The following is a 144179-nucleotide window of genomic DNA, read 5'->3' on the forward strand; positions in this document are numbered from 1 at the left end:
TGGGTAATCATGTTTGGAAACATGGTTATACATATACATATATACATATATACATATATATACATACATATATGTAATATATGTATGTATATATATGTATATATGTATATATATCAGCAAATCATCTCAAGGAGATTGAGTTCACACAACATAGAGCTGTGCACAATGTCAGGCCTGTAAACATGGTGAATGTCTGTGTACACAAAGCCTACAGAGAACAGCAGTGTGGAGGACATTAGCATATCATTAACATATGGTATGTAAAGAAACCTGGTTTGGAATGCTGTACATTAAGGCCTCAGAGAACTCCTACTGTGTTCCTACTGGCATGATCTTCCTTTCAAATGCCAGTCTAGAGTTTGATTGCCAAATTCGCTTTGACTTGGAGCCATGTTAGTCTATAAAAAAAAAATGAAGGTTATCTTCCCATTGCAGTACTGCATAAAGGAAGTGCAAGAGCAAGGCTGAGATCATAAAGGGAAGGAATGCCAGCATCTCAGGACTGCAGAGACTTAAAGGTACAAAGTTAATCAGAGAAGTATTTCATCCTACCACCCAAGGCTGAAGCAAGAGACAAGGGAAGCAATGCCCTTCATTTCCCCCATTGCTTGCCCTTTATGAGAGCTATAGGCAGAGTTCTTCAAATGCCAGTGACAGAAGGTTATGGAGGCCTCTAGTTAAAATGCAAACCAGCTTTTACCCTGGAGGTGTTCTGTAGTGAAATGATTGAAATCAAGGCAAGAAGAGCTTAATCTTTAAAAAAAATCTCTTCAGAAAAAAGGCAAGAAGGAACCGTTGATTTTTTTTCCTTTCAGCTTTCAATGGAGAGAAATTCCATTACAGGATTCTAAATTGCACTGCTCACTTTCAGGAGTTAAGTCCTGATCATTGAGAAATCTATAGTGTGAGGTGGAGACTGATAATTTCGCACGCCCTCTCAGGGAGAGGATGGCTAGAACAGTGATAAAACCATACGGCCTAGTGTTCAACACATGGTCTTAATTTAGTACGTTAACACTGCAGATTTTGTTAATTGAGTCACCTAACACTAAGGCACGTGAACAATCTGGTAGGAAACATGAACATAGATTTTTAATGATGGGCTTTGTAACTGTATGACAGCAATAAAATCTTCTATTTGTGTGTCACTTGTATAGGGTTCTCTTTCTTAAAGTCCCTTTATACACTCTTCAAACTGTCCTTTGAAGTCAGTCACATGAAAAAGAAATTAGGTAAATGGCCCAAAGTCATGCAAATGGTGGGATAAAAAATGAATTCAAGCAGGTGACTCTAGATCTGACCTCCCTAACAGCATCCTGAGGCACCTTTTATAACAAATACAACATTTGTAAAATTGTGAAAAATCTCTCTCCTAGAGCAGAGTCTCAAAGTGTGTTCACTTTATTTCATCTCTGAAGATCTCAAAGCCAGTCTGCCTAGTTCATCTAATGGGCATGTAACCACCTCAGTATATTTTACTGCCAATAAAGAAGTGAAAAGTTATTATTTATGTTTAAGTGTACATATAATTATTTATTTTTGCTGGATTATATTTTTCCCTTTATAAATACAAAAATTGGTACTTTAGTGTAACACAGGTTAATCATTTTTCTTGAATGGTTGGATCTTGCTAAAGCCAAGGGATTATTATATGGCCCATTACACAGATACAGACAGTTTTCTTAGCTAGCTATTCATATACTACCCATGCTTCAAATGAGAGAGTTACTAGTTATCACAGCGTGCCAACATACCATTTCTGATTTCCTGTCATCTACCCTTTAATCTTGGGTGACAGCAGGGCAAAGTGTTTATTTTAACAAATTCATTTTCTATACAAATATGTCTCATCACATCTATGCATTGCAAATAAAATCTATGTTATCAAATACACATATTTAAGAACAATAATGTGTGAGAACAATAATCCATAGAAAAACAAATAGCATTTTCAAACCCAGACTCAAGTCCTCTAAAATTCACTTCAGGACTTTCTCCTTTGAGATGTAATCACCAAGGGTTTGAGTCTGCTGGAACCTTTGGTGTAGATGAGCTCTCACTAGAACATGTCACTCACTGGGACTTGCCCATGTTTACATATGCAGGTCTTGGAGGAGCTGCAGCCATGAAAGTGAAGAGAAACAAATGTGGGGAAGTGTTATGAAAACTGTGAATCACAGGGGAACAAGAATGTTATCATTAAGGCTGTTAACGCTACAGTAAATGACTTAGTAGAAGTTGGGCACCTCACCGCATATGATACATCTGAAATTTTTATTTCCTCTTTTCATGGCTGACTTCAAGTATCAATTTTTGAGACATAAAATGAGAAAAGTATTCTTCATGACAACAGAGAGATAAAGTATCTCAGAGAGCACTTTTGTTGTGAGCAAAGGTTTCAACCACATGTCACATCTAACTGCTGTTTAACTCACAATACTCTGCCCTTCCCTCTCTTCAGCTTCCTAAACTGCTCTCTGTTCAGTCTGTCTACTTGGTGGAGCTGAGGCTGGAAGACCTGAGCTTAAGAAAAGTATATCCTTCAATATGTCTCAGCTTGAACAGAAGCCTGAGAAGACACGGAATCTGTACAGGGTGCCAAGTCTGGATGACTAAAAAGGTGTTAGGCAACCTGAGCACAGATTATAACTCCTTTCAGCTGATGCTGAGATTCCTGTGTGGACTAATCTGTTCTTTCTGAACACAGACGCTCTCTCTCTCTTTTATTTTTTTAATGTACAAGTCCCTTATATTCCTCCTTTTGGTTTTTGTTTCCTGCTCTCAACTATAGTAGTTACAAATTGAAATATTTATATGTATAATCTTACCTAATTGAATAGTAAGAAATCTGTGCACAGATGGAGAACTGGTATGAAAATTCCCTCAGGTACATTGAGTATTTGAAGGAGCCTGGGACATTGCTCTCTCTGTGGTCATTTGTTTTGCCCTGTGGCATCAATTTATCATTTTAATAAAGAGGTACAAACTGTTTCATCTCTATAATCTTAGGAAACCCTATATAATGGCTTGATGAGAATTGTGTGGTTGAGAGCAGTGTAAGTTTATAGGTGTGGGCACATGTCAGTTTACTTAGAATCTCTATGCCTAAATATGAGAATCATCTAACATAAAAAGAAAGGCTTATTTTCTTACTGACTCAGGAATTCACAGTCCACAATCAGACAGGCATGTTTGTTTTACCTCTGGTAAATATGGCAGATGAAATTCACAGTATAGGCATGTGTAGCAACACAAAGTTATACCCCCAAGGGAGTAGAAAAGGAGATAGGCAGACCCAAGTTTTCCCCAAAAGAATTGTCTCTTGCAGGAGAAAAAGCAAGGGTTTGAATGTAGATTACTATAAGTATCCAGTAACTGAAGTTAGAGTAAGCATTTAAGAGTCCCCTTGCATCTTTACTGTTTACCTTGAATTTCACCCACTTCAATGAGAATTTGCTCTAGGTAGCTCACTGGAATATGGGAAACAATGGAGAGGAAAGCCAGGTCTGTCAACATCCAGCTAGCTCTCATGTGTACAAGGGTGTCCCTAGCTGAGCAACTTGATCTGTTTGTTCACAGATGGTGTGCTATATATGAACTGTAACCATTTATTATCTAAGCTAGTCATGTTTTACGTTATTATTAGCTCTGTAATAGGTAAGTGACTCAGCATGAGATTGATAGGGATTTTAATGAGGGCTCATGGGATGAGGAAGAGGGATAATTAATTGGATCACTCATCTGGCATTTGTGTACATACTTAGCTAGCTTAATACCATTGCTAAAAGCAGATTACATCCACATTTGATTTAGTCTTCCTGGAGGTTCCAATCCTAACACTTTTCTTGCAAGAGATTACTTATCATCAGTTAATTATATCTGTTGGGATTTATTGCTTGCCTGGATTCTCTCTTTAGTATCAACAAAACATTGTTTTCAGGACATTTTTATCCAATTTCTTAATTGTTTAGGAAGAACCTCTAGCTGTACATTTTTTCACTTTCCTTAAAATTTACTGACTCTACTTCCCTCCCCCATCTTGGCTATTTCAGTGAGAGTGCCAGAAGAAAGGAGTTCAAAATAATATGTTTTAAAGATTTAAGTGAACTCTCCACATAGACTCAGGTGAGGTAAATCACAAACACTACATAGGACCTAACATAAAATACCAGGATAGATGCTGCTTAAGACTCACAGTTCCTCTTGTACCCTGAAGGGTATTAGTTGTTTACACTAAGTCTTGCAGGAAGGGAACTGTAGGAATAAATATTCAAGCTCACTCTTCTTCATCCAGACTCCTTTACTAAGTCTCCATTAACAAAAGCCAATACATGGGCGAAAACATCCACTGATGCTGTTCATACAAAGAACCTTCTGAAAACAAGGTGTAGGAGGCAAATATTTCAGATGGTACTTAAGGGCATCCTGACTTCATTGTTACTGTGATGAGATTCATGGAGGTGTCAGGGCTGATGGGAGGCCTCTTCGCTACCACCCAGTGCTGCCATAGTGGTGCAGTGGTGTTCAAATCATAATAGCCACAGGACAGGGATGAAGGCTGAAAAGAGCATTAAAGAATGTGATGGTATTCTCATGTGCTGAACACAAATGGTTTGATTCATGGAAATGGAAAATAATTTAATGAGATGTTTATATTCATAAACAATGAACTTACTTTTCTAACCAGCTTAAATTCAATGATGACTACAAAGCTAGAAGTTATTTTTATTATAATCATTTCATTAGTCTATATTGATTTATAAAATGTTTTGTACAATGCTTCTATATTTGCATATGATTACATTAATCATACTCAAATTTTAAATTCTCATTCTGTCTTTTCTCATTCATATTTGGTCCCTTTTATATTCATCTAGCTTTGTCCTTCTTGGTTCAGCATGTGTGATGAAGCTTGCACTTTTTGCTTTTAGGGGAAAGGCCTATCTCTGCTCACACAATGATTTCCAGTTTCATACATTGTCTGGTAAACTCATGACTTTGTTTTAAATAACAGAACAGAACTCAGTTTTATAACTATATAAAATTTGTTTTATTTGATCAAAGCTGGGCATTTATGGCACACACCTTTAATCCCAGCACTCAGGAGATCTCTGAGTTTGAGGCCAGCCTGATCCACAGAGCTAGTTACAGGACAGGCTTCAAAGCAATACAGAGAAACCCAGTCTTGAAAATCAAAATAAATAAATAAATAATAAATATTTTTTTATCAAATGATACTTTGAATTCTTGATATACTTTTTGAATTTAACTCATCTTGAAGAATTCAACCATATCTAAAGACTTCATGGTGGTATTTCCCTGACATAGTTTTCAAAACAGAAGAGATAATGTATTGTTTTTTATTATACACACTACAGGATGACTTAACATTCTCTCATTTCTATTTATTTTGTACCCTCTACACGCAAACATTGTCAAAGAATCTTGAAATAAAAATTGAAATGACCATGATTCTGCTTTTGCTATCAAAATTGAAATTTTAGTAGAAAAGGTACAAATTAAGAAAAATAAAACATGTTTTAAAATATTAAATGGTGACAAATATCAAAGAAAAAAGTATGAAGCAGAAGAGTGCATGCTTAACGATTAGTGAAATGGACATGATAAATAAGGAATGACTACATGTGCCAATCCAAATAAAGGTCATCATAGCTCAGGGGCCACAGGCAGACCAGATTAGCCATAAATGTCTACACAAAAATCACAAGCTTAACTCATATCATTGTGGGACTTTTTAAAAAAATTCTTTAACTCAGTTGTGTGATATACAAATGTGAACTTTGTAGACAGTAACACCATAATGAAATATCAAAGACTGGAGAAGTTAAATGCTGAGCGCAAAGTTTCTGATGCGTGTGTATGCTTGGCATATTTTGGAGTAGCAGGTAACTCTGTGAGATTCTGATGATCACAATTATGGACATTTAGCAATTATCCCTAAAGATATGGCCTTCTAGTTTCTGAAACTCCTTAATATATAATTTGTCTGACTACATAATACTTAGTAGAGAACAGTAGAAAGCTATTTTGAAATGGAGAGATTACTCTGGACTATTCTTTGTGGATATACTATCTGTATACTCAAAGTGTCTTTATAGAGAAACTCCAAGGAAACTCAGGAAGAAATAGATGTGAAAGTGAAATAGACTGAAGTGATCACTTCAACATTGTGAGGATGGAGGAAGAGCTGAAAAAAAAAAAAAAGAAACACTATAAAACTGAAAAGACAAAGGAATAGATTCTCCACGATACTAGTCAAGTGAACCTGATTTCAGGTTTCTCACTTCCAGATCTGTAATACAATAAAATAGTTTTGCTTTAAGCAAGCACATTTACGCTGATTTGTTCCAATGGTGGAATGACAATAACAGACAGTGCAGAACAAGTATCCAGTGTGAAACATTGAAGAACACAAGGCATTGTATAGAGCATTATAAAATTAAGACATTTTGCTTTCTGAGAAATAATGTAATTTCTGGCATGATTGTGAGGAAAAATGGGATTGCATTTGCCTTGTGCTTTTGAAGTATGGTACTATTATCTTTTAGGAAAAGAGAATAGAGTAGTAGTAGAGTATATAGAAATATAGTATATATGCTGTTAAAATAATTTACATCTTAATATGCTTATTTTTTATTTAATTTATTATTTTACATGTCAACCCAGTTCTCCCTCCCTCGCTCCTTCCCTCCCTCCCTCACTCACTCACTTTTACACTCTCTGCCCTCTCACATGCACCCTAACCACCTTCCCCTTCCATCCCCCCACCCCAATTCCATATGTAGGGAATTGCCATCCAGTTGGGGTCATGTAGATCTGACAGGTCATTTGAAGTAGGGGCTAGGGCTTCTCTCCTGTCTCTAGGTTAACACAGTTATCCCTCCATGGGGGTTGTGTGTCGCAAGGTCCATTGTACACCAGGGATACATCCTGGCTCCACTGTCTGAGGACCCTTAGACTGCTCAGTCATTCTGGTTGAGACCCATATTCGGGGGGGGGGGGCTGAGTCAGTCCCATGCTGGCTTCCCAGCTATCAGTCTGGGAGCCAGTTAGCTCCTCCTTCTTCATGTCAGCTATCTCTATGTGTTTCTGCAGCCTGGTCTTGTCCTCTCCATCTGCATCTGAGTTCTCTAGTTCAACTCAGTGTTCATGTATGGGTGTTTGCTCCTGTTTCCAACAGGTACTAGATGAGGGCTCCATGGATAAGTTAGTTGTTGATCTCACTTATCTGGGAAGAGCATTTATGGTAGCCTTTCTACGGAAGCTCAAATTGTTAGTGGGCAGCAGTCTTGTAGTTCTCTAGACATTTCTTTGGTTTCAATTATCTCTTCAAACCAATATTGGTTCCCTCTTTTATGTTCCCTCTCTGTGTCTCTCTATCTCTGTCTGTCTCTCTTTCTCTCTCCTGTCTTCTATTCCTACCCGGACTCAATCTTCCTAGTCGCATGTGTTTTCCTCTCCTCCCCCCTCTTTCTCCTACTTCTCTCTGCATTCACTGCCCCCCATTTCCCCTGTGCTCTGGGGGACTTGTCCCTTTCTGGTTCTGTGAGGGACTTTATATGACTATCTTAGAATACACCTTGTATCCTAGTTCCTCTGGTGGCATGAATTATAGGATGGTGATCTTTTGCTCTAGGTCTAAAATCCATATATGAGTGAGTAAATACTATGTTCCACTTTTTGTGACCGTGTTACCTCATTCAGGATGGTTTCTTCAAGTGCCATCCACTTGCATGCGAATTTCATTATTTTTTTCTGCAGAGTAGTATTCCATTGTGTAGATGTACCACATCTTCATTAACCATTCTTCAATTGAGGGGCATCTAGGTTGCTTCCAGGTTCTTGCTATTACAAATAGTGCTGCTATGAACATAGTTGAACAGATGTCTTTGTTGCATGGAGGTGGATCATTTGGGTATATGCCTAAGAGGGGGATTGCTGGGTACTGTGGTAAACTAATTCCCATTTTCCTGAGGAACCACCATACTGATCTCCAAAATGGCTGTACAAGTTTGCACTCCCACCAACAGTGGAGGAGTGTTCCCTTTCTCCACATCCTCTCCAGCATGAGTTGTCATTGGTGTTTCTAATTTTAGCCATTCTGGCAGGAGTAAGATGGTGTCTCAAAGTTGTTTTGATTTGCATTTCCCTGATAGCTAAGGATATTGAGCATTTTCTTAAGTGTCTTTCAGCCTTTTTGAGTTCCTCTATTGAGAATTCTTTCTTCAGTTCTGTACCCCATATTTAATAGGGTTATTTGGTGTTTGGTTGACTAGTTTCTTGAATTCTTTGTATATTTTGGAGATCAGCCCTTTGTCGGATATAGGATTGGTGAAAATCTTTTGCCAGTCTGTGGGCTGCCATTTGGTCTTGTCCACTGTGTTCTTTGCCTTACAGAAGCTTCTAAGTTTGAAGAGGTCCAATTTATTAATTGTTACTCTCAGAGTCTGTGCCCCTGGAGTCATGTTCAGGAAGCAGTCTCCTATACCAATTTGTTCAAGAGTACCTCCTTCTTTCTCCTCTAAGAGGTTCAATGTGACTGGATTTATGTTGAAGTCTTTAATCCATTTGGACTTGAGTTTTGTGCATGGTGACAGACATGGGTCTATCTGTAATCTTCTACACACCCTCATCCAATTGTGCCAGCACCATTTATTGAAGATGCTCTCCTCACCCCATTGTACAATTTTAGCTGTTTTGTTGAAAATCAGGTGTTCATAAGTGTGTGGGTTAATATCAGGATTTTCAATTTGATTCCATTGGTCTACCTGTCTATTTTTATGCCAATACCAGACTGCTTTCAGAACTATAGCTCTGTACTGGAGCTTAAAGTCAGGGATGGTGATGCCTCCTGAAGTTCTTTTATTGTGTAGGGTTGTTTTGGCTATCCTGGGTCTTTTGTTTTTCCATATAAAGTTGATTATTATCCTTTCAAGGTCGGTGAATTGTAGTGGGATTTTAATGGGGATTGCATTGAAACTGTAGATTGCTTTTGGCAAGAATGCCATTTTTAGTATGTTTATCCTACCTATCTAAGAGCATGGGAGATCTTTCCATTTTCTGGTGACTTTTTAATTTCTTTCTTTAGAGCCACAAAGTTCTTATTATATAGGTGTTTTACTTGTATGGTAAGCATTATACCAAGAAACTTTATGTTGCTTGTGGTTATTGCAAAAGGTGATGTTTCTCTGATTTCTTTCTGTCTTTTTGTCGTCTGAAAAAAGTAGGGCTACTGATTTTTTTTGAGTTTATCTTGTATCCTGCTAGTTTGCTGAAGGTGTTTATCAGCTGTAGGAGTCCCCTGGTAGAGTTTATTGGGTCACTTATGTAAACTATTATATCATCTACAAATAGAGACAGTTTTGGCACAAGCCAGTAGGATATGTTTATTGCTGTATTCAATATCTATCTTTGTATCTTATTATGTATCTATGTGTCTAAGTATCTGTAATATATCATTTATCTATGGATGAATGCATGTATCTGTCATCTAAGTATGATAAATGTATCTCTCTATCTACATACCTAACAATTATCTATCTGTCTTTTTGTTTAATCATCTATCCAGAGCAGTGGTTCAGGTTTGAATATTATATCTTAGACTGGATTGACAGATAACATAAAAGGTGAATATTAGTTGACTGTAGCCAGTTTTTAAAGGTTGAGTGTATATGAGTTGCTGACATAAATGATGGGGTATGAAAGGTAGAAAATTTCAACAGTAGCCCATATTTGGTTCTCAACAATTGAAGAGTGGAATTGCAGAGATCAGAGGCTCAAATTGCTAAGCTTGAAATGTTTGTCTAAAATTTCCATGGAAATACATTAATTTATCCATTGGATATAGTTATATATAAATATCACTGAGCTAGGATATGCATCTGTGAGTCAAAATGATCCATTTTACAAGAAAGGTAAGATCCATTGTAAAGTCATGGATAGAGGCAAAGTAAATAATGCATACATAATGCAGTGTGACCATAGTGTATGTAAATCTGGGGATTAATGTAAGTGTTTGAGGTTATTGTTTTTTATCATCTCTTATTCTCCAGTTCTGAGAATCACTGTGAAGTGGTAGCAAGCTAGACTGTTTTATTGCTCAAAGGAGTCAAACAGCAACCCATTTATATTTTTTTGTTTGTCATTCTGTATCAATGGTGTGAGACAATCTTGCCATCTGTGTCAACAATGTGAAACAAGAAAGGATGTAGTTTGCCTTGTTGCAGCAGTGGGTCTACTGTGGCTCTAGGATCCTGAAAACATACATGTAAGTATCAATATCCTGCACACCCTTGTGTGTGTGTGTGTATGTGTGTGTGTGTGTGTAATAACAATTAAATTGAATTAAAGTGAAAGCAGTTGTGGATTTTACTGAAAGTAAAGGGTAGTACATAAGAAATGTTAGGAAGAAGAGAAGAAGAAATGGAAGGGGAAATGAAGCAATTAAAAAGTTAAAATTACAAAAGAAATAGACTAACGAGTGTGCTTTTACCTGGAAAAAAACATTCTGTGTTTTTTATTTTCCAACTGTTTTCAAAAACCTGTTCAGTCTGTAGAATATTATATGTATGTATATTTTCAGGCCTGACTTTTTAAATTACAGACAAGTTACTGAATATCAGCATGGTATTTTCAAACAACATGTGTTTTGGTAGATTCCTATCCCCACTTACCTCTTATCCTGTCTCCACACCCTTCTCATCTCTGTAACTTCCCTGTGTCTCTTGCCTACTTTCATGTACCATGTCTGTTTCCTGGATGCATATGCAGTTTGAGTAAAGTGCTTCTTATCAAACACTATAATCACAGAGCTGAGAACATCTTGAATGTGTAGGCAGAGCCAGCTTGCTTCCTTTCCAACTCTGGTGAATTTCTGCTTCTCCAAGAACTTAGATAGAAACCATTCCTGGGCTTCCTAGAGAAGAGTGTCACTGCCTGTCACCTCTTAGGTATACAAAAGCCTGGGAAAAGCTAAAATGAGGAAAAAGTTGTGGATATTTATATTATTTCAATAAATGTTTAACTTTTGTTGTTTGTAGACTCAGGACATTCAAGTGACAGTTTACTGTCATTTTAGGTCTATTTGTTTGTAGGCATTGAAGGGTGAGAGTAAATAGAAAGTGCAATATAGATGTGTGAAACTGCCAAAGACAAACAATAAAAAAAAAGAAAAGAAAAGAAACTGCAAAATGCAGTTTAGCTCAAACCAAACTAAGATGGAATGAATAACCTAGGGTAGTTTTTCTGCCAAGAATCTAAAAGATTTGGGAAAACAAATTATAAAATGTTTACTCCATTCTAAATGCATGAGGGCATGTTATATTTTCAGTAACAACAGAAAATTTACTAAAGGAATTGAATTCATTACTCTTAATTACTAAATTGACTTCACAATTTTGGAAAGTAAGAGATATTTCTAATTATCATTTCAGTTTTGGTTCTCTGGGAAGGCTTACATGTTGGGAACGTGTGGAATAAATATTTTTTATATTATTCAAACAACAAATCACCAGCAACATAAATGTCCAGATTTAATGAGACATATGAAACCTTTGCAGTTCATTCCCAGTCTCATCTGCTCTCCGTACTGTGCTCATGACAATTCTTTCCAGCTTGCTGTTCATATCTCTGATTGTTTACATATCAAGATGTGAAGGCAAATGGCAAGATCCGTGAAATACACAAGATTACAGCATGAGCCATGGAAGTCTGGAAATACAAGCTAGTCACAGTGTGCTCTAGTGTGAGCACCCAAAGCTTGACTAAAGGCAGGTGGCCTTCAATGCTCTGGATTTGAACACAGTTTGTCCCACTGATATGCAACAGCTGACCTGTAATGGTATCTCTTTATCCCCTTGTTCTTGTGGTTCTCTGTGTTATCTGACTTCCATTTCCAAGCAATCGTTCATTTGCTCTAAAGACTCAGAAGCTGTAAAAAACTACAATTTCCCTGCATATAAGGATGTGTGAATCTTTGGAACTGAATGATTCACAGGTGTTCTTTGGCAACTAATCCAGCTCTCACTCTGGCTCACTCTTCCAATTTCCTACAGTGATCAAGCTTAAGCTGCCCCATCTGGTTAGACCTGTGAGGGCCTTGTGCATGCTGCCAGTTTCTGATGTGTACAAATCTTGCTATGTTTGGAAAGCAATATTTCTTAGGTGTTCTACATCCCCTTTGGCTCTTATATTCTTTCTGTATTGAACTGGGGTATCTCACAGTTCAGAGGTTTAGTCCATTATCAACATGGCAGCATGCAGGATGACATGGTACTGGAGAAGTAGCTAAGAGTTTTACATCCTGATTGACAGGCAAAAGGAAGTGAACTGTCTCACTGAGTGTAGCTTGAGAATAGGAGATGTCAAAGGCCACCCCTATACTTCCTTCAACAAATAATACATTCCTTTAACACACCTACTCCAACAAAGCCACCCCTCTTAATAGTGTCCAGGTATCGAGATGCCTCTGTCAGTTCTAGAGTTTATATACTATCCTTCTGTGGCCTTTGATGGAGTTGAAGACAGATAGTTATAGTTTTCCTTAGTTAGGATAAAAGATAAGTTACATATAAGAATTTAGACTCACAAGGATAGGATAGATGATAGAATATTTTCTTTATTAAACACTGAGCCAAACTGGAATCTAGATGCAGAGAGGGAGGACGAGACCAGACTATAGAAACCCACAGAGACAGTTGACCTGAACAAGGCGGAGCCAGTGGGCCCCCAGACTGATAGCTGGGAAACCAGCATGGGACCAACTCAGACCCCTTGAACATGGGTCTCAGTTAGAAGGCCTGGGCAGTCTAAGGGACTTCTAACAGTGGAACCAGGATGTATCCCTGGTACACAAAAGGACTTTGGGAACACACTCCCCATGGAGGAATCCTCCCTTAACCTAGAGGCAGGAGGGAGGGCCTAGTCCCTACTCCAAATGACTTGACAGATTTTGTTGACCCCTCCTGGAAGGTATCACCCTTCCTGTGCAGTGTGTGTGGGGGTGGGGGGTGGGAGAGTGGTCGGAGGCATAGGAGGGAGAGAGTTAGAGAGGGAGGGAGGGAGAGGAAACTGGGATGGATCAGTAAAATAAGAAAAAAAAAAGAACATTTTCTTTAAATCTCGCCAAATGTTAATGAACTAAATATTGTAACTATAGTTCTTACTTGGTAACTATTTTGCTATATATAATTTTACTATGTTAAAGTTAAAAGCTTTCTTTTTATTTAGACAGAAAAGAGCTGATGATGGGAAATGTCATGCTGTAAATATGATTCTCTTATTGGTTAATGAATAAAGCACTGTTCAGCCAATAAGGCAGAATGATAGGTGAAAGTAGGAGACGAGGATTCTGGGAAGTATAGGTAGAGTAGCAGTCGCCATCTGATCCTGGGATGAGAGGACATGAGTGAGGCCTTCTCTGGTAAGAGAATACCATGTAGGATTACTTAGATTAATAGAAATGGGTTAATAATTAGGATAAGCTAGCCAATAAGAAGCCCTAGTCATCGGCCAACAGTATTATAATTAGTATAAGTCTCTGAGTGTTCATTTGGGGCTGATGTGGTTGTAGAACCAGGCTGGTGGGAAAAATCATTGTAACATAAGAGTAAGTGTCACTTCCCATGAGCTTATGAGGGTCAATTACATAAAAATTACAATAGTGCTATACCCTGTTTTCAACTGGGTTATTTTTTTTGTTTTTTTTAATGTTCGATGTTTCAGTCCTTTATATTTTAGGTGTTAGACTTCTATCTGATGTAGATCTGGTAAATTTATTTTCCCATTCTGTAGCATTAATTAATTAACTAATTAATTAACCTATCTATCTATCTATCTATCTATCTATCTATCTATCTATTTATTTGAGACAGGGTTTCTCTGCATTGCTTTAGAGCCTGTCCTAGAATTTACTCTGTAGACCAGGCTGGCCTGGAACTCATAGAGAACTACCCACCTCTGCCTGGGATTAAAGTTGTGCACCACCAATGTCCAGCCTGTAGCTTTCTGTTTCAATATGAAAGGTTGTATCTTTTTTCAGTTTCTTAAGTTCTCATTTATTAACTTGTTTTTAGTGCCTTTAGTGTTCCTGCTCAGTCTTTGCCTGTGCCAGTGATTTCAAAGCTATTCCCACTTTCTTCTATCAGCTTCATTGTGTCTGGTTTTATGTTGAGTTCTTTGATACATTTGGAGTTTTGTGAAAATGATAGTAAGGATCTATTTGGATTCTTCTACATGCAGCCATCCAGTTTGTCCAATAGTATTTGTTGAAGTTGCTTCTTGTGTTCCAGTGCATGTTTTGTGTGTGTATGTGTGTTTTTATTGAAAACTACTTAGCGTAGGTGTGTGGATTTATGCCCATGTTTTCAATTAAGTTCCATTGATCAAAGTGTTTAATATTGTGCCAGAACTATGCTGTTTTTAGTGCTATAGCTCTGTAGTGAATAGTGAAACCAGTGACAGTTCTTTCATTATTCAATATTGTTTCAGCAATCATGGGTTTTACTGTGCTTTCTTGTGAACTTGAAATTTGTCCTTTCAAAATTCTTGAAGAATTCTGTTGGAATTTTGATGGTCATTGAATAGAAGCTGAAGATTGCTTTTGTTAAGGATATTTTTACTATATTAATCTCACCAATCCATGAGCATGAGAGATCTTCCCATCTTCTAATATCCTCATCAATTTTTATCTTTTTTGATAATTATTAGCATAAATATTTCCCACTTGGTTGGTTAGAGTTATCATAAGATATTTTATATATTTGATATTATTGTGAAAGGCGATGTTAGCTCAGTTGCACTTACAGACAATTCCTTTCCTTAATTAGAAATGAAACATAATTTGAAAAGAAACTTAACCTTCCTTCCCCAAGACCAATTCTGCTACAGTGAAAATTTATGGACTTTTCTCATAATGGAGGCAAAGCATCAGGAGTATAACCAGGAACAGATTTTCTTCCTTGTTCTATCATGAATTGGTACCATATCTTACTTGTAAGAAGAGGTTCATAGCCATTCCTTACCACCAAACATGCACACCTATTTATTGTCTGATATATCAACTTTGCTATAAATACCTTTGTCTACATGCAAAGTTGATAAAATAGAATGGAAATATCATTTAAGCAGAGACAGAGAAGTTATAAAATTGCAATATTTATGTTTGATAGAAGCCTTTGTGCAATGATATTCATAAGGATGATGATATATCAGTATTAATGATTGAAAACATTGACTGGAAAAGTGAGAATCCTAACCCTAGTTTCTTCATTGCATTTGTTATTTGTACAATAGAAGATTGTTTTGTGTGTTAATTTTGTGTCCTTTAACTTTAATGAAAATTATTATCAGCTGTTGAAGTTTCCTAGTGGAGTTTTGAGAGTTATTTATATGTACAGTAACATCATCTGCAAATAAAGATACATTGCAAGCCTTGATAGCCTTCGATTGCTTTATTGCTCTTACTGTGACTTCAAGTTCTAAATGGAATAGGTTTGGAGAGGATGGACATTGTTTTCTTGTTCCTGATTTTAATGTAAATGCTTTGATTTTCCTCTCCATCTATGTTGATGTTGACTGTGACTTGCTATAAATCAGCTTTATTATGTATGTTGAGAGATGTATGGCCCTTGTACCCTAAGTCTCTTTAGGACTTTTATTATGAAGTGGTTTTGGATTTTGTCAAAGGACTTTTCTGCATCTATTGGAATGATCATAATTTTTTTTTATTTTTCAGTTTGTTTATATGGTGGATTACAGTTATAGATTCTCATATGTTAAACTATTGCATCTCAGGGATGAAACATACTTGGTTGTTGAGGATGATCTTTTTGATGTGCTCTTGGATTTGGTTTGCATGTATTTTTTTTTTTGAGTATTCTTGAATTAATCAGGGAAATTGGTATGTAATTATTTTTCTTTGTTAAGTCTTTTTATGGTTTTGGTATCAAGGTAACTTAGAACTTATAAAACAAATTGGGCCATTTTCCTCCCGTTTTTACTTTGTATAATAATTTGAGGAGATTGGCATTAATTCTTTGAAATGCTGGTAGAATCCTGCACTAAAACCATATAGCCTTGGGTCTTTTTTTGTCAGTAGATTTTTAATTGCTGTTCCTATTTCACTTGGTCTGTTGAATTATGTACCTGATCATATTTAACTTTGGTAGGATATTTTTCCATCTCAGGCTTTTTAATTCAGTCTAGTATAGGTTTTTAAAGAATGTCCTCATAATTATCTGGATTTCTTTGATGTCTGCTGTTATGTCCCTATTTTAAACTCCAATTTTATTAATTTAGATAATCTGTCTATGAAGTTTAGTTAATTTGAGTAACAGAGTAACAGTATATCAATCTTTTTGGAATTTTTTTTATTTTGAAGTTCTTCTTTTATTTGTTTATTATTTTCTTATTTTACATAGCGATCCCAGTTGACACTCCCTCCTTCCTTCTTTCCCTCTCTCCCTCCCTCCCATGGCCCCTGACCACCCTCCCATCCCAAGGAGCTATTGGGCCCTCAGAATATCAATCTTAAAAAGATGTTATTCTCCTCTCTGAATCCTGTTCATGCAGCCAGCAAGAATCCAATGAGTATGCTGGTCTCCTGCCTCTCCTCTCTGATACTTCAGCTGAGGATACTTGTTTATGAAGTTATCAGGCATCTTGATACTTAGTTACTTAATGTCCTTTTCTTGTTTGCCACTCTTAAGACATGACAGCAAACTCTTCCATATCAGAGTTGAAGAAAGTTCTTAGTTTCCTATTTTTTCACTGATATGATGGTACTATAAGTTATGTATAATAGGTTGAATATCTTTAAGTAGAGGATGAAGAAGAAGGAGAAGAACAAATCAAGAACGAGGACACAACTGCAATCACAGTGTTCAGTAATCAGATTCAGGAAAGACACAAGCTAAATGGCAAAGTCCTGCACTACACAGTACATTTGGGGTCTCCATGGAAGTATCACCCTTAAAAAATGACAAGTCTCACTGAAGGCTAACTGAGGTCTTTAAGTAATCTAGTCAGTAAAAGTCACAAAACAAGTACAGACAAAACTGTGGATAGTAGCATACTTTCAGTGGGTTGATGATGGAATGTAATGAGAATAAAGATATCTAGGTATAAGCCAAAGCATGGTAGATCCTGCACCACAGTGTAGTAATTCCCACTCAGCTTTGGAAGTTTGATTCTGCTGTTCAAGTTGGTTGAGAAAACATCCAATCAACTCTCTTGCTTCACTAATACAAGTCAAACTTTTTTCTGTTCTGTTTTCCAGTCAACATTTTCAATCCTTAATACTGATATAAAAATCACAATTATGAATGTCATGCCACAAAGATTTCCATAAAACATAAGACATTGCAATTTTGTAATTTTTGTGTCTTTGCTAAAGTGAGATTTCCACCCTATTTTAGGAATACGTCCTTTCCACCATTTTATTAACCTTGCATATAGATAAAGAGTAACAATTGATAGTAAAATTTATACATCAGACAATAAAGAAGTATGCATGTTTGGTGGTAAGGAATGGCCATGACTTCTTACAAGTAAGGGATGGTGCCCATTCATGGTAGAACAGGGAAGAAAGTCCATTCCTAATAAAAAGCATCAATGGCTTTTATCATGGAACTCTCTGTCCAATATGTTCCTGGTTATACTGCTGATGCTATGCCTCTGTTCCAAGAAAAGCCCATTATATTATTTTTTTTTAACTGTAGCAGAATTAGCCTTGGGGAAAGAAGGGTCAGTTACTTTTCAAATTATATGTTTCAGGGCTAATTATGGAAAGTAATTGCTGTCTGGAAGTGCAGCTGAGCTAATTCAGCTTTCTTAATATGGCTGTCTGATCTCAGATTGTGTGCAACTATTTGGAATGCTTTTGTTTTTAATTACAAAGAGTAAAACTAAGTGTCAGGTGTTACTGTGATTTGCCAGCAACTCAGGTAGAAGACAGGTTCCAGATCTGTGGCTTCAGTGCAAAACAGGTAGAGGCTTTGTTTGCATTGCAAGTAAGCATTGTCTATAAAGCTGTGATCCGGAGTTATTTTATTCCCCTAACATAATCTGCATTTTAGACTCCCACTAGAACGGTCAAGTAGGAGGATTCATGACAACTTTTATATGGTTTGCTTTAAAGTGAGGGAATTATAAAAGCAAATACAATAGTTGCAGGTATATTTTCCTTCCTGATCTTCTAGCTCCCTAAATTTCACAGGAGATTATTACCATGACTTAAAGTCTAAGAATCTCTGCTGTACTCTATCTGGAATTTTGTTTGTTTGGTTTGGTTTGGTATTTTTGAGACAATAACTTGCTATGTAGGTGGCTGTCTTGGAATTCAACACAGAGACAAAGCCAACCTCAAGTAGTCAGTGATTCACATGCATCTGTTCGCTATGTGCCATGACTGAACATGCGCACCAACACACCAAGTCTTATTCCTGTGTTTTAAAATGGATGTCTACTGTCAGCTTTCAAATATTTCCTATATATTTGTTTCCATTTATTATCTTTCTATCACATAGCTGCCTTGCATCAATATTGTGCGAAAGAAAACAGTAGCCATTATCCTGGATTTTCAGTGAAAAGAAGAGATGGCAGTGACTTAGTTAACAGTCTCCCATTGCATGTTCCAGAGTCTCTGGAGAGATGGTGTGTTAAAATGGCTCCATTCCTTACTTGGTGACAAATTCAGAATGCTCCCAAAGCAAACTTCATAAATATCCCAAAGGATTGTAAAAGATGGAAAGCAGTTCATTCATAGTCAGTGATTAATACAAAAATGTGATAAATACACAATAAAGAAAATGCGTGTTTGATAACATTTTAATAAAATAGCCCCAGAATGGTGTTAGTTTCTTGTAGGTAACTTTTTCCATTCATGCACTGAAATTACCAGCCTTCATTTTAAGTCTTTTTTTCTTCATAATATATTTGGGTTGAGCTAGGGACAGAATTCTCTGTGGGTTAGGTGTTAAAAAAAATATAACAGTGCCACAAATATATTAATAATGTGTCATGCTCTCTGCAGGGTGTTTCATTGTGAGGACTACACACTCATGTACTTTCCTGAGGTTCTTTTGTTTGGTTTTTAGTCCTTTATGACCAGAAAATACAAACTATAAAATTTACAATTATATATATATGATGGAGATAAATAATTATTAATATGACAAGGTAGACATTTTCACAAAGTAACATTAATTACATGAAGTAAAATCGATTATCCTATATTAATTATCATTTGAAGAGTTAAGGTATGGGCCACACAGGACAACTTTCTGTAAAAGAAACAGAGAATTTGTGTCACCTTCATTTACTTTAAGAAAAACATTGCTTTTGACCTAGTTATTTAAATGTTCCAGCAAAAATGTATTTAAACTAAAGGAATGCTTCGCTTGATCTGAAGAAGGAATTGGCCAGCTTTCATTGGCCGTATTCTTGCATGATTTGCCTTGACTGGTTGATAGAAAGTCACAGTAGTAGACTTTATTATGTAAACCAAACATCATAAGTTGCCCATGGCTGAGTTTGTTTGTGGTTTAGAAATGGGGCATTTTTGAGTAATGAGAAAGGAAGAGAGAAATAAAGAAACAAAGTGCAGTTTTCTTCATGTCTAGTTCTCACAGACTCAAAATACTTAGCCCGTTCAATTCAAAGATGAGAAATTTAAAGAATAGCACTTTGTGTTCTTCATCATTTCCAAACTGAGATAATTTGAATAATAATAATAACATTATCATAAGTGTGTTTGGCTGGAGAGATGGTTCATTGGTTAAGACACTGGCTGCCCTTGCAGATGACCTCTGGTCAGTTCCCAGCACTCTCATGGTGGCTCACAGTTACTCCAGTTCCTGGAAACTCTCTGATCTCTGCAGACACCAGGTATGCATGTGGAGAAATACTTTCAAAGAAACCCAAAATAATGAAGTTATTTTACATTTTCATTTCTAGAAACAGCATTTGCAAACTGTGTCTCACCATGAGAACACACCTTTTTGGGGGGGAAGGGAGGTCAGTAAATAGTCCTATCATAGTGCAAAGCTCAGCAGAGTGTCTCTGAGGAAGCTCCTTCCTTCAAAACAGCAACCCAAACTAGTTTTCATTTCATTTTACCATTTATCATTCCAGTTCAGTTGTCCGCATTCTTTATTTCTCCATGATTGATTAAACAAACCATCAGAAATAAATTTAGACTCAGAACATTTCTTTTCACCATAATACATAATCAAGACATACTGAAATTTCTATTTATAGCTTTCAATTTACTCTTTGAAGTTTTATTTTTCCATGAACATCTAAGAGAGTCAGACTATCAGCTCCTTTAAACACACCACCCAAATATTCCTTTTACTTACACAATGCCATGCATAATTCTTGATAACTTAGGTGGAATTCATGCTCTTCACAGTTTTCACTGTATTGTACATTTCTTTCCCCTCAGCTGTAAGTAATAACTTTTAACATTCTTTCTTCTCAGCCAAGGTTCTATATCTTTTCCATTGTATCTCATTCCTCCTGGTCACTATGCTTGTTTTGGCATTCCTGACAACACAGAAACTCAGAATAATAACTATTATACAGTGAATTCGAGTTTCAAGATTGAGTTTCTAGGACCAATATGTATGTATACCGTCTCTAAGGCTTACATAGTGAAACTGCCACAGCATCACACACATTTGTTTTACTAAACCATCCTTGAGCTCACCTCAGCTCATCTGGGAGGGTGTAGACAAATGCCTCCATGGCAGGAGGCCCACAAAATTGATGTCCATTATTACCTCTCATGCTCTCTCACAGTTCATCTTAGAATGTATTTTGGGCTTATAAGTGGAGTTCTTCATTGGACTACATAGGAAAAGCCTAGAGTCATATATAGAGAGAAATGCCATTATCACACCTTACCTCTTTCACATCTCAGCAGACAAGAGGGCAAGATTCTGTTTCTCCCTGCTTATATTGTTTCCACCCAGCTAGCTCACTTCCTGTCTGTCTGTACAGACCTCCAGACCTCTATGGTTAGCTAGTGGCAAGCTCCGTTCTTTGACTTTCAGACAGGCTTTATTTGTACAAGCAAGATATCATCACAGGCCTGGCTTATAAAATACACATAATCTACCTCTGACTACCACCCACTACTAATGACCTGCTAAAGCAGTATTAGCAAGTTTGACAACTAATGACTTCTCACATACTTTACCATCCATTTAATTTATTTATTTAAAAGAGGTAATGACAAAGATAATGGTCCATTCCTGTAACTGCACACTGAGGAGACTGAGGCAGTACAATCCTTCTCCAAGTGCCTGTGGTGGGTGGTGATTTGTGGCAACACTGTTAATTGCTAATCACTGCAAACCACCAAAAGAGATGGTTGTGCAAATAAGCAATCCTTTACAACATCTTAGCCATCCTTACCCCAGCACATCCCATAGCAGGGTAGACTGTATTTTATAGGTCAGGCCTTTGATGATATCTTGCTTGTACAAGTAAAGCCTGTCTGAAGGTCAAAGGCTATATGGCTGGTTGGTTTCCTACTCCCTTTATTTAGAGAATTACCTGGTCACAGAAGACAGCCAGTTTGGGCTACTTATCCAATATTGCTAGGAATCTTAGCCGAGGTCATCCTCGTAGATTCCTGGGGGATTCCCTTGTACTAGGCTTTTGACCTTTCCTGAAATGACCCCCTTTCAATAGTCTTTTTTTTTTTAAACTGACTTCTCTGCCACTCCACCCAAACCTGATCATTCATATTCCCATTTCCTTACCTTTCAGTCCACTCACAAAAATCTCTTTCTTCTTCTTTTTTGAAATTTAAATTTGAAACAAGCTTGTTTTACATGTCAATCCCAGTTCCCTCTGCTTTCTCTCCTCTCCTGCCTCTCCAAACCCCATCCGATCCCCTTTCCGGTCCCCAGGAAGGGTGAGGCCTTCCGTGGGGATCTTCAAAATCTGTTCTACCATTTGGAACAGGGTCTAGACCCTCCCCCATGTGCCTAAGCTGAGAGAGTACTCCTCTTTGTGGAATGGGCCCCCAACACCCATTCCTATACTAGGGATAAATACTGATCCACTACTAGAGGCCCCATAGACTGTCCAGTCCTCTTAACTAACACCCACTTTCAGAGGGTCTATCCTGGTGTTTAGCTGTGGGTGTCTGCTTCTGTTTCCATAAACTAATATATGAAGGCTCTAGGATAGGTTATAAGGTAGTCATTAATCTCTTTATTAGGGAAGGGCATTTAAGGTAGCCTCTCCACTATTATTTAAATTGTTAGTTGGTGTCATCCTTGTAGATCTCTGGACATTTCCCTAGTGCCAGATTTTTCTTTAAACCTATAATTGCCCTCTCTAATATGGTATCTCTTTTCTTGCTCTCCTCTATTCTTCCCCTGACTCAGTCTTCTTCTATTTCCCCTTACCTGGAAGATTCCAACATCCACTCTTTAGCCCTTCATATTAGCATAATTATCCTTTATTTTAAAACTAATATGAGTGAGTACATATAATATTTGCCTTTGTGGGTCTAATTAGAGATTGAGGAAGTGGCAAAATAGTGGCACGTCCAGTCTAAAACCCATACCAGGCGTGTAAACCCATATTACCTAAAGTATAAGGACCCACAGGCTTGATAGAACCAAACATGACTGGAGGGGTAAAATAGACAATCTAATGATGCCTAACAATATTCTGCTACATTTATAGATTGGTGCCTAGCCCAGTTGTCATCAGAGAGGCTTCACCCAGAAACTTACGGAAACAGACACAGATCCACCCGCAGCCAAACATTAGATGGAGCTCTGGGAATTCTGCAAATTGGGGAAGAAAGGATTGTAGGATCCAGAGGTGTCAAGGATACAAGAAAACCCATAGAAGCAACCAACCTGAGCTCCAATTTGCTCACAGAGACAGAAGTGATAACCAGGGAGCCTGCATGAAACTGACCTAGGATCGTTGCATATGTGTTACAGTTGTGTAGCTTGGTCCTCGTGTAGGACCTCTATTAGTGGGAGCAGGGGCTGTCTCTGATCTTTTTACTGGCTTTTGGGACCTTACTAATATTGGGTCACATTGCCCAGCATTAATACATGGGGAAATACTTAATATTTCTGGAACTTGATATTGATAGGTCATGTTTTGTTGATACTCATAAGAGACTTCCCTTTTTCTAAACAGAAATGGAGGAGGAGTGGATTGGAGGTGTGCACAGAGGGGGTTGGAGAGAGGGATCAGGAGAGAAATGAGAGGAACCTCTTAGGATGTAAAATCAAGTAATTAAAAGAGCATCATAACATGTTCATTATTATTTTTAACCATTAAAATATCAAAAAAATTTAAATGATATGTTAGCATGTCTGTTTATCCTCCATTATATACTCTATTCCTAAGTAACTCATAGTGTATTATTTAGACTATTTATTTAAAACCCATGTTGGAATATGCACATCATCACTTAACATGACTACATTTTATAAACATATTTAGGGAGGCTTTCATGTAGGGCAGTTGCATTTTCCAGTGCCCTCAGTGTTTGGAATTCTGAAAGTCCTGTGTGTGCACAGGAGGGGGCCAGGGGCAAGATGGTGACTTATTTGTCAGTCTCCCTATTGCCTTGCAACAGAGTCTCTCATTGAACTGGAAGCTTGTTGATTTGGCTGGTCTGGATGTCAAAAGAGCTCTTGCAGATTGTTTTTTGAATAGAACTTAGTGTGAAGTACAGGTCTAATGTATTCAGTTCTGTTATGCCTCAAATTATAGTTGTTAAATGCACTAGAAAACACACCTAGAAAATGACAATAATATCGCCGTTAAATAAGGATCAGGATAAACAAATAGGCCGAATAGATGTTTATTCAGGGAGAAACAACTTACAACCTAGACAGATGAACACCAGGAAATTCTGCCCGATCCTCTCCTGTCCAAGTCACTCCAGCAAGAGAGCTTTTTCCGGCTCTCCCTCCGACTTCCTTCCACAGGTCACTTCCACCCATGGCTCCACCCCACAATGGGCGTGGTCAGTGCCACAGAAGGACTATCTCACTACACAATAACTCTCTATAAAATTTAACTTTTGACTTTGTACTTATGCGTGTGTTGCTTCAGATGAGAGTAATATATTAATCATAACAATGAAGCCCAAGGTCTCAGAATTCATAGTGATCATATGTTTTCTTTAACCCTCTTTATTTCCCTAGAAATGGAACACGTCTTTGAACATGAAGCTACATTACAAAATAGCTTTAAAATAACACATTTTGCCTATTCTGTGGAAGGAATTCTTACTTAATGTGAATTGTATAGACAAAAAAAAAAAAAAATCTCCACTATTTTGTTTGGTCTTCAGAGGTTTAATAACTAGGAAGATGTAACTGTGTTCAGATGTTTGAAGGAGACAGGTGTGTCATTCTTTGACACGACTACACAGGTGGGCTGCTTCTACAATAATTATCGTTGCACCATTGTTTCATTTTCATGTCTTAAACACACAGCTGAACTGATGGCAAGGGTAAATTATCTTTAGTATTATTCCTACATTACAGAAACTGCCAGATGATGCTATCCCACTTTATAGTAATTCTTAAAACATAATTTTATATGTTTTAATACATATTTTGAGCAGACATAATAATCCAGCAACTTGTTAATGAACAACACATAGATAGTAGAAGGCAGCAGCAAATCAAAATGTCAGAGAAATGCAGTGTGATGGAGAGGTCTTGTTTCTTATCTGTCATTCCTTGGGGATACACAATTCAAGACACTTTTGGATTTGTATTGAAAATAATGTTTTTAATTTTTTGGTCATTTCTCAGATTATTTTTTCAGAGTAATTTGATATTTCATTAGATTATGAATATAGACAAAAATCCACACTAACATTGAACACTTATTTCTGATGTATTACCATCAACATAAATCATGGTGATAGTCTTAAGTGTAAAACATAATGTTATCTTATAAGATTATTTGTATTAGCAATTAATATGAAATCACAGTTATTTTGTATGCTTTCAATTTTAGAATTAATGACTTGTCAACTTCAGATAGTTTTACTCTTACTTTCTATGTAAAATTTAACTCACAGGTCATAATAGACTATGTTCTAAAAAAGAAGTCCCCATTATCTTTTAAAAAAGCCATGTATGCTTTAATTACAATGTCAGCAATATGTCCATGGGCACAGGTAATTGTAAGCCTACTAATATACAAATCACAACTGCCTAGCATGTTACTAATATAATCCTGTCTAAATTCATCCCAGAGTTAATGTAATTTAGTATAAACAGCTGCAATTTCCTAATGATCTTTTATGTAAAAAGATAAAAGTTATTTTTTCTCTGTGTAATGTTTCTTTTCTTATTATGTAGTATGAGAACATACACACCATTGCTTTATCATATATATAATATGTACTATATATTATATATAGTATAGTATTATACTTTTAAATATATATTGCATAGTATTATAATTGTCTCTAAATTTTGTGAGTCGTTTCAATTAACTTATTTTCTGTGAGGAAGAAGAAGATGATAGACAGCAGGAGGTGGCATCTCTGGGGGTAATTTGGAGAGAACTGCAGAGTAGCTATCCTATGACATGGTGTCAGGGATCAAACACTGGACTCAATTAGCTATAAAAGGAAGAAAAGAAAAGTAAAGGTGGAGAAGACTGGATCTCTACTTGTTCGAAAGGGCTGGGGCTCGAAAGGATCAGTGATCCATTCCGAGTGAGCATATCTATAGATATTGGAACTGCATTTTGAGACAAAGGCAGATCCCTGCAAACTTGTGGTTATTCTCCGTACAAGAAAATGTACAATGCACACAGTGAGAACAATGGAAGAGTGAGGGAGGAAAGGGTAAAGTTATTGAGAGAGGTATGGAGAGAGAGATATGAGGGGAAATGACAGGGTAAAGATCTCATAGCAACTGCATGTGGAAGGGATCGAAAGGTGCCAAAGGAAAAGAAAAAAAAAAACTTATATAAGTACTATACATGTGTATATACATGTTCATATATATAGATATATAGATATCCACATAAAATACTTACATAATTATATATGTATCATTGATAATATATGTTTGTATGTGGCATGAAAGGATGAGGAAGAAAGGAAACGTTGGGAGGATGATGGTATTAGAGTACAAGTTATACTTGAGTGGAAATGACTTCCTGAAGCCCATCACAATGCACAATATTTATATATCAAAAGAATAGAATACCAAAAAAAAAAATCTTAGCAAAACACATTTCCTTTAAAAAGTGGTCCCAGAAGTTTCACTCAGCATCAAAAAACGGTGAGATTCCCCGATACAGGGAAATGAATTTATTTAAAATTCCCAGAAATCAGTGAGATAGTTTTTAAATTCAATTGCATTGAATACTTTTTTTGGGTTTTAAATGCCAGTGAAGATTCAAACATTGTAGTTATTTTGCTTTTTTATTTGCATTACACTATTTAGCTTAAGTAAGAAGCCTGTTGTATTTGTCCATGTAAAATCAAAATTAGCTTCATTCAGTAAGTGGGTTTTCAGTATTTCTTGACTCACCCTTTATTCACTAACTTACAGTGAGTGACTTTTATGAATGAACATCTAAATACTTGGAAATCTCACATGTGAGAAACCCCTGATGGGAGATGTCATTCTGTATATGTTTCTCATACTGGTTAATGAATAAAGCACCATTGGCCAATAGGGAAGTAAGATAGGCAGGTCTAGGAGACAAAGAGGAAATAGGAAGTAGGAAGGGGGGTCAAGATGGAGAGCCTGGAGAGAATAGAAATGCCATTCCTCCGCTCTCGGTAAGACCATGTGGAAAAACATAGAAATGGGTTAATACTTAAGACAGAGCTAGCCTATAAGAAATAAATAATGGGCCAACAGCATTATATCAAATACAGAGTCTCTGTACGTTATTTGGGGCTGGCGCGGCGACCAGACCGGGCGGCGGGTGGAAAAACCGTACTCATTACAAACCCCTGATTCTTTGATGAAACTAGCTTGTTTCTATCACTATCATTTTCATTTCCTCATGTTGTATTTATTATTTTCTAGACTCTGAGCTGTTTAAATGGTGAAAACTTCAGTATTGGTACAAATGCATAAGATAGTATTAATTAGTTCATCCAAGGTATTTGAAATGTTAGTTTATTCTGAGAGCAGCACCTGAACATAGTTGTAACTGATGGCTTTACCAGCCTCCAACATTACTAAGCAGGAGAGCATTTCCAACAGATGAGTCTTTTGTGTTCATACGCAAATCATTTTAGCAATTAACATAACTTGGTTTGTAAATTAATGTTTGGATGTAAATTTTGAAATATGCTGGCTAGTATGTTTTATAAAATAATCTGCAAAAGGTTAATGTGCTTTTAAAATTCCGGGTAAAATTTCTGTAAAATATTTGGAGTTTGAAATCTCTCAGTTTTTTTTTTTTTTTGTTTGTTTGTTTTTTGTTTTGTTTATTTTGTTTTTATTTTTTTTTTTTTTTTTTTTGGTTTTTCACATTTAAAATTCACTGCCACTTTCGGCAATGGAGTTGAGAGCCTGCTCAGTTTATATGACATACTGAAATTATACTTTAATTCTGAAGGCATATCTAAAAAATTCTTATAGGCATAAGTAAGAAAGGTCTATTCATTTCTTATTCATAGTGTTCAAGATCTCCTTAGCAACAGAACTATGCAAACTGAAGTAAATGTAAATAGTGTTGCTATAAAGTCTTGCATTTCCCAGGGGAATTTCAACTTGTTAAAACAAAAACAACAACAACAAAAAAGCTTTATTCTTTTCCATATTAAGGTTGTTCTTTTTATAATTTATTGCAATAAGGTGTGCTACTTAGGTTAATGACATTCACAGATATATTTCAAGACATTCCTACAAACCAAGCCCCCTTTACCAGTGTACCTCCCAAACCTCTGGCAATGCTTATTATAGTTTCGGGTTGATTTCTTTTTTAATTTCCAGAGGTGAGGAAGATCCAGCAGTACTTGCTTTTCTTTGTTTGGCTTGTTTCACTGCCATGTGGATCAGATTTGTGATGAATGAAAGAACAGAGTTATTCCTTGTGGCAGAATGTTTTCCCATTGTGTGTATATAAATTTACTTTATCCATTCATTCACTGAAGAGCATCTAGCATCATTCTATATCTTAGCTAATGGTGTCACAACAAACACAGATTTGGGACATATATCTCTGAGGCACAATGATTAATCATCATATAGAAAGCTAGAAATGGGGTAGCTAAGTCATGTGGAATATAATATACCACATGATTTTAGTATACTGAGGATAATGCTTTTCATACTGATTTCACTAATGTACATACATTACATCTACCAGAATGCAAGTGTTCCTTTTTCCTCCATATCATCAATTTTGCTAAATTCATCCATATCCTCAATTATATTAAGAAGAAATATAAAATAATTGCTTTCCCTAATTTTTTTTATATATTTGTGTGTGTTTTGTATTTCTTCGTTTAAGGATAATCATTCAAATAATTTGCCTACTATTAAATTACAGAGTTTCTTTTTATGTTGAACGTTTTAAAAAACACTAAATCCACAGAGTCAATACAAAAGATTTTTAAAAATTTAAATTCCTTATATATCATGGATATTTTATCTTATCAGCTGAGCAGTCAGCGATTACCTTCTCACATGTAGTTTGTGTCTTCTATTTGATGAATCCTTTGTTGTAAGAAGATGTTAGTTCGATATCTTTAATGTAAATTTGCTTTTGGTGGGCCAACTTCTCAGACAGAATGTTTACTTTCCTGTCTTCAATTGTGAGATGAACTCTTTAATATCTTGAGACAGGGACTTTCTGTGTTGGCCAGGCAGGACTCAACATTAAAATTCTTCTTTCTGGGATGTACCTGGCTTTGACTTAATTTTTTGTTGAGTGCAAGACAAGTCAGTTTTGGCTTTCTTTCAATGAATGTACACTATCCCAAACACTAGGAAAAAAATGGAAAGGGGAACTGAGCACACAGTCCTATACTTTGTGTTTACTATTTTTTTTTTCACAGTCAGAGAACTAGAGCCAGAAACCATTACATTTAATAAGCAAATACTTATGCTTCAATACAAACACTACTATCACAGAAGGAAGTTTTTATAACATAATTCATCAGCCTTCAAGCTCTTTCTGGTTAGGAATTAGTTATAGCAAAGGATATGACTGTACTATCATGCCATCAGCCAAAGATTAAATTCCCACATCACATCAATGTCTACATACACTGACATGTACACTGGTGAGCCTAATGTCACCACAACACAATCTTGCAATCTGCAGATTAATGCATTCATGGACAAAGTATGAGAGCCTTGGGAAATTCTTATATCCCTAAAGAACTATTAGAGATTTCTTACATTCTCCTCATTCCTCCAGAGACATGCCCTGCAGATCCCAATATTTCAACCAGAGACATTTTTATCAGAAAAAGACTCACTCAGATATCATCACTGCTGTTCCCTGGGAGAAAACCCTGGGTAAGACTTTCCAAATAATGAGCCCCCTCTTCCCTTGAGCAAGTAGCAGTACACTTTTCCTTTCAGCCCCATTGTGCAGCAGAACAGAACATCTGATACAAAGTTTCTTCATCTGTGCACATTCCCATTCAAGCCCCAGGCCATAGCATCCAGCTGCTTGTCAGTTTGAGCTCACTAATAACTCTATTACAATATTTATAATCCCATCTATTAGACTGTGAGTTCAGCTTTCCCCACTGACACTAAGAAATTATGCTCCATCCCTAGTTCATGTTTATGCCTTCATTCTATTCTAAGACAGGGCAGACCTGTTGGCAGAGAGAAACATTACTGAGATTCTATGCCAACATTGTGCCCACTGTAGCTAAAAATGTGCCCCCATCTGGCTTGTCTTGGAATAAAGCCACAATTGCTATTGATTTCAAGGACTGTCATATGAGCAACAGAGTCTTACTTATTGCATACTTAAAATGTAATTTATTTATTATTTTAAACTGTTTATACTGAATTTATTCTTGTTAATGATGTAGGGGAATTTGTGCTGCAATATTTACCATATGTTATATTCTGACTCTCTTTCCTGTTAAGCCAACAACTCAGGGACAACTCCAAGACATGTCCCAGAAGAACCCCCAGCTGTCCTAGAGGGTCCAATCAGGTCTCCCCTCCAATCCCCATATGCCCCAGTTCCCGTTCTGACCTTAGCAGACTGATGACAAGGGCAGACTGTACTTAAGGAATCTTGAAATAAGAAGTGAGCCCTTGAGATTTTTTTTCTTGCTAAGATAATTGCTGTAAGAATCCTTATAATCAAAATACACCTGTCTTGTGGCAGAAAGGAAGACTATTGTGGAGAGGCTATCTAAGGTCATAAAACATCAAAGATAGATGCCCACAGGCATAAATTCCTAAGAACCCCAAGAGCTGATGACCAGTTTACCATCATCATGCAGAATGTTTTCCAGGGCAGTGTGGCAAGTTGTGTATCTGGAAAAGATATTACAAAAGTTTTTCTTATGACAGCAAAACAGCAATTCAGAGCATGATGGATTTTATGGATTACACAAGTCTAGACATATGAGTATGCATTAAGCATTCATAATAAAACATAATAAAACAAAAACAATAGTTTATAATGTAAGTCAATATTGCATGAATATAACATTTTCTTATTTTAAAACTATCTTTTCTCATTTTACATATCAATCACAGTTTCCACTCCTTCCCCTTCTCCGGCTCCCCCCACCCTACTCCTCATCCATTCCTCAGAGAGGGTAAGGCTTCCCATGTGGAATCATCAAAGTCTGGCACATCTCTTTGAGGCAGAACTAATACTCTCCTCCTTATATCTAGGCTAACCAAGGTATCCCTCCAAAGACAATGGGCTCCAAAAAAAAGGAGGTTTGTCCATTAAGGATAAATTCTGGTCCTACTGCCAGTGGCCCCACAGAATGTCCAAGCCACACAATTATCACCCACATTCAGAGGGCCTAATTTGGTCCTATGCAAGCTCCCCCAATGTCAGTCTAGAGACAGTGAGCTCTCACTAGCTCAGGTCAGCTGTTTCTGTGGGTATCCCCAAAATGGCCTTGATCTCTTTGCTCATATTATCACTCCTCCCTCTCTTCAACTGGACTCTGGGGGCTCAGCCTAACACTTAGCTGTGGATCTCTGCATCTGCTTCTCTCAGGTGCTAAATGAAGGTTTATGATGATAATTAAGGCAGTCATCAACCTGATTATAGGAGATAGCCATTTCAGGTACTCTCTCCACTAATGATTAGGGTCTTAGCTGGGGTCTGGATATAACAATTACTTCAGGTGCCTTGGCAACAACTTTGATGTTTGTGTGTGCCTATGAAGAAAACCATATTTATGTATCATAAAGTTTCAAAGTTGCACAGCAAAACTACACTTCACATTTTGTCTCACAGAGTTGTTGTTCCCTTGTAATTAATTCAGAAAGGTAAGCTTGGACACTGTGTTATATTTGGGGGGTATTATAGTTGGGCTGCAATAGTTACTGGGAGAAAACTGACAAAAATATGAGAGTTATTAGAGGGATAACTATTGAAACAATATCATTGTGAAAAGTAAAAATGATGAGTGGTTGAATCACACAGTGAAGCTGCTTAAGAAATATATAGGTATATCAATCAAGTTATTACATTTATATGCCTTTGTTCTTTTGTCTGTGCAAGCTTGCCAGTAGAAATAAGACTGTAAGGGGTCATTGATTGAATATGTAATGAAATATTCTTACTGATAAGAAAAGCTTAATTAGAAGTATTTTTCTCTTTCATAACATGATAAAATAATGATAAATTTATAATACATGGTGTCCCACATTTTCCGTATATTATTTTTAGATTACCTATGCACATCTTTAGCAAGCATAACTATGAAAAAGACAAATAACTGGGCAAAAATTAGAGAAACTGATAAAGTAGAAAGCAATCAGAAACAATATGATTAGAATTGAATTTCGCTTTGTAAAAATGGTTTTACTCTTAGCATGTTTATTCAATGTGAACATACAATTTATCATCAAAACTTTATATGTTACAGTTACTGTTGATGAGTAGTAAAATAAAAGTATGTGTTGGATGGATCCAGTGGATGGGCCTATTCCCATACACACACTGAAAGCATTAATTGACCTCAGAGGTGTAGTGAGATATTCACCCTGCCCCCACCTGTTGCATTGACCACACCCATTGGGGTGTGGGGACAGGTGCAGGTGTGACTGACTGGTGGGGACTAGGTCTGGGATCCCAGATCCCAGCTTGCTCTCTTTCTTACTCCCTAGTCTTAGACAGAGAGCATCTGGAGGCATCCTTGGAATGGAATCTGCAGTGAACATCTGTTTTTGTTGTAAGTGATTTCTCCCCAAATAAACATCCATCAGTCAGTTATGAGCTTCAGAATCTTATTTCCCACACATTAAGAGGATTTTAAAAACTCCTTTGTCATTTATACATCAGATGGAGAGTTAGTACATTATTGCATAAGATACATAAAGTTGTTGTTGTTGTTGTTTTTTAATCCTGAAAATCAAGAAAAATGTAGGAGCTGGAAAGATGGCTCTATGGTTAAAAACAAATTTTATTCCTGAAGAGGACCCATGTTTAGTTCCCAGCAATCACCTGATAGTTTACAACCAGTTATAGGCACAATAAGGTACATATACAAACATGCAGGCAAAAATCTATACACATAAAATTAAATTAGCAAATCTAAAAAGGCACAAAGACATTGAAAAAGAAACCCAAAATACCCAATGAAAAGTGTGGTATAAAATTAAACAGTGTTCTTCAATGATGAAACAAAAATACCTAAGAAGCACTTAGATATTTTTAACATATTTAACCTTCACGGTGCTTTGGTGTTACATGTTCTCCCTTTCAAAATGCCCCAGATCGACAAAGTGAATGACAGTGCATGCAAGTGAGAGTAAGAGGAAAGGGGAGCATTTATTCATTACTAGTGGGAGTGTGAACTGATATAGTCACTATAGAAACAATGTGGGTATTCCTTATAAAAGCTGAAAATCAATCACATGATTTTGCTATAGATACTTGCTCAACCACATCAATAGCTGTGCCATTCACAAAATCCAGAAATTGTGAAACAGGTTAGATGTCCAACAACTGATGAATGGATAATAAAAGTGTTGCATGTTTACACAAAATAATATTATTCGGCTAATAAGAATTTTATACCATGAATTTGCAGGTAAATTGATGGGACTAGAAACAATTACCCTGAATAAGGTAACCAAGAAGCAAAAGGACAAATATTTCATGCTTTCTTATATGTATGGGTATTAGTTTTAAAGCTTTAGATATGTATGTTTCAATCTGTATAACCATAAAGGTTATATAGTTATTAAGGGACCAAGAGTGAGAAGGAGAGTATAGTGTTATAAAGAGAGATAGTGGAAACTAGAGGAGGATTAAATAGGGAAGGTAATAAAGGAAGAGGATACAAATGGAACAAATGTAGAGAGAGATAACAAACACTAAAGCAGCTTTTGAAAAGCAATATGGAAACCTACTTTTGTCTAAGTTTCTCAAAATAGATAATCATATGAAAAGAGTATAAACAGAGTCACCAAATAATAGGCGAGACAATGCCCAAATTGTCCATGTTATGTTACTACATAAAATCCTCAGAAATAGGACTGGCTTACATCCTGTTGAATCACTGGGCAAAGGAATCCATAGACCCATGAAAACATCACAGGTTATTTGCCAACCTATTGGTTCCTCTCCATAATATGATGATAAAGCCCTACTTCTGAAGATACCAACTTATTTATGCCATTGGCCATGCAGAAATAAAGCTGGTGTCCAACTAATGCCTTCACTGCTACTGACTAGTGTTCATGATGTTGGAAGGAACTTCACATACTTGCTGTGGAGAAAATTAATTGTTACAAGTAAGGTTTCTCCCCACTGCCAGTCCCACAGCCGCGACATCCCAAATAACATGCACAAACTCTGTATTTAATACAACACTGTTGGTCAGTTACTTGTTTCTTGTCAGCTAGCTCTGTCTTAAATATTAACCAATTTCTATTAATCTAAGTATTTCAACATGGTCTCATTTTACTGGAGAGTGGGGCCAGTGGTTCTGCTCTCTCCAGTCTCTCCATCTTGATTCCTCCCTACTCCTTCCTCTTTCCTCCTTGTTTCCTAGCCCCACCTATCTTGCTTTCCTATTGGCCAGCAGTGCTTTATTCATTAACCACTATGTGAAACATATTTACAGAATTAATTTACAGAATTAATCTCCCATCGATTAATCATCACTATCTCCCAGATACAAATGCTGTGACCTATAATAGCATACCACCTGCTAGATACACTGGAACAATAGTGGCACGAATGTAATAGGAGTAACCAGTTACTTTTTGATTGGATTTAAGAGTCACTCCATAAATGGTACCCATGCCTGACACTGCTACAGTGGTCAAGGAACTGAGACTTGGTAGGCTTTAGGCTTACAAGAAAAACTTACTATTATTATTCTATTAGAGAAACATAGTAAGCAATATAGTTACTCCTAATAATATATTGACAAAGTCATGTATCAGTGCATCACCCAACCCTCATCAGAGACCTATCTTTTTGGAGTATATTATAATTAACACAGAAATCTACAATAACAAAATGTTCAAAGTGTAGGAGACTTTTGAGAACTTAGCCATAAATGGGATGTCTTTATCAAACCTTTCTTCTTAAGGTTCAGGGATGTATGTGGAAGAGGAGGAGGCCAGAAGATAGCAAGAGGCAGAGGTTGTGGATAATGCCAAGGAAACTACATCCTCTATGTACAATAGTACTCATACATATACAAATGCACAGAGAGCCATGGGAACATGCATAAGACCTGCACAGGTTCAAGCCAAGTAAAACACCAGTACTGAGAAAGGGAAGAAAACACAAGATAGGATTTTCTATTGATATCTGTTAGTAAAAGGAAAACCAGTATTCTTCACTGATGTGTCACTGGGTGTATCAACCACATTCTAGGTCAGGACAATGACCAGAAATATTTGGCCAACACAAATCAGACACCATGATTTTTGTGTTTGAGTTTGTTACACTGTTTGTGTCTCATTGATTTTATTTTATTTTTGGTTCTTCTGTTTTGATTTTGAGGGTTTGTGTGTGTGTGTGTGTGTGTGTGTGTGTGTGTGTGTGTGTGTGTGTGTGTGTGTGTGTTTTGGATTGTCTTTCTTTTTTTGAAAAGGAGAGAAAAAAAGAGAACATGAAATTGGTAGGTAGGAAGATGAGAAGATCTGTTGGGACTTGGAGGGGGGAAAATATAACCAAAGGAAATTGCATGAAAATCTTCAAGTAAAAATCATTGCCCATGGAAGAGTACTCCCTTAACCTAGGGGCAGGAGTGAGAGCCTAGTCCCTACTCCAAATGAGTTGACAGAATTTGTTGACCCCTCCTGGAAGGCACCACCCCCCTCTGGAGTGGGGAGCGGGATGGGCTGGGAGGGTGTTCAGGGGAGTATGGGAGGGTAGGAGAGAAGGAAGGAGGGAAGGAGGGAGAAGGAACTAGGATTGACATGTAAAATAAGAAAAATAAATAAATCGTTCAAAAAGAACACATTAAATTTGGAGAAGAAGTTGGTGTTTATGGTTCTGTAAAGACTTTTGTGGGAGGGTATTGTATAAGGATTTATGGACTTGTTCACATGTATAACATTCTCAACTAATAAACAATAAAATACATTAAAATCATGTAAATTCATATTTAGCACTATATATTGTCAAATAGCCTATAACTTAATAAATACGTTTCTAATATATAATTATATTTTACTACATACATATAGGTGCCAGTATGGGTATGTGAGAGACAGCATTATTGTAACAAAGATGGAACGTTACCAGGATAAAAGCTCCTGATTGTACCTGGGAATTACTTCTTCCAAAAGTTACTTTTTATGATTCTGAAAGTAGGTATACCTATAATATGCCCAAACCGTCAGAAGCTCACTTCCCAAATGTGACAAATAAATTAGAAATTTTCATTTCCTCTCTTTTCTCACCAGGTACTTAATTTAGCATCTAGAAAAAAAAAAATCACATTTGAAACTGAACACCAGCGTGGGAAAACTTATTAGAGTTGCAGTGGGAGACTTAGTGAGACATTTTTTTTTTCTGACAGTCTGATGGGAAATAAATGGCATTGCAAGCCAAGGATGGGATTAATGGCATTCAGGCACACTCAGAACTGAGTGCCAACATCCATGCCAATTATACCACTGTCATCACTTTTAAGACAACCAAATGTCTACATGAGTAAGCAGATGATGGCACAGCCCAGATTTCACACTCAGAATTAATCTTCACAGCTCAAATACACTTACATTAGAATTACTTTTTCCTAATTTCTTAATAACTTAACTATTTTAAAGTTCTTTTCCCACTCAAATACAACAACATAATTTCTCAAGAAAATCCCACGAAGAGAGTATATTTAGACTTGTACCAGAGGGAGAGATGAATGTGTATTGTTTTGTCTTGTGGATTTGTAAATACAACACAGAAGTGTACTATGTCTATATAGCTTTTGTACATATGCATTTACTTTTCCTGGAGTTTCAAACTATACAGATCAATTTAAACTATGTCAAATAAAAGAGATATATTTCCAGAATTTTCCCAGAGATAGAGTTGATAAAACAAAAGTTAGCATATTTTTGAAAATGCCTTATAGAACAGCTGCAAAGGGTGAGGTTAAAGCAGAGTCAAAGAGGACTGGAACAAAGTTGCAGCTATAGATGAGGATAGAATTTCATGGAGACATCAACAGTTTCTTACTCTCTACATTTACATATTACTCCATTACCTAGGTGAAATCTTCTGAGCATATATACTCATGATATTAAGCTCTTGACAAAACAGTGAGGAACTGGATGACAGAAATTTAATAAAACATGTAGCCTCAAGAAATTATGGGTTATGTTCCAGGACTGTACAACATCCAGAAGTTAATTGCAACACAACACTGATGAGTTGCATTCATTTATCCCTTCATTTATTCATCCACTCAGCTATACAATAATTTATTTGGTTACTAATTATGGGTGTTATTGTGTTTCAGAAGTTGCAATAGGTTGGGGAGATACAAAGCTAAATAAGTCACATCTCCTTAATCAAAAAAGAATTTAATTAAGAAGGTGAATGGAGGTGATTTGAGTTATTATTTACAAATATTCACTCATTTCTCCAATAAAAAGATTATTCATCCTTAGCTACTGCCGTAGCATACACACTGCCTTCAGTTAATGTCGACTTGTCCATGAGGTTGCTTGTTTAATGGCTTGTGAGAGGTTCTGATGAAAACTGATTCCAAAATACAATTTAAAATCTTGTTTTGTGTTCTTGGTTCTTTCTGTTTAATACAGAAAAGTAAATTCAAGTAGGATTGAACCCTTCATACCTTCCTTAATTGTTCCATGAAGGAGCAGGATACATGGAAAATCACAATAAGTAAAACTTCAGCCTATTTCCTCTAAGAGTGCTAAAAGTGACATCATGTACAACTAAGAGTTTTAGTGTTGCCAGAGTAAGACTGTGATAATAACTGGTACTTCTCAAATTGTGAAAATTACATGTTTAAAAGATTGTGAATAAGCTGGATGTTTTCCAATTAAAGAAATAAGGTGACAAGATCATTCTGTAAGTACTGATGAAGGATGTTTGAAGATAGTAAGAAAGTCTGGAGAGATCGAGGTAAAAATAACTGTTGAGAGATGAGACTAGAAAGGTAAACAGGGTCATGTCTTACATGATATTCTAATGAGCTAACATGCCTCAGGACATCCAGGGCAATAACAGAAGAGTCTTAAAGAAAAGGTTTGATAGTTCTGAAAATAGTGTACATTTTCAGTCAGTATTCCTTGTTTTTCTCTGCTTATATCCTATTCCTGGCCCACAGACTCTATGATTAGCTAGTAGAAAGCTCCATTCTCTGACCTTCAGACAGGCTTTATTTGTACAAGTAAGATATCACCACAAAAATCCTTTGAGGACATAGTCAAAAACACATATATACAACAGAAAACAAGACATGGAAGATGGAATGTGTGTCTGTGTGTGTGTGTGTGTGTGTGTGTGTGTGTGTGTGTATGTGTGTGAGAGAGAGAGAGTCAGAGAGAGACAGAGACACACATAAAGAGATTGTTCTGTGTTTAAATATGGTTTAAATATAGTATAGAAAGCTGGTATTAGGGATTTAGCAAGAATGCTCAACCTATGGGAAGTGATTCAAAGTAAGCTTCCTATGAGTAACAGTATGAAATTGTGGCTGGGCCACCAAGAAGCTTACATGGGCCATACAAAAGGCTTTGGGGTTTTATTCATAGAAAACTTAGGTGGCATTGAAGTAATTTAAGCAGGGCAGTAGCTTGGTTCAGATGTGAGATTCTTTGAAAATATGTAATAGCGAACAAAGGGGGATTTTACATTTTTATAGGAAAGGCTAGCTAAAGTATTAGCAAACTGGTTCCAATTAGTATTCAGGGATCTGTACTGGCTTGTCCTTGTGGTCCTGACAGTATTCACCCTCACCTGTAGCCACTAGGAACACCACCTTCACATATTCTGTATTTTCCCTTTTAAAAGGGCCCTATATACCTCCCATACGTCTCTTTTTCTTTCTTTCCCCCTGTCTGTTCCTCTCTCCCTCCCTCTTCTCCTTCCCGCTCCTCTCTCTCCCCCTCTTTTCTGCTTTTCCTGTCTCTGGAGGCAGATCTTCCCCTTCCCTTTCCCCTTTTGAAAATCCCTTTCCCCAGTGAAAAACCCCTCTGCTTGAACCCTGTCCCATGGCATCTTTCTCTCTCACAATAGTTTCTTAAATTACAACAGTTCCAGTGATCTACTTTAAGCAACCAAGCAAATGCAGTGGCAATGAAGTTGGAGACAAAGGAGTTCATTTGAGGAACTGCTCAGAAAGAGGCCTTGACACAGGTTCTGATCATTTGAGCAAGAAAACACACAATTAAAATTGAGACATCGACTGTACCACACAAATCTGCATGAAATTTATTAAGATCAAGATTCTTGCGACTCTGATGGTTAAATGGTCAAGAGGTCTGATTTCAATGTCTTTTTGCTTCCAAGATAGTGCCTCTTTTATGAGTCCTCATGAGTAGGTGGGAGGGTAAGACAACAAAATAGACTGTGAATTATTTTTTAGGTCCCAAATTCCAAGCACACAGAAGGAACCTTCATGGCTCATTCATCTCTTGAACTCATTTCATAATACTTTTCTATTGACAACATTTGAATTTTGTTGGAACACATTGATATCATGGCAAGTACCATCCCACAAAACTTAAATACAAGGATGAGATGTTATAATGAAACATAGTTGTACCCAACTTGTGGCCCATAGCTATATGTGGTTCAGGATATATGTGAATGTTTCCTAAAACAGTTGTAAACAACAATGTCACATTGTAAGGTCAAGCAGTTAGATACCCATATGAGAAGAGGATGATGTGGCATAGTCAGATTTACACAAATACTGTTACTGTTTCACAACATCTTTCTCTGGGGGAAAGGATGTGCTTGACTAAGAAATCCATGTTTAACATGTTTTATGTCATCTCACCTGTTATCTTAAGCATGGCTGATAGATAGTACGCATCCTACTTTGAACTATTAGTGCCTTACTCTGAGCACTTAAAATAAGCCTGATCTGTGAAACCATCTAATAACATGTTAGAAATAGTTGAAATTCTGCTCTGACCTTCTAGTACTACTTTATTGTTTTTTCCTAGGCAATAGAACTACAGCAACTATTGAATTATTACTTATACTTTATCAGGTGTCACAGGGAAATCATAATGGCATAAATAATACAAGACAAAGCACACACAGGCCATTTGTTGATAAGATGTCACTTACATAAGGGACTTGAGGATCTGAAGAATTCATTACCTGTGAAGGGACCTGAAGTCCAACTCTACAGATACTGAGTGAGGGCTGAATATATAATAGGCATGCTCTGCTCTGAAATATAAGTGATGGCTTCTTACATGATATGAAATTTAATTTCTCACTGAAACCTGTAAATTGAAAAGTAACAGATAAGGATTGAAGCCAGAATGATTGTGCATTTTTAAAAATTCTTTTTAATTTTCAGAAGGTACCCCTTAAATTCCAGTTTAGATTATTCTTTGAAGCAGACAAATATTCTGAATAGTGTGTATTTTCATGGCCATACTCATGCTACATAGTTATTCTGGAATTTCATGATCCAAATAATGCTTAAACTTTGAAATAATTCACATAATTAAATAATTTGAAAAAAGTTATAATGTGGTCTTATTATTCTGAGACTAAAGGTCATTCTAGGCTTGTAATGTAATTATTGCCAGAAGGTTTATTAACATTCCTTTAGTGGTCATTAAGTATAGAAAACCACTCAGAAAATTGTCATATAATCCTTCTACATTTATATTTATTGCCATGTGTTATCAGTGATTTTTGGATTATATACATTATATAAATCAAATTCATAAGGCAGCAAACTTAAAATACACACTCTCTGTGCTTTACAAAAATCTGACTACCCATTGTTCTTTTTGGTTCCTTTATTTATAGTAAATTATGATGACTTTTTTTATGACTGTGGCCTGTTTATCTTAGTGGGAAACATTAGTGAACTATATCTGCATACTATGGATGCTATTCTGGTGGATCCTTCTTTGTGCAGTGAATTTTTTCACTTCCATAAATAGCAAGAACAATGTTTGCCCCTGGGTGGAATCTATTTCACAGATTAATATCCTTCCTTTCATCATTTAAATGGGATGCAGTTAGAGATGCCTGTTTACAATGCTGCCTTGGTGCATCAATAGCTGGATAACACGTATTTGCTTCTTTGCAAAGCAGCACAGTTATATTATTCACACTACTGCCTTTAATGAGCTGGCTTCAAGCCATCATCATCAATTCTGACATTTACACTCCTTTCGTGCTGTTCCAGAACCTTGCAATGACATAATTGCTGCTTGTTGAATAAGTGATGATGCAAAGTACGTTAGCCATGAAAAACCTAATTTATAATCCGTTGGACCAGACTGACCATTATCTAGAAGGAAAAATTGTTCTCACAGGTTCAAAATCAATACAACTTCAAGACAGATGAAGTAGATGCTTTCTGCCTCACAACTTGGTGGAGATTGCACAGTAGATTGAAATGACTCAAAAGGAGCTGTGACAGACATGAAGCTGTAATTTATTTCTTTAATATAGTAGCAGTTTGTCATGAGTGTCATAAAAATATGGGCCTGACTTTAATATTGTTTGCGCACTACACAGCACGAATGAATAATTTATTTCAAGCAGAAAAAAAAAAACCAGGGGAGTTAGTTATTTAACTTAATCTTTTTATATTTCTAAGAACCATATTATCATTGGCATTAAAGAGAATGCAAATATAAATTTCAGAGAAATAACATATTCCATTTTTAGCATATGCATGTTCCAAATATGTCATTCCTCATGGTCAGTCTGTACTGGGTCCCACAGTATGTGTTGTAACAGCTTGGTACACATAAGCATTATGAGTGTTTATGACCTACGTATAATTTAAATGGAAATTCACTCTGGCATTCTGAAGGAATCTCTTTGAGTACACAGAAATAATGAAGAGAAAAAAATTATACACTTGACTTAAGATATATTATAAAGAAGTCTGTCTCATTTTGATAAGAGTTCTAAATTCTAATAGGCAGGGTTAAATTTAGTAACTGTTTTCCATAAATTTTCTAGAAAATCAACATTCATCTAAAGACATTGTAAGTTAACAAAAGCTATAATGAAACATTAAATTTTAAATTTCATCTGAAATTAGTTCATATGAACTGTGGGCTTAAAATTGGTTTCCTTACCATAAATTAGGGAAGTATATACTATGTCAAAGTAGCTGGCAATTTTGATTCACTCAAATTATTTTTCAATTGACTCATTTTCAAGTCAGTTATTATAACTAAGAGTGGATCTTGTAAGGAGTATGGTTTTTCTGCCTACCACCTGGTCTTGTCCCGCCTCCGCGCCAGCCCCAATTAACACATAGAGACTCTGTATATGATAAAATTCTGTTGGCCAGTTACTAGACAGCTTTCTCTGTCTTAATTATTAACCCATTTCTATGTATTTCCACGTGGTCTTACCAGCCAGAGGCGGCTGGCAGCTCTATTCTATCCAGACTCTCCATGTTGACCCCTCCTTTCTCCTTGCTCTTTCCTCCTTGTCTCCTAGTCCCTCCTATCTTCCTTTCCTATTGGCCAACAGTGCTTTATTCATTAACCAGTATGAGAAACATATACAGAATGACATCTCCCATCATCTCCTCTTTTCTGTCTAAATAAAAAGAAGGGTTTTAAGCTTAACATAGCAAAATATATACCACAACAGATATCAAGTAAGAATCACAGTTAACAATATTTAGTCCATTAACATTTAGTAAGATTTGAAGAAAATATTCCATCATCTATTTTATCTTATGAGTCTAAAGTCCTATATGTACCTTATCATTGAATCCTAACTAAGGAAAACTATAACCATAACAATCTGTCTTCAACTCCTTCAAAGACCACAGAAGGATAGTATATAAACTCTAGAAATGACAGAGACACCTTGCCTTTTCAGTCACCTGAAGTTCTTTTGTAATCTTCCATCTTTAGCCCATAGGCCATAGTGTGTCTGGCAGACTCTTTAGCAAAGTAGGAAACTTTAAATTGTCTTTTTTTGTTGGCAACTTGTCAATCATTTTTCTCTGTGTCCTGCAGACTGTCTGGCAGACTCTTCCATGAAACAGGAACTCTATAGCAATGTTCATCTTGAATCAGCAGTCACTTTTCTGTGGGTCCTGCATGTCCAGTTTATACAGCATAAAGTCAAACAGTCCAGACAAGAGCAGACCCTTGTCCAAATGGCTAGTCTTGCCATATTGGAAGCAAACTCTATACCGAGTTCCTTTAATGTCCATCTTCCTTTCTGACGCAGGTGGTGTTGCCAGGAACAATTATGTCTCATTGTCAAGAAAAACCCTAAACCATTTTAAATACCATATTCTGTAGGTCTTTGAAAGGTTTAAAGAATGCCTATCTATTTCAAATACATCTCTGCATATCTAGAAAACCTAACTCACCTAGCTATTAGTTTTGACTATTATAGGTAACTATGTAAAATCTGTACTAAATTATACATTTTTAAATGAATTATATAAACACAATACATAAACAAAATGAGAAATATACATGTCACAACATTGACCTTAAATTGTATCAATAAATGAAAATCCATTCCAAAACAAAGTATTCATATCTATACCATATTTCCCTTTTTACCTTTAAAAAGAGATTGGTTGTGGTCATTAACCATTTATAACTAACCTCATTTAAATGAAAACAAACATTTATAAACAATATTTGGGAATTTGGGCGTCGTTCTTTCCAAAATACTTCCTGCTGGTAAAGGCCGCTGTCATGGGGGAATCCTAAGAAGACGCAGATATCCTGGCTGTAGTCTGTGAGGCTGCTTTGTTCAAGCTGTTTTGAATGTTGGATCACCAGCAACTCTGTTTTAGGGGTCCTGGCTTGATCAAACCACATTAGTCTGGAAGGAATCCACAGCTTTTTATTTTCTGTGGAAACAAAAATAGAAATCCTTTTCCTTAGTAACTTGTCCTTAGACTTAAATTTTTGAATTAAATTATTTTAAAATATATAAATTGAATTAATCCAGCAGCATTTGTTTTAACAGTTGTTGTTTTGTTTAGCAGTTAAACAATAATTTTAGTGAATGCAGCCACATCTTTTATCAAAGATTCAATGGGATTTATCCTTCTTATTGATGCTTATAGGTGGGAATAAAGCTAAAAACCATAGGATATTTCAAGAAGATCCATAGATTTCATCTGATCAATGTTTTGGGATAGAACCTCAGCTTAGAATGTTTACCCACATCTTCTAAACCAGCTATCATAGAACATAATCTGTACAATGGTGTGATTGAAAACTCACACATTTGTTTTATTTTATACTGTAATTATTTGGATCTCATTCTTCACCAAAAGAAGTCTCTGTTCATAGCTTGTGACACTACTAGGAAACAGTGGATTTTGTGGGGAAGAAAGTCACAATGGAAAGAAGTTAGTTCATTATGGGTATGTGCTTGAAGAAAATATCTGGGCCTTTGCAATTCCTTTGCTTTCTGGCCACTATGAAGAACAGTTTTGCTCCAGTGTAATCACCTACTGTGATGCTGTATCCTATAGCAGATCCTAAAGACAAATAAGACCAACTGAACCATGGGAAACCATGAGCCAGGATAAACATTTATCATTATAAGGTTATTAACTCAAGATGATGTGTATACCATACTGTTATGAAAAGATAATTTTAATTTTGTTGAATTTCACCAGCCATGTGACATTTTTACTATTCATGTTTAGATTTCTTATATGTTATTATGAAAGCAAATTGTAGTTATTTCATTTGTCTCAAAGAAGTGTTCAATCACTAAGAGAAAGTTTTAAAAACACATACCCAAATGCCCTTGACCCCGAATGCTACTCATATAGAATGGATATATAGTATAGAGTGATTACTGTCAAGTATGTAGCAAAGGTTGTTTGCATACTAGCAGTGGATAATAAAAATACAAACATAATTAAAACTTGAGTAAGTTTAGTGAATTATCTTTAAACAAATTTTTTGGCTTGTTCACTTTTATTCAGTACGTTGAACCCTAATTTTTGCTGTGAGTAATCACCTGCTGTATTGTTCCTGTTGATTTGTCATTCATATCTTGGAATCTGTATGAAAATATAATTCAAAAATCTCACTAAGTCTTGCTCATCTTAGGGAGAGGGGCACTATATTATTTACTGCTACACATAATATAATGGTCCAGTGTTATTACTTTAATAATGAAATATTAAAGATTTTATGCACTTTTGCAGCATATAATACATTGGAAAATAAAAGTATTAACATTTGTTGGCCATCCTTTTGTGTTTAATATTTACATATAAAATTACTTAATCATCAAAAATATCTATGATAAGGAAATATAAAATGACCTTAATCTTGTTGGTAAGATACAGAAGTTTATTTTTACAGAATATTGCTTTCTATGTAAAATCTGATATAGAATTTACTCTTTAATTACACCTCTACAAACTGTGTGTTAAATCATTCTTTTTTTGTTTTGCCTTTAACTTAACTTTTTTATTTAAATTTGAAACAAGGTTGTTTTATCTGTCAATCCCAGTTCTATTATCCTCCCAACCTCCCTTATCACCAACACCAACCCCCATCCCATCCTTTTATTGCTCTCCAGGGATTGTGAGGCCTTCAATGGGAAGTCTTTAAAGTCTGTCATATCATTTGTGGCAGGGCCTAGGCCCCACCCCATTTGTAGTATCCCTCTAAGTGTGATGGGCTCCCAAATCCATTCGTATACTAGGGATAAATACTGATCCATAACCAGAGGCCCCACAGACTGCCCAGTCCTCCTAATTAACACCCACATTCAGGGGGTCTGGGTCAGTGCAATGTTGTCATTCTTGAAAATGGACTTAAGACCAGCTCAACAAGGAGAAAATCATGGATGGTACTGGATACCAAGACATGTTGTTTCTTCACAAAAACCAACTATTGACTAAGTTGGTCAGGGATTTCTCCTAATTGAATATTTTGAAGTGGGAATATTTATCTATTATTTATTTATTTATTTATTTATTTATTTATTTATTTATTTATTTATTTTGAGACGGGGTTTTTCTATATTGCTTTGTAGTCTGCCCTGGCACTCACTCTATAGACCAGGCTTGGCTAGAACTCACAAATAGCCACCTTCCTCTGCCTCCCCAATGCTGGAATTAAAGGTGTGTTCACCACCGCCCAACCACAAGTCAGAAAATTTAATTGGGATCTTTTAAGATGGGAAGATCCCTTTTACATCTGGGTCAGACCTTCTGGCATCAGCCCCCACACAAATGTGGGAGAAGGAAGTTATTGCTCTTTGCTTGCTCTTACTTTCACTGACTAGTTCCTTTCTTCACTTGCATCAGAGCCTACTTCTTCAGAAGTCCAGCACACATGTGAGACATGTAGTTTTGTGGGGGGAACAAGTACTTGATTCTCCATTAGTAGACAGCTATTGTTTGACTAATTGATAACATATTGTAATCACTCTAATAATCCTCTGTGTGTGCGTGCTGGGAGCATGGCTACACACACAAAGAGAGACAGAGGGAGACAGACAGACAGACAGACAAACAAAGATAGACATTCTATACATTTTGTTCTTATAGAAAATAGAAAACAGTGGCCCAGACCCCTGTTGGCAGTCTCACTGCTGGACAAGTGGTTCTGTGTTGTGTAAAAAAAAAAAAATAGACTGAGCATGCTATGGGGGAAATAATTCAGTAACCACTGTTTCTCTTGGATATCTGCTTCAGTTTCCACCTCTGGATTCCTGCTTTGACTTCTTGCCTTGACTTCCTGGCTTGATATCACAAATTTTTGTATCTCAGTCTTGATTTAAGCATTATGTATGACTATGTTTGCACCATAATTCAAGAGTTGAGTATTTATGATGGAACTGCAAGGCTTACAAAAGTATTCCTCACTGGCTGGACCTAGGCAGAATAGACATATAGCTCATGTTTTAGAAGGTTAAGCTTAGAAATATTCAAGTATTATTCATAAAAACATTGAAGTTTTATCTAAATATAAATCAAGGCACAATTTCATTCCTAAAACAGAAAAAGACATACTTGTGTGGAAGACATTGATTAGCTCCACCTAGACAATCATAACTATTTTATAATGTGGAAACAATTAAGTAAAGTCATCCATGCATGGAATTTACCATGTGATATGGCTTTTATGTTTGTCATGTTATCTAAGAAAACAATGAATCTATGAGATGGGAATGGATTCTTATTGGTGTTTATTGATCATACAGAATAATGGACTCAAAATGTATGAATATTGCATACATTGATATATTTATCACTCATTGATCTCTTTGTAGATGAGGAAGACTGCCTTATTAAATAATGGATGATGTTCATGCAGTTGGCCTTTGCATAGCTGGACTGGAAATGAGGAGTCATTCTCTAGCATCAAGAGTGTTAACTCCAAATTAATATCTATTTATCAATGATGATGACATATTTCTCTTTTTTAAACTTTTGGATTATTATAAAACTTGAACAAATATGTTAAGATACATTTTTGTTTTCTGTTTTCACTCAGTGCTTGTGCCCTGATGCAGGAAAATGAATGGGATTAGGACATACTATACCAAATTAATTCAGACCAAGAAAGACAAACACCATATGCTATGAAGCTTTTTAACTTCAATAGACACCCAAATTTCATTAATGTTATTTGCTAACCAATTTGTGTCTTACCCAGAAATTCCTTAAGCAATGTCTGTATTCCATACTTTGTCTTCTTCAGCTTTGCAGTTTGAGGACTTATGCTGAGGTCCTTGATTAACCTGAAGTTAAATTTTATTCAGGGTGTGAAATAATCATCGACTTTTTTTCTTCCACTGTAGATATCTACTCCCCAGCCTCTCACACCATTTTCTAGGTGTGCACAGTTGGCATCTGTGTAAATTACTAGGGGGATATAGGTGTGTAGCTTTGTGTTGGGTTATTTTAGTCTATTTCACTGGTTAACATTGCTGTTTCTGTGCCAGTTCTATGATGTTTGTATTTCTATGCCTTGTTGAAACCAAGCATAGTGCTAATTCCAGCAGTATTCTTTTTGTTCAGGACTGCATCAGCTACTCTTCTGTGCTTTCATAGGAATTTTAAGATTCTTTTCTTTTGTACTGATGAAGAATGCCACTAGAATTTCTAAAGGATTTATCTACTCTTATTTTACATGTGTGAATGTGCACCACCTGCATGTCCTACATGTTGTAATTTAAGAAAAGTGGCAGCTGAGAGAAAGATGCATGCATGCAAAAGGGTTCAAGCACAGGGTTGTGGTTTTTTTTTTTTAATTTTTGTTATTAAAGTAAGGGGTCATAACAGGGAAAAGGGAATGAGTGAGACCAGCCTCTGGAGACAGCAGCAGCAGGAAAGAGGATAAAGGAAAAGAAGAAAAAGGGGGAGGGAGGAGTTAGAGGGAAGATGGAAAGAGGAACAGAGAGAGGTAGAAAACGAGGGGAATAGAAGGTAGACAGGGCCCCTTTAAAAGGGAACATAGAGAATGTGCACAGGTGGTGCTCTTAGGGGCTGCAGCTGAGGTGTATCCTGTCAGAATCCCAAGGACTGGCCAGTACAGAGGCCTGAATAATAACATTCTGCCCTTTTTATATTATAAGCAGGTGAGGAGTTAGAAAGTGTTAAGAGATGATACAGGGATGAGGACATCATGCCCTCAAGAATACTTCCTGTTGACCTGGGAGGCATCATTCATCTTTGGGGCACCTGGGAAAGCTGGGGTGCTAGCCATGTCCTGGAGTAGCTGGCTGTTTCAATTCACTGTCCAGTCTCTTCTGAACCATTAGATGCCTCCTGAACCTGGAAAAATGCCATTCTTGGTGGATCCAAATCTACTGCCTTAGGCTTAAAAGACTTGATCCTTTCCCATCGCCACAACATCACCTGGACATGTTTGTTAGCCTTGCACATCCATCTCAATGGCAACAGCTGGTAGTCCTGCAACAATAACTGACAAGGAATAGTCAGTGGGTCTCCAAAAAACATTCCAATGGAAGCAACAAGGTAGAGAGGATGACACAGATCCCATGAGTGAGTCAGAGAAGTAAAACCAATGGGTCTGCAATTCTTAGCATCCCAGGAATTCATAGAGAATCAATTTTTAGACAAGCACAGGTAACCCAGTTAGTTGTCACTCAAAGGGTGGGGACCAAGGGCGTTGAGTTTGAGAGAGACACAGTCACCTGGTACTAGGGTTTCTGGAAAAGACAGATGGCAAGGAAAGGACTGTGATCAAGAAAGGAAGCCTCATAACCAAGGGAATGATCACAATGTATAACCCCATGAGAGACCCAATTGTTGGTATTGAATGGAAGACAAATCGTCAGCTACTGAAAAAGCAGGTTTGTTGCAGGTGGAAGAGAGCAGATCTATTGATGGTGAAGCAGTTGGGTAGGGTCCCAGCATGAAGTGATAACAAAGTGCTAGGAAGTGGATTTTTGAGTGAGGATGAATGAGATCCAATAGATTTTATCAAGTGAGGATCAAGTGAGAAACCACACTTGAGAGACACAATGAGTCCTCACTCATGGGAATGGCCTAAGGTGAGGAAGGTAGGGTGGCTCACCAACCATGCTGATTTGGGATGGAAGGACCCAGAGATCTGGACAAGCAAGGCTGTCTTTTTTGAACCAGGTTCCAGGGTCCTGATGTGTCTCAAACTGTCAGGAAGAGATGCCAGGAGAGCTTTCCCTGTCAGGGAACCAATGTTGTAATTTAAGGAAAGCAGTGCAACTGAGAGAAAGACACCATGAGACAGGGTTCAAGCACCGGGGATTTTCTTTGGGGGGGGGGGAGAGGTCATAAATAGGGGAAGGGGAAAGGGAACACAGGCCTCTGGAGACAGCAGGAGAGAGGAGAGAAGAAAGGTGGGGAGAGAGGAAAGAAGAGGGTGATAGAGGGACAGGGAGAGAGGAAGGGATAGACAGAGATAGGGAGGGAGAGATGAGAGGGGAAGGAGGACAGAAGAGGGTGATAGAGGGACAGGGAGAGAGGAAGGGATAGACAGAGATAGGGAGGGAGAGGTGAGAGGGGAAGGCGGACAGAAGAAGAAAGGGGGAGAGATAGAGCGAGAGAGGGGGAATGGGAGGTGGGCGGGGGCCTTTTAAATGGGAACATAGTGAATATGCACAGGTGGTGCTCTTGCTGGCTGCAGGTGAGGACATACTCAGTCAGGACCCCATGGACAGGCCAGTGCAGATGGCAAATGTTAAGGCTATGCCCACAGAGACCAGAAGAGAGCAGCAGATCCCTTGTAACTCAAGTTACTAATTGTACTCAACCACCATGTGGGCTCTGAGAAATAAACCCTGGTACTTTGTACAAGCATTTGGTAGCCTAGTCTGTTCTTTACCCTCACCACCAAGATTTTTATTGGATTTGCAATTGAATCTGTTGGTTGCTTTTGGTAGGATGGCTATTTTCATGAGACTAATTCTTCTCCATGAACGTTGGGGGGGAGGGGTCCTCCCAACTTTTAGTGTATTCCTTTTAGTGTATTTCCTTCTTCACTGTTGCAAAGTTTTAATAATCCCTTTTTAGATTCATTTCAAGTAGTTTTGAAGCTATTGCAAATAGTGTAAGACCCTCAGAATGAGGAGTCTTCCAGGTTCAGTCGGTACCCCAAGAACTCAATGTCCAGTCCAGTTGCTGCAAAATGCAAGAGGCTTTAATGAACAGGAAACGTTTGCGCAAATGGGCTCCTCCAGCATGCAGGCTAGAGAGAAGCCCCCTCCCCTGGGCCCAGGTGTTTTTAAAGGCAAACCCACAAGCTTAGGGAGGGGGTGGGACCCTCTGTCCATTGAGTACGTGAGCCTTGGACGCTGGATGGTCTGCTATTAGGGTCAACAGACCTTAGGGCCTCAGGGTGTGCTAATTAATTTTGTCTGGGCAAACTGGAGTTGCAGCTATCTCTCTGTTTCCTAAGGACCCTATTTACCACCTGCTGACTCACAGGAAAGGAGGGGCAGAAAGGAGGGGCAGTGTGAATTTTTCTTATCTCAGGGCCTTGTGAGAGGAAGTTAGCAAATTCCAAGGAACAGATATTGGTTTCCAGGTTAGTCCATCATTAACATTACTTTTTTGGTTTTTCAATAGAATTGTTTCTCAGATTTTTTTTCTCCAGTATGTATAGACACTGAACAATTTACTAATGAAAATTTGAACTTATGGAAACATATGTGATACCATCACCTTCCACAAGATGATATTTGTAAATCTATCAGCACCAAAACTTGCCTTTTGTTTTTCTGTTCTGGTGTAAGTGTGTTGATATTTCTTTACATGGGTTCTACTATTTTTAGCAAATTGGAGAACTCTGAGGTTTCACCTGCAGGTACTATGTATTATAGAAGAATATCGGATCTTTCATCTCACACACCTGAAACTTCCTACCTTCTGAATAAAAGCTCTTAATTACGTCACCCTCCAGTCCATCTAGCTCTTTGGAAGAGAAAGTATTTTGGATCCCTTTTACTACTAGAATGACATTGTGTTTGACTTGATAGGACTGGTGTGTTTCTTTTTTGTTTGTTGGTTTATTAAAAGCAATTGATAACAAACCTGATAAGGATAAGGAGAAAGTGGAAGTCTTGCCTCACTGCATGTGGTGATAATGTAAAATGACAGTTACATCACTTTGGGATATGTTATGGAAGTTCTTCAGAAAATTTAAAGTAGAACTAACATGTGACACAACTCCACTCTCGTAAATAGCCTGAAGAATGAAAAGCAAGACCTTGAATAAATGCTTACCTTTTTTTATGTTCATTATGGTATTCATTATTCACAGAACAAGGTAATGGAAAATGTAATCTCCCTCAACAGATAGGTAGAATAAATAATGAATATTTTGTATTTATGCTGAAGGGAATATCATTCAATAAAAGGGATAAATTAGTTCACACTGTGAACCCTGTGATTGTGTTATTTACTGGAAAAACCTGTTGCTGGCTGAGGTGTGGCTCAGCCCTAGTACACACCTTGGATTCTAGAGCTTTCTGCTTAAATACTATAAACAGAATTAAGTAAAATCAACTATATGTCATGAGGCAGAGCAAGCCAGCAGTTGACAAGAAACAACCATAGAGAGAAAGAGGAAGTCAGGAGGTTAGATAGACATGTACACAGGAATGAGAAGACAGGGGCATCGGTTGGAGGAGCTTCATTTGAGACAGTGTGAGAGAAAGCTCTTTCTGGGACTATGGCAGGGGAGAAAGCCTCTCTCTCTGAGGTACCAGGTTTTCACCACAACATCTGGAGCCCGAGTCTTTATTGATAAAATAGAACAATAGAATTCAGTTAAAAACAGAAATCTCTCTCATTTATGACACCATGTCATTTTAGTATATCAAATCCAGTATTCCAAAATACTGATATAAATTTTGCAATTTTTTATAATATATGTTCACTTGTTGCCATTGGCCCAGTATTTTTAATTTTTTAAGATAAAATCTTTTTTAATTTAATTTATTATTTTACATGTCCATCCCAGTTCTCTCTCCCTCCTTCCCTCCTTTTTACCCTCTCTGCCCCCTCACATGCACCCTGACCACCATCCCCTCCCATCCCCCGTCCTAATTCCACATGTAGGGCAATGCAATCCAGGTGGGGTCATGTAGATCTGTATTTTTAATTTTTATGTAGATTTTTCTTATAACTTTTATGTATATACACAGAACATAATTAATATTTTATGCTTAGGATTTAAAAATAACTTTTCTCTGCACCGGTAGCAATACAAAAAGTGTAGAACAAATTTTAACTTCTCTGTTGAAAGTGCTGTAATTTTAGGTACAAATTGAGAATAGTTAGCAGTATAAATATACCTGAACATTTTGCTTTGAAGATAGTTCAACATATTCCTTTTGAGACAAGGGGAGAAAAAGGAGCTAGGTTGAGAAAATGAAATAAAAAGTACAATTAAATGAAATTATAGGTAATCCTTTATGTATTTATCTTGCTGAAAATTACAGGGTTTCTCTATCTTGTGTAAAGACATGTTTTCCCAGAAGTGTTTTTCCAACTTCATTTTGGTGGTATGAGAAGCTGCACAGCAGTAACTAAATGATTCCAGGATTGAGATCACATGAGTTAGGTCTAAGCAATGTGTACTTGCCTGAGTTATTTATTAAGGTAAAAAGAAATATTTTCAAAATTCTTACTTCAGACCTTTTGGGTTAGAAAAACAAGCCTTGTACTTTACTGGCTGACCTGTCTTTAACCCCCAAAGCTCTATTTTTATGTGGAGTCCTTACTATAGAATTTGAAATCAAACTTTTTCAGGTTAGTGTAATAATTTAAACATACTTCTGAAAACCTAATAATTCTGACTTTGAAAACACAATTGAGCTCTTTTACTCATTTTCTCATGAAATATTTTACAGTGTGGAATTAGTGACATAACTCTACCTGTGTTGTTCTGGACAGGAAATATGCTAGTAAATGGTTTTCTTATGAAAACATTGCATGGGTAGTTAAGTGTGGGGAGACTCCAGAGGTACCTGTGAGTCTCTTCCGCTCATTTGTGTCTTCATCATCACAGAGTTCTCATTACATACAGGAAAAGTTTTACATGTGACATGGGTTAAATAATAATGCAACTCTCCCACCTCACACACTTGGGGCTGACTGATCCACATCCCCATACCAGGGCCAGCTCTACTGTGCTGCACAGGGACCTGTTCTCACAAGTCCTGAAACAAATGAAGGATGTGACCAGTTCTGGTAAGCCCTGACTTTGGTGGCAACATGGGCCATGGACATAAACCCAGGTAGATGTTGCTGCAGGGCCATGACCCTTGTTGGCGGCACAGGCCAGAGCATTCCCATCACCTCAGGCTCCTCACATCACCACCTCAGCATCTCTAGTTCTGCCTTTCTTCATAGTGCACAATCTGTTCCACTTCCTTTTCTCTACCATCTCTCTACCAGGCAACATAGGCTAGCTGACCCTGGAAGTGTGGACACAGGAAAGCTGGCTCCACCCCTTGTCAGTTGCAGCACTTGGGAAAGTAGGACCTGTACTTTGCTTGGGCACAGGCATTGAGTTGATCTTAGTGGCCTGAGAGTAAGAGAGCTAGTCCTTTCCCTTGACAGCTTCCAGAGGCATTAGAGCTGGCCCTATTCTCATCTGGACAAAGAGGGAGTACTGGCCCTGTTAGCTCAGGTGTATGAGAACAGGACTGACCCACTCAGCCACCACCCAGCCTTATAACCAAGGTTTTGAGTTGGCCTATTGAAACATCTACCCCTTCTAAGAACTGCTGGAGCATATGAAAGGTCTGATCTCCCAGAAACTAATCTGCAAGATCTCCATGACACAATGAAATAACAGGATATCTTAGAGGAGTCCTGGAGCCAGAGGTCTCAAATCAGATCAGTGATTCATTACAACAAACATATTTGTAAATAAAGCTATCTACTTTACTTACAAAAGAATAGACTGGGTTCCTGATCATGATACACTATAGCTTCCATGGTGAGATTTATTTTTCATTTAAACTTTTTATCCCTTTTATTTTTTTGTTTTCTTCTGGGGGTAGATTTGCAATGACAGAGGACAGATAGATATGCAGGGTTGGGGAGATGAGTGAGGAAGTATACACTTGGTGTGGGATTCACAAAGAATCCATAAAAAGTTAAAAAAGAAAGAAATCAGAGAAGCAATCTAATTCACAATATCCCAATAAAATTAATAAGGAAATAAAAAGTTTAAAAAAGCAATAAATCAATAACCATGCAATACAATAATGCCAAACTTATAGCTTAAGTACTTCAAACAAATGCAAAGTCAGATACTTACAATTGGAAAGACTAATTCAAGCTCTTACCCTTGAGTCTCCCTGATGTCTAGTCAACTCTCTTTGTTTCCTCTTTCTCACAATTCCTTAATGCTAGTGTTGTCATTCCTTTTCTGGTGACTAGAGTGCTGCACTTGACACCTTCTTAACTATATGAGAAGGAAACATGTATCTTAATTCTTAGTAAGCACACACAGAAACATTCATATCTAATTTTCAAAACTACATATCAGGAGTGTTATGGGGCAGCAGCTGCCAGAAAGGACATTTGGCGTTTCACATCAGGATGGTGCCTTTGTACAGATGGGGCACTGAGGTGTTATTGCATTGTCTCTGTGGGGAATTCGACCTAGATTTCTCTCCCATTGTTGACATAGCCTGTGAGCTCTTAGTATCTCTTACTAAATGCAATCCATTCAGATTTAATTGCAACAAATTCTGTTTCTGTGTATGTGGGATATCTGCTCCTGGGAAAGTAAGTCAAAGGAAGTGTAAACTGGAGACTGAATTAATGAACCAGATTCAAAGCATTGGGAGACAATTCAAAGTGACTGCTTGTTGGGAGTAGATGATGCCCCTGCATTTGAACTTGTTCCTCTTTCAAGCACACAAACTATTTACTTTTTCTCCTGTACTCACCCCTTCACACAAAGCATGATCTGTGCTACTTAGTACCTGAAGTTACTGAGACTTAGACCTCTGATTCTCTATACCATTACTCACCTTATTCAGCTTAGATGCCATATTTTATAGTGGTTTTCTGTATACATATATCCCATCACTGTATTTACAGTGATTCTATGCACACACACAATATGCATCACCACTGTAGCTACAGTGGTTATATGTGCACATGTGCACCTTCCCTGTAGTTTCAGTGTCTGTATGCATACACATATGAGGCATGCCTGTACTTACAGATTCTATGCACATACACATATGCAATCACTGTAGTTACAGTAATTTTTTACACACACACACACACACACACACACACACACACACACGCTCCATTGTTGCAGGATATTTGATTGCATGGTTAAACTGCTAGTAAAATCAAACTTGGATAAGGGGCAAAGCCAGCTATCAACTAGTTGATAGGAATTGGACATAGGAATTAGACATAGAGAGTATAAGGAAGCCAGGAAGATAAATGGTGAGAAGAGCAGGACAGAGTAGGAGGGGAGGACCTTGGAATTCCATGGTCTTTTTGGTTTGGAACCGCTGGAGAGATGCTCTCTTGTTCAGTTTCATGCTGAAACTGAGAGTCAGCTAGTTGCTTCTCAGCCTCTCTAAGCTAGGAAGTTTTCATCCCAATAGCTGATTCCTGAGTTTTTATTGGTAAATACAATAATATAGACTTAGTCAAAAACTACTTTAATGGCAATGGAAGAACCTGTGCCAGTGAGGTCAGAAATCCTGCCAGGACTGATTGGCAGGGCATTGTCTGTGGGGTTGTGAGATTGCAGATGGCAGTAAACTTATCAGTAGATTCAGGTACAGTTACTAAGGCAATGGAAAAACAACACTCCATGACTGCAGTTACAGTGGATCTATGCACACAGACATATGCATCATCAACCTGTTTAGTGGTTTAAAAGAAAATGACCCCCAAAGGGAGTGGCACTATTAGGAAATGCGGCTTTTTGGAGTTGTGTGGCCTTGTTGGAGAAAGTGTATCATTGTGGAGGTAGGTTTTGAGGTCTCATATGTTCAAGCCACACTCAGTGTCTCAGACCACTTCCTGTTGCCTGAACAAGATGGAGAACTCTCAGCTACCTCTCCAACAACATGTCTGCCTGCATGCTGCATGTCCCATTATGATAACTGCCTGAACCTCTGAATTATAAGTAAGCCACTACATTTAAATGTTTTTCTTTATAAAAGTTGCTGCTGTGGTCATCATATCTCTTCATAGCAATGGAAATCATAACTAAGATATCATAATTGCAATGATTCTATGCACACGAATATATGTACCATCACTGTAGCTACACAGGTTCTATTCATTATAGGATAAAGTATTCTAACATTCCATAGGTGATATATAAATAATTTGGAACTTATTAAACATAAATACTTGCTTCTTATAAAATGTATTCATGGCTTCGACGAGACACATCCCATATCAGACACTATTTATAGATATATCTGTTTAATGCTATTCATTTTTTAAAATTTAGAGTCAACAGATAGAAAGGCAAGCCATCGGGTGAGTACATCATGACAATACAATTATTTTTTATGCAGTTGTAGGTAAACATTTATAATATGTTGTAATCAGTTATGCTGTAGACATCACATGCTATGTAAGCTAATACCATGTCTATACACTCTATTTGTAGACCCTAATGGTTTTCTTTTCTTTCTTTTTTTTTTTTTTTATTCAGTTGTGCTCTATATCTATGTATTCCTTGTTTTTTGTCACAGGAGGGCATAGCTATGTTGACATATTCCATATTTCATCATGGCTCATTATGTATATCAGCTTGTTTCTAAATAATATCACATTGGATAGCAAACATTCTTGTTCAAGCCTGAAGAGTTAGAATTACAGTTGACTTTGATTTGCATTTTGAAGTGGTGAAGAGAAATAAAGGCTATTATAAACAGAAATGCTTAATGTGAAAATATAGAACTATTTAAATAGGTAGAAAAACACTGCGTTTGAGAAAGAAATTTCCATAAGAAACAATGTTTTAGTTTAATAATAAAAAAACTATGGATATTACTTTGAGTATTCAAGTGTAATAAGCAAAACATAGATAAAAGACTAAAGAAAAGAAAGGTCACAAATATAATGCATTAAGGGATAACACATTTGCATAGCAATAAAGGGAAATGCATGCATTTAAGAGCTGTCTGTGCATTATGCTACAAGAACACATTAAAAGCAGAATGATAAAGGAAAGCACAACTTAAAAGGAAAGAATAAGACATGAAACTTGGAAGAAACACAATATGGGTCAAGACACCAACATTCTTTCTAGCAATTTTTTGGGGGGAAGGCCTAGATATTTAGACATTTATATTTCTGATATTCTTTGAAAATTAAAATTAAGTTACACAAAAGTAATTTGATATTGCATTAACTAAATCATTTTAATTTAGTTAATTCTTAAATAAAAGCATTCTTATCTCTATACTGACTTTACTATCTTAAAGGAAATTCATGCATATGAAAACCTGGCCTTTCTCCCCATAACTAAAGTTTCATATCTCAATAAATAAGGTATTGTGTGGTGTGTGGTATGTAAAGTGACTCCCTTATTTTCAATTTGGGAAAATCAGTATCATTATCTTCTCTTTCAATTTTTGTCTATTTTATTTCTATACTTACTTGAAAATTTAAAATAATTGTTCAATATATTTTGATAATATCCATCAAGCACTACTTCATGCCAACTCTACCTATTATCATAACCCCAGTCTACCTCCCAAATTAATGCATCCTTATTTATTATTATCAATATCCCCCTGAGTCCAACTTGAATATTATAACCTGTCTATCAAATTCTACTCCTTTTGGTATTCAGCTGATAAACTACATACACATACAGCACTTTGTTCCTCTTGGATGTAAGATGTGTCCAAAAATGCACTTATGAGCTCATTTAGTTTTAAGCAGTTATCAAAATATTCTTTTTACCTGTTTTCTTTTATGGAGACAAGAAAAGAAAATGACTAAAAGTCCCACAACATTTTGTTAGATCTAATTTTCTGTCGTGAATTTTCCAAAAAAGAACCTTGTGAAATATTTCTGCAAAGGAAAGAATGGATAATGTTTAAGAAGTTGTTCTAAACTCACCAGGGGAAACTAGAAGTACACACACACACACACACACATACAAACACACACACACAATGTATATATACACACACATACATACATATGTCATGTATATATATATATATATATGTATACATACACACGTATATATACACACATACATACATATGTCATGTATATGTATATGTATACACACACACACACACACACACACACACACACATATATATATATATATATATCCATGAAAATTTGTTTGTGTGTGTGTGTGTGTGTGTGTGTGTGTGTGTGTGTGTGTGTGTATGTCTGTGTCATAGGACCACTATTGCAGTGATGAAACACCATGACCAAAGCAACTAGGGGAGGAAATGTGGCTTATACTTCCATAGTACTCTTCATCACTGAAGGGAGTCATGACAGAAACTCAAATAGGGCAGGAACCTGGAGGCAGGAGCTGATACTGAACCAAGGGCACCGCCCACAATGTCCAGAGCCTTTCCTCATTGATAATTAATTAAGTAAATGCCTTATAGCCAGATCTTATGGGATATTTTCTCAATTGAAGTTCCTTTCAGAAGATTTATTATCAAGTTGACATTGAAAAAGTTTCTATTACGAGATCAAGAGAGAGACAGAAAGAGAAGTTGGTAGATATAGAAGTGGATATAAATAGATAATCAATGTAATTCAAATGTAAGGATTAATCTTATAGATGCCAGGGTTATTGACAGTTTTTATGTTGTTTAGTAAATAAATGTGTATATGTATTAAAATTCATAACTTAGTGAGCTACTGTTTTCTGAATTAACAATGTAGAATATTAAAAAAATGATGTAATACATGCATATCTGTTCAATGTTAAAAACAAAACAAAACTTTATCAAAGGCACTAATAGATTCTAACTAATAAGTCAAAGTTTAGTGATAGGATTTTAGATTTTATAATTAATTATTGAGTCCCATGTAAAAATTTTATACCTGTGAATTTTTTACATAATTTTTGGTATACAATCAATGCAATAAAAACATGAAAAATCAACTTGTTCCTAAGATATTATAATTTATTCATAAGATATTACATTACATAAAGTTTTGATTGCAGACCTGCTTTCCTGGTCCCACTATCCTAGCAACCTAAAACTGAATGTGAGCCAATTGATGTGGAAAGTATTCTTGGGAATTGATACAGTTTTGAGATGACCACGGAAGTCTGCATTGCCCTGTTTATCGCTCTGGTCTACATTTAAGTTATAGCATTTCGCTGTTTCTGTTTGTGTTTTGGATGGAACCCACTTCTGTTGTTCTGCTCCTGAGTTTCAAAAATCTGCTCTATTGTCTTTTAGAGCTACTTGTTTTCTGAAACTGTACTGCAAGAAGCATAAGGAGTATTCCCAGAAGTTAAATCTAAACATGTCATTGTTAATATGGTAACATATGCTGAGAACTTGGTTTGTAGACCAACAGAGCTTATTAAAGAATATATGGGAATAGAGAAAATTAAGAAAACTCAGGCATGAAAATTGTATTTTCCCTTCTGAATCTCATTTGAAATCCACATAAAGGAACAATAATTGTTAAAATGCATGTAGTGAATCAATTTGGACAGTGAACCAGTAAATTCAGCAGCAAACAAAATTACAAGATGATAAATATGTAAATTGATCGATTGGTTCAACATAATCACACAGAATATTAGGAGTTGCCATAGCAATGCACAAAATTATTTTGCCAAATTCAAAACCTCTTGCTTAGTAAATGAAGGAATAAACCATTGTGTGCTAAAGAATGCATAATATTTTTATCTACATTCATGGTAAAACTATATGTTATGATATCACAACTATGGCAATAAAACTTCCACAGTATGGGGTAATTTCTCATGGTCTAATAGCATAATTGACTTTAAGAAATCCACCAGGCACACTGGGAGTAAAAGCGTAGACCAGACAACCCTGTTGGGTAGCTGTGGGTGAAGCTCACAATCAAGAGGTTATGTCAGTTAAACACTATTTTTGAGCATTTTTCTGCCTTTCATTGAAATGCTTTTCTTATGTTCCTTTACCTCTTGCCTGTACAACACACACCAGTTTGTGTGGTCAGGTACTAGCTTTGCATCCAGATTTCAGATAGAAAAGATTATACGCTTTCTATTTTAACATTAAAAGAAGCAAAAAGTTGCATGTCACCTACTGTGCTAATAAAGCACAGCAGAGAGATGGATAGAAAAACACCATGTCAAAGTTCTCAAGATAAAGACCACCTTCAATTGGGCTAGTTGGAATTCTACACATTGAGTTTTTTGCATTTATCATCACACCAGCTACTAAGTTTAATTAAGCCGAAAGAATCAGGCATCCTATGGTTACAAAAGCTTGACCCAAATACTTCATTTCAGTATTTAAGTTTCTCCCTCTTTGGCAATTCATGAATTCAAATTTTGGCCTGTGTGTTAGAATAAAATCCAGGGTCATACACCTTGTTCAGGTTTTATCAAAGTAATTCTAATAGTTAAGCTTTCAGCTCTAGCTAACAATGTTAGGAATCAAGGAAATCATATTTTCAGGGATGAACATACAAGTAACATTATACAGACTGGACAGGTTTTATTTATGTATTTAGGAATCATACCACCACCCTCCCACACACTAACAATTAATGAAAACAGAGGTCATGAATTTGAAACAGAGCAAGGAGATGCTTATGGGAAGGTTTGGGGGGAGATGAAGAGGAAGTGGGAAATGATGAAATTATAATCTTTAAAAATATAAGAAATAATAAAAAAATCAAAGAAATACCAAATGCATAATGATGTGGCTCAATGTCATAGGAAAAAAAAGAACAGAAGTGGAGGTCAGAGGACAACATCTGTGATTCTGATTTCTCATCCCAATGCATGGTATAGGGATCAAACTTAGGGTGAGAAATCTTAGACAGCAAGCACCTTTAGCTACTGAAGTGTCACATTTACCCAATTCTTTGAATAAATTTGAGCCATGATTTATGTTTCATCACTATTTTCCTTTCTTTATATTTTTAATATATCCAATATTCTTAGCTTATTTATTCTCAGTACTTCTCTCATTTAGATAGAGTCTGACTTTCAGAAAGTGTCAGCATGGGTAATGATTGTTGTTAAGTGAAAAGCATTTCAAATTTCTGTGAGAATGATCATGATCTAAGTCAGTAGGTCGAAGGTGCCATTGTGAATTGTCAATAGATATCAGTGAGTTCTTGTTTATAACTTGGGAAATACAAACCAACATTTTGCATGGACAATGGTTCTGAAAAAGAACTTTCTGGCTGTTGAAAGTGGTAGAAATTGAAAATCAAGGTGAGAATTGAAAGGAAAGAGCAGAAGTTGCAAGAGGCACCTCAGCTGGATCACTGCCTGCCCTGCATAGCCTGTTCTGACCATATGCTCCATGAGAGACATGTATCCTCAACTCTTATGAACTCTTATGTCTATTATAGGAAACTTTGGTGAATACCCTACCTGCAGAAAAGAATAGAGACTCCAATATTTTCTTAAATACAAGCTCCTACCTATGTTCCATACATTCAGCCTTCAATCTGAGTCATTATAGAACCCTGAATAACTAACTTCCTCTTCTTTGTTAAGGAAAGTGCTTAAAATGATTAAGATTTGTAATTTTCTATAAATGTTAGAAGTAAAATTTTAAAATTCAGTTAAAATTAATAAGGTCTATTTACAAGGCACTGCTGTTTTGTTAGCTTATAGCTGAGGTGAATCAGAAACTCATAACTTTTGTAAAGTTTCTGCTGTGTTTTAAGTGGAAACTGAAATCAGAATTTGAAATTTACTGTGGCTATAGTGAGATCATAAAAGTGAATCAGGTACAGATTCAAATTGGGGGATATTTTGTAAGATTTGCTCTTTTGTGGAATTTTTTTGAATGGTCCATTATGAAAGTTATAATCATAATCATAATACAAATCAAGGATAATCATCCTCATTACAAAAGGGTCAATCATGAGCTGAGTGATTTACGTACTAACTTCTTTGTTTCCTTTCCAGTTAACCTTGAACAAAAACTTTTGTTAATACCTGTAAAATCCTGCTGAGGAATTTACTCCTCTCAGAGAAGGGCACATTTAGAACTCTGTCATATTTTACAACTAGTCTGGATGCTTAGATATTTATTTTCATGATTGGGGACATAATGGAGTCTCTGGATGTCTCAATTAATTAAAAAACAAAGACATGACTAAAAATTTTTAGTGATCAGTAACTACTTTTAGAAAACCATAACTTATAGAAGCAAACTCAGTTATGTTGCACCTAATGCATTTGGCAGAATTCATTTTGTTACCTCCTTAATGCTATTATTTAGAACAAGAATATAATATATACATACATACATACATACATACATACATACATACATACATATATGAAAACCCTCTAACAAGTTTAAATGATAAGCATATGATAAATATTCACAAAGCCTCCCATGTCTGAAGAACTTTTTCATATGGGGTAGAAAAACTGAGTGTGTTAAATAAAGAAATCCCAATGAACATCTATAAACAAACAGTACTTTAAGCCAACTTTTAAAAACAATCTATTAGGATTAACAGGAAATTAGGTACATGCTAATGTTTGGCATTTTAATGGCTGAATACAATATTTTAAGTATGCTAGTATTCTTCAAATACTTCCAAAGACATAAGTTATCACTATATAGTTTATGTATCCTCATTGGTATGGCATAACCCTGACACTGTTACACTGGCAGATATGATGCTACCATTATTTTCAAAGTAATGAAAAACAGCACAGTTATTTTAATTACCTGTCCCTGAACATGGATTTATCAGACATTCACTTGCCAAAACTACTTTGATAATCATTTTTCTTTGCAGTTTGAAAGATCAATGTTGTCGTCTTTGGGGTATAATGTAATAATCATTTTTAAATCAAACTTTTGCTTGATTTTTGTTTTCTGTTTTGGTGAAACAACAGATATTCCTAGAATGTGGGCTATTGATTTCTGATCCACATATTGTCACTTACTAACCTACATGCTTCTTGTTGGTATCTTAATTCATTTGAAAACTGCCAACAACTTATCAATATAAAAAAAATGCAGAAAAGTTACAGACAATGGAGCATTTTGATTAGGAGAATTTGCTCTCCTGTTACTCCTGCTTGCTTCTTTAGTTTCTTTTATAATTTTTCATATATTGTATACAACATAAATTGTCATATCCAACATCATGACTTTAAGCAAAAGAATATAACATGCTATGTCCATATGAGATGTGTGTGGAGTCATCTCATGTGGCAAGGGTAACTTAAAAATGGTCATGCTATACCTCAAGGTGGTTCTTCCTTCTTCTGCATCCATCAACAAAAATAGCTCTGTAGCTAGGGGTAGGGCATTGGGAACCTCTCCCAACTCTGTCCTTGATATTCAGTATGTCTCTTTGGTTAGCTACAGATGTCATGAACTCATGTCACATCCAGAAGCTGGCTGTTCACAGCGTTCCTCACCATCCCCCTACACTCACAGTATTTCTGTGTTCTCCTCTGTGTTGTCTCTTCATTCTTGTGGAGGCAACTGATGTGGAATTCCCACCTAGCGTCTAGGCACTCCTAATCACTTATTGTCAGCACTTTGTCTAGTTTGGAGTCTCTCACTGTAGGCCAAGCAGCATAAATCTATCTGTGCAAATATGAATATTTCAGAGGGATTTTGACAACAGGACTACATCAATTGGTTCTCCCCAGGGCATATGACTTCCTTAGTCTTGGGTTTTTACTATTTTTACAATACTAAGCACAAATTCCCTCCTGTAGATTTGACCTCAAATTCTATCAAGAGAGCAATTTTTTATCCTCACAAATGGTCTTTTCACAATTGTAACTAAGTGGGTATAACTTGAAGGTGGATTTTGTTGTGTAGGGTCCAGTGGTAGATGAGACCACTGATATCTCCTCCCCCAGCATTCTATCTAATGATTTCCAGTCATATGAAATCTCACCACAGAGAGAGAATTTTCTAGTAAGTTTAAGATTCGTTTCTTTATGTTCTAAAGTCACAGTGTGTGTGTGTGTGTGTGTGTGTGTGTGTGTGTGTGTGTGTGTTTTAATGGTTATAGAAACAATAAACAACAGTCAAAACCTGTGTTATCATTGGAAGGTAGCCTGTGCCTGGAACTGAGGCTTCATTTATTAATTTATGCCTTCTTGGAACAGCATTGTTTACGTGTGCAGGATTTTTTTTTCACATTTTCCCATTTCAGTTAATTTTTTATTAGCATATGAACTAGTTGGATGTTTCAGGGATCATTACACACCTTTAGTGTTTCTTACTATGCCACTAATCATTTCCTTGATTACTTGGCCCCATCATAACATACACCTTTAGCTCTCAATATTCCTTCACCACTGTTCTTTCACATATCACATCGTTTACTCTTCTTTTTATTATGTGTACTTGCATTGCAAGAACATAGGTTCCTACTCAGGTTCTTCATGCATACTTCATTTTGGTCACCTTTTCTCTCTCACCTATGTTACCCCTACCCCATCACTCCAGTGTCTGTTTGAGCCTTTCTTCTTCAAGTATTCTTTATCTCTGTTTTCAAAGCACTTATAATCAACTATATTTCCTTAAAGAATGACTCCCCATACCCACTGTCCCATTGCTAATGTCTTGAATTTCACATTTACTGCAGATTAAATACACAGAACATAATATTTCTATAAAATCTTATTATTCTCATTTTGTTAAGAATGAGTAAGAGTGGAAGTGTGGAACAGAGTCAGTCAAAATTAAAAATGTGTGAGAAAGCCACAAGAAGACCTGCTACTTTGCACATCAATTAAAAATAAATAGGAATTTGAATATAGGGATGAATCTTGAATGTGTGGGTAAAGCTACTACAAAAAAAAATGTAAGATGATTTAATTTAAATTCCAGTGCCATTTTGTCCTGCCTCCCTATGAGATTTTAGTCAATGTTGTAGGATGCTACTCCTGGGGAGACATAAAAAAATTTGTATTAAACTCAGACAGGGAACTAGCCAGTGGCCAAAATACAGATGACCTCAAAGTCCATTTTTGTGAACCCATAAGTTTCACTAATATTAACTAAAGGACTTCAGATGAGCATTTACTTATAGAAACAGAAATGACACAAATACCACTACCTCACTAAAGCCCACCCCAGCATGGGTGACATCTCACAAAAACTGAATGACTTGAAGGTAGCTCTAAAGCTAGAGACTACCTCTTCCAGGTAGCTCAGTTGGACAGGGTGTCTTCCAGGAAGCTCAGCTTATCTGATTCTTCCAGATAGCCCAGCTGCTCAGAGAGCATCTTTTCAGCGATGCTTTACAACCTGTATATGCTTGGGAGGTATAGTGAATCTGGTCAGTTTCAGGAACTTTTTGAAGATATTGAATTATTTATTTCCTGAGTTTATGGAGCTTCTTTGCAGGGAGGAATATTTCACATCCTCACCCTTTAGATCATCTTGTATCTTAAGGAACCTCCCTCCAAGATTAAATTTTATCTCAGAGGAAACATTTACACAACAGTGAGGGAGACCTTCAGCCCTCCAAAACAGTACAGAATATTCTTATTCTTCTTAGGTGCCCATCAGAACTAGATGGTTAGATACCATTGCTATAAACACCACATTTTTTGCTTGTAGAAGAGAGGGAGAAACATTCTGAATCATATTTTGTAGTAATTTCCCTGTTGGATAGCTTTCACAGTGCCAAAAGGTGCTGTGCAGGTTGCTGCAGGAGAAAGTTCATAATTAAAACGACCTGACTGTGAACTCTCTGTGCTACATTCTGAAGACGACCTGCGAAGTGTGCCCACAGATTTAACAGAGGAGATGGGGGAAATCAGCTGCATTTTGATTGGATCTGAGGCTACTCTGCAGTCCTATTACTGTAAGCCTGGTCAAAAGCCCATAGTTATGAAGGCCATAGGGACTAATGGGGGAGCTAGTGCTATAATTTTACAAAATGGCTATGTTGGAACCGTCGATCTGCCTTCCAAATACTCATGTTTATGCACATAGATTAGTGCCGCTCTCAGGTAAAGAAGATAAGCTTCTTTATGCAGTTGATAGTGATATTACAGAGACTACTAAGTGGTCAAAGTGCTGAGAATTAATAATTGCAGAATGTTCAAGTGTAAATTAAAAATATCTACAGGGCTCTGTTAACATTGTGTATGAACCTGTCAGAAGAATGGAAGAGAACAGAAAGGAATGTGCATGCGTGGAGAAGACGTAGTCCTTTACCTGGAGGTAGCGTCTCATGAGATTCCCTCTTCCACATTAGCATTTTTCATAGTGCAGCCATTTCTTGGTTCTTATGTAGGCAGCCATATTGTGGAGACATTACAAGTGTAGTTTCCCTATAATTTACAGGAGACATCTCATAGTAGATTTCCAGATCTATAAACTTTATGTACCTTATTCCTTGATGCTTCCTTAGCCCTAGATGCAGGGCTTATATTATATCCACTGGGGATGAGTGGCCCATGATCAGTTGTCCTCTGTATTTTGTTTTCTGTGATAGTTACCATTTGGGGCAAGGAGAAGCTTCTTTGATGTGTCATGGCATTTACATTTATCTGCAGCCATTAGGATATTTAGAATTTAGTTACAAATTATTCTATTCTAGTAAAGTAGTTTCTCTTGTGTCATAAGCCCACTATCCCTGTGTAGTTGTCTAGGTTTACTGCATTAGACATCACTTCCCTCTTGCTGAGTGGACCTTAAATATAATCAATGGCTATTGGTAACTATTAGTTAGCTATAGAATGCCAAATGGTCAGTCCCTAAATTTATAGGCTTAAAAGTGACATTAAACAGGCTTAGAAGTTTGTATTTCTATATTTACAAATATATTGTATATGATAATGATATATATATAGTATATATGCATATACATGATATATATGTGTGGGGTCATATAATAATCAAAGAAAGACAAAGGGAGTAAGGGAAATCATGGAAGAGGGTGAAAGGAGGAAGAGGAAAGAGGGGAGAAGGCATAATTCTAATCTAAATAAAATAAAAATTATAGCAAATAGTCAAAAGAAGTAGAAGGGGATTAGGGATATAGAACACTGTCTTCCAGTCAGAACATGCTCATTGTACTCATGAACTTAGAGTAGCTTTAATTACTTACATGAGACTGTGTATATTACCTTCCTGACATGTATATGTTTCCAAGGCCCTATACTTTCCTGAAGAGATACTTATAGTTAATCAATTGATGGAGAGGGAGAGACAGTGTCTTCAGTCATGCATCCTTTTCTATGTTGCCCATATTCCTACTACAACCCTCTATCCATTCTCATTAGAACAACACAACTAAATAAGTAAATGATAATAGTTATGAAAGAATATGGCAATTTGTTTGAGAAGAGGGAAAGCATTCATGATAGAAAAAAAGAGAACAGGAGAGAGCGTTTGGAGTGGGTACAGTTATAGCACAGTTATTGTGTATGAGTAATATATACCAGAAATAAGAAGAACAATGTTTTGTTTCAGTGAGTTACTAGAGCTTTGAAACAATACAACAAAGTGACTTCAAAACTGGACCAACTAAGTGGGCTGAAGAAAATTAACGATGGTGAATAATTAATATAAATTTTAGAACAACAATTCTCACATTAGCTGAGGACTCTTTTCTTCAGGGATGTAACAGCCATATTTTGCTTTAGGATTAGTATTCACTCCACAGTTTCTTCTTCTGCCTGTCTTGTGTACTAATCGCCTACATCTCAGTCTCTGCCTAAGAACTGCCCCCAGTTTAAAGAAGTTGTTTTCTTTGCCTAAGTTTATGTCCACATTAATGAGTCATGCTTCACATGGTAAACTGATACAGGAATAGGAAGACATGGATCTCTTGCCTCATTTGAGAGATGCCCAAAGTTCAGCTCCGCAACCACTACAATATCCAGATGAAACTTTCCTCGAAATTTCATCACAGCTCAGTCTCCTCACTGGCCATGAATGCTGTTCTCATACCTTCTCCTGAATAAGATATTTGTCTAAAAACTCTAGAGACTCATATATCTGTTCTCTGGGAATTGTATTTATGACCGTTGAGTCAAATTTGAAATGTTATCTGGGACATGAATTATTCAGGGGCAGGTTAGCAATGAAAATTTGTGAAAGATGGAATGTTGACTGACCTTGGCGTGTAACAGAGAAGCATCCAGCTTTTACTAGTGGTGCCCTGCAATGCAATTCTAATGGGAGTGTGTGGTATCCATGTTATATCAGGCATTTGGCAGATTTGAAGGATGGCCATTTCTGGGTGTCATCAATACACTGAAGACAGATAATCCAAAGCTGCAAATAAAAAGCTCCAACATAAGGCAGTGCACAAAGGAATGGAACTGATGTTTTGGTACAAAGAGACAAACTTGCCTTATGTAGCTGGTGGACAGGATGAGATGAAGATCCAGCCCAGGTATTTTTCAGAGATCTAGAGAGAATAGCATCTACAACATTTGCACTTAAGCAGTGCCCTGGTCAGAACTCTCATTTTCAATGAATGAAACCAGTAATTTGAAATGAGGATATCTGGAGTGATGCTCCATGTTTCTGTGAAGCTTTCAATCCTGTAGTAATTACCCACTATTCCTAGGAAAAGCTGGACCTCTTCTGTTCCTTTAACACCTTACAGAGTCATCTGCCAGCAAGAATATGTAGAGTAGAATTGGAAGCATACATTGAGATTACTTATCAAGATGGAGGAAACAAAAAAAAAGTCAATAATGATTTGTGTAGTAGTATTACACATCCTGTATTGAAATATGCTGAGATCCCTGGTAGGGATTATGATGAGAGTCTTGAGATAATAAAAGCCATGTGGATATTCATCACTATCAATGATAGTAAGGCTACAATCATTGGAATGTCAATCACAAAATTAGGTTGTGATGGCACAGGGAAATGGGAGCTTTGCATGATATTTAGTTTATAAAGACTCTGTCCTCCATCATAGAATAACTATATTGTTATAAATTTTCACTATTGCTATGGCAGGCAGCTCATCATGTTTTCTATTACTAAGTTAATGTCTCTGACATCTACTATGTTATAATGTAAGAAGACCTTCAATAGTTAGAATTTTGAAATTGGAATTCTCCTCTAGAAAGTTAAGAAAAAATATTTTTATTTATTACAAGTTATTTAGTCTGTGTTTTTGTCACAGAAGCAACATATTTTACTGAAAATCTGTAATGGTAAGAATCAGAGATTATATAAAATCTGTTTTGTTTCTGAAGATTATTTGTTTCTTAAGACTGAAAGTTGGGCTGAGTTGATGATGAGTCAGATATAACTAATGTTTTGAATAGGAAAAAATGATAGAGAAGCAAGGAATGTATAGAACTAAGGCAAGCCCTAAAGCTTTCTGCTCTTTCTTATAAAAGTCAATATATTTCTGCCTTAGAGAAAAGGTATATTTTGTTAGGTATATGTGCTCTGTCCCTTCTGGGTATTTACTATGTCTCATTAATCTTGTTTATATAATATCAGTCACAAATGTAGACAATGACAATATGTTAATAAGATCTAATATTGCCATTCCTATTTCCATTATTTTAAACAAGTTATCTACTTTAAATTAATCAATAATGTCTCTTACTCTTTGGCAATGTGTTCCTTTAGCTTGGTAATCAATGCCACTTATAATCTCAATTTTGTACATTTAGTTTTTACTAACCACTTGCTGAAACATCCAAATTGATATTTGCTAAATGGAGCTGTATTTTTTTTTTACATTTATTCACATTTCTTACTTTTTCTCCTTGTCCCTAATTATCAGCTATCTCTCCCTACACATTCTACCAGTCACCACTGTAAATATTTTGCTACAGTAGAAAGTGGAAACTGACACTGGTTGTCTTTAACCAGGAGAGACCAGCTGAGCATGGACAACCTCTTTAACTATGTATGTGACTCTGATACAGGACAAGTGGCTACCTGCAATAGAGAGAAACGGTTTCATGTACAGAAATTGGATAATAATGTGGGTTATACACATAGTTCAGGGTTTACATATAACTCTACCAGGATTTAGAATTGAGATTTCCAGGTAAATATACAATGTGATCTTATCACAAATAATTGCATGAACAAAGTCAGCACTTTAGATTTTGGACTAAAGTATTTACTAAAGGAATATCTAAAACCTTGTTTCAAGCAAATACTGTTGCGTACCAAAGACATTTTTGTGAATTCCCTCTTTAATTTGGGTCATGGAATATATTCTATAGTTGCCTAATAAAAAAACAAAAATGTTTTATTTCAAAATGTGTGGTTTTTTTAGTACTTAAGAATCATCATCTAATATATAGGAATAAATATAGAGGGTTTATTCATAGAACAGAGTTGGATGTGATAGTGGTTAGCTTTTTCTTGTACTATGCCATTCTTTTATTTTTATATCTCATTGCTCTAAAATGATTATCTCAGGATTTTGTTCTAGTTGTTACATTTATATTTTCCCAGGAATTGTTCTCTTGAGAAAGCTACTTCAGCATACTCAGAACAAAGAGAACATACAATCTCATTACTACATTTGTAATGAAATTGTCCTCTGTAGATGAAAATGCAGGTGTTCCATGCACATATACAAATACAATCCATCCTTTGCCCACCATGATGCCCTTCCTTCCCTTGATCTGTAAATCAAAATAAACCCTTCCTCAGTAAGAAATGTAATTGTGATTTTATAACTACTATTTGTAGAAAATCTTAGAAAAATATTCTGATAATAATATGCATGTGGGAGAGCTTGAAATGAATTAAAATGTAAGCTGCACCAATTAAAGCCAAACCCTTATATAAAAACTAAAATAATAAAACATGGGTCTCCTAACAGCAGGAGTAGTTAGTGACCCTATGCTTCGACTGGCTTTTGGAAACCTCTTCTTCATACTGGTTTGCCTTGTGCTGGTAAAAGGAGAGGTGCTTAGTCTTAGTGCAACTTGATATGTTATGCTTTGTTGATACCCATGGAAATCCTGCTCCTTTCTGAACATAAACAGAGGAGTGAATTTGGGGACAGAGGGAATGAAAAGAGAGGAGGGAGGGCAAACTGAGATCAGAATGTTAAAATAATTAATTTAATTAAAATATAGACATATCCACAGAATACCTGAATACTCAGTGATATTTGGCTCATCAGGTGTATTGTATTCATTTACATGACTGGTTCAATAATAAAGTCACAGAAGTTTGTGGGGGCAGCATCATTCAGGACTGTGAACTGATTCTGTATCCTTTACCCACACTACAGAAAGATGCCCATTGCTTACTTAGGAACAATATGTGATATGGCTGACATAGAGATATTCCAATGACGTGACTGGTAACTCTAGGTCCCTTCACACTCTCTAAGTCCATGATTTATCTCACAGATTGTTCAGTAGTTTGAACTAGTAAGATGTCTAAGGCATGAAAGTAATAAGAAGTCCTGAGAGTATAATATCATCTCCCTAAAAAGAATCTTGGATACAAAATAAGAGATGAGCACACCTTCAAGGAGATTAGGGCCAGTGAAGCTGCTAGCATGAGGCTTCTTCATGCTGCATGATTCTCCTTTTCTTCTTTTAGCAACATTTTAACTTCACATATTTTCTTCTTAATACCTGCAAATGTGCCATCTTCAATCATTCCAATGTCTATCACAGTCCCCAATGATAAGTCTACAAAAATTAGGGAGGATTTTACTGAATTGGTCATGTCAGGTTTGCTCTGTGCATCAATAAGACATAACAAACTGAAAGATCTGCAATGCCCCTAGGTCTCATCTGTCATTGGTAAGAAGTCTTCTCAGAGAGGAGGAGTGTGTGATGGAAATAACTCACATATTGCATGATACAATATACCATTTATTGTTTGGAAATACGTCAGAATCCATCTACTAGCTAAAAGCCCCTTCACTGTCTAGTGCATAGGAAGTTAAACAGAGTTAACGACCATGGCTTCCCTAAGCTCTCATTTTATTTCCAGTATTGGAATTGAATATATGTGTCTACAACATACAGCCTTTTCAAGTTTCACTTTAGTGAGGTATGCACAAATAAGAACCCAAGTCGAGAGATCTCACAATTGGAAAGATTTAATATTCTTTATAATTCACCATTTATGACATTAGTGAATCAATTCTATTAACATTTCTAAGCACATACTGAGTGGAATTAAAGGGCACTTGATGGGATATGAAGGCAGCATAATGGAGAACCTGCTGACAAGCAGATTAAGCACTGCTGGGGAAATAATTTACAGAGAGAACAGCTATAGAGTTTAAATATGGATGATTAAGTTTGTGCTAGGTGGTTGCTATAAGTGCAGGTACTTGGAAAATCACAAATCTTTGCAGGCTGGTGTCACTGAAGGATGGAATCACATGTTACCCGGACCTTCATATAAAATTGATATTAGAATATTTGTACAGTGTTCGTTATGAAAATTATTTTCATTTATGTGATTTGTAATTCCATATAAAATGTTAGATGGGATTTTTTTCTACTAGGACTATTGTAAATGCATTAATCATGAATAAATGTGAACTCTTGATACCATGTTTAGAAAAGGAGAGGGGTATTGAAAATCTAGGATTTGGGGCACAAGTGATATCACTAAAGCGATCAGAAAGATGAACTGATGGCTGCACAAAATTCTTCTAAGAATACTCAGGAATTTATGCTAAGAATATTCAGGAATTCATGATGAAAGGCCAGTCAACAAGCACACTGCTATAAAACATAGAATATAGAACTGATGGAACTTGCACCTTGAAATTTCATATCAAGCATAGTTAATATAAACTTACTAGAATATTTGAAGTAATTCCTTGGGTTTAAAAAGCTTAGTTTACATTGTGTGCATGAAAAGCTTCTGCACAGACCTGGCCTAACTAGATTATAGTGCATTGTCTTACAGAATTTGAAGCCTTCCTTTGTCTTCTCTGTAGAACAAGTAGAGAGCTAAAGCAAAGAAGACTATAGATACACTATGCACACACTTTTCAACTAGAAATGAGCTCAGCATGAAAGGTACAGCTACCTTTAAAGGGTTATTTTTTTCTTAGTTTGATCCTCCAAGTAGAAAACATAGTGAAATATCTGATGAACATCTCCCAGGTAGGTTTATAACTGAATTGTGTACTACTTGCTCTAGAATATGTGCATAAACAGACCATGTGCCCACACACATTATTCATAATATATGGACAGATTACAGTAATTTGCTCACCTCTACATGTATGTCCACTTGTACTCATATTCTACTATCATACTGAAGTACATCTCATAACAGAAGCACTCCAATCATGAGAGTCACACTGATTTATTAAGAAACCAGAAAAAGCCAATATTGTATAGTATCCCACAACCACCCAAAACAAAACATTGTATTGTTTGCAGAAAAATGTATAGATGATAATCTGCTAATGAAATCAGAAGCATAAGTTTAATGTTTGTTTCAAAAAAAAAAAGCATATGTAAGCAAATAAGGAGAAGAAAGGATGGATGAGAGAGGTAAATAAGGAGTGAAAATCATCATTATTTATTGTTTTACTTTTTGTTTTATATATGTGTGTGTGCATATCTGGGTGTTGGAATATACATGAGAACACAGTTGTCTATGCCAGGCAGAAGCGGGTGTTGTATCTCCTGGAGCTGGAGTTACTGGTTATGAACTGCCCAACACAGATCCTGGGAACTGAACTTGGGTCCCCTGGAAGACATAGGTGGTCCGACTATTAAGACATTATGTTTTCATTGCTATATTACATACTTTACATCTTTTAGAAACAGTACAGTAGCAGAAACCTTTGCCTTTGTTTTAATCCATAGTTAGAATTATAAGTATCACCTCCTTTCTTTTAAACTTACATGTACACTTTGCTGCAACACACTACAAAACATTTTAATGTTTTAACATTGTTAAGAACATCATTTAAAAATGCTTTACAAGTTCCCCCATAAATAAAAGTGTGTGATGCTAACCTAGGGATCTTGAAGTAGCAAAATTACAATGAATACTGGAGAGCTCCTTGCTACATACATTGGTCCCGGTGGGTATAATCTCTTTATTTCTATTCATTTGCTTTATTCACTACTTCTCAGCATCAATCCAACTACTTCTATACACTTTGTAAAAATATAAGTTCATATTAGCAACTAATTCAGGAAGCCTCCATACAAAGGAGATAGAATTCAACTATGAAGTATTATAAATATATCTACACAATGAACTTTGAATACTAATGGATTTTGGTTTTGTTTGAAGCTATTTTGAAAATTGGTAGAAAAATCTTGCTTACTGTTAATTCTCAGTCATATCCATATAGCTCTTAAAATATCTATGAATAATTTATAGTGTATGTATAATATAATACAGAGGAATAGTGATGTGCTACATAGTAAGCTGTTAATATCAAAAGTTGGTCTTATGGTCTATGGTTCAAATAAAGAATAGCCAGGGTTGTATTATCAAGCATGAGAATCCTATGGCTAGTGAGGTCATGGGCCCTATGGGGTAAATTTGTTATTTTCATTGTGAAATGGTAATACTGTGAAATTGCCCCCTAATTATGTATGTCTCTACCCATAGTCATGGACTGTTCTCTTTCTTATTCTGAAAACAGAAGAGAGCAGCCAGATCAGAAGACTGATCAAAGTGCTTAGAAGGAGAGACTGAGTGTTTAATTCCAAATTTTACATTTTTATTACCACCACTACAGGCCACTACACACCAAGGTTCAGGTTACAGAGCCAGAAGAATATAAAAGCTTTAGGGTGGGAGCAATACTATGAGATGCTCTCTTGGATCTGGCATGGCTATTGCACCCATGAAATTACAGCAGCTGAGGTTACTTGCATCAGAGATAATGCAAATCAAGCACCCATTAATAGTTGCCAAAAGAAGAATTATTCCTTTTGACAGGGGCACCATTCGTAGATTTCCCATGCTCCAATGTATGGTTCTACCACACTACCACATATATTTGCAAAAATAATTGGACTGAGTTGGGATGAAGAAGAAATATAGTTGAAAGGAGAGAGAGACAGACAGACAGACAGAGACACAGATGCACACACACAAAGAGAGAGAGAGAGAAAGAGAGAGAGAGAGACTGAGACTGTTCTAGGCTGCTTTTTCTATTGATGTTCTAAAGACAGTAACAAAAGCAATCTGAGAAGAAAAGGGTTCACTTGGCTTACATATCCTGGGAATCTTTTTGGAAAATTTTTTTTAAATAATTTATTTAACATTATTTTATGTGCATTGTTGTGAATGTGTCAGATCTGGAGTTACAGACAGTTGTGAGCTGCCATGTGGGTACTGGGAATTGAACACGGGTTCTCTGGAAATTCAGCCAGTGCTTTTAACCAGTGAGCCATCTCTCCAGTCCAGCTTACATATCCTAAGCCATCATGTTTATTGTAGGAAATCAAGACAGGAACTCAAGACAGGAAACCTGGGACAGTAACTGACACAGAGACCCTGGAGGAGTTCAGCTTTCTGGATTGCTTAACATGGCTTATTCAGCCCAAAGGCTGAGACCTCCCACATCCTTCATTAATCAAGGAAATTCCTCAGAGACTTGCATAAAGGTTAATGCATTTGAGGGAGTTTCTCAACTGATATTTCTTGCTCCAAGATATATATAGATGTGTATGATGATAACAAAACTAATGAGGACAAGAGCCCATGGGGAAGTTACATGGGGGAAATGGGGCAAATGATCATATTTTGTTGTTTAAACACCGACTTTGGCATTTGAGAGTGATTTTCCTGAAATCATTATGAAGTGAGAATGTCACTTCAAGGACAATTGTCATTGGTTTACTATAAAACTTAAAGCTAAATAGCAATTTTTGAAATGGTATTTTCACAGAAAATTGAAAGATTCTTGTCTCCTACCCAGTTATTGGAAAGGAATATTATTGGTGATCTAAACAAGTTTGACATGTTGTGATACAAAATGAAATGTATTAACATTTTGAGGATTGTATAAGGCATCGAGCAGATAATTAAATATCAGTAATTAGTGCATGGTGTCATAAAACATGCATGATAAATTTGGAATTCAAGAAAGTGGATTTTCTTAGAATACGAATATAGATTACATAAACCCAGTATTTTCTGCCTAGCCAAGGAAGAAAAGTCTTTTCAAAATTGAGCATGACACCATTTCACTCATCCTTTTATTTGAGACAGAAAAGATATGATGATTTTTTTCATTGAAGTAAAATATTTATTTTACATTTGACGCTAGTCTGTCCCCCTCACCCACATCTCACCTCACAGTCCACTTCTCTGTTTCTGTTCAGAAAGAGTTTGGCCTCCCATGGTTATCAGCAAAGCATGGCACAACAACTTGTATTATGAACAAGAACTGCCCCTTGTATTAAGACTCAGAAAGGCAACCCAGTATGAGGAATATGGTCCCAAAAGTCAGTCAAAGCATTAGAACCAGTCTCTACTCTCACTATTAGGAGACACAAAGATAGACCTCCAGTAAAGCTTAAGTCTTCTCACAAAGATCTAGGCAGGAATATTGAGCCCAGGGCAAGGAATTCTGTCTGAGATTGTTGTGTAAGATTAAAGGAGTATTTTCAGATAGTGGACAGTTGTCTTACCTGGTGCTCCTAGGACCAGCCTAATCTGTGGTAAAGCTCCCATGGCTTTGGCTAAGGGGAAGGCCATGGCTTACGCTCCAGGGGTCAGTATCTGAAGAGAGGGTCAGCTTGGCTGGGAGGAAGGTCACTCACCTGTTGTTTGGACTGGCCTGGATTATACCTGGGTATATGGAATCTGCTGGAGGTATAGTGAAAGAATGGCCACAGAGAATATGATGAGATGGGGGTACTGGGAGGTAGAGTGGGTCTTGGAGAACAGAATCCAGGAGGCAGGATTCTAACCAGCTTCTCATCTGGTGAGAACTATATCAGAGCAAAGGAATTCCACCAGTATAGGAGCAGGACCCAACCGTGTTGCTTGTCCTGAGATGGGGGTGAGGAGGACGTGGGATGTGTACTGGGGATCTGGGTGTGGGGAGTGGGTCAGCTCTGCTGAGAGGCAGGTCACTCAACTGTTCTTACTTGTGTGGACTGTACCTGGACCTGTAAAGTCTGCCCAATGGATGAAATTTTTAAAAATGTTATCGATGTTATCATTGAATCCATTTGTAAATAAAACAAATTAATACATATTGAAAATTTTCAAATTATTATTTCCAATGAAATAAATTTTGATATATTTGATCCACAAAACCACAAGACCTCTTAGGTTCTTAATGTTCAACAACTATATTCTGTGACTACTTGGATGGGTTAGATCTCATCTCTACATCAGTGGTTCTTGACCTTCCTAATGCTTTGACCCTTTGCCCCACAATAAAATTATTTTCAGTGCTACTCTATATCTATAACTGTTCTATTGTCATGAAGCATAATGTAAACATACAGGATGAAGAATTTCTGATATGGGACCCTAAAGGACCTGAGATTCACAGGTTGAGAATTACTGATCTAGACAGGGAGCTGGGGTGTTTAATATTGCTAGATTATTTTAAAATATTTTCTAAAACCACTCAAGTCTCTGCTCTTGTGAAAATTTGTTCTTGTCTTCTCTTAAGGGGGTTTGTATTATGAGAGATAGAACTCATAAACTTATTGAATCAATGAATTTGCTCAAAAGGGCATTTGACACTAAACAGTTAACACATTTTTATTTTTAAAATGTCTTTAAAATACACAGAGAAAAATTCACTCTCCATGTAACATGGTACTTGCTGGTTGTTTCCAGGGACAAGCTTGCCAAATGCAAACACCATGCCTGTAACATTGCACAAATGAGGTCCTTAGAGAGCTGACACAATTGTAACTCTGCATTGAATCATGTTTTTTCTGACTCAATGCTAAATCAAACTGAGTAAATTTCTTCCTGTAGAAAGCACTATTTGGATTCATGGAAAGACAATGTATCAAACAGCACTTCAATAGTTATTTTGTTATAAATTTGAAATTCTATTGCCTAAGTTGTAAAATTTCAACATGCATCTATCTGATATTCTACTTGATTTTGTGGCCCATAATGTAAAAAAAAATCCTTATTATAATTTCATGTTCCTCTCTAAAATTAAAAAGTAACAGTTCAGAATGGTTGTATCCACCTAGTGGGATGATATCAGTCAGTTACTAAAAGTTTACAAAAAGCAAATTCTATTTAGTAGAGGTAAATCTGTTGATATTGTGACAGGGGGGCGTTTTATGACCAAACTTTTCATAGGGAGGCACTATAGCTGACTAAACTATGGATACCATCAGAGCCCAATTTGTTGAAGCAACAAATTTTATTTGAGTTACTAACAGGAGCAAAAACAACTCACAGAGAGCTGTATCACCAAAGCCCACTCCAACACTGGTGATAGCTCAAAAACTCCAGGAAGCTCAAGAATTTAAGAGTAACCTTTCCAAGTGAGTGGTCTAAACCTCTTCCAAGCATCTTGGCTGCTTTGTGCTTCTCCCAGGAAGACAATCTGGGTGCAGAGTAGTCTTTGCAGCTTGGAGTGTTAATTTTTCTTCAGGAAAAGATGTCTAATGAATCTGTTTAGTTCAGGGACTTTCTGGAGAAGCTATTTTGAGTTGTTTACCTTCTGGCTTAAGAAGCCTCCCTGCAACATAACTTGTTTTTAATTGGGAGAAAACTTCCACAACAGAGAGAGAGATAGAGAGATAGAGAGAGGGTCTGTGGCCATCCTGGTATTTGGGAGTCTCCCTGTAAACTAGGGTAGCATAAAGCTATGATCAAAGACTTCCTTTGGGTAAACAGACATTTTAGCAATTTTAATCTTCAGATTAAATTCAGATTAAATTTTTTTTCATTGAAATTTTCTGGGCTTATTTATTTTTTCCCCTAAAATACTGATATTGACAAGGAGACTGTTTCATTGAATTCTATTTCAGATAGGTTGTTGATCATACTGAAAAATGCAATAGATTTTTTTTCATGTTGATTTTCTTCTTTCTAGTTCACTGGATCTGTTTATCAGTTATAACTAGTGTTGGTTGGGATCCCTACAGCTTTCAGATAATTCAGCAGTTGTGATGACATATTATTTATGATTTATTAAAGCTTGACTGAGGACTTAGAAAAGCAAAGCAGCTGGCCACTAGCTTCTTACCTCTACCTCAGGTCGAATAGGCTGGTCCTGTATCTACAAGGTCTTACCAAGCTTCAGATTGTAAACTGTCATCAGCCTGGCTGGACAATGAATGCCTCTCTGAGGCCTTGCTCATGTCTTATATATTTCCCAGTTATTGGGATTAAATGTATGAGACATGATTCTCTTTTAGACTGATTCACTCTTGTGTGGGCTTGGGTGGCCTTGGACTCACAGAGATCTGCCTATCTCTTAATCCCGAGTTTTAGGATTAAAGATGTGTGCCATCACTTCCTACCTTCTGGATGCTGGGGTTAAAGGTTCTAAGGGTTGTGGCTGACTTTGTTTTTCTGAATCCTCAGTCAAGCTTTAATAAATCATAAATAATATATTTAATCTTTTAATCATTTAATCTTTTTATCTGTTAACAGATACAATTTAATTCCATTCTTAAAACATTAACTTTTTGTTTTGTCTTATTGTCTGATTGTTTTAGGTATTAGTAAGAGTACTATTTGAATAGAAATGCAAGATTGAGTTTTATTCTTTCTTTCTTTGTCTAAAATGATTTTGAGAATTTTTTATTATTATGAAACTGTTGGCCATTGGCTCTTGTTTCTTATTGGATAGTTGTGAGTTTTAATTAATTTTTATCAATCTGAATATTTTCACTTGGTCTTGGTTTACCTGGAATGCTGGACCTGCATCTCCTTTGCTTGCTCTGCAGAGAAGAGAGTGATTTCTTGTTTGTCTCTGCTTATACTCTGATTCTGACCAGCTATGTCATTTCTTGCCTGGCCAATCAGTGTTTTATTCATCAACCAATAAGAACATTTTCCACCATCTCCTCTTTTCTGTATAAATAAAAAGACATGTTTTAACTTTAAAAGAGTAAAATTACATGTAACAAAAGTTATTAAGCAAGAACTATAATTGCAATACTTAGTTCATTATCATCAAGAATTAAAGAAAATACTCCATCCTTTTTTTGTGATTCTAAAGTCTTATATGTAACATATCTTTAATACTAACTAATGGAAACTATAACCAAAACTATCTGTCTTCAACTCCCTCAAAGACTACAGAAGGATAATGTATAAACTCTAGAATTAACAGAGTCAACTCACTACCTGGTCAGTCACTCGAAGTTCTTCTGTAGTTCTTCTGTAATGTTCCATCTTCAGCCCATAGTGTGGCAGACACCTCAGCAAAGCAGGAAACTTTAAACTGTCCACCTATATTAGTAGTTTGTCAGTCACTTTTCTCTGTGTCCTGCAGAATGTCTTGCAGACACTTCCATGAAGCAGGAACCCTGTAGCAATGTCGATCTTGTTTCTACAGTCACTTTCCTGTGGGCCCTGCATGTCCACTTTATACAACATAAAGTCAAACAGTCCAGACAAAAGCAGTTTCTTGCCCAAATACCTAGTCTTGCCATGTTGGAAGAAAACTCCATAAGTAGTTTCTTCAATGTCCATCTTCCTTCCTGACTCAGGTGGTGTTGCCAGGAGTAGTTATATCACACTGTTAAATTTTAAATGCTATATTCTGTAGGTCTTTGAAAGGTTTGAAGAATATCTATCCACCTCAAATACATCTCTGTATATCTAGAGAACCTAACTATAAGTTTTGACTATTATAGATAACTATCTATAATTTGTACATAATTATATATTTTAAATCCAGCTATACAAACACCATTCCTAAACAAGAGGAGAAATACACATGTCACAAAATTGACCTTAAATTTGTATCAATAAGTAAAATTCCATACCAGTGCAAGGTATTCATTTCTATACTCTATTACCCTTTTTTCCTTTAAAAAGAAATTTACTATGATCATTAAACATTTATAACCAACCCCATTTAAATTAAAACAAATGTTTATAGACAATATTGGGAAATGTGGGCATCCTTTTCTCCAAACTGCTTTCTGCAGGTTGGGATGCTATAATACCTTGGGGATCCTAAGAAGACCAAGAAATTCTGTCTGTATAGTGTGCAAGGTTGTCTTGTCCCAGCTGTTTTCAGTGTTGGATCACCTGGGACACTGTTTCAGGTGGTCTTGCTTGATCAAATAATGTCTGGAAAGAATCCACAGATTTTCATTTTCTGCAGAAACATAAATAAAATCTCGTTTCCAAAGTAACATATCCTTATACTTAAATTTTTAAGTCAAGGCATTTTTAAAATATATAATTTGAATTAATCATTGTGCTGAAGCATAGTCTTTTTATACTTATATTACTCAAAGATATTTTAATCACAAAATACATGGCAAAGCATTTTTATGCCTCTGAATCGATGAAACAATACTTATTTTTCATTCGGTTTATACAGCCAATTAGTGAACTTCTGTCCAGATATATTTCAGATACATGAAGCAAAGGATAATAAAGATTATAGAACTAGGGATAATATTTTATATGCACATATATTGATTATATTTAATTTGTAAAGAAACCAAAGTCAGAGATTATAATAATAATTGACAATTACAAATTTATAACTTTATGTCATACCAAAACTTGTAAGTTACTCATGTTTTAAACTTTCTACAACGTATTTTGAGATGTCAGATGACTGTGGGTATGGGAATTGTAAAAAGTGAACTTTCAGTTCATGATGGATTATGGTACATTCCACTTTCATTATTTTTGTATCTTGAACCATATTTGCCTCCTAGGAGAAATTCCAATTACTCATATTGGATGAAGCTGACTAGGGAGACATTGAATTAGGTTAGTTACTACTTTGATGATCATTTTTTAACTATATTCACAACTATTATTTGTCTGTACTTCCCTCCTGTCCTATAACATTCTGGTTTTGGTGTTTGTATAATACTGGCATTCTAAATTAAGCTTTCACATATGAGTAATACACTTGAGTTTAAAGGAGATTCGTGTTATAGATTTATTTATTTATATGTTGATTTTTTAAAAGAATTCTTAGTAACAACTTTTATAATGTCTGTACTCCCAAAAGAAATTAATGCATTTTCTTTTTCCTCACCTTTCCTGGCTTTTGTTTTCATGGTGACAACCATTCTGATAGGGATAACGTGGAACTCCTAATGAAGTTTTAATGTGCATTTCCTTAAAGGTTAAGGAGGTTTAACATTCAATAGGGTAATTTTGGATACTTGTGAATTTTCTTTGAGAATTTCCTGTCCAGTTCCTTAGACCACTTATTGACTGTTCTATTACCAGAGACTGGGGAACTTTGTATTGGCTGTCATATATTAATGGGGCAATTGGAAGTTTCTCTATGATATCTTAGTATTTGATTATAAATAATTTGAGATTATAATATAATTATCTTCTCCTTCCTCTTCTCCCATTCAAACCCAGTCATACACTTTCCACAAGGTTGATGATCCACAAAAGCTGCCAGCCCTGGAGCTCTGCACAATACGCAATCAGCTTTCTTCCTCTCTCAACCACTGTTCATTTCTTATATGACCTTGAAGAGGGCTGAGGGTCTTGTATTTTTATGATTTCTGACTTTTATTAGTTCAGTTAGCTGTCTACATCCTTTCAGCCTTATTGGTCCCTTAGTTGGGAATATTTCAATTTATAGAATGTAGCTACAGAGCAAATATCTGAATATACATAACTTTATTCATCATTTATATTCGAAAACACTTCCTGAAAAATCAAAATACTGTAAAAATATTGGTTTAGAATATAGCATTTAACTACTCAAGCACAATGTTTCAATGTATTTTACTTGTAAATTGTGTTCTAGGAATATCTGAATATTTACTAAATAACAAAGATCAGATTTGAAAAAGTGAAGGCATACTTCCCTAAGATCTTTCTTTCTCCCTCATCCAATATATATACTGTTAAATTTTCATGTAATTTGATATAAATATTGAAACCTATATTTAAAAAAATTAAAAATACAAGACTAAATCCTAGTATATTTATGAGTAAGTATTAGGGTCAAATCTTATGTAGCAATTTTTATACATTTTAAGAAATAAATTATTAAGGAAGTCATTGTATAATTACATGTTCATACAAGCTAAGAGTCTATGGTATCAATATAGCTTAGGTTCATTTTTCCTGTGCATACTGTTATTTTTTGACAAAGATACCATTATAGCATGTTCTGTTATATTTGTCTACTCTCTTATTTTCTCTTTCAATATAAGGTTATAAATACTTATTTATTTTTGCATTTAAAACTTCACTTAAATGCAGATGAATATCTAAAATTGATTCCTAGAATTAGGATTTACTGTGTCCAAGTGTACTGTATGAAATGTCTACGGGCTAACTGCAAATTTCTTATTTACCTTCTCACTACTACTTCAAAGAAATTTTTCTCTTTACTTCATACTGTTGATCAGAAAAAATAACCTCAAATCATGTTCAGACTATTAGAGTTGGATAGTTGTTCACACCAGCACTGAGCTCCACTTCTTAAGTAGTCTGATTATGGTACCTCTAGGATGAAATGTAGTTGATGGAAGCTATTAGAAAGTATGTAGAGACCTTCTACAGCAGGAAAATATTCATAGGAGGAAGAGGGTCTTTAAAATAGAGTGGTATAGAGAAGGCAGGAGAGAAAAAACTGGTCAGTTCATTGACACACACACTTCACATTAATGATACAGTCATTCAGAAACATTCCCACCCACTGTTCTGGAATGAGCAAATTGTGCTTGTCATAATCCACAGAATTAACACAGTGTTTGCATTATTCCTGAGGATTTTCTCCTTGATAAATTAGAGCAGACATGAGTCCATGTCTGTTTGTCATAATGTTTCTATATTGAAACTCATAGTAGCAGAAACAGTTGGGAAGCAAGAGGGTTAAACATTCAGGGGTGAGCATACTACACATAACTAAGAAGCAGGTGCATCTACTCATTCATTTCTCACAGTTGTGTGTTGTTTTCACATTGTGCTTAATTTGAAAGGGCATAAACAGGGAAGGAGAAGGTTTTCAATTCACATTTGTTGTCATCGTATCAATTATATGCTGACTGAAGTTAAATCAACATGTGAAGATCTCTAGTTGACACAGGAGAAACAACAGAAATTTGAGAACAGGTAGTTAACAAAAATGTGTAAATTTAATGCATATATTATCTTTTCCTACAAGAAGATTGAGCCAAAGGGAGTGTTTTAAAATTTTTCTTTAGGGAATTAATTAAGGGTCATGGAATACCAGGTATAAACAGCCAATAAAACAGCTTCTAGGTGCATGCCCCTGGCACTTCTGTGAAATAGCAAAATGACTCCAGAAGTCTGGATTGAAAGAAAGACAGTGCAGTTGTAGGATATGAAAATGAGATACTGAAGATGAAACACGCTGTCTTTTCTCTGGCAAAAAGTAAATGTACAAACCTTAGATGAAAATGTGAAAAAGCATCCAGTATATGAATTCCCTCAGCCAAGCCATTTCCCACAACATCATGCTGAGTTGAGATCAGAATTCAATATAAGGATCTGTATAAAGAACAGATTCAGTTCCGTAGATTCTAGCCACCCCAGAATTCATGCATGCATCCATTCAACAAATCCTTATGTAACTGTTGTTGATTATCTAGTGTTGTCCAGTATTCTGGGAATAACAGGGAAGCAGAAGTTCCTCCGTTGTAGTTAAAACCCCAGGAATATGTAGTTTCAGTACAGACTGCTAACTTGGATGGATATTATCCTACTCTTATTCACAGAAAATGGTCTGAAGCTTAAAAAAATCATCAGGCCCACAAAATATTCTTCAGTGTCATCAGAAATGTGGTAATTTGGTCTTGTTTAATGACTTCATCTGTACAGAATTTGGCACTTACGTCAAAAAAAGTCATAAAAATATGTGTATGTATTTATGTTTTCAAAAATAGTGACACAGTTTCAGAAACACATATCACTTTGAAACAAAAATATCCTTCAACTGTCAGAAAGGTACAAGATTTAAACTTCACTTTGAATTAATTGCAGTCATTTAACACAAATACTGTATTGCTTTTATTTGACCCATGGTTGGAGAATTCTCTAGGTTAACAGTTTTAAGGAATTTCAAGGTTGTTGCTCCCCCCCCCATGTCTATAACACGTTTTAAAAGAGATTAAATAAATTTGGATAGCCTTTACTTTGAATGCAAGATTACATTCATTGATTCTTATTGAAAGATCAGCGTCTAAGGGAGTAAGAGGTCATCTTGCTATCTGTAGATCAATGAAATTAGAAATATATCCCTTAATACCATAGGTGTTTTTTGTTGTGTTTTGAAGGAAATAGCCCTGTATGCCAGGGGATTCAAATATGACAGTTATCCTAAGCCTATACCCTAAACAGTTACCTGGAACCCACCCTAAACCCAGGTGAGTGAGTCCAGAGTTAAAGAGGAGTTTAAATGATGGGTTGCAGTTCTAACCTTACTGCAGGTGTTTAGTAGAGTACATTTTTTTTTTTATGAAATTTGGCTTTTCCAGGTCAAGGTCCTTCACCTTTCTCAGAGACAATCCTAGCATTGGTCCTGCCTGAAGTGTATCAGAGACCATCTCTAAAATTTTAAAACCTTCTGATTCTTTTGTCTATCTTTAAAGAATACAGTCACTGTAATTTTGGAAAGAATTTTTATGGATAACTGAAGATTCATAGGAGATTAAGTTCTTCAACTTTTCTTTAAATGAAAATTTGCCTTAACCATACAAAAAAAAATAAAATAAAATCAGATTATTTTTTTCTTCCCGTCTAGGAGTATACTTAAGTCTGTTCATTGTGATAAAGCATATTTGTATAGTTGAGAACTAAATTCAGTTTTAAAATTTCTTCCCTTATTGAACTCCTTTGTGTTAGATGCCTTAGTCTATATTCTGCTATTTTTTTGTAATTATAAAACATCATTAATATCCTTTATTTTTGGAATATCAGATATTATTTCTGAATTATTTAGACATGGAGTGAAACTTATTTAATTTTTTATAAGATTTGCTATCAAATCACTAGAATATCTATCTAAATCTATCTAAATCTATCACTCAGTTAAGAGCATGCTTGCTCCCAAAGTGTAAAGAGCAGAGTTCAACTCCCCAGGACTACATAAAATCTGCACAATCATGCCAGCTGCTGCAATCTCAGTGCTCAGGGGGCAGAAGAAAGCAATGCCAGTTGTTTGTAATCTCAGTGCTTGGGAGGCAGACATAGGATCCCACAGGCTACCTGGCTTGCTTGAGTAGCCAAATTGTCAAGTTCTAAGTTTATTGAGAAAGACATTGGGTGTTAACCAGCTGTCTGAAATATCAGTGCTTGGGAGGCAGACATGAGATCCCACAGGCTACCTGGCTTGCTTGAGTAGCCAGATTGTCAAGTTCTAGGTTTATTAAGAAAGACAATGGGTGTCAGCCAGCTGTCTGTACTCTCAGTGCTTGGAAGTCAGACATGGGATCTCATAAGCTATCTGGCTTGTTTGAATAGCCAAATGTCAAGTTCTAGGCTTATTGAGAAAGATATTGGGTGTCAACATCTGGCCTTCATAGGGAAATCCCATATTTTCTTTCACTGTAGACAGAGAGTTCCTCTAAAGCCCAGGAGGCTTTAAACTGCTGGGTTTTATTCTTTTTTGCTTCATTTTAAGAGTCTATTGTCTTTTTGCTTTACATATACTCATTTTAATTTTTGTGCTACAACTTCAGTTTTCTTTTGCTTGATGATATTCTCAAACTTAACACATTTCCTAAGATATTTTGGGAGTACTTTTTGGCTTTAAACATATGATTCACTCCTAAAAATTTGAAACATCTACCTAAAACTTTACAGTGAAAGAAGAAAAATCACAGTGTTTGAATAAAATTTATTGCCCAAGTATAGGACAGGCTAACATAACAAATAAACATATTAGAGCCCCTGTTAAAAAGTTACAAAGAACTGCAAAGCAATAATTCAGAAAAATGTGTCAACAGAATGTCCTGAGAGCAGGGCCCTGAAGATCACACAAAATACATCCCATAAACAATGTTTCATTTAAAAACCTTCTGTGTTGGAGGCAAGTAATTAAGAAGGTTTTGAAGGATATTTGAATTTGCCAGCATTTTAAATTTTTTTCTGATATTATCATACAGTGTTTTATGATCATATATTCACCCACTCCCCTCTCTTTTCAGCTACTTGTGCTAATTTCCTTTATCCTCCAGTTGATCCTTTTGTATTTCCTTTTTTTGTTTTGTTTTTTTTTTTTTTGTTGTTGTTTGTTTTTTCCTTCTGGTAAATGTTTTGTGTATGTAGCTAAAGCCAGGGTGTATTCATGATTGCAATGGCCCTCTGTTCAGAAGAGAGCTGTTGATAGCCATCCTCATCATTCTCCAGCTCTTACAATCCCCCTGACCTTCCACAATGTTCCCTGGGATTTAGAAGGAGTTCCATACACGTCCAGTAGCCTCAGGGTTCACCAAATTCTTATTTTCAGTACTTTTATCAGTCACAGTCTGTATTAACAAGGCTCACTGTAAAATGACACTTAAGGTTGAAAGTAACACTAGCCCAAGAATATAAGCATACATTTAGAAGGCAGCTCGATCACTTGTCTTTCCAGATGAACTTTAATATGGCATCCCTCCTTTTGTTATGTGTTTCTCAGCAATGTTCTTTGATCAGATCTACAGTATTGGACATCATGATGGCTATTCCTCATTGTCAACCTGAGATCATCTAAAATTAACTAAAACCCAAAATAAAGGGCATACCAGTGAGGGATTTTTGCCTAGTTTGAAGTAGAAAGATCCACTTCTAATGTGTATTTTTTTTTTATTATTATTTTTAGGAAGACTTGCCTTTAACCCACAGGTTGAGCTGGGAAGACACACCTGTCTCTGGGCCACACCCTTGGCTGGAAGACTATATAAGGGACATGGAAGAAAGGCAATTTTGCTCTTTGCCTGCTTGGTCTTGCCTTGCTAAGAAGTCCATTCCTTCACTGGCATTAGAGTCTACTTCTTTGGGATTCCAGCATATACTAGAATTCCAGTGTATAGAGAACCCTGACAAATACAGGCATGGCTTCTTCCCTGAAGAGTAGCCTTCAAATTTAGTCAAAAGTGATTTGTTATACTTTGTCTTAGTTAGGGTTTCTACTGCTGTGAAGTGACAACATGACCATGGCAACTATTAAAAAGGAAAGCATTTCCACTTATGAGTGAATCCTGGTACATTAGCTACCTTGTTGGAGCCCACTCCCTATAGTGTTTGCAATGCTCAGTCTTAATGTGTGGGAGAGGGACCTGGTCCTACCCCAATCTATTGTGCAAGGCTATGTTGACTCCTCATGTGAGCCCATACCCATGAGGAGCAAGTGGACTAGCAGGGAGATGAAAGATGGTAGGAGGAGGCAAAGCGTATGGGAGGAGGGGTTGGAGGAAGAGCTGTAGTTGGAATGTAAATTATTATTCAAAATTTTATATTAAAATTAAAAAGAATCAGAAAGCAAAAAAAAAAAAAAAAAAAGGAAAAATTTAACTAGTGTGGATTTCTTACAGTTTCAGTCCATTATCATCATGACAGGAAGCATGGTCGCATGTAGGCAGGGATGATGCTGGAGTAGTAGCTGAGAGTCCTACATCTTGCAATCAGTAGGATGTGGACTGAAACAGTGGAAACTTCATAGCCTGCCCCCACAGTAACACACTTCCTCTAAGAAGGCCATACCCATTTCAACAAAGCCATACTTCCTGATAGTGCCACTCCCTAAGAGCTTATGGGGATCAATACATTAAAATTACCACATCCTTCAAAAACAACCATGATCACATGCTGGTATATTTTTTTTTTCTTGGAACTAGGGAATTATAGGGCTTATACACCATTGTGAATACAATTAATGCTTCCAATATTTCCATTCAATGGTTATTTATTTCATACATATTTATAAATATAGAATGATATAGAAAATGCATAAACACACACGCAGAATTTACAAAAAAAATGGACTTAAGGATGATATTGCACACCAACTTTGTAACTTTTGTAATTTTGACTTGGTTCCTCTTGCTTGATCTCATTTGAACGTCTGTCTTAAACACCCATAGAGAAAATATTGGTTCAAGGATCTCTTCCAGCCAACTGATAAACTCATGTCCTTCCATTGCTTTGTGGACTATTATTAAGATTATTACTGGATAGGAAACAAACATAATCCTATAGTTTGGCATTTGAAATATTGACTGCAATGTAATGCCTAGATCCTTTTTATGTAAAAGGCAAAGAATAAACTGGAGTGATGGCTCAGTGTTAAAAGCATTTGATCAATGGTTTATTATTTATCTGGGTTATGTAATATTTCATAATATAAAAGTAATCAAATGTCTAAAATAAAAATAAATAATTGAACATAATTTCCTTCATTTCTCCTTTTTGGGAGAAACTGTAGCTTAATCTTTTATTTTCTATTTTCTTTTTGGAGAAAAAAAGTGTAGCTTAATTTTTACAGCACAAATTATTTTTATTTTCATATAGAGCAAGGTTGAACCAGAAGAAGTCCCCTAGACTTGTTGTCTTCTTCAGTGTGGTAATGCAAAAGGAATTGCTCTTTATCTTATTTTCTCCCACAACTGCCTGAGGTGACATTTTGGGGTAGATATAATTAGAAGCATCAGGTAATGTATGTATTTGGGTTGTTTACCCAACCCAAATGTTGGGTGAGTGAGTGAGAGAGAAAAAGAGAGAAAGAGAGAGAGGGAGACATCTTCAGGATATTGTAAATAAACCACAATTACAAGAATAAAATATTCTAATTCTACTATGCTCTAATTCACTGTGATCTAAGTTTCCAGAACCTTGCCTAACCTAAGTCAAATCCATATTACTTTAGTCCTTGTAATAGCTGCCTTAAAAAAAAATTGTCTCATTCAGCTTGTCGTTATGTAAGAAAATGACATAGACTGGATAATTGAAATAACATCAATTATAAACCAAAGACAAATAGAAAATCAATCTAAAATTCTCCTATCATAGCACTGCAGCGAACTATATAAGATGAATGGCCTTAAAGAAGATTGTCATAATATGAATTTCATTGCCAGGACTGTCTACTATGGAAGCCAGTGGTGTGGGTTACAGTGACAAAGGCACAACAAAGATGTACACACTCGGTGATTGTAATATAAATGCAAATCACAATTTAATTTCTTGAAAACAACATTAAATATAGGTTAATGTGGTTTACTCATTACCAGTCCTCACCCAGAATTGTTATAGGCTTCTGAGCAGATCAGTTATCAAAATAATTATGCTTTGCAGTTTAGTTTGAGATTAGGTCATCTGGCTGATTTCAGGAAAGAAAATGAAATTCTTTTACTTATAACTATCACATGTGACACTGTGACACAAGAACTTGAAAGATCCCAGACTAAAATTACAAAATACGCATATGTCAGAGTAAAGCTTTAATAAAAGCTAGTTATTTCTCTACAAAAGTATTGGATCTTGCTTATATTCTCAACAAATAAAGCATTCCTGAAGATCAAAAGGAGGAGCTAGCTACTAGCCAAACCATAGAGGTATGAAGATCTGTATTGACAAACAGGAAGTGACATGGCTGAGCAGAGAGAGGAAGTCTTAAGGCAGGAAGAGCCTGGAGCTCAGTCTCTTTTCATCTGGTAAGTTGAGGAAGTAAGGTGTGGTTGTGATTTGCTCCTTTATCTCCCTGATCTTCAGGCAAGATTTATTTGTTAGAATATAAACAAGATATTACCACAGTTGGTATCTTGGTAGATGATGAATTTCATTTAGAAATTTGAGTGTTAAACTTACCCTACATGTGATTTCTTTGCACTAATAGGACTTGTCCAGATGTGAGGCTGAAGACAGAACATAATGGGTAGGAACAGCATGAGCAATATCTCAGTTCCCAGACAGGTACAGGAAAGCAGGAAAGCAGGAAAGCCTTTCCTTTCCTAAGGAAGTTTCCTTCCTTCCTTCCTTCCTTCCTTCCTTCCTTCCTCCTTCTCTCCATTCTTTCTCCCTCCCTCCCTTCCTTCTTTCCTTCTTTTTATTGGTACTAGGTTCTAGAGATTGGATCCACTGCTTTGAATTGCTAATACTGTCATCTGTCATGGAGTTGGAATCACAGCCCCACTTTGATTTTTGCCTGAATTTTTCTACATTGTAATTTATGAGAACTTTTTAATGAAGAATTATTAGGCTATTATGAAAATATAAGGGCTGTATTTAAATTTTTTTAATTTAAATTGCTATTCCTGTAATTTGAATATTGCCTTTAAAACCTCCAGTCCCCCAATTACTCATGTATATAATCACTGACATTCATTTTGTTGCCAAGCTAGCTGGCTTCATTAATTGAGATCTCTAGTCTTATCCCCAATGTTGGCAGCTTCCTCAGTCAGTATATCTATAGTTTTATGTGTAAGCCTTTTTAAAATAAAAGAGAATGGTCTTTCTTCCAATCACCTTGTAGTCCATGGTCTCTGAAAGCTTTGTCTGAGTAGGATGCCTTAATTTATTCTTTGTGGTGTCCACTATTTACATTTATTATATTCTTAGGGCTCTATTGGGCCATTGCGTTGTATTTTTAATGATTATGAGGAGCTGAAAAGTTTCCTGTGCTCTTTGTCATCATAATTTATATTTTTGCTTTTTTCTTTGTTCTTTTGTGTTAATGGGTATTGACCTCAGAATTTTAAATGTTCTAAGCAGTGCTCTAGGACTTAGTGATACCTCAGTCTCAGATAGTTTCTTAACAATGCAGACTATAATAGTCATCCTTAGCAAACATGAGTTGCAGGATCTCCATCCTTCATACATATAACAGTTGATGTCACTAGGTCATATTGTGACCAGACATTGAAAAATATTACTATGCTGCTTTTCTTTTGGTTTTACTCATTGAAATGTCCATAACATTCTTCCTGAGAGAAATGCAGCTCCCTTAGTAAGATGGGTCACTTCATGCTTTGTTGTTTTGTTTTAACATGCTCAAAACCTATAAAAACTAAACACAACTCTCTTTTCCTAAACACATTTGACATCTCCATTAAAAACCTGAAGCTATTTTTTTATTATAAAAAATTATGTATTAGTTTATCAAAACAATTAGTTATGGAAAATAGCTGGTTATAAACTCTACATATATATTATACAACTCTACATCTCATTTTTGGTTTGAATTTAATAGCTATTACTGAATCTCCCTACTTTTTGAATAATATATTATTATGTAGATCTCCATGTAAGACATGTTAATGAAGAATGTCCAGGATCACAATAGTTATTTTAAATTTTATTAAGTATATTTAATAGTAGTCTGAAAACTATATTTACTTATGTGCTTTCATGCCGAAGTAATTTGAGCCCTGGCCTTGCTATCTATACCTTGCACAATCTCTATAGGACTGTATCCAAATTTCTGTATTGTATTCTTCAGTAGGACCTTCTTCAAAGGTTAATATAAAGTACATAGGATCACTTCAGTTAATAGATTTTTATCAGATAATAATTTACTTGAATTGATTGTTCTTCTAAATACTAAATACTAAGACCATAGACAATGTTCCCAATCTGTTCTTCTTATTTAATGTGTTGATGGACTTGCTGAGGTTTCAGGCATGACAGTGAATGAAAGAGATACTCAAATGAGCTGTGAAAAAGATTACATTTCATATATAAATATGTAAAAACTGCCAAATGATAAGAATGTATAAAGGTGGTCAAAGATAATATGATCAGACATGTTGATTTCCCTTCTGTATTTATGTGTTGAATTGCAGAAGCAGTGAAGGCATCAGGCCATGTAGCCAAGTGGAGTGCAGAATACCACACATAAATGAATGTTTGACTCCTTTTTATGAGTTATAATGAAAAATAAAATATATATTTCAAAGATAGTACATAATATTTTATGATTTGTTTCTCACTTTTATGTATTTCTTTAATACATAGCAATTATCTTATGTTTCCTGGACTAGCACTGACTTCATGGCCCCCTACTTAAGCCAGCCAAGTAGCTACGATTACAGGTAGGTGCCACAGCAAACAATTGAGATTTATATTTGTAATTTATCCATGCAATATTACATTTCTGGAATTTATTTTCAGCTTATAAAGTTGTACCTAAATATAACAAATGATGTCAATGTTATTATAGTTGTGAAATGAAAAATCTTCAGGTATTTGACATTCATACTTATTTATTGGGCTAACACACAATAATTGTGTATAAATAAAATAATTTTTTTAATTTATTAGTGTTCATTTTTTATATTAATGGCAAAACATTTCTTTAGAATTACCATTTCATAAAAAGAAAGAAAACTATTCAATATAAATCTCCATCCTTTATTTGAAAAATGCCATTAGCTTTGCTTATTAACATACTGCACATGAGAAAAAGAGTCCTTTTGTTTAGTTTTTATGCTTATTTTTCCCAGACATCAACATGGTCTTATTTTTCATTACTAAAGCAAAGGGGAGATATTAAATGCAAAGTACTGTATTTAAATGCAAATATTACAACTGACTATAACAGAGCGTAATAATTTGCTATGGAATCTTATGAATAGTCATTAAAACTGAACTATCATTTAGAGATTCATTTTAAGAAATTCCAATACATGGGAATATGCAGACAGTTCCATGAAATCTTCTCTCTCTCTCTCTCTCTCTGTGTGTGTGTGTGTGTGTGTGTGTGTGTATGTGCCCAGTCACACTAAGAAAATTCTTTCACAGAAATGGCACATCAGCTATCAGCTACAAAGGACACTCAAGCTTCTTACTAAAATTTCTCCAGTGCAATTTATTGCTCTGAAGATTTCAAACAAAACACCCAAAATACTGCTTTATTTTCAAGCTCCTATACCCAATGTTAAATTCTTCCCAGAAACAAATTAGTGAATACAACTGTATTTTTATGTGTAGAGAATTGTTCTGACAAATAGTTGGTACTGTCATTTTGCTTCTAGAACAAATGCTGTCTGTATGTTTATATCTGTATTTACATAGTTTTCCTCATTGCCTTTCTGGCATCTAATCCCTTTGTTCTCTCTCAAATTAATGACTCTATTTCTTGTTACAGATCTATCTTCCTCCCAATCTCTCTTCTACCTACTTATCTCTCATATGTCTGTCTGTCTGTCATCTATTTGCTTATCTCTACCATCTGACTGTCAAATATATATTCATATATAAATCTCCAACTCAGCCCATATAGTATGTATATTATCTCAGAGCTGACTATTTGGTATCATATAACCAACTTGGAAAGTGTTCTTCAGGGAATGTTGTTTCTTCTATCAGCATTCCTTAACTGTCTGTAGTTCTTGCACGGATTAGGCCTTCAGAGCTTTCTGCCTTCCATGTTTATTGTGTTTTAATAAGGATCAAGATAAATAATTAGGAGAAATAACTTAGAACGTAGACAGATGAACACCAGCAGGTTCCACCAGATGCTCTCCTCTCCACATCCTGCCAGCAAGAGAGCGTTCCCTAGCTCCCCCTCAGACCTCCTTCCACAGGTCACTTTCGCCCCTGGCTCTACCTCCCAATGGGCGAGGTCAGTGCCACAGAAGCAGACAAAGGGAATATCTCACTAAAATTCCCCTTTCAGTCTAAAGAAAAGATTTAGGATTGATACAAAACTATATACAAAACAGTGAATTACAAGTGTGCTCTAAGAAAAGGAAAATTGAGAACAAAACGACCTACATATCTAGTCCTAGGGTGAAGGCATAATGGAGTTTACAATAGAGTTGTCCTAAGCTGGAAAGCATAAGTCTAGTACCTAATATATCTAACTAGGAAGAGAGAATAATAGTTGTGATAGTTTAATTTTCAACATCATCAAGACCTAAGAAGGAAAATAACGATACTAGGGTAGACAGAAAGTGTGGATGAGCAACTTCCAAAAGGTGAAGCTAGGACAGAAACAGCAAGCTACCTGGAAGGCCACCCAAGGTCTCACAGCAACATTGGTACACCTAGTTTTGGCTAAGGCCTAGAGAATCTGACAGACCACAACAAAAGTAGGGATGTAGAAAGGCTATCTTACTCTCATGTGGCAAGGTTCAGCAGTCTTTTATGTTTGTCTCCTGCAAGCACATAGGGCCACATGTCCAAATCAGTGGTCAAGGTGGGGGCAGTTCTTTGCCCAAGAGGCCATTAGCTGAAGCGAGGATAGACTCCAGAAGGAGTGACAACAGTGTCCAACATATTTTCGGGAAAATGCACGGTGCTGTCAGGAGCAACAGTGTCTCATGTCAATGGAGTACTAATATTAATACATTTAAATGTCATGTTCTGCAGGTCTATTAAGTGATTGAAGACTAAGCATCTATATCTGACTAATCTCATAGGTAAAGGAAACATGGATGAAGATAATCTGTAATACTCAGTAGGAACTTAGCAAAAAAAAAAAAAACACAAAACAACAAAAAAAAAAAAAAAAAAAAAAACCAAACAGATTGAAATTGCTCTGAATAAAGCAGAGACAAATACCTAAACAATTTAACATGTAAATTCCTAAAGTAGAGGTAGAGTATAAATGTCTAGACCAGAGGTAGAACCATATAGGGCAGCATGATAAAAATATCCTAAATTGTATCAATATACAAAATGTCTTGAACATAAGTAAAAGTATACATACATAGAATATGGTAAGGATAATGTGCATAAAACATTATAAATGGAAAGCTTTTACACAATATGACAAACTATAATATACAATTCTTCCAGGAAGGGAATATAACTTAATTTTACATACGTTACCACAAATAGGAATATATAACAATGTAAACTGTATAATACTAACATCTCACTCTTACTAAATAATTCACAAGATGATAGGCTAATGTACCTATATCCAATTTAAACCATACCTTCCTCAACCACACACTACTCCTTCAAAAAGAGAAACCCGAGTCTAAGCATCACCTTCCATACCCAACATTAAGTAACTAAAACCAACCCTAAGAAGATGAATATTATACCTAAATTCCAAGAGTGAGGAAAGTGGGTGTCATTATCTTAACTTCCTGCTGAAATGGGGTGATAATTGCTCAATGGAATCCTGTAGGAAGAAAATTTTTAGCAACCAAATATCTCAACAGAACTGGCTGTGACATATGTAGCTAGTCACTGTGTGGCAGAAAATCTTGACTGTAGTTCTATTTGAAATTCTGTCCAGGGCATAATAAGAAGGCGCATCATTATAGCTAGCTAGTTAGGAGTTGTCTTGAACAAAACAGTCTCAAACCGGATTTAGGGTGATGTTTTTAGTCCAAATGCTTCAGGTTGAGTCAAGTAGAAATGTCGAACTGGGGCCCTATCTTCTTTCTGGAGAGTTCAAAGCTTACTGTTAGGAATTGTTATTATTCCTTGAGGAAAACTTAAACATCAATATCAAAGTAAAATTTTCAAGTTTTAAGGTATGCATTAGGGAAAGGCAACAATAAGCATTAAAATGTATATGAGAATATTAGGATTTCAGAGAGAAAATAGCATATAAGCTAATGAGTCCCCAGATTTTGTTTTCTTCTGCCTTACAATAATTGGCTTCTTGATATAAGACAGAAACTGTGAAATTAATCTTAACAACATGCCCGAATTTAGAGAAGGAAAGCCAAATCCAACTCCAAAGCCAGCATTGGTTTACTTGACTCAGGACTTCAGGAATACTAGATAGTAAAGAGAAATAGATTTCTGTATAGAAATAGTTTACCAGAATTAAATATTTTTTACCATAAATCAGATTCCTCTTCATGAAGTGATTGTTCCTGGAGACCTGTCTTCTCTTCTGTAGGTACCTTCATGTTCAGTGTCTTTTGGCTGTTTGAAGATGGGTGTTCTCTGTTTCTCTGTAAGGACAAGAACAGATCACTTCCCCTAACTGTAAGAGGTCTCCGCACATCTCATGGGATCCAATTTGTTGGATGACTTGTCATTTCTCTTCATTAAGATGGTTCTGTTGTTAAACTTGGATCTTGATCAACTTAGATGGTGTCCATAGTATTTCTTCTCCTATAGATACAACTGCAAAACCCCTACGCCAACGTAAGACATATCCTGGTTTCCATTCTGAGGTCAATACATCCTTGAAGTACACCTGCTGATTTAGTTCAGAAGTTTTTTCTATTGTCCAGTATCTTTCTGCAGCTGTTTTTCCTTTTTCATTAGCATTAAGAAAGTTTAATGTTAATAAAACATTATGTAATCTGTGTTTGGGTGTCCTGGTTCCTCCTGCTTGTTTATGAAGCATTTTGCTTAAAGTACGATTGGATCTCTCAACTATTGCTTGTCTTGTAGGATTGTGTGGTATACCAGTTATGTGCTTTATGTTATAATACTCAAAAAACTGTTTCAATTTGCTGGAGACATATGCTGGAGCATTATCAGTTTTACTTGTGTAGATATGCCCATAATGGTCATTACCTCTAATAGATGTGTGATAACAGAATCAGCCTTTTCAGAGCTCAGAGCAGTGTCCCATTTCAATCCTGAAAATGTATCTATAGTGTGATATACGTATTTTAACTTTCCAAATTCTGCAAAATGAAACATATCAATTTGCCATATTAAATTCCTATTTATACCTTTAGGGTTACTGCCTGGTGGTAAAAGAGTTTGGTAATAGAATGAACAAGTAGGACATTTACTTACTATTCCCTTGGCTGGTTGCCAAGTGAGAGAAAAATCCTTTTTTTAACCTTTGCTGTTTACGTGGTGATTCTTATGATACTACGAGGCTTCTAGCACACTTCCTATCAATAATTGATCAATTTACTCATTGCCTTGTGCTAGAGGACCTGACAGACCCGTATGTGATCTGATGTGTGTTTTATATATACAGGATGAGTCCTCTTTCTGATAGTATCTTGTAGCTGTATAAACAATGAAGTTAATTCTGTATCATCAGGAAAAAAATTCTACAGTCTCAACGTGTAAGACAACTCTCTCTGCATATTGAGTGTCAGTAATTATATTGAGGGGTTCTGCAAAATCCATAAGTACCATGAGAATGGCATACAATTCTGCCTTTTATTCAGAATTGTAAGGGCTTTGAACCACTTTACTTATTTTTCCTGATTTATATCCTACCTTACCTGAGTTGTTTGCATCAGTGTAGAATGTATGAACTCCAAAGATAGGTGTTTTTCTTAAAATGAGTGGAAGGATCCAAATCGTTTTCTTTATGAATTTGACTCTTTCACTTTTAGGACAATTGTTGCTAACCATTTCCAAAAATTACTGTATGCTCTCTGCCAATATTCATTATCTTTCCATAAGGAGGAAATTTCCTCATTAGTTAAAGGTACTATAATTTCTGCTGGGTTCCTCTCTGTTAGTTGACAAAATCTTAATTTACCTATTATAATCAAGTCAGAGATCTTTTCTATATGTGTTTTCAGTTTTTTTATTCTGATTATGTAGTAGAAATATCCATTCTAATATGATATCTTCTCTCTGCATCAAAATCCCTGAAGGATATTGTCTAGATGGTAATATAACCAGAATACAGTCTAGGTTTGGATCCACATAGTCCACATGTGCTTCTAGTATCCTCTTTTCTAACCATTCTAATACCTTTTCGGCTTCAGCTCATAGTATTCATGGACTGTTCAAGTCTTTGTCACACTTTAGGGCCATTTTTCAAGTTTTTCAAATCATGCCCTTCTACTCCAATAATGGTTTGCAGTTGAGAAATCTAGTAATTTTTGAATTAAGAGTACTAGACTCTTAATGATCTCTCCTGATCTGTACTTTTGTGGTCTAATTTTCTGTAGTACTTTTTATATCCTATGTAGTTGATAGAATCTCTTTTTTTGTATTTTTTTCAGGTGCAATTTGTAATCCCCAGTGAGGTAAAACTTCCTTTACTTTCTCAAACATTTTTTTTCTAATATTTCTACTTTAGAGTCAGCTAACAATATATCATCTATATAATATATATATATATATATATATATAATCTATATAATATAGATTATGGATTATGGAAGCTGTTTATGAATTATTTCCAGTGGGTTTTGTACAAAATATTGGCACAGGGTATGGATATTTAGCATTCCCTGTGGCAAAACCTTCCATTGATATGTCTTACCTGGTTGAGAATTATTGTCATTAGGTACTGTGAAGGCAAATTTCTCTTTATCTTGTTCTTGTAAAGGTATAGTGAAGAAGAAATCCTTAAATCGTAACTATAATAGGCCATTCTTTAGATATCAAAGAGAGAGCCCATTGGCTGGATAGCTTTATGATGGCTCTCATGTCTGTAAGCATTCTTCATTACCGTATTTCTTTTTGATAACAAATACAGGAGAATTCCAAGGGCTGGTTGATTCCTCGATATGTCCAGCATTTAGTTGTTCCTGAACCAGGTTTTCTAAAGCCTCTAACTTCTCAGAGGTCATAGGCCATTGCCCTACACAGACAGGTTCCTCTGTTAGCCATTTTAAGGGTTGGTTCCCCTGTTTGTTCAGCACTTGTATTCTGTTTTTGTACAGCCTGGATGTTTGGTGTCTGTCTTGTATAGTACCTTATAATATTTTTTCCACAATCATGAGGTCATTTATGGTTCCTATCTAATACTGGAGGAATGTTAATCTGTGTGTTCTTTCGCTGTAATAGATCATGACACAATAAATTTATCACTATATCAGCCACATATGGTCTCAACCTTCCTCAACCTTCTGGTCCTACACATTCAATCCATCTCATGCTCTGTTTTATCTGAGACAGGGTTCTAATCCCTAAGAATTGAACATTTACCTCTTGCAGGGGCCATTTTCAAGGCCAAGATTTATTAGTTGGGATAATTACAGCCAACCCTGTGTCAACAATCTCTTCAAACAGTCTCTTATTCATCTTAACTATCAATCTAGGCCTTTGACTGTTAATAGATATTTGCCAAAATATATGCTTTTTATTTCCTTCTGTCATGTTTGATTCAACTTCCATCACTAGTGTGTCATCTAAAGCGGTATGAATTTTTACCATAGGCACAGGATTTTCTAATTGTCTTGTGGGAGATTGTCCTCCACTGTGACTGGGAATGTTCATACCACCTTTGACATAGGGGCCTTTGAGAGGCCCCCCAAGGGGTTTCCTGATTGTCTCTGGTCAATTTACACTCATTTGTCCAGTGTCTGCCTTTGCCACACCTTCTATATAACCCAGAAGTCTGAGGCCTTCTTTTCGTTTCATTCCTGGGAATGTTATTTCTAGAGATGCTTTGCCTAAAATTTCATTTTAGAAGTCCTATCTTACCACAGTTATAACATCTGACATGTTGATATCTTTTTAAACCTTTAGAGATGGTTTCTCCTACCCAAGCTTCTATGTCACCATAGTTAAGACCTCTGTTATCTTGATGTCTTCTCAGACCTCTAGATATGGCTTCTGCTACCCATGCTTCAGTGTTATTGTCATTATACTCAATGATGGATGTATGTAGGACCCATTCATCTAAGGGTGCTGATTGCATTTTTAAAGGCCAAAGCACTTGTTTGCATTGAGGATTCACATTCTCATAAACTAACGATTCTATGAGTATTCACCTAGAATCTATGTCTGCTACCTCTAATTGTACTGCCCTAGACAACCTTTCTAGAAACAACACTAAAACATTCCCTTGTTCCTTGCCTTATCTTGGTAAAAGATTCTGTCCTCTACCCTATTTCATGAACTTTATACCAAGCATTCAGAGCTGCTTTACTACATAGGTACAAGATATGTTCCTCATAGGCAGCTTGGGTTTTTGGGTCAGCATAAAGACCCTCACCAATAATTTTATCTTGGGGAGCTTTATAACCTTTCTTTAAACCCTAAGGTTCAAGAGCTCTTGCTTCCTCTCTCCATAAAGCTCTCCATTCTAATTCAGAGGAGTTTTCAAGGACAACTGATATTATTTGATTCCAATCTTTAGGGGTTACCTTATTATTCCTTGCCCATGATTCTATTAATTGATTCACATATGGTGAGTGCATGCCATAAAAGACAACTGCTTCCTTTATGCTTTTTAAATCTTTCATATGTATTGGCTCCCACTGATATGCAATGACACCTTTTGGGTGTTTCTTTGTTGCTGGTTTTTCATTAATAGTTACAGGGAAAGATCCCCTGACCCTAAATGGTGTATAAAATCTTAGGTCTTTTTCATGCCCTGTTACCTGTAGTTCTTCTGATGTATCAGAAGGCCTGAAATCTATTCTCCATTGCTTCGAGTGTCTGAATACCTTGAGTCATATAACTTTCTAGAGCCTTCATTGCATCAGTCAGATTCTTACTTTCTCCTATTAGGAATGATTCCATGTTTTTAATATTCTCATTCTTAGATATTATCTGAATGGCATGTAAACTGCCTTCCAGAAACAATGTTCTATCTGCTAACTTGCCATTATCCTCAGACATAGAAGAGATTCTATCTGCTAGTCTTTGTATCCGATGTTCCAGTTTTTTTTAACATTATTAGTAGCTTCATCCAACCAGGAATGAAATGTTTCTGCTACCATGTTAATGCACTGCATTGTTTCTGCTTGGGTTATTGAGGCATGGAACAAATTCTGTTTTCTACTTGGTCATTTCTATGTTCCATGTTTTGTATTCTAACTACCTGCCAGTTTTCTATTTTCATCTTCAATATTTTGAATATTTGTTATTAAGGCTCCTATGGTTTGTACAAGTTCCTAATTGTTTGCTCTACTCTCAAGCCATTTCTTTATGAATATCATATTAATGATGAAACCACTTGCTATTACAATAAAATGTATATATTGTTCCAGTCATAATTTCTTTTGCTAAAATTCCTTCTATATATGAAATAAAAGAATTCCTAAAGTCCTGCATTGTAAAATTATCCACCATAGGTATGCAACAATTGATCTCAGATATTATATCAGCTTAGATTGCAAAAGATATTACAGTTAACTTAGGTGTAATTCTGGTATCCTGGGACTTTGATGCTTTTAGTTGTAGATCTCAACTTGTGGTAGTTACGCCTGGAGGTGTACCACCAAATAGCATCCAGCAGCAGAGGATCCTTCTGATCCTGGTCCCTGTAGAATAACTCTTAATAAACTAAGGCAAGCCAAATTTTGTTAAATAAAGGAGTAAAACAAGCCTTATGCAAATTGCTGGGACCACAGGGCTAACAGGTGTTGCCTGCAACTGGCTCTGCAGGGCCACAGGAAGATACAAACAAGGCAAATCCAGAATACCACATTGGGCAGGTACACAGGAGAGGGGTGGGTGCAGCTGGCTCTGTGTGAATGCAATGTGAGAGAATGGGCAGGAAATGAGCTATGGTGGATTTAAAGGAGTTGTGGGGTAGACATAAATGTCTCACATGATGTGGTGTGTCTGCCTGGTTAGGCAAGGCAACCACCTGTTTAGAGATGGTGGGGGAAGGGAATGGCATCTGCCTCCTGGGTGAAACCCAGGTCCTGTGAAAATCCTGATCCCACTTCTGACACCAGATATTGTGGTTAAATAAGGATCAGAATAAACAATTAGGCTGAATAGATGTTTATTCAGGGAGAAATAACTTACAACCTAGACAGATGAACACCAGCAGGTTCCACCAGATATTTTCCTCTCTGCATCATGACAGCAAGACAGTGTTACCCAGCTCCTGAGACCTAGTTCTACAGGTCACTTCTGCCCCTGGCTCCACTCCAGTGGGCGTGGTCAGTGCCACAGAAGCAGACAAACTGAATATCTCACTGCACATGTTAGCATGTCTATTGGTGTCGTCCTTGGTCACATGCTATTTAAGCAGCTATGTCGTAGCTATGTTGATATTCTACCCTGATGTGTTCTGATTGTCTTCTCTGATGTCCACAGATGACAAAATATTACTGAAAGCTTCCTGTTCCTCTGCATGACTTCTAAGCTTTTGTCATCAGCCATATGCAGGAATTGTGTTGTTGATGTACTGGTTGTTGTTAGGCAATACACAGTCTCCTGTTCTTGACTTCTTTATCTGTTATGATTTTCTGTAATGATCTCCATTTGTTGCAAGGAGATGTTTCTCAGAGAAGTGAGAACTCTATAAATCTCTCTGTATAAGTACAAATATTTAGAATGTAATTAAAATTTATGCTGGTTTAATGTTTTGAATAATTGGAACCAATGGATATATCACCATCTAGTCATAGGTTTCAAACCTTTCAACACCAGACTTAGATTTATTAGAATTTACATTTAGGGAAGTAGGATTCCAACATTTATGTGATATTGTGCACTGCATGCATGATTCAAAGATTGATTTTCATAGATCTCTGGTGATGAATGCTCTCTTAAATATTATTTAACTTATGAAAGAAGAATTCCTTCATTTATTTTCCCTAAAGCCTCTGTACAGTCTTTCAAGTTCTCACAATTAATCTATTGTACAATAGTCTCATAAATCAAATACATAAAGTAGTGCAAGTTCTTCAGTGTACCCTGACATCTAATCCCTGAAGACAATATATCCACTTGCTCTTTGTGTATCTACTTAGAGCAAGGTTTCTCATTATCATGTCAGAAACACAAACATTTAAAACATTTTCTAAAGATTACTATTCACTATTTCAAAATAACTCTCATCTTTGGCTGGCTACTCTGCAAAAGTCAATCTCATTAACAGTGAAAATTATTTTTCTTTCCTTGATTTTGTTTGAACCCAAAGGACTAAGTGCTACATTTTGTTCTATACATTTTTTGCTAAGTCCTACATTTGGCCAGTGAAGTTGGAATTGAGCCAGGAGGACCATCACTCAGGTTGTGTGGGGCACAGATTATATCTTGGGAACATTTAGATGGCTTTTACCTTGGAGATGAATATATCTTGAAGCCCTAAGGATGTAATTATAATCAACTTTCACATGACTACAGACCTGAAACATTATGCATCTGATATCAATTGATTCTTGTATGTAAGAAGAGGCTCATGTATTATTAGTAACCATGATCTTTCAATGGACTGAGATATGATTTTATAACATCATTTTGTTCTCTAATAATTAAATAAGTTACTGAGAGGCACAAACAAGAATTTTTTTGTAACATGAATAAATAAAAGACCCAGAGATTGATATTGGAGTCCAAACTGCAAGCTGAATACCCAAAACGCAAAACAGCCAGCCTCTAGTCCTTACCTCTAGCTCAGGCTGAATGGCTGAATGGGCTGATCCTGTCTCTATGGGTTTCACCAAGAATCATACTGCGGACTTTCATCAGTGTGGCTGGTGAACAAATGCCTCATGCTGACTCTTGTTCCTGTTTTATATAGTCCTCTAATGCTGGGATTAAAGGCCTGTGATCTGCTACTGCTTTGGACTAATTCAATCTCATGTATTCTTGGGTAGCCTTGAACTCAGAGAGATCCGTTTACTCTTAATCCTGAGTCCTAGAATTAAAGATGTGTGCCACCACTTCCTAGCTCTATGACTAGGATTAAAGGTGTGACTTACCACTGCCTCATCTCTATAGTTTGAGGCTGCTTTTCTGAATCCTCAGTCAAGCTTTAACAAATCATAAATAATATATCTGTACAAGGTTTTTATCTGTTAACAGAAATAATTTAACTCCAGTCTTCAAAAATTAATTTCTTCAGGTGAATTGACGGTGAGTTCTTTCTGGGGCTCTGGATGTCGCTTGCCTTGATGAATAGTACATTTTGTTTATTCTGAGCTGGTTAAAAGAATCCTACTCTGATATATACTCTTTTTTTGTCTGCTTTCAAAGTATTTGGTTAAGACATTTTGTTTGCTTTAAAAGCAATCTGATCTTACATTTAATTGGTTTGCTGGCTTTCAGGTCTCTTAAGGCGTTTTGAATCCTGGTTGTTTGGGCTTATTTTCATTATTTTGTTTGCTTTGGGTACTTCGAAGAAATTTTGGTTTTCGTTTGTTTTGGTTTTAGTTGATTTTGAAATATTTTGATTTTTTTTCATTGGGCTTTGCCTCCCAACATTCCTCTGCACTTGTACAATTCTGCTTCTCCTATGATCTTAAGAAGCCTGCAGCTTAGGAGTTTTATGATTGCTTGGTGATAATGGGCACTTGCTCCCTCCTACAAGTATGGAGGTATCAGAAGGAACTTCATTGGCTCAATCAGAAGACACATAAAATGGTTTAATTACATAGGGGCTGGAGCCCTGTCATGTTGGTGTAAATGTGCATGATAATCATGAGATCCATTGGGAAATGGTCTCAGTGAAAGCTGAGAAAGTCTATCCCAAAAGTAGCACATAAACCTGAACCAAAACACATTCGCTAAGTAACATTGATGACAACTTTTCAGGAGAAATAAATTCCATTCTACATACTGAAGTTGAAGACCCTCACTCAGCCCCCCTGCTCTGGGAGCAGCCATAACAGGCTGCAGAAAAGACCCAGGAAGACATAGGCCACTGACTCAGCAGCATGTGCTGAGCATCCCCCACCCCCCACCTTGCCTGACCTTGCCCTAATTACTGGGAATAAACTGCCAGATACTGTCCATGTAGTAAGGAACTAATCAAATGTTAACTGGAGTGTTTGGATGTGCTTTACTGATAAGAGTAGAATGTAGTAGGTAGCAATGACCCTTGGATGGACTCCAGGTATAGCAACTTTCTGCAGCTACAGCTGACCAATCAACTCAGGACAGATTATTCCACTGTGTCAGACAGACAGAGAACATGAGTTAACTATTAAATTAAAGACCCTTTGCTTTTGCATCGGATCTGGTTTCTTGGTGGTTTTGGGGGTTCAGAGTCTGGGCACAACACATACATACAGACATACATACATGTGGAATAAGTTTTCCAGAATGAAGAAATGTTTACAGAGACAGATTATCATCATTTAGTTACTCTAGCTGGCATTATGTGTGACAATCATTAATTCTCAAGTATCTGGGTAAACAGGGAGATCTAATGATAACTCTCTCCAAACTTGATAATCTTTTGAAATTAACAATGTCTTAGGCAGCAGTTTTTCTTTTCTTTTTATTTTTTTAAATTATGAGCTGGCAGCCTGCTTTGAAAAAATGTAAAATATCTGCTAACAACATCAAAAACAAAGCCTGATAAAATTGGTTATACATAATAAAAGAGTTCAAAAAATACATGTGAATTAAATTAGATGCTAAAGAATTAATTAAAAGAAAACGTAATGTTTATATCGGCAAAAGGTAAAATCTAAAGTAACTTCTGCTCTTCCTTTGATCTTGGTTCTTTAACTTTGAGTCAGTTTTTTGAGCAGGATTTTTTTCTTTAGACTGTGATTATGATAAAGATAATGATTGTTTAAAATGTATATGGTTGTAACTAAGTTATATTAACATAAAGGTTATAAATTTTAAAAAGCATTTAAAATCCTAAGATAAATTTCTCAAATATTTATTTTTTCCCAATATGCATTTACTAAATTTACCTATGATTTCTACCTATGATTTACCTATGCATTTACCTATGATTAGATATGTTTTCTCTTTTAATTTGACAAAGCCTTTCCTTTTTTATAGTACTCATTACCAAATATATATGAAAATCTGTTTAGAGAGTGGTACTTACATAAAATATTCCCAACAAGTGACACAATGAATGTAAAACCTGTTTTATTGAGGATATATTTAAAATTGTAAATAAACTTTCCTATATTAGATAATTAACATGTTATATTATAACTGACTTTTACCTGTGACAAATAAAATTTAAAATTCATTATATCCTTATTCAAAGCATAAAAATGAATATGATGTCATCACCTAGAAGAAAAAAATACCATTGCATCAAAAACTATTAAGATCAGACCTATTCACCAGTACTTCTCACTAATGCCTGGGAGGTAATGAACTTTCTCACATTATCTGAGATCAAATTCATGTGGACCTTCTGTATGTACCCATCTTCAATGCCACACATAGTCATGCACCCTAAGCAAATAAACTTTTCTGACCTTTTATGTGTCTTACATAATTTTGTAATCAAATTTTAAATTTCACTTAGTATATTACTAAATAATAAGATAAGACTACTCTTGCTTTTAGTGAAATTATGAATAAAAATATGATATCATTTCATTGATTATACCTTTTTGTTATGACTGCTTTCAAACAAGTATTTGAACCATTAAAGCCTTATCATTGTCTTTATGAATATATTATATTTATTTGATGTAATTTTGTTAAAGTGAATTTTTTTTCAATTAAACTCTCATTCTATTTATTCTGGCTAGAGAAACTTATTTTGATTAATTCTTACCTAATTCATAAAAGACATCAACATTTAATAACAACATTAGTGATGTTTTAGCACTTTAAGTCTTGATGTTAATTAGTATCTAAAATATCCTATATACAATTAGTCAGAGTTAAAATTATTTAAACAATATTTTAGTAATAAAAAAGATAATGCTACACTAACTCCTTTGAATGTTTCATTTAAACAAAGCAAGTTAAATACAAACAATTATAGAGTGGAATGTACAGTTAATTTCCTTGGGCAGTGGAGGTGTACAGCTTTAATCCCAGCAAACAGGAGGCAGAGGCAGGCAGAGCTCTGTTAGTTCCAGGCCAGCCTGGTCTTCAGAGAGAATTCCAGGACTGTAGTGAGAGATCCATCCAGCCATACCTGTGGCAATGACCATACCCATTTGGGCATGGTGGTCACAGCTGTGTAGGTGAGCATGTGGTATTTGGTCTGGGGTCCAGGACAGGATTGTTCTCTCTTGGTTCAGGTTGAGTCAGGTAGACCAGCCTTGGTGTATATCCTTGGAGAGGGAACTTGCAGGCCATTGGTTTCTCATATAAGTGACTTCTCCCAGAATAAAATATATAACTTATATTTTATCCTTGTCACATGTATCTTAATCTGTGGATCATTACATGAAAACCTAGACTATTACATAGAAAAACACTGTCTTAACTCACCCACACTAAAAACAAAACAAAACAAAAACAAAACAAAAACAGTATAGTTAAACTCATAAATTTTGGTTATTTTAGCCCTCTGTTTCATCTGTAATCTTCACTCCATTAGGCCAAAATGCAAATGTTCCTGATACTTAGGTTGAGGTATAATAATCTATGTCACACATAAGTGCAATGTCACATATGAAGGGTGTTGGAAACCAGCAGTCTGCCGCCCCCATCCCTTGATGATGGGTGAGATGTTCATGGCTATGTCATTGCTACTTCATGGTTATCTGGCTGCTCATTTGTTACCTGGCTGCACAGGCAACTCAGTTTCTTTTTTAAAGCAAGCACACTAAGCGTGACCCTGTCTTGCTCTCTCTCTCTTCTGCTCTTCCCCTCTCTCTCTCCTGCTTTTGGTTGACCACCAGCCAATCCCTCCCTTCTTTCCTCTCTACCAATAAACTCCATGTGGATGCTGAGTCTCCTGTTTGTGTTCCACTAGGTGATAGCAAAACAAAAGAACAACAAAGGGTATAAAATACTAATTCAGATCCTGGTCATAATGACAAATAGTTTTAATATGATCCAGTATTTTCTTTCCTAACAGCTTTTATGAGATATTCTGCTCTCCTAAAGACTACTGTCCTGGCCCTCTCTGCCATGATTTAAGAAATGCAGTGCTAAGAGGAACCTCGCAGTATATGGCATGTCAGTGTCCTGTCTATTCATAGGCAGTCCTTTGTCCCTCTGGGAGTAAATAACTCTGCTCCATTTCCCTTCTCCCTTGTCCTCCTGCATTGGTCTCTTATTCCCTGTCCTCTGTCCTCCTGGGACAAATAAATCTCCATTGAGCTGAGAACTTGACCTTGGGGGTCCTGAACTGATACCTTTCCTTTCAATATTAATATTTTATTTTATTTTTTGATTAAAATATAGGTCAATGTAATACACTAAAACTTATATTTTTACTGCCCCCTGAAAGACTTTGATTTTTCCCCCTTTAAAAAAATTAATATTTAGTTTTACATTAAAATTTTGTGTTTCTTACTATTTTGAGAATGGTTGTGGTCAATATTCAATTTTCCCATACAGTATCTCTACTGCTTGTTTTTTGTCAACTTGTCACAAATCTTAACATATCTGGAAAGAAGGACTTTTAATTGAGGAAATGCCTTTATAATATTGGCATTTGGACAAATCCATGGAGCATTTTCTTAATTAGCTATTGATGTTGGAATGCCTAGACTGTTATTGTTGATGCCATTTTCAGGCAGATGTCTCTGGGGTAAATAAGAGAGCAGTCTGAGAGAGTCATGGGGAAGAAGCTAATAAGCAATATTCCTCCAATGGTTCTGCTTTAAATTCCTGCCTCCATGTTTGCTCCTTAAGTTTCTACCCTGATTTCCCTCAATGACAGAGTGTCACCTGAACATTGCATAATGGAGTGACAAATCCTTTCCTCCACAATTTTCTTAACTAAGACAATAACTAATTAACCTAGAACCATGCTTTAAAAATGATTATATTTCTGTACTTCTTTCCACTATTTTATCAAATGAAATAAATCAAATCTCATCTACATGTGTGTTTTTTGTGTAATTTACCTTTTAACATTATCTATCCATCCATTCCACACTGTGGTAATTACTATAGCTTTAACCATGGATTAACCCATGTCATTTCTCTGACCAAGTAAGAAAAAATATGTTTTACAAAATAAGTTTTTCCTTTTGTCACATGTTTGTAATATAAATTGTTTTTATATTTTTATTTTATTATATAGATTTTAATTCATATACTATAAACTAATTTTACCTTCTTAAAATGTATTTTGTCATTAAGGGCAATGGAAAAAAGGGTGATTAATTTTTTAACTTTGGAAATTTGATTTCTGAGTTCTTCAACATGAATACAGTTCCATTTTGGACTTTGTGTACTTAATAATTCATGTGGGTTTAGAGAATTTGACTCAGTTTAAACCTGTTGGGTCTAGAGTAAACGCCTCATTTCAAATCTTGAGGATAGAGTATACTCCTCATGTGAAATCTCTAGGGCCTAGGGTACACAATTTACTGTTAAGTCTTTTTAGTGTGTCAGTATAAAACAGTATGTGTTTATAAAGCTTTCCTTATTAGACACTGTAAAATCTCAAAATATCTATTTTGGTTCCTGGGTGTTACTGACAATTTTTATTATATTTTAGTTTCATCACTGTGGCTTTTCTTGAGTTACTTAGAAGGGGCTAGTTAAACACAAATGACTGTTTTTCAGGTAGTAGAATATACATTTTTCTAATCAATGACCACCTCATTGTTATACTTTACCTCAACTTCTAATTTTCAAGGCACACACATTTCAATGCCACTCCTGAGTCTGGTGTTAATAAGAAAGGGCTACATACCCTAACTCACAGAGAAGTCAAGAATCCTCTCGTTGCTGTCATGAGTACATCTGTCCATGCTGACAATACCACATCTTAACCCCAAGACTCATCTATCATTTCAATTTTTCCCTTCTTCAAAAGCTGATCCCATTTTTGACTTATTTTATTAAGATGTGTAGAGAATATTTATCCATTGGTACAAGACAAATTGAAAAAAAATGTGTAACCAACATGCTTACATACAATTTTATGGTTTAATTAGTTTCAGGATCTATTGGGCTGGACTTAATGAATGTCACTTTTATTTTTGTCAAGGACAATTTTTTTTTAATTCTGGTAAATTATATAGTCCTTAGCTTATATGTGTTACATATTAAAATCAAATAGAAAATCTGCTACACTGGTGACTTGGATGCTATCTGAAAGTATATTTATATGTTATAAAGGTATTTTGAATGTACACACTAGATGATAATATCAAAACAATAATAATATAAATGTAAATTCAAGAATGGTTTATGGAGTAAACCAAGAAAAATATAACACAAATGATAATTATTCAATATAAAAATAGTTTTGATACAAACTTAAGCCAAGATAATTTGTTCTTCAGAGAGTAGATGTTTGATTAGTTTAATAAAGTGTGTCTTGACTAACTGAACACTAAAATAATTTATACTCATGGGCAATGGTTATTTCTATATTTTATTTCTGTATGATACTCCTGAAGCACTGTAGACATCACCATAGCAAAATAAAAACAAAACAAAAAAAAAAAAAAAAAAAAAAAAAACAGAAGAAGGCCACAGGCTTCATGTGCCTCACTATAGTTTAGAGTGACTTTTCCCAGTTTAGAAATTTAATCCCCATTGAGCGATTTCTTTTATGATCATAGACTTGTTACTTCTATCTTTCTTATCTTATGTCCCTTCTCTTTGAGTTATTCATAATTTTTATCATACTTGCTGATCTTATTGCAGAATCAGAAGATTAATTTCTAAATGTTCTGGTAGGGCTCAGTGGGGGAAAAAAAGCTAATAAAACAGAGCTTCCAAAAATGTTGCAGTTGATTTTTGATAGTAGGATATCTAATGGGTTTCTCACACATTTTTTATTGATCAAATTCTTGTTTATATTCTGAAGGTAGCTTATATTTTGTACGCTTTGGAAGTTCTTCCTCTTCCATAAAAACAATCAGAACTTTTACCTTAATTCTCCTAAAGCAGGTGTTTATGTTGTATGCATATAAATGTGACCATTTTCTTTCTATTCAAAATGGGTTTTCAACTGAATAAATAAGAGACATTAAAATATCTTTGATGGAACTTAGCAATATTTATGTAAGGACCAAACAAGTTTGATGAAGTTAGGTTGAGGAAAGTATATGGCAGAAAAACAAAATTGAAACAAAAGAACAAAGATGAAATAAGAACAAACTACATTTGGGATTAAAGTGACAAAGATGTCCTGTAGACAGTAATTTAGGGGTGATTCTGGTCTATTAAGTCACCCTCGTTTTATCACTTTTCTTAGAGGTACTGAGGAGATAACAATAATAGTTGAGGAAAGCTGGACTCACAGCTGTTGTGAGACAAAATATTTCCTAACACAACACACTTGTGTACTCACACCAGATAGGGATCCCACGACAGACCAAAGTACAAGATGCTACTTAAAGCCAACTATGTGAACCAATGAGTTTTATTGGGGAACTTACATGGCTATGAGTAAGGGGTTACTTATAGAAGCAAAATTGACCCAAAGGCAACTGTATCACCAAAACCCAGCCCAGCATGGGAACCTGGAGAACAGTGTGCAGCCTGCAGGCAGCTCAACAGGGTAGACATTATCCTTCTCAGGTGACAGATCCTCTTCCAGATAGCTCAGTAGGGAAGCTGGTCTGGTCTTTGAGTCAGTCTTCTTTGTAGCTTGACTTGTCAGGGTGACTTGGCAACTTGACTTGTTTGCTTTTAGAAAGACTGAGACTTGAAAATATGGTCAGTTTCAGGGACTTCCTGAAACAGCTATGAGTTGTTTACCTTCCTGCTTAAGGAGCTTAAGGATGGAGTGTTTCAATCTCAGAGGTAACTATTAATACTATGCTGTATTGGTTTCCCAAGAGCAGCATTTCCTTTCCTATTAGTGATACATTTCCTATACCTGTGAAACCTCAAATGCTAATAAATCTTTTTAAAATGAATTTTCAATGTATTTTGTGATTCATTGTGTATCTGTGCATGTGTGTATATATGTACCCTTGTGTGACATAGCACACATGTGGAAGTCAGTAGATAACTTATGGAATTCTGTTATCTCTTTCCATGATGTGGATCTTGGGAATCAAACTAAAGCCCTCAAACTTGGATATGGTTCCTGACTCTCTCAGACATCTTGCCAGCCCAATAGACTTTCTTTACACAGCATCCAAAGTTTATATCTTAGGGTTTCTATTGCTATGAAGAGACACCATGACCATGGCAATCTTATAAAGGAAAACTTCTAATCAGAGCTGGCTACAGTTCAGAGGTAAAGTCCATTACCATTATGATGATGAACATGGCAGGGTGCATGTCGACTTGGTGCTGGAGCTGAGAATGGTGCATCTTGCAGGCAACAGGAAGTTGACTGAGACATGAGGTAGTGTCGTGATCATAGGAAACCTCAAAGCCTGCCCCCACAATGACATACTTCTTCCAAAAAAGTCATACCACTCCAATATAGAAACAACTTCTAATAGTGCCACTATCTATGAGATTATGGGGGCAATTACATTCAAAAACCACAGTTCACATTACAGTTTACTTTTAACTTTGTATATATTGTATAAGTATGGAGCATGCTTAATAATAGATATCAATCACTTTAATATCATACACAGTATTTTCAATGTCTTCAAATTTTCCCTTTGGGCTATCAATTTATAGACATCACAATATCAAGTAAATTAATTTTACTGTTTCTATAATTTTGTCTTCTTTTGTGACCTTTTAAAATTATGCAGCCTACCACATTTCCAAATTGCAGTTTTTGATCTAATAATATACATTTAAAATTTTCCATGTCTCTGAACACCCTAATAACCTATATCTTTTTAGTGCAAATAGTATTTTATTACTAATGTTAACAGCATTATATTTATCCATTGACCTACTGGAGCATATTTTACTTGCTTCTAAATTTAGCAGTTATGAATAAAGCTGCTGTGCATATCTGTGTGTAAATATTTGTGGAGGCATGAATTTAAATTCCACTAGGTTAATAAATACTTTTTTTAGGGTGATTGCTTAGTTTAATGGTAAAGTAGATGCCATTCTATAAGAAACCAGTGGTCTGTAAAATTGTACAGTCTCACAGAAAAAAAAAGAACAACAACAACAAAAAACCCTCATCATTTTATCTCTCCAGTGCCCTACACATTGCTATTTTGATGTTTTGTGGTATCTGATCATCCTGTTGATCTACACTTCAGAGATGACATATGATGCAGAATTTTTTCATATGCCTTCCTGCCACGATCTTTTTGGATGAGATGCCTCTTAAAAGTCTTTGGTCCATTTACTAAGGTTATGTATTTTCCTAGCTGTGTGTGAAAATGAACATGTGTGTATTTGTGTGTGCATAGGTATATGCTTGTATGGATACTCATGTGTCTTTACAAATCATGTGTTTGCATGTAAAAGCTGGAAAACAAGGCTGCCATCCATCTGTTCTCTGAGACAGTGTCTGTTACTGGCTTGCACCAGAGTAAGTACACTGGGCTGGATGGCCAGAAACCTCTATGGATCCAGCTTCCTCCACTCCCATGTCCACCCTAGTTCAGGGATCACAAGTGCCCCTATACACTTGTTTTCTTACATTGTTGTAGAAACTGAACTCAGGTTCTCATGCTTGCAAGCAATCACTTAGCTGACAGAACAATCCATGTAGACTTACTGTTTTACAAGTCTTTGATGTGTTTTATGTAACAGCAGTTAATCAGGTGGCTTGTTTGTGCATGCAATTGAAACTTTCTGCAGAACTGTAAATTTTAGTTTAATAAAGTGCCGTTCCAAATAATCTTGTCCATATATTGTATAATTATGTTCCAGTTCATCCAGTTGTTAATGGCAGGCAGAACTTGGAGGCCATGTTTTATATTTTTTTTCCTCTTATGTGCTCTCCTTATGCTGTCTGTTGAGGTTATTCTAGCACAGGTGAAGACAGAGTGACACAGCTCATTCTAAATGCCAGTGAGAATATTCTAGACTCATTTGCAGCTATTCACCAGCCTCTAGAGGAGTGAGTCTCAAACTTCCTAAGTCTGCAACCCTTAATAGAATTCCTCATGTTGTGGTGACCCCAACCATAAAATTCTTTTGTTGCTATTCATAACTGTAAGTTTGCTATTGTTATGAATTGTAATGTAAATATCTAATATGCAGGATATGTGACTCCTGAGAAAGGGTGGTTCAGTCACCCAAGGGGTCACAACCCACAGATGGAGAATCAGTGCTATAGAGCTTTCATAATAATATTCATAAATTGTCTTAGTATGCATATTTGGCCTGTTATTGATTTGCATGTCTATGTTTCCATGGAAAGGTTTTATAGTCACTTGGAATAGTTTTTTTTTTTCTATGCATCTACTTAGACAATATGAGATTAAAATGTGTATTTTAAAAATTATAGCTATTGCATTTCTTTTTTACAATCCATTCACTGTGTCTTATCAAGTTGTAGAACAATGTAATATATTCTGAAGTTCTTGAAATAAGAGAGTGTGTCTAGCATGAAACTTCTGATATAAAACTTCACTGAATATTGCTGGTTACTGGAAGTAAGTGGACTGCCAGGGAAGCACTAAGGATTCCATTCCATAGCGGAGCAGGTGAGAGTGGTCATTCTGAAACTGTTGTCCTAAGGAAACCACCACTACATTGTGGAGTCCTAAATATTGGAAAATTAACATACGCTATCACAATCTAAAGATTCTGTCTGTATTCACAGATAGGATTATCTTAACTACATTATCAGACAACAGAGGGCTTCCCTCCAGCTCTGCTAGTGTTCAAGGTCATCTTATAGTGGAATACACTTTCTAATGCCAACACTGTCTCTTTCCTGTTACACATAGATTATAAAAATTTTCTGAATTTTTTTTGTCTTATATATTTTTTTAAAGTACAAAAATAAACTCTCTACCTTTGTTCCATGCTTCCATGCCATAAGTAAAGTCTGTGGGTATATAATAAAGAATGAATTAAAACTCATTTAGTATTTCAGTACCTCACAAAGTTATTTCACTTCTCTGTTTTAGTTAAACTTCTGTAGATAGTTTAAAAGAGTTATGACTAATACTTAATGATAACTCAATGTGTGTGTGTGTGTTAAGCCTTTTGTATTCAAAGGTGGATGGAGTTTTTGTTTTTGTTTTGTAATATATGATTTGAAAAACAAGATAGACCCAGTGTTGATTTTTGCTTGCCTGCCTAGTAGTAGTTCCTACAATGAACTCATTTATTGCTTCTCTGAAGAAAAATGCATAACAAAAATAAGGTTCTTTCGTTTCGGTATAGAAAATGTCCCAAAGAACATGATCATACAACAAGAAAATGGAAAAGTAAGGCCTCTTGCCCTGATTGGATGATATGTAAGAAATATAGCTCTTGACTTAGCAAAAAGAAAACCCTTAAAAGCACATAAAACAGATGGCATTGCAGGTCACAACACAAACATAAAATATGGTTGACTTAAAACACCTCAAAGTCCAAATAAGATTTAAAGTGGGCAAAGCAAGCCTTCTCCATGCCTAATAGAGGTAAAAACAACCATTCACTGAAGAAACTCAATTTCGAACCAGGCCACAAAGAATTGCCATTGAACAGCTCAGGGCATACACTACCATAACCACAAATCACAAAGCACATGAGAAAATGTTGCTTAGAGCTCCCAAATAAACCAAAGAATAGACTGAGGCCCACGGAATATTAGACATTGGGATTTCCACATGAAATACAGTTGTACTAAAATATTCAAATAAAGACACTTTGAAAATCTATTTAAGACATATGTTACCTAAACTGAACAATAGCTGCTAAGGAATAAAGAGAAAAATCAGGTCTTTGAATGTGATATTCATTGAGTGATGTTGTTAACAACAGAATGAAATATATGGACAACATCAGTTTAAAGATAAAAATAATCAAAATGAAAAGGTAGTATTAAGTATCCAATTAATAAACTTAAAAGGGGGCCCAGTTAGACATGAGCAACAGCATTCCATAAGTGAGCTTACAATGAGAGCTTGTGCTCCTGGGAGCCCAAGCAAACACTATGAGCAGAATAGTGATGAGGAGGCTTTGCCTAACTGCCCAAGAGAGAAACTGGCATCAAGAAGGAAGATTAGGTTTAAAAAGTGTAAAAGAGAAAAACTGATTACCTTCACATATGGAAGAATCATCCTGACAATTCATTTCTCATCTAGGAACAAATATCTGTACATAGTATTTTAAAGTACTCACAGTAGAGATAAACTAAAACACAGCAGAGGTGAAAACAATTGCAAATAGCATTACCTCATTTCAAAAAAATTATCACATAGACTCTCTAAGGTAGATGCTGAAGAAGAAACTTTCATAAGGCCAATAAAGATGATCTCAAAAGGAATGCCAAAATCAAATCATAGAAAGAAAAATGGTGTAGACATGAATTAGCAAAAAGTGAATTACAAAATTGAACCAAGTACATACCAAATGATTATTGGCATATCTCTAAGTGTAAAAAAATAAAACAGACAAACATGAGTTTGTATATGTGTGAAAAGTATCATTAACAAAGAAAATCAGATATTTAAAATGTTGTAATTTGGGCCAGGGAGATGGCTTAACACCTAAAGGCACTTGCTGGAAAGCCTGAATGGTTCAATTCCTGGGACTCACATAGGGGAAGAAAAGAACTGACCCCTGAAAGATGTTCTCTGACCTCAACCCACAGGCAGTGGTGCAGGAATGTGCACACACACACACACACACACACACACACACACACACACTCACACACGCACGCATGCACGCACACACACTCAAGTGCTCTCGTGTGCACACACACATATATACATACATGCACATACATGGTAACACATGATCTCATGAGCACACACACACACACATATACATATAGACACATAACTTTGCATACACATGCATGTGAACATACTAAATGTAAAAAAAGTTTATGTTTATCAGAAATATGTTAAAGTTCTTAAGCACTAAACATTGTTCCCCCACAGGTGAATAAAAGAAATAGAAAATCTGCCATCATAGCAGAGAAATTTTGCCTCACTTTCTTAGTATTTAGTAGAAAAAGGAAACTGAAAATATTCTTAGGGCCAGTGAAACTGAAAACAGTCAGATTGCTTTGCAAACAGGAAAGATTGGGTGAGGACTGCCTGTACCCCAGGACGTATGCAAGTCTTCAAGATTCAAAGCAATGAAATATTCGTCTTTTACAACACTGGAGTTAAATTAAGAAGGTACATAGAAAATTTATATTATGAAATCATAAAACAATAAACAATAATCAATAATCCTTGGGCAAAATGAGAAATTGTAACAGAAACTACGTTTATAATTTCTGAAAAAGATCATGGCTTTGTCCAGGACAGCATCTTAAGGGCTACAGGGGAAGCAAAGTTCATATGCAAATGCAAATCTTTAAGTGATTAGAGAAGAATGACTAAATAATATATCACACAAAATCAAACTTTCTGACACTAAGTGCTAAAAGGGATAGAGTCAGAATTAAATAAATTTAAATTAAACACAACAGATTCTATCCCGATTACACTTCGCCTCATAGAGTTCAATATACATTATTCACTCTTTCTTTCAAGGATAGGTTGACTACTTCTTGAAGGGTATAATTCCAGTGTAATTTCAGATGTCAGGAGGTAAGGAAAGAAAAAAAGAAAAAAAAAAACATTTTTATAGTAATGCAAATAATAATTATAATCTTAAGTATGGAAGGATATAAAATATCTAATAAATATCCATTGTGTTGATACTTTCTTAGTCATATGATGACATTTAGATAATTACACAACTCTGTTTGCCACATTGGGATTTCTTCTTGACAAGAGCTGTTTGTAGTTTAGCCATGGAGTTCTAATTAACTTTTTTCATTTCCTTCTTTAAAATTAATTCCTTGTAAACTCTATGCATGTTTGTGTTAATTTTATCATTACCACTCCTACTTATTGCCTCCACCTAACCTACCTATCCAAGCATGTTTCCCTCCCAACCTATTCTCTTTTACTTTACAATATTCTGGATTATCTCTAATCAACCTTTTTAATGATTTCCAACAAAATTAACTCATGATATAAGAAATCAAGTTGATAATTATTAATCTTTTGGGACTTGTATTTTAACAGTTTTTACTATCCTCATAATAATAGTAATCATAATTAAATTTACATTTATTATTTTATTTTCAAAACAGGGTTTCTCTAAATAGACCTGGCTGTCCTGGAACTCACTCTGTAGACCAGGCTGGCCTCAAACTGAGAGATTTCCCCTACCTTTGCCTCCCTAGTACTGGGATTAAAGGCAAGCACCACTACTGCCCAGCTTATATTCCTTTAATGAAATTTAACGAGCTCTACTAGTTTCTTGAAATCTGAAGATTATTTCCATTTTAGGCACCTGATATGCAAGATCACAAGAGAGCCTACCATTCTTTTCTAGTTACCTTCTGGTAACTGCCATTCTTTTCTCTGCTTCTAGGTTCTGTTTATGAATGAGATCACATGCTAGAAGTCTTTCTGTGCCTGGGTGATTTTATTTAGCCAGTTATGTTCAGTTTAGTCCATGATTCAGAAAATGATACATTTTTTATTTTAATGGATGAATATGTGTGTATGTATATGTGTATGTGTATGTGTATGTGTATGTATATGTATATGTATATGAACATGTATATGTATATGTATATGTTTCTCCATTCACCAGCTAAAGGACACTGAAATGTTATTATTTGTGCCTATTATGAGTAGTGCAGAACTGAACAAAAGAATTCAGGTGTATCTTCTATATATTTAGCTCATTTCTTTTTATATGTACCTAGTGACTGGAATGGTAGTTCTATTTTTAATTTCTGAAAAGCCTCAGTGAGGTTAGTGGCTATACTAATTAACATGCTCATCACCAAATGTGCAAGGTCCCCATTTTCTCCACATCCTTGTGAGCACTGATTATCTCTTGTCTTCTTGATAATAGGTGTCACCTGGTGAAGAGATAATATGAGTTTGATTTGCATAGCTGTGGTGATTAATGAGGGGAACTGTGCTTTCCAAACCTGTTGATACTTTGTGTGTCTTCTGTAGAGAGAGGACTACATCTATTGTCCATCTGCTAATCAAGGCTTTTATTTTTAGTTACATAGGTTTCTGATATGCTTGTGGTATGAATTCTTGATCAGGTATGTAACTTCCAGATATTATCTCTCATTGGTTGTGTTCTACTCTTTATTTTTTTTTAATAGGAAAATTGTTGTAGCTTAAATTTGTCAGTATGTCTTATATTTCCTACAGTGTTGTTGACCATCTTGGAAAAAAAAAAGAAAGCTTCAGTAATATGAGTGCTCTGAAAAATCATTTCACCACTTTTTATATATAGCATCATAAGCCCCTAGTCACATTACAAAGCCTGTGATTCACATTATGTTCTGAAACTAGTGAAGCAGCGGTCATTTCCTGCTAGACAACCTCATTCAGGATGCCAAAAAATCACCTTCTACTTAGTAGAAGGGTTTTTTTGTTTTGTTTTGTTTTTTATCATTTCTTGCCTATTTCTCTTCTATTTTCTAATGACTTTTGCTGAAATTATAAAAGTTTTTCCATGAAGAGATAGATCTAATTAACATTTTATTCATAGATAGCATGTGTGTTATAGTCTTTAAAAGGAAGATCACTGAGTTGAGCAGCTGTTTTCAGATCATCCTATAAGGGAAACATATGACAAAATAATTTATAAGTGGAATAACTAGACTGTATTTTCCACTACAATTTCATTATATTTCTCAGTAGGTGGCATTATATTTTCTTAATGAAAAATAAACCAGTATGAAACCAATGTGTCATATGAGTTATAAGATTATGTATTGAGTGGTAATTGAAAGTATTTTCTTCAGATTATAATAAAATTGCAATTTTACCTTCTCCTTTTCCATACAATCTCTCTCATATACCTCTCCCAAAAAATTCACAGCTTATTTTTCACTAATTTATATTGGAGATATATGTATATGTATATATATTCCTAAATATAATCTGCTATGTTCATATAAAAATCATTCATATGTATGCTTTCAGGGTTTTTTTTCCACTAGAAAACCAATTGTTATACTCTTCCTTAGAGTAGACCACTTCTCCCATTCCAAACCTTGGAATTACAGTTGCCTGTAATTCCTTGTGGATGACTGAAGCCTTGTGGTCTTTGCCCCATGCACTATGCAATGCCTATTGGTGTCATCCTTGTTTTAGTCACATTTGGGCACTAATATTAATGAGACTTTATTTGTGTGGCTTCTGATGTTATAAAAAATAAAATCTCTCACAAAACTCACTGATTCTCTGGTCCTTACCATCTTTCTACACTGTCTTCCACAAAGTCTGCTAAACTTTAGGTACATCAGAGTTTCTTAGATGCATACACTGGGACTAGCCTGCACAGCTCTGCATTTGGTAGGTTACAGTTTTCTGTAGTGATCTCTGACTGTTGTAAAGAGAAGTTTCCTTGATGAGGGGTTTGACAGTCAGTGATACAATGGCATCATTTTGTTTAATTTGCATTAAAATATTTCATATGCATTTATGTGTCTGTGTACCACATGTGTGTCTGCCACCCAAAGAGAGTAGAAGAGACACAAGACACCCTGAAACTGGAGTTATAGATGGTTACACATTGACACATGTAACCTGTGGAAGAACAGTCAGTGTTCTTACCTACTGAAACATCTCTCCAGCACGTTTTGTGATTTTAAGCTATATCATGAAAGGTAGAATGCCTGTCTTTGCACTCTCCCTTTTCCTGTGTTAGATACACAAACATTCAAGAGCACCAAGAGCACCTGCAGCTTCCAAAGAGGCAGTTTTAAATGTGAGGGACACACTTTGAAGATGCGTACTGCCACCCTCCTTTGTTTTGATTTTGTATTTATTTCTCTTATTTTACATATCAATCCCAGTTCCCTCTCCTTCCTTCCCTCCATCCCTTCCTCTCTTTCTCCTTCCCTACTTCCCTTCCTCCCTCTCTCCCACCCTCCCATGTGCTCCGACCACCCTCCCATCCCATCTCCCCCTACTCCACATGTAGTGTGATGCCTTTCAGGAGGGGCCATCTAAATCTGTCAAGTCATTTGGAGTAGGGACTAGACTCTACCTCCTGCCTCTAGGTTAAGGGAGTATCTCTCCATCGGTTATGTGCTCCCAAAGTCCCTTTGTGCACCAGGGATACATCCTAGTTCCAATTTCAAAGGTCCTTTAGACAGTCCAGGCCTTCTAACTGAGACCCATGTTCAGGGGGCCTGAGTCAGTCCAATCCTGGATTCCCAGCTATCAGTCTAGGGGCCCATTAGTTCCTCCTTATTCATGTCAGCTGTGTCTGTGTGTTTCTGTAGCCTGGTCTTGCCCTCCCACTCTGCATCTGGATTCCAGTTCTGCTGAGTGTTTAGCTGTGAAGCCACCCTCTGTAGTACGGTATAATACAAAGGGGAAGTAAAAAACGAAAAAGAGAAAAACGCTGCCATGTGCATGAAGCAGTGTAATGATGTCTGTTGTGATTTTTCTGTTCAAATATTCTGAAACCGACTTACTCTATCAGTCATAAGCCATGGAATTCACAGAAGCAGTGGCATTTTCATGGGTTTTCTTGGCAATTCTTCTTTGCATATGTTACTTTTAAGATGCTTATGTTTTACTTCCAAAAGGCTGTATTCATGCTCAAGTACTGTAAAGGTTCGTGTAATATAGATGTGTGTGGTAAAATGCATAGCCAGAGCATCAAAAGCAAGGTCTTGTGAAACAATTCCATTTGCCTGGAGCAAGTACTCACTCTGTGAAAAATGGAAGCATTGAACCAAACATGTTCATACTGTTGATTGGTGAAGTTCAGGCTATTCAATTCCATACCAGTGATTTCTCTACAAACCACTTGACTTGGTATACAGTATCTTCAAGGTACATTCCCAGTAGTGAACTATATGTTCAAGGTGAAGAAAACATCCAGGAGGCAATTGACCCCCTTGTTCAGCTGTTGAGTTGGCCTTTTGACCACAACTATGACAAATATGCAGAAGTAAGACCCTCTCACTCACCATGTTCCACTCCATCATTTACTCAATGAATTTCAACCTCAAATAAAATGTGAAGGTTAGTATGGATAAATAAAATGACTGAAGGTAGTATGGATAACTTGGGCGGTGTCTGCTCTTTTCACTCAATTGTAATCTACAACTTCCCAATTAGCCATATCAGAACAGGAAATGATCTCACTGTTAGGTCCTTTGTGATGCTCATTTAAGTTGTTTCCAAAGATAATTGAATTACAGATGATAATTGATTTAAAAAATATGAATGGGATATTTGACAGAATTCAAGACACTTCTTTGTTAGAGTCTATATGTACATAAAAATATAGACACATTTTCTCAGCTTAACAAAACATAACTCTTGGGATAAACACTATATACCTTATTTTTTCTTGAGTTTATTATTATGTTTTCAGTAATAGAATAAGAACAGGATAAAAGCAGATAAATACTGGTTTTGGTCAAGGAGATATCAGGAATAAGGTAGGTTATAAGTATATTTTCCTTAAAGACTAGGGTCCATAAACAGGTTAGCAATATTTGATAATATTCATACTTTTTCTTACTTTATACAATATAGCAAATCAAACTCATCAAAAGTATTTTGTGTGACACATATAGACTTAGGTATTTTATTTATTATTAATAATTTTAGGAACTAGGTTAGGCAAGAAATAGAACACCAGGATATTGTCACAGATGCACCTACTTGAATACTTGATGTCTCATGTGCATTGTCATATTATATTGTTTGAAAATTAATTTTAATGAGTGTTTTTAACATTTTATCATATTTGATATATACCATCAAAGAAACACATAGCATTTTAACATATAATATATAATACATCTTTCTTAAAAACGATATGTGCAGAAAACATTAATGCTGAGAGGCTTATTTTCACGTTTGCCAAGTTCTTAGATGTCTGAAACAAACTCAAGAAGCTTTACTCTTTGTCTGTGTTTGACTTAACCTGTTGCCAGAAATACTTTTGGTTTAGTTTTTAATTTTTGTGTTCTGCAGTATATGAATTGCAGTCCTACACAAATATGTATTTGAAGATGGAAGGGATGTTTGACTTGCTATTTCTGGAAATGGTGACCTTTGGTTTTGACACCACATTGAAGCTTGGTGTGCAGTGTTTTCAGAACACTTATTTCCAAGTGTGAAGTAAAAGCCCATCAATGAACTTTTAATACTTCTCTGCCTTAATATCCTTGGAATATTTGCTTTGGATGGATCTCTATCATGTATGTGATTACCATGCATTTGACATTTAGAAAATATTCACTCAAAGAGTATGCAAATTTCACAAATGTTGATGAATGTCCTTGAAGTGTTGGGAGCTGTCAAGCTTGTGATGGCAATCATGTTTTCTAAATTCTCAACTTCATCAGCAAGTGTAAATATTTTCACTGTACAAATATACTATTAATTCTTGGCCATAAAAAGGCTGATATGTTGGTCCATTTTCTTTTTAAATGTCTGCCAAATATTTAACTTTAATAACCATGGGATATAAGTTCTTGCTTGCATTCTGTTAAAAATCTATGTTCTTTGAAAAGCATAACTGGTCACATATATATCCAAGGACATTCTACTCAATGCCATTACTCTTCAGGGTGCTACAGAAGTAATGTGTGTGTACTTGCAATTTAATTTCACATACCCTATTAAACTTGAAGTCACATTTACTACTTTGACAAGTGCTTTCTTAAGCTAATTTTTTCTTCAGATGTGAGTTTTGGCAAATCCATTTGAATGTTGTTAACATGCACAGGACAGTCAGATATTGACTTCAAATATCTTAATTATTTCATCTACTTTTGGTTGTGAAGGATCAATGAAGTTAGATTGATTGAGGAAAAGCCAAGTTGTATCTTAGTATTATGATGATGATAGCCCTGGTTTGGCATTATCAGTAATCAAGCTGTGAAATGTACTGGGTTTACTGTTTGTTTTTGTTAGAAGATCTGAGAGAAGACGTATTGTTATGGGATATGGAATTGTTTTTGGTGGCTTGGAGAAGGTTCAAGAGAAAAAAAACAATTAGATCTGAGTTTCTCAGAAGTCAGAGATAATTCTGTTTGCATTTATAAATATATTTCATATTCCTATGAGACAGATGAGAGAGTATAAGCTCTGCCTGAAATACCATAGTATCATAGTATGGATCCTGGTGAAGCTTTACTAGAAGTTCACAATGTAGAGATGATCTTGCTATCAACATATGTGTTTCCAGACAAAACTGTTTATTGCTTGTATTTCCTTAAAACTCTGCGTCAGAACAGAAATCTTTTAGATGCTGGCAATTGTGTTTTTCTTTTTTACTTCATGCAATTTACCTTTGTTTTCTCTTTACCATATTTTCTTTCTGTGGTTGTTCTTTACTTCACAAAGGATGACAATCAGAATCAATTTAGCCATAGTTTTAGAAAATGATTCATAAAGCAGAACATAGGGGAAATATTAGCCTGGCTCTGATATTTAGCTCTTAAGCAATCAGTGTATAAACTGAATTTGGAGAATTTAAGAAAAGCCAAATTGTTCTAAACCCCACAATAGACACACACATTTTGTGTAGTGCCATGGAGAAATGAGTTCAAAGGAGGGGAAAATGTTCAGACATTTGTGGTACATTGAGTAGCCTCAAGTCAGTCAGTGCAAACTCAGCAGGAAGACTACAACTTGAAGGATGCAATTGGAGATTCCAGAGCAGACTGGCTTCTCCTTGACATACATTTGCAGAGTTCCAATTTTTGTTCATTTTTTGTTTGTTGGTTGGTTGTTTTTTTGTTTTTGTTTTCTTGAAATGTGTGACATAGCAAGCAATGGATGATCATGTCAGTTAGGAATTTTTTTTTTTCTGGGGACTGGAGCTACAAACATGTTTTTACATTTCTGGGTGTTTGTGTTCTTAATTTTTAAAGTCATGCTTACTGCCTCTGTGGTATGCAAACCTTCATGCATCAATAGTTGTGTATAGCGAAGCAAAATAATTTACGACTCAAGCACAGTCTTTGGCAGTTTTTGTTCCCTGTTTTCAAACCATTAACATAGCTAGAGTGGGATAATCTGAAATCGCATTGGGAAACAAGATGGGAATGACGCTATTGTTTGTTTCAATATGCTAAAGAGATTTAGAAATTGAGTCAAAATTGTGGTGATAAGAGTATAGTAGCTCCTAAAGAAAGTAAATGGAACTGGGGACCATAATCTAGACACCTGATCACAAAGATTCAATTTGGACACCAAGAAGTCAGAATGAGATGAAAGGTTATGATGAGAAATTCATGCTCATGGAAGAGCCACAACAGAGCTTGACTATCACATGGTCAGTCCTGTTTCATTTGACCCACAACCTGTATGCTCCACTACATTCTTAAAACAGCATTAAAGAAATATTCAGATCCCAAATTTTACCAAAATAACAGAGCATCCATTAAATTACCTTGTATTATTGTCAGTTTTCTGTGTATGATTGATTGTCATGAGGTAGTTCCAAGGGTCTTGAATAAAGGTTGACAAGAAAGCTTTTAAATTGTTATTCCTTCTATGTACATGTGTTAGTCACACCGGATACAGTGTGAACCAAGTTAATACATGTTTTTAAGAGCAGATTTCCAACATATTGCAATAAATTATGTTTTCAATGTTAATGTATTTTTGAAACAATTATGACTTAATATACTACGATGTCCAAGTAATAATAAAAATGACTGCCTAAAATTTGTGAAGCTATCTTACACACCTGTGCAGGGATTGCTATGTATATCAGAAACTTTCTTAACTGCTAGCATCAGAAACCTTCACAGGATGGTGGGGTTCCTACCAGGGGCCTGTCTGCTCTGTTTTAATTCATTTGACATAGGACTCACCCTGGAATGCTGTGCCCATGTCATTTACTCTAACAGAACTTTTCTTGTAAGGTTATCAAAATGCTCCAACATGTCTTTGATTCAAAATGCCCCTTGAAAGTTAGAGAAACTGTGAATTTCTAATGATATACACTGAGGTTCCTAAGAGGTTGTGATCCTAGTGTACTCCATCAGTTCCAGAAATGAGCATTTCCCTGAACATTAGAAACCAATGACTTTTATTAAAGACATGGAGCCAAGAATTTTGTTTCTTTCAGTCAGAATATTTCATTTTGACCAAAGTATCAAACAAACAACATGAAAACAATTTTTTTGTGACTGTTACAAGCATCATTTGAAATTCAAATGTTTTTCATTTTATTTGAATTTGAATATGTTCAAATTGGCAAGATTGATCAATGATACTTAGCATGTGAATAGAATGTTCAGAGAAAGCAAATTTGGTAGATTTTGTTTGTTGTTTTAATTTTCTATGCAGATATGGGAGGATGAACAAAGACCTTGCACACCACTTTTACAAGCAAGTCGGAAAACAGGGGAAAGGAATTTAGGTGTGACTATTACTTTATTAATTTTTACTTTTATCCTAAATTACTTAAAAAAAATAGCTTTTGTGTGTCTTTTTTAATAGATTCTCTAAAAACAAAATTCAAAGAAAAGAAAGATAAATAAAAATGACTTATTATTTTGTTATTGATAATTAATCAGTTAACTTTTTATGATCAGTAGCTTTTCATAAAATAAATTGCTAATGTCTTAGAAATTTCATATTGGTAGTATATACTGATAAGACATTTATTACTTATTAAAGTATAAAGCAACTTAACAACCTATAGAGAAGCTTATGTGTTGTGATCGACAGTCTTGAAATTCTGATGTTAAGATAAAAATACTAGATTTCTGAAAACAAATAAAAAAATGAGATGCGATTTTAAAAATGTCTGGTTAACGAATTTGATGTCCTTTTGCATAAATTAAGAGAAAAGCTACTAGGTAAATTGAAAAAATATGATACAAAGTAAGAAAATGCATGAACAGCATCAGGACTTTGCAAAGGAATATTTGAAGGTCTAATTTGGTAACAGCAATTTTCCTTAATGTTCAGTTCCCCCACAGACATGGAATTTAGCTTTTGTATGAGTGTTCTTTGTTCTTTATCACAAGAATTACCTGGCTCTGTGTTTTTTGTTTATTTGTTTGTTTTGTTTGAAGCTTTATTCAACCAACATCTGCTGAAGATAATTTTCAGTTTGTTTTTTTTTTTTTTTTTTTCATCTTGGGACCCATCACTGTAGAATGATTCACATAATGCGTAACTGGAGGGACACAGGTGCTGCACTGTTAAGACAGTAGGACATGCTAAAGATGGTCATGCTCATGGGAAGCAACAGTTCCATGAAGAAAGGCTTTGTGGGTGAATTAGCCACAGTTAAAACCATAGGAGTAGAGTCAGTGTGCACAGAAGCAAGTCAACATTGAAGAGTGACATTGTATCACCTGATACTCTCATTGTCTTTTCAAAACTTTTCTGAACCTACCTTCTCTACAAACGATGCTTGGAGAGTAAGCACTCTTAAAAATTCACAAGCTGTGGGATTCTCCAGCAAAGCTCTATAATTGCATTTACAACATGGATATTAATTTGTCCTTTCACAATGGATCTTCCACAGTCAGATGTGGGCTCTTAGAGGCAGGAGGCCTACAACTTTGTCTTTACATGTGTGACACCTAGAACCAAGGCTGAGATAGAGATGACCTTAAAACATTATCAAAATGAGTGGACAAATACATCATTGATGCTGCTTTTTTTAATTTAATATATATGTTTTAATATATAAGCTTGTAACACACATATACAGATGTATACAGATGTAGTTCTTTGAGAATTTTGTTCAAGGTATTTTTCTCATCTTGACCTCTCCTCCATGCCCATGCCTTTCTCTACCAACTCGACTTTACATACTTTGTATTTTTAAACCCATCACATCAACTGTGTGCTGCTGATATATTTTTAGCTGTGTGGCCTTTCACTATAGCATGGTCAGCCTCTTGGAGAAAATGGTCTCTCCCATTTCCAGTAACAATCGTTTGCCAACAGCTTATTGGCCAGGATTGGGACTTCATGCCTACCTCCCCTCTCCATGCCCGCATTTGGTCTGGATTAATCTTGCACAGATTATATGCATGGTGTCCCATATGCTCCCATGTGTCCTGAAGGTGCTGTTTCAGTTATCTACCACCTCTGGAACTTACAGTATTCCCTCTCTTTTCTCCACAATAGTCTCTGAATCTTGCAGGAATGCCATGTGATATATGTGACATAGATGTCTCATTGATGGTTGACTCTTGAGTCTCATTCTCTGTGTCTTTATCAGTTTGTGTATCCCCTGTGTTCATCACTGGCTTTGGCTATTAGAGGCTTCTCAGATGAATGTAGAGAGATGCACTGGTCTATGGGAATAACAAGTGACCAGTAGTCCTCCCTGCCCTTTCGTCTAAATATCATTGATGTCTGTTTTGCTATGTAGCATATCCTTCCAAATGCTTCATAGTCTGCATTGCTACTTATGTACAAGTACCATTGTTTGAGAATGAAGCAAAAATGTAAAGGTGGATGTGCAATAAAGAAATGTGTACTTGACAGTTAAGATTGCAATAAGGGACACAAGTACACAAACTGAACAGCCACAGGTATGTCTTGAGAAGAAGGGCAGAAAATATCAGCAAGTTGTTTTGAATGAGAGTTCAGCCACACTTTCAGAGCTTGCCAGGGCTGATAAGTTCTGATTGGTGGATTGCTATGCAAAGCCAGCTATGAGCTCTTATCTGGCAATTCCACTGTCAACCCCTAAGTAAAAATGTTCTTTTTTTAATGAAAATAGTTTTATTTAAATTTGAAACAAGCTTGTTTTACATGTCAATCCCAGTTCCCTCACACTCCCATCCTCCCCTGTCACCCCACACCCCAGGCCATCCCATTTCAGCTCCCCAGGGAAGGCAAGGTCTTCCATGGGAAGTCTTCAAAGTCTATCATATCATTTGTAGCAGGGCCCAGGCAGGCCCTTCCCTATGTGTCTAGGCTGAGAGAGTATCCCTCTTTGTGGAATAGACTCCCAAAGTCCATTCATGTACTAGGGATAAATACTGATCCATTACCAGAGGCCCCATAGACTTCCCAGTCCTCCTAACTGAGACCCATTTTCAGGGGGTCTGGGTTAGTTCTATTCTGGTTTCCCAGCTATCAGACTAGGGTATATGAGTTTCCCTTGTTCAAGTCAGCTGATTCTGTGGGTTTCTGCAGCCTGGTCTTGACCCCTTTGTTCATCACTCCTCCCTCTTTGCAACTGGATTCTAGGAGTTCTGCTCAGTGTTTAGCTGTGGATGTTCTTAAGGACTTAAGGACAGGAAACACTGTCATCACATTGTCTCATTAGTGAGACAGCTCCTGCAGCAGGTGACAAAGACCTTGGTGCTCAGTGTCTTTTCGTAAAGCTTTTGACTCTGTTTTAAGATAGTGAGAAAAGAGTCTGTCTCCTCTGAGCTATGAATTTTCACAATTGCTTTTCAGGGAGTGCTACATTCCACCATCTGAGGCACTTTTATGTTGGATTCATGACTCTGAACTCCACCAGGGATATCAGCTTGTTAGTACTGCAGAAATGTCCTCACCCTGTAAAGGCCAGAAGAAGCTGTATTGTTTCAATTATTTTCCATTCTGCTTTTAAGACAAGACAGATAAATACTGTATATGTGATCTGCAGAAGTGCATATGTGTCTGTTTTGAAATCTTTCAGGTGAATTAACACACTTTTCAGGTCATATAATTTTCTGGATTTGGAGAAATCATTTCAGATGTATTTTTAAGAGGAAAAGCATTATTTTAATTTGTAAGTATGCTAAGTTGCTGCATCAAGCTTAATCTTTCTTTAGGCACTAATCTACCCTCTTTCATGGGTTCAGCATTCAAATTTCATGTTTAAATGAACTCAGGCTAATATGCCAGTTCTATTTATTTAGCTTAGTGTAGCATGCAACAGGTTCATGAATCATACATATGCCAATAGTCTCTGTTTTTCAATCTGAATAGTATTCAATTATGTAAGGAATATATATATATATATAATAGTAAAAATAAAATATGTCTGTACACATGTATATATCTTATATATACATATTTATTTTTCCATAAATATGCCTGTGGATACCTATTTATATTTCATTTATTGGCTATTTAAAAGAAGGCTACAGAGAACATGGTCATAAAACATCTTCAATAGCTTGATTTCTTATTCTTTGGATAACACAGAGTGGAATTACTGGAGTAACATGGTATCTCTTTTCACATTTTTTTTTTCAGATTCTTCACACTGGCAGTTCTAACTTTATCACCTACAGTGTGTATGGGTTTCCTTTTCTCCACATCCTTGACAAAATTCATCATTAAAAAAATAAACATATGTTTTCCCCATAAATTGTGCTTCCCTTGTATATCTTCAGTTTCCTTATTCCTGGCTGTAAGGTCTTATCTCCTCACAGTACTTATCTGGAGCTCATTCCCTCCCTCTCAGACTGACTGTTTCTATAGACTGGTTCTGTGAGAGGCAAATAAGTTCAAGTGGTTTCATAAATACAAGGTTAATCTTAGAGGTAAAAAATAGCTCTTTCTGGAGTATGGGGGTAATGTGAAGTTGTGGCTTTCTGGAGGACAGGGAAAGGATCTCAGAGCCTGTGTGGTACCTTGATGGCAACCCCTCCAGTCTACAGAATGAAATTCCCTGTTTAAGATACCCAGTCTACGGTATTTTCTTGTATCAGCCTGGTGGATTAGTACAAATACAGTGAATTCTCTCTTTGTAAATGTGTTTCTGCATTTATAAAGACATTTATTTATTTTTATGGGCTGGGTGTTTATGTGTGTCCATCCTCGATTCCTGCCCTGTAGTGAGGTGGTGAGGTGGTACCCAGACATGATTCCCTGGGAATATCCTTAGATCAGATGAAGTCTTGAGTATGGCACTGTCATAGTAGCACTAAGGTCTTCAGAAGAAAGGACAGGGGCCGAATCTCCCTCTGCTCCCCCCTGCCTTCCCCTTCCCATTCTCGTTTTCTCCCTTCCCCTTTACTCCTTTACCATGTTTTGCTCCATGCCTCCATTATTTCTCTTTGCATTGTAAAGGCATTGAGACTGCATATAGAAACAGGACCCTCAGTAGGCACTGAACTGACCAGCACTTTGAGTTTGTTGTTACTATGTGCCCCAGGATCACAAGAAGTGAATTTTTACTGTGTATGCACACCAGCCTCTAGTATTTTATTATAGTTTCTCTGGTAAAAATAATAAAAATTGTGAACTCATATGTAAACAAATTTTAATATTTAAATAAAACTATTTCATATTACTTAAATTATTTGAAGTTAGTATATATTCTTTAGACTTAGAAGGAAGAAATAATATGCTGAAATTACAAAAAATCAATCATGAATTTAAGGTTAATATTTTGAAAAGGAAAATTTTAAATATATAATTTTAAGCTTAATATATTGACAAGTAATATTTAAAACAAAGTCAAATGCCATACATAAGTTTCAAGTATTTTTATGAAGCCAATACACACACATGTTCAAAGCACATTAAATTTAGGTGAATTTTAGGATTTAAATGTAGAAAGTTTACTTATTAGCAGAATTCTTAGTAGAATTTAATTTATTTGTCAAATCAAGTGGAATGACAGCAAGACCATACACTTAGGGATTCCTGTGAGTTGTGATCAAGCTACATATATTTGATCTTATTTCTCAGAACTCACAAGAGACTCATACAAGGTCTCATTTGCCTTAGCATGAGATATAAAATAATAGGAAAATCAGGACAGGCGGAGTGAGAGGTGGGAAGTAGGAGATCCTTCAGTCCTTCCCTGTTCTCCAAAAATGACTCTGGAGTAGGCATTTCTGTCTCGCACGCTTTGTATTTTCTACAGGTATGACCCACACCCTTATTCCATTACTAATCTCTTATTAGAATTTCTCAGTTGCTTATTTTTCCCAGAACTTACTAAAGTAAATATAATTCATCTGATGTAAAATTAAAAAGCTGCAATCCTCCCTTGACGGTCTTCCCAGATTTTTGTGTCTTTCACAAATTTACTTTAAGTTTTATATAATCCTAATTGGATACCATGTTTTGCAATCAGCTTGCTAAGGTTTTACAAAATTATTCACTTTCTGTAGCTGTTTCTTTATTTGTTTCACTTTCGAGGAGCAAATTTCAAATCTGATGAGGCCCCAGAAGAGCAATGTTTTGACACATCTTGTCACCCCTGTGTTCCCTGCCCTTCCTGTAGTTAGTACTCTTTGTAGTGACTATCCGAGTGAGGTATCTGAATCTCTTCAGAATGCATGCTGGATTCTATGTTCCCCCTCCATCTGCTGCCCCTCAAATCCCGAAGACATGGTGAAAACACACAAAACAAATGTTGTGATATTATTGTGGGTTCATGATAAAACAGTTTATAGTGGACAAGTGCCTACAGTATGCCATACCTACCATAAATATTGCATATGAAATTAACTTTTGTGTGTTTAGCTCTTGAGATTGGGGGTTCACAGTTTTATACAAATTTCTTAGAGGATCCAAACAACATAAATAGTAGGAGCTGGCACACCAACTTCTTAGAGACTACCAGGATCGACCTAATGGGAGTGAGTAAGCATAGGCTGCTAACAGAATATCTTTGGTCTACCCTAGGAATCAGCCTGTTTTGTAGAAGGAGGAAACGAACAACTGTGAGTGCTTGCTTGTGTCACTGGCATAAGTGATTTTACAAAGCAAGTCAATGTGATACAATATTTTTAGTAGAATATTTTAAACATACTCTATTTTGCTGTGCTAAGGTTAAACACTTCTTTTCATTTAGACAGAAAAGAGGAGACGATGGGGGATGTCATTTTGTAAATATGTTTCTCTTATTGGTTAATGAATAAAGCACTGTTGGCCAATAGGAAAGCAAGATAGATGGGACTAGGAGACAAGGAGGAGAGAGGAAGTAGTAGGGAGGAAATTCCAGATGGAAGACGGAGAGAGCAGCATGTCAACCCCTCTCTCTGGTAAGATGAGACCATGTGGAAATTCTTAGATTAATAAAAATGGGTTAATAATTAAGACAGAGCTAGCCGATAAGAAACTAGTAACTGACCTACAGCTTTATGTGAAATACAGCGTCTCTGGTGTGGCTGTGGAACCAAACTGGCAGAAAAAAACCTACTTATAACAATACTCAATTGGATTTCTGAGGATAATGTATTCCCCCTTACCCCTTGATAGTGATAGTAACTTCTAAATTATAATTTGCCACATATTGAGAAAGTATTGTTTTAAGCAGCCGCAAATGGATGGAAGAATTCTACTATTTAATATCACATTCAGCTGTGTGAGGCTTTGATGATTATTTGAAACCCCTAATTGTTTCATCATACCCCCCTACAGCCATGAATTAAGTATGAATAACACCAACAATAACACATGTTAATAAAGAACATTAATTAACATATGCTGAATGCTAATAAATCTTTTCTTCTTGGCAGGCAGTGTTACCAGCCAGAGGGCAGCAGGATATAAAGTGAACACCTTGCACCTCCATCACAGTGGTTGACTGTGGAAGACAGGTAGTGACTCACAGGGATGGTAATGCAATGATGTCTAAATGAAATTATTCAAGCAGAGTAAAATCTCCATCTATTTATTTAAGCAGTGATTCTTATCTTCATACAATTTAATATCTAATCACTGAAAGCAAAATTACAACTGCTTTATATCAGCGAACTCTAGAGAGTTCTATTTTATTGGTGTGTAACATAATTCTGCACAGTTTAGCTCCTGGTATTCAGGCACCCCAATAGAAATACAAAATATATTCTGATTAATATTTGCTCTGGAAATGGCAAAATGCTAGCTATGACTTGAGAACAGAACTGAGTGTTACTAATTGACAACACAAATGTGGTGAGTCACATTGCCATCTAACTATTCATTCAGATGATGACAGTTTCAACAGAGACCTGACAGTGATAACTAATCACTATGGAATGAAAATTACCCATGAAGTTCTTATGGCAAAGATGGTTTTATTTGCCATAGATGTTTATATATTGTGGCTAGAGAAATGACTCAATGGTTAAGTGTACTACCTACTTTTCCAGAGGACCTGAGTTCAGTTCCCCAAATCCATATGGTGCCACACAATCGTATGTGACTCTGATTTCAGGGAATCTGACACCTGCTTCTGTCTTCCTCAGACACAATGGACACAAGGTACACTTACACACATGCAAGCAGAAACACACATACACATAAAAATAAAATGTAAACCCCTTATCTATTATACCTATTTTCTGTGCTTCACATTATAGTTGTTCTATGTGGTTTTAGCCATTTAAAGAACAAATTGCCCATGAAAATAGGGATTTTTACGAATCACCTCTTAGAAAAATAAAGACTAATATAGCTTGTAATTTCCCATCATATTTATAATATAGCAGTGTAAACTTGAAAATACATATTCTGAGCACGCAGAAATGCTTACAATATGCTTGTTTTATAATATGTAATGATCACATGCATGGAGGAAATAAAATTTTTGAGTATGCATTTTGAAGTTAAGAAGTTAAGAAAAGATTTACATATTATTAGAACCATTCTAGTGGGTAATGGCATAAATGTTTGTAAGTACATATTTACCTCCTGATATATCATTTTTATATTGCTTTGACTCTTATGGTTATAGACTGTGAACAACGAAGAAAAAACAATTCAGCAATAATGTTTTATTTCAGAATTAAATTAAAAGCCCTTTTCACTTCATCTTTATGTGCCTTGTATTCTATTAAGATATTTACCACAGAAACTTATTATGATTACACTTCCAGTGTATTTATACCATAATTTTAACTATATATGACACACATTTCTATACTTTTTTCTATACCTTTTTCTGAATTTCTCATTAAACAGCTGCTATCATCATTCTTCCTATTTCATTATTAGGGACCACGTTTGCTTCACATTGTAGATTTTTACCTCATGTGCAGAATGATTTATACATGTTTTTCCTTGCATTGTAGTTTCTCTGGTGGTGTGAATTAAGGATGGTGATCCTTTGCTCTATGTCTAAAATCCATATATGAATGAGTACATACCATGTTTCTCTTTTTGTGGCTGAGTTACCTCATTCATGATGGTTTCTTCAAGTTCCATCTATTTGCCTGCAAATTTAAAGATTCCATTTTTCCCCCCTTGGAGTAGTATTCCATTGTATAAATGTGCCACATGTTCTCTATCCCTCTTCAGTTGAGGGGTATCTAGGCTGCTTTCAGGTTCTTACTATTACAAACAATGCAGCTATGAACATAATTAAACAGATGCCTTTGTTGCATGGATGTGGATCATTTGAGTATATGCCTAAGGGTGGGATTGCAGGGTCCTTTGGTAGACTGATTCCCATTTTCCTGAGCAGCCACCATACTGATCTACAAGATGGCTATAGAAGTTTGTACTCACACCAGTAGTGTAAGAGTGTTCCCCTTTCTCTACATCCTAACATAAGCTGGCACTGGTGTTCCTAATTTTAGCCATTCTGGCAGGAGAAAGATGGTATCTCAGAGTTGTTTTGATTTACATTTCCCTGATAACGAAAGCTGCTGAGCACTTTCTAAGTGTCTTTCAGTCTTTTTAATTTTCTCTATTGAGAACTCTTCAGTTCTGTAACCAATTTTTAATAGGATTAGTTGGTGTTTTGGTGACTAGTTTTTTTAGTTCTCTGTATATTTTGGAGATCAGCCCTTTGTCAGATGTAGGATTGGTGGAGATCTTTTCCCAGTCTGTGGGCTGCCATTTGGTCTTGTCAGCTGTGTCCTTTGCCTTACAGAAGCTTCGCAGTTTGAGGAGGTCCCATTTATTAATTGTTGATCTCAGTGTCTTGTGCTACTCGAGTTATGTTCAGGAAGCAGTCTCCTATAACAATTTGTTCAAGGGTACCTCCCAATTTCTTTTCTAAGAGACTCGGTGTGGCTGGATTTATGTTGAGGTTTTTGATCCATTTAGATTTATGTTGAGGTCTTTGATCCATTTCGACTTGAGTTTTGTGCATGGGGATAGTCTTTACACACTGTTATCCAGTTGTGCTAGCACACATTTATTGAAGATGCTTTCCTCCCCCCATTGTATACTTATAGCTTGTCAAAAATCAGGTGTTTGTAGGTATGTGGGTTAATATCAGGATTTTTGATTCGATTCCATTGGTGTACCTGTCTATTTTTGTGCCAATACCAGTCTGTTTTCAGAACTATAGCTCTGTAGTAGAGCTTAAATTTGGGGATGGTGATGCCTCATGAAGTTCCTTTATTGTACAGGGTTGTTTTGCTACCCTGAGTCTTTTGTTTGTTCACATAAAATTGATTATTATCCTTTCAAGGTCAGTGAAGAATTGTGAGGGGATTTTAATGGGGATTGCATTGAATCTGTAGATTGCTTTTGGCAATATTTCCATTTTTACTATGTTTATCCTAACTATTCAAGAGCATGGGAGAACTTTCCATTTTCTAGTATCTTCTTTAATTCTTTCTTTAAAGACACAAATCTCTTATTATATAGATCTTTCACTTGTTTGATAAACATTACCCCAAAATATTTATTTTGTTTGTGGTTATTGTATAGGGTGATGTTTCTCTGATTTCTTTCTCAGCTCCTTTGTTTTCTGTATAAAGTAGGGCTACTGATGTTTTTTGAGTTTATCTTGTATCCTGCTAGATTGCTGAACGTGTTCATAAGCTGCAGGAGTCCCCTGGTAGAGTTTTTTTGGGTAGCTTATATCAACTATCATATCATCTGCAAATAGAGAAAGCTTGACTTCTTCCTTTCCAATTTGAATCTCCTTTGTTGTCTTATTGCTTTAGCTAGAACTTCAAGTACAGTATTGAAGAGATATGGAGAGAGAGGGCAGTGTTGTAACTGATTTTAGAGGAATTGCCTTAAGCTTCTCTCCATTCAGTTTGATGTTGGCTATTAGTTTATTCTATATTACTTTTATTATGTTTAGGAGAGATCCCTGATCTCTCCAAGACCTTTATCATGAAAGGGTGTTGAATTTTGTCAAAGGCTTTTTCAGATTCTAGTGAGAACATCATGTGGTTTTTCTTTTTCAGTTTGTTTATATGGTGGAACACATTGATATATTTTCATATGTTGAACCATCCCTGGGTTCTTGGTCTACTTCTTCATGGTGGATGATTTCTCTAATGTGTTCTTGGATTCAATTTGCCAGTATTTTATTGAGTATTTTTGCATTAATGTTCATGAGGGATATTGATCTGTAGTTCTCTTCCTTAGATGTGACTTTGTGTGGCTTATGTTCCAAGGTAATTGTGGCCTCATAAAAAGAGTTTGGTACTGAAGCTTCTGCTTCTATTGTGCGGAACAATTTGAGGAGTATTGGTATTAGCTTTTCATTGAATTTCTTGTAGAATTCTTCACTGAATCCATCTGGTCCTGGGCTTTCTTTGGTTGGAAGGCTTTTGATGACTGGTTCTATTTCATTATGGGTTATAGGTCTATTTAAGGTGCTTATTGTTCTTGATTAAATTTTGGTAAGTGATAGTTATCCAGATATTTGTCCATTTCCTTTGAGTTTTCAAATTTTGTGGAGTACAGGTTTTCAAAGTATGACCTGAAAATTGTTTGGATTTTCTCAGTGTCTGTTTGTATGTTACCCTTTTCATTTCTGATTTTGTTAATTTGCATGTTCTCTCTCTGTTTTTTGGCTAGGTTGGATAAAGTTTTGTTTATCTTGTTGATTTTCTCAAAAAACCAACTGTTTGTTGCATTGAGTTTTTTTGTATTGTTTTCCCTGGTTTCTACATTATTGATTTCAGCCCTCAAATTTATTATTTCCTGGCATCTACTCCTCCAGGGTATGTTTGCTTGTTTTAGTTCTAAGGCTTTCAGTTGTACTGTTAATTCTCTAGTGTGACTATCCTCCATTTTCTTCATATGGGCACTTAGTGCAATGACCTTACCTCGTAGCACTGCTTTCAAGGTGTCCCATAAGTGTGGGTATGTTGTGTCTTCATTCTTGTTGAATTCTAGGAAGTCCTTAATTTCTTTCTTTATTTCTTCTTTGACCCAGATATGGTACAATTGTGCATTGTTCGGTTTCCATAAGTTTGTAGGGTTTTCTGCCATTTGTGTTGTTGTTGAATATTAATTTTAAAGCATGGTGGTCTGATAAGATACAGGGAACTATTCTCAGGGTTGTCCCAAGTGGATAGGCAGGTCTAGTGTGCTCAGAACAGATCCAGGAAGACCCCTGTCAGAGGCCTGGAGATGGGGGTCAAAGATATGGCAGACAGGGACTCAGGGAGGTCATGCGGGGTTTGTAGATCTCCAGAAGAGGCCTGGTAGAGGGGGTCTTAACACTTACCTTTAAAAATATTTCAAAATGATTAAGACTTTTGTAGACTGTAATGAAAATGTAACCTTTCTCACTTCCCCTTCTTCCTTCCGAATCATGTCATATACTCCTTCCTACTTTCTTTCAAATTTAAATGCTCTTTCTCATTGTTATTGAATGCATATGCACTTACATATACATATATTCTTAAATATATACTGTTGAGCCTATTTAACCTTACTATTTAACCATGTTTTTCAGGGCTAACCATTTGACATTGAACAACCAGTTGGTGTGCTCTTCCCTTGGGTGGACCATGACCCTTTGGTCTCCAACTTCACTTAGTTGTCTATAGTTCTATGTGTAGGGTTAAGAGTTCATGGGTTTTTCCTCAGTCATCATTGCATGTCTGCTTCTGTGAGCTTTGTTTATATTTTTGTCAACTTTATTCAGACTTGGGTAGTCATGTTATGAGACTTTTTGAGTATAGTTTGTGATGTTACTAAGAGACGCAGTCTCAATTAAACTCCCTGATTTTCTGGCTCTTAAAATCTTTCTGCACCTTTGTCTGCAATATTCCCTGAACCATTTTTCTTCAAATACTTCCCAGGTAATTATTTCAATGAGACAAAATTTCACAATAATTTACAGAGAAGAAAAGGGGAAATATTTCATAGCTTCACTAATTTTAAAACTTTGTTTAGGTAGTAAAATATTTTGCATATGAGAAGATTTTTCTTATGTAAAGTATCTGGCATTTTGTATTTTAAAATACTGATTTGTGATTTCACAACTCCCTCCATGGGCACTGCATCTATATCACCCTCCTTAGCTTCTCCAACTCTTCTCACATCCTCCTCTTCTTCCCAAGTTCATAAAATATTCCTCATTAGTCATTACTGTTTTACACCCACATTACAACACATGTACATATACACACTCATACATATATACACACACACACACAAATGCACAAAGACACCATACCACACCAAATGAGCCCTTTTAGCATTGCTTATACATATATGTGTACCTGGATGACCTCTTGGGAGGTGATAGGCTATGTGAAGCTCATCTCTGGAAGAAATTTATTCTCCCTTCCTCAGTAGCCATTGCTCACCTGAAGCTCTGCATGCAAAGATGAACCATGTGGAATTTCCCATGTCTAAGTTGGCATGTCAGCTGATGTTATTATGTTAGTCTTGTTCAGGCAACCATACTGTTGAGAAATCATGGTTGCATTTTCTCTAGGACAATACAGATGATTTTTAAAGTTGTTTCTCTTTTGGAGCAGGAGTTTTTATCCAGTTTACAGTTCCAAGTTACAGTCCACCATTTTCTGGGAGAAGGGGGCAACTCAAGACAGGAAGTCAAGAAGCTAGCTAGTCATATCACATCCAGAGTGAAAAGCAGAGAGAAACAAATGGATCCATTGTGCCTCCTGGCTTAATTCGAACTTTCCCTATCCTCTTAATATTTTTATTTAATTTATGTAAAAACATCAATGTTGTTACTACTGTATATAACAATTTATTTTAATGACATAGCTTGTGACTCACACACCCAATGCCACATTTTCATCTTATATACCTAAAAATGATCAGGTGTGTTGTTCTGACAATACACACAATGACAAAATACATAATGGAAACAATAGGAGAGAAATTATGAATTTAGATTATGCTTTCAAGGGCTTCAGTCCATCATGATGGGGGAGGTTTGGTGGAATTGAGCAGACCGTATCCTGTCAGACAGAAAGTGTAGAGAGCCACCGGTGCCATTCCCGAAGATGGTGCCGGTTTCCTGTCCATAAGCCATCAAGGCGCGGATGTGCGATCCACGTCATGGGGTGACCGTTACGACCGTTGCAAGCTGCAACTGTCAGTAAAGGACACAGCTCCTCTGCAAATGTCAGTAACGGACACAGCTCCTCTATATAAGCAGAGCCCTTTTTCCTCCTCGGGTTCTTCCCTCAACTTGCTGTAATGAGCCGCTCAATAAACATAGCTTCAGAAGAATCCTGTTGTTGAGCGTCATTCTTGCAGGCAAGGCTATAGCGCTCGACAAGAAAGCAGAGAGATCATCCGTCCCCCCTTCAAGTTCAGTCAGCATCCAGTCCACTCTCAGTGCAGTTGACAGCCTATAGCCAAGTCAGTTATCTACCAAGTTAATTCTCTCTGGAGACTCATACCAATATGCTGTGAAATGTGATTCAGTATCTCCTGAGTATCTCTCAAAGTGATCAAGTATTCAATTAACATTACTTAAACCGTGACTATCTGCGGTTTAGGAAAAAAAAAAACCTTTTGTCTGTTTTCACAATAAGAAATTTGATGTTTAATCATGGACATTTAGTCCTCTGGCACTGCCATATGGGGTGTCACTTGTCACTATTTGAAGAGATAAAATGTAAATGAATATTGATAAGATCATACAAGTCATTCTTTAGGCAAATACTTTTTTAAAATATCACTTCTGCTTGGTTCTTATCTTTATATTTACAAATTACAGAAGACAAAAATCTCTGAACACTTGTTGAATTCACATGACCAATTAATCATGTAAAGCATTCCTAGGAATTTTAACATATAAGATGCAAAAGAAGGATAAAGATGTTGAAATAAGAATACATGAGCTTTGCATTTTTATTTAATTCTATTGTCAACATTTCAAGATGAGACACATATTTTTATTTGGATGAAGATTGACCTCTAAGCAAAAAGACATAAATTTCCCTAATCTTTTCTGAACTTTTAGTCTTGATAATAAAACATGAATTTGCTAAAATGAAATAGGGGAGCAATGATGACTAAGTCATTATGCAATGCTAATGTATAGCTATAATACTACTGCATCCTATCATGGTACTATGACAACCAGTTAACATTAATATTAACTATAATGACTCCATTGAACAGTGTTGTTATAAAAAGTTTATGAGCAACTCTTTTGAGGCTTCACTTTTTTCCTTTTTAAAATTTAAATTATATATATACACATATATATACATATGTATACATATATGCATATATACATACATATGTAGATATATACATATGTATGTATATATGCATATATATATATATATATATATATATATATATCCCAGTTCCCTCTCTCTCCTATCCTCCCATGCCCCTCACCAAGCCCATTCCATCCCTCTTCTGCTCCATAGAAAGGATGAGACCTTCCATGGGGGATCATCAAAGTCTGTCACATCATTTGGGGCAGGGCCTAGGCCCTCACACATGTGTCTTGGTTGAGAGAGTAACTCTCTATGTTGAATGGTCTCCAAATGTCCATTCATAAACTAGGGATAAATACTGAACCACTACCAGAGGCCCCATAGATTGCCCAGGCCTCCTAATTGGCACCTGTGTTCAAGGGGTCTAGGTCGGTCCTATGCTGGTTTCCCAGCTATCAGACTGGGGTCCATGAGATCCCCCTGGTTCAAGTCAGCTGTTTCTGTGGGTTTCTCCAGCCTGGTCTTGACCCATTTGCTCATCACTCCTCCCTCTCTGCAACTGTATTCCAGGTGTTTGGCTCAGTGTTTAGCTGTGAGTGTCTGCTTCTGCTTTCATCAGCTACTGGATGAGGACTCTAGGATGGCATATAAGGTAGTCATCAGTCTCATTTTATGGGAAGGGCATTTAAGGTAGTTTAGACTTCATTTTATTCTTTAAGTTTTCTTTTAGTACTGGTTCTAAACACGCCACGTGTTCTCTAGTTAACTGCTCTATCACAGAGATGTATCACAAGTCTAGTACTGTTGTTCTTGTAACAAATATGTGGTGCAAGATGAGTAGAAAGCTTCAGTTGTTAGTCTACATGAGAGCTGAGATGCAACATAGGTTCCACCGGCTCTCCCATTGCCTTCATGGAGAATATAAAATGAGGAGCTTTACATGGGATATTCCAGTTTTCTGAAACATGAGTTCCTTGATATGGTATCACCATAGCTCTTATTTCTTTGTCTGTCAGTAATTCAGAATATGATATGACTCTTGGGGCTCTTGGTCATTAGAGTCCTGTAAAAGCCATCAAATATTTATATTCTTCCTAACATTGGAGAAGAAAAAAGCAGAATGTAAGAATGTCTAAAGGGAATGCTTACATATATGTGTAAAGTACAATTCTAGCAACTTACTTCAAATAAAATCATTCCAGACTGAAAGGAAGTGGGCAATTTGTGTGTCTCAGGAGGAGAATGAAATGGACATGACTAAGGAAGGTTCTGAAACTTAGAAGTTTCATAGTCTTCTGCCCAAGGTTAGCAACAATTGCTAGGGTTGGCGTATATCCAAGCAGAGGAGCTATTTGCAAGTTATGAAGGAAGTTCCAGAATGTGTTTTCTTGTTATTTATTTATTTATTTATTTATTTATCTTATTTTACATATCAATCCCAGTTCCCTCTCCGTCCCTCCCTCCAGCATGTGGTTTTTATGAGCCACACCCATGCTATGATAGGCTCTGTGTTGATGCAGCTGCCTTTAAGACACATATACTACTGTAAGCAAGCTCTTCTCAGTTTCTTTTAAGCAACCCAGATACAGTTTTCTGTGTCACCAAGCACAGAAACCTTGAGACTCCGGTCCTCCTCCTCTGGACCCACCCCCACGCTACTCCAGGTTATAGGACCCAGGGACAGCCTCTTACAACTGCCCATTTTTATTTCTCTCTTTTT

Source organism: Phodopus roborovskii, unplaced genomic scaffold, assembly GCF_943737965.1.
Source record: "Phodopus roborovskii unplaced genomic scaffold, PHOROB, whole genome shotgun sequence".
Classification (NCBI taxonomy): Eukaryota; Metazoa; Chordata; class Mammalia; order Rodentia; family Cricetidae; genus Phodopus; species Phodopus roborovskii.